Source organism: Trichomycterus rosablanca, chromosome 18 (genome assembly GCF_030014385.1).
Source record: "Trichomycterus rosablanca isolate fTriRos1 chromosome 18, fTriRos1.hap1, whole genome shotgun sequence".
Classification (NCBI taxonomy): domain Eukaryota; kingdom Metazoa; phylum Chordata; class Actinopteri; order Siluriformes; family Trichomycteridae; genus Trichomycterus; species Trichomycterus rosablanca.
The window spans coordinates 11,223,235-11,367,413 of NC_086005.1; the positions used below are offsets into that span (position 1 = coordinate 11,223,235).

At 40.3% G+C, this 144,179-nt stretch overlaps 3 protein-coding genes across 3 annotated transcripts; 1 reads left to right on the forward strand and 2 right to left on the reverse strand.

Moving 5' to 3' along the window:
• Positions 1-1,329: 1,329 nt before the first annotated feature.
• serpinh1a (serpin peptidase inhibitor, clade H (heat shock protein 47), member 1a) lies at positions 1,330-10,546 on the reverse strand. Its single transcript, XM_063014031.1, has 5 exons — positions 10,469-10,546; positions 5,919-6,518; positions 5,746-5,844; positions 4,221-4,453; positions 1,330-1,899 (listed from the first exon to the last, which is right to left on the reverse strand). Exons 2-5 carry the CDS (start codon positions 6,505-6,507, stop codon positions 1,597-1,599), a joined length of 1,224 nt encoding a protein of 407 aa, XP_062870101.1. The 5' UTR covers positions 6,508-6,518; positions 10,469-10,546; the 3' UTR covers positions 1,330-1,596.
• A 23,643-nt stretch (positions 10,547-34,189) lies between these two features.
• Positions 34,190-63,616, forward strand: gdpd5a (glycerophosphodiester phosphodiesterase domain containing 5a). Its single transcript, XM_063014324.1, has 15 exons — positions 34,190-34,306; positions 46,786-46,889; positions 48,845-48,938; positions 49,380-49,439; positions 52,642-52,740; positions 52,971-53,064; positions 53,743-53,888; positions 54,773-54,855; positions 56,905-57,055; positions 57,154-57,375; positions 57,916-58,073; positions 58,807-58,954; positions 59,760-59,842; positions 62,365-62,477; positions 63,347-63,616. The coding sequence occupies exons 1-15, from the start codon at positions 34,190-34,192 to the stop codon at positions 63,436-63,438; spliced, it is 1,764 nt and encodes a 587-aa protein (XP_062870394.1). The 3' UTR covers positions 63,439-63,616.
• Positions 63,617-70,878: 7,262 nt separating this feature from the next.
• Positions 70,879-81,177, reverse strand: samsn1b (SAM domain, SH3 domain and nuclear localisation signals 1b). Its single transcript, XM_063014571.1, has 8 exons — positions 81,106-81,177; positions 80,446-80,514; positions 78,673-78,801; positions 76,884-77,028; positions 76,293-76,444; positions 75,275-75,481; positions 74,638-74,788; positions 70,879-71,892 (listed from the first exon to the last, which is right to left on the reverse strand). Exons 1-8 carry the CDS (start codon positions 81,157-81,159, stop codon positions 71,705-71,707), a joined length of 1,095 nt encoding a protein of 364 aa, XP_062870641.1. The 5' UTR covers positions 81,160-81,177; the 3' UTR covers positions 70,879-71,704.
• Positions 81,178-144,179: the final 63,002 nt, after the last annotated feature.

The window sequence follows — 144,179 nt, forward strand, 5'->3', positions numbered from 1 at the left end:
AGCTGACATGCAAGCAAGCTAATTCACATGCTGGCTAGTATACATGCTTGATTAGCTCATCCTATTTGCCACATTTCAGGTCATTTTTTTGGTTAGGTTTGGTAGATGAGTTCCCAGAAAAGCACAGGATTGCGTCAGCAGTGCAGAACTAGCTAATTATTATGCTGTTAGCAATGGGAATTTCATGAAGTAAGGTTGGTTAGCCCAATGTAGTTTGAAGGTTGTCAAGCTAATTAGCAATTCAAGTTCTCTACTAATGGTTCTGATGAAATACACCATCCCTCCCAAATGTGCCCTCATTTAACTCCATTGTCCTTGATATCAAGTTCATGTGGGTACACCGTCTGTCCTTGTCCACTTGTATAAGATATACTGATCAGCCATAACATTAAAACCACCTCCTTGAATCTACACTCACTGTCTATTTTATCAGCTCCACTTACCATATAGAAGCACTTTGTTGTTCTACATTTACTGACTGTAGTCCATCTATTTCTCTACATACTTTTTTAACCTCCTTTTACTCTGTACTTCAATGGTCAGGACCCTCACAGAGCAGGTATTATTTAGGTGGTGGATCATTCTCAGCACTGCAGTGACACTGACATGGTGGTGGTGGTGTGTTAGTGTGTGTTGTACTGGTATGAGTGGATCAGACACAGCAGCACTGCTGGAGTTTTTAAATACCGTGTCCACTCCCTGTCCACTCTATTAAACACTCCTACCTAGTTGGTCCACCTTGTAGATTTAAAGTCAGAGACGATCGCTCATCTATTGCTACTGTTTGAGTTGGTCATCTTCTAGCCCGTCATCAGTGGTCACAGGACGCTGCCTACGGGGCGCTGTTGGCTGGATATATTTTTGGTTGGTGGACTATTCTCAGTCCAGCAGGGACAGTGAGGTGTTTAAAACCTCCATCAGCATTGCTGTGTCTGATCCACTTATACCAGCACACGCTAACACACCACCACCATGTCAGTGTCACTGCAGTGCTGAGAATGATCCACCAGCCAAATAATACCTGCTCTGTAGTGGTCCTGGGAGAGTCCTGACCATTGAAGAACAGCATGAAAGAGGGCTAACAAAGCATGCAGAGAAACAGATGGACTACAGTCAGTAATTGTAGAACTACAAAATGCTTCTATATGTTAAGTGGAGCTGATAAAATGGACAGTGAGTGTAGTTAGGGTAAATGAAATATGTGAATAAATTCTACATGGAATGCAAGGTTTGTTTTCATAGCTTCAGAATATTCAGCAGTGTTCGATGGAAACACAAGAAAAATGCTTTCTTTGTCCATTTTTTTTTTTTTACAATTGTTTACACATTATCAAACAACAAATGAACAAATAAGTAACAGCACTTTAACCTCAATACCAACGTTTAGCAGAGTTTGACTGCTATTTAGAATTCACACAGCACTATATTATAGTTTCTAAAAACATGTATGGTGGTCCACAGATGTTCAAGAATTGTCCTCTTGAGGTATTAAACTCCTTTGCTGGTTCAGTCAAAAGTAAACACACACTCTCTCACACACACAAACCATCAACATACACACAAACGATTTACTAAATTCAAACACGTTCAAGTTAGTTATAATTCATCTCTCATCTTTTCGCCTTTGGGCTTGACCAGCCTGCCGATGAAGAGGATGGAGCTCGTCTTCTTGTCTTTCACTAAGAAAATGAAGGGATGGTCTGCATAGAATAGTTTGGGGTTCTTGATCTTGTCTGTACTGAAGATGCTGAGGTCTGGGGGGTTGCCGAATGTGTCCCACTCTATGGAGGAGGCGTGGAAGACGTTGGCCAGGTAGAGGTCTTTCTTCCCTGAGATGTTGGATAGATCAGCCTTGGTTTTATCTACGGCTTCAGTCACACCGAGATCTGCAAAATGTTTCTGTAAAAGAGTAAAAGCAACTTAGAGTTTATTTATTAGGATTTTACACACTTTGGTTACATTCATGACAGGACAGGTAGTCACTCGTTACACAAGTATCATCAGTTCACATGTTTTTTTGTTTTTTTTCCCCTTTTTCTCCCCCTTTAGCGCATCCAACAGTTCAATTTGCATCGTGCTTCCTCTCTGTCTATGCCGAACCCTGCCTTGACCGAGAAGATCGAAGCTAACCCATATCCCCTCCGAAACATGGGCAGCAGCCGGATGCATTTTTGCCACCCACACATCGATGAGTGTTGTGCCACCTAGCATTGCATGCGGAGAGACACACCCTAGGGGCACTCTTCCTCATCTCTGTGCAGGCGCCTCCAATCAGCCGGCAGAGGTCACAATCGCATTCTGACAGAGAGAGACCCACATCCGGTTCCCTGTCCCGCCCCCCAACTGAGCAACCGGCCAATCGTTGCTCATACAGCCACTCAGCCTCGAACCGGTAAGGCAGAGCTGGATTCCATACGATGTACTCAGAATCCAGCTCTGGTTGCAGCGTGTCTCTTTACCGCTGCGCCACCTGAGCGGCACATGTTTTTTAATGTCAAACACAGTCATGGACAATTTTGTATCTCCAATTCACCTCATTTGTATGTCTTTGGACTATAGTAGGAAATCTGAGCTCCCGGAGGAAGCCCATGCAGACACTATGAGAATATGCAAACTCCACACAGAAAGGACCCTGACCGCTCCACCTAAGGACCGAACCCAGGATCTTCTTGCTGTGAGATGACAGTGCTACCCACAGAGCCACTGAGCCACCGTGCCACCCAAAGCATCCTTCAAAAAATGTAAAGCCAATCTCCATATCTTTTTAAAATGCTGCTCAAGCAATGGCATGAAGCAAAACACACTCGAATAAGGCCACTAAATGCCGTACTCTGTATACATGAACTCATTGCCTGGTTAGTGTCAGTCAGTTTGGCTGGGATGACAGGAATGCCATTCCTCCCACCAAACGTGTAAGGCTAACATGCTTTCATGGATGCCTGGCCTTGAGTATAGCCAAAAATCCTGATGATAGGGAGACTGGTATGCCGCTTGGGTCCAAATACATGATCAGGTTAAGGACCTTGTTCAAGGCCCAACACTGGCAGTACCAAAAAAATAGAATCATTCATTATTTTTGTTAATGATTTATCCGTATCAGGCTTGTATTGGGTCTGGAACGATCTGTGCCATACCAAGGGCATAAACACTAACAGAATATCCAGATACAACCTTTGAGGAATATACACTGATCAGCCATAACATTAAAACCACCTCCTTGTTTCTACACTCACTGTCCATTTTATCAGCTCCACTTACCATATAGAAGCACTTTGTAGTTCTACAATTACTGACTGTAGTCCATCTATTTCTCTGCATGCTTTGTTAGCCCCCTTTCATGCTGTTCTTCGATGGTCAGGACTCTCCCAGGGCCACCACAGAGAAGGTATTATTTAGGTGGTGGATCATTCTCAGCACTGCAGTGACACTGACATGGTGGTGGTGTGTTAGTGTGTGTTGTGCTGGTATGAGTGAATCAGACACAGCAGTGCTGCTGGAGTTTTTAAATACTGTGTCCACTCACTGTCCACTCTATTAGACACTCCTACCAAGTTGGTCCACCTTGTAGATGTAAAGTCAGAGACGATGGCTCATCTATTGCTGCTGTTTGAGTTGGTCATCTTCTAGACCTTCAGCAGTGCCCACAGGGCGCTGACCACAGGGCGCTGGATGGATAATTTTGGTTGGTGAACTATTCTCAGTCCAGCAGTGACAGTGAGGTGTTTAAAAACTCAATCAGCGCTGCTGTGTTTTATCCACTCATACCAGCACAACACACACTAACATACCACCACCATGTCAGTGTCACAGCAGTGCTGAGAATGATCCACCACCTAAATAATACCTGCTCTGTGGTGGTCCTAGGAGAGTTCTGACCATTGAAGAACAGCATAAAAGGGGGTTAACAAAGCATGCAGAGAAACGGATGAACTACAGTCAGTAATTGTAGAACTACAAAGTGCTCCAATATGATAAGTGAAGCCGATAAAATGGACAGTGAGTGTAGAAACAAGGAGGTGGTTTTAATGTTATGGCTGATCGGTGTATAACCATCTGCAGTGAACTGGAATTCTGTCTGGAATGTAATCCCAATATTTCTGGGATAGGCTTTGAACTTTCTGCAATCCAGATTTTTCTGGTCACTTCTACACCAGACTGGGTTAAGAAAGAATGAATGAATGAACAATATGTAATGTTTGTGCATCGTATGAGCTTCTTACCTGCAGATTGTGGCTAACCTCCATGCTGACCTTTGGTAATGAGACAGCCACAGCTTTTTGCTCCACCTTAGCTAGCCAAGTATCCAGCTGCTTACGTGTAAGCAGCTTCTCCAGCCTTTCCAAAGACTCCACATGGTAGGGCATGATGAAAATGATGGACGACATCTTATGAGCCAGCGGCATCTCCAGCACACAAAGGTTGTTGGTAGCATCGTCATAAAAACCATAAATACCTTTGGAGGAAGGTTAAGACAAATGATGTTTTACAGGGTGAATTTGTTCGTTTAAACTACATTTTAACTACAGTTAAATGAAAATGTTTCAGCACGTCTAAAGAGAATGACAGATTTTGTTGATTGAAGTTTGCAACTGTTAATAAACTACAAATTTAATACATGTAAAAATATATTAATTGTGGTTTGCGCTTGACTCATTAGGACTCAATAGGATAGTGGTCGCCTAGTGGGTAAAGTTTTGGACTATCAGTTAAAAGGCTGAGAGTTCGAATCCCAGCTATGCCATGTAGCCCTTGAGCAAGGCCCTTAACCCTCTCTGGCTGACCTTGCACTCTGACCCTAGCTTCCAAACAAGATGGGACATGCAAAGCAAGAATTCCATTGTACTGTATGTACATCTGTATACACTGATCAGCCATAACATTAAAACCACCTCCTTGTTTCTACACACATTGTCCATTTTATCAGCTCCACTTACCATATAGAAGCACTTTGTAGTTCTACAATTACTGACTGTAGTCCATCCGTTTCTCTGCATGCTTTGTTAGCCCCCTTTCATGCTGTTCTTCAGTGGTCAGAACTCTCCCAGGGCCACTACAGAGAAGGTATTATTTGGGTGGTTGGTCATTCTCAGCACTGCAGTGACACTGGTGTGTTAGTGTGTGTTGTGCTGGTATGAGTGGATAAGACACAGCATTGCCGATGGAGTTTTTAAACACCTCACTGTCACTGCTGGACTGAGAATAGTCCACCAACCAAAAATATCCAGCCAACAGCGCCCTGTGGGCAGCGTCCTGTGACCACTGATGAAGGTCTAGAAGATGACCAACTCAAACAGCAGCAATAGATGAGCGATCATCTCTGACTTTACATCTACAAGGTGGACCAACTAGGTAGGAGTAGCTAACATAGTGGACAGTGAGTGGACACGGTATTTAAAAACTCCAGCAGCATTGCTGTGTCTGATTCACTCATACCAGCACAACACACACTAACACACCACCACCATGTCAGTGTCACTGCAGTGCTGAGAATCATCCACCACCCAAATAATACCTACTCTGTGGTGGTACTGTAGGGGTCCTGACCATTGAAGAACAGAGTAAAAGCAGGTTAAAAAAGTATGTAGAGAAGCAGATGGACTACAGTCAATAATTGTAGAACTACAAAATGCTTTTATATGGTAAGTGGAGCTGATATAATGGATAGTGAGTGTAGAAACAAGGAGGTGGTTTTAATGTTATGGCTGATCACTGTATAAGCCAACTATGTAAGATGTTAGATTTTACCTGTGCGGTGCATCATGGGTACTGACACAGTGTAGGAGTGATGCACAAGGAAACCCCGACTGTCAACCATCTTGTGATGAAACTCCTCATCCCAGTGAGCTTAAAACACAATGAAGACAACGAGTTACATATTGTACATAATTGGTTAATCAGCTTAAATAAACACTACTTACGCTTGTAAAACATGGCATTGATAATCATGGCTCCATCTGTGTTCTCCACATTCTTGGTAATCTCAGGCAACTTGCCATCAGTAGACTTGGAAGCCCATTTGTTGATGGCATTGACCGCGCTCCGCTTGTCACGGAAGTTGATTTTGGAGTGCCCATAGTTGTAGTGCTTCTTGCTGTTCTTCAAAAAGGCGTCCTCAAAGCTGACTGAGCTCGGGCCGTACAACCGGTTGTTAATCTTCCAGGTCACGTTCCTTGCTGTGGAGTTACTAACTTCGGTCAGAAGTTCAGCCAGGCCTGAGTGAAGATTCTCATCGTTTACTTTATCGCCTCCAAGGATTGTCTTCACCTGAGAAGCTGTAGAGGACTTTCCACCGAGAGCGACCAGGCCCAGTGAGGAGGCCACCACCACTGGTGAAATTAATATGTTGTCCAGATCTTTCTCCTTGGCCATGTTGTGGTACAGGTTGAAGGCCAGGTTGGTACTGCTGTCCGCCAAGATGGTGGCATGGCTGCTGAGCTTCTTGTCTGCTTTGACGCTGGCCAGCAGACACAGGCTCGCCAAGATCTTTACCCACATCTTTCCAGCCATAACGTTCTTCGCTGGAAGACACAAATCAGATTTAAGGCTTTGGAAAATGCTGCAATATTTTAGGCAACTACTACGGTATGCAAACTTTAAAGAGTTCTTTGGTTTGTCTCCATGACAAGAAGGCATATTGGTTTTATACTAAATCCTAAAGCAGAAAAAGTTCTAAGCAGTTATATGTTGTTTGGATGCTTATGGACTCTGTTAAGGGAAATACTGTTGTTTTTTCTATTTTTAATATGATTATTATTTTTTTTCTATTTTTATCTATGCATTTTCTCCCGATTAAGCGTAGTCAATCTGTCTTCTGCTGCTGTGGATCCCTGATTGCCTTTGAGGAGAGTATTTTGCTGCTCATGCCCCCTCCGACACGTGCGCAGTCCTGGCGGACCCCTTCTTTTCGCCCATGCCTTCTGCTTACCAGAGTCCTTGCACAGCGTTTGAAGACCCCACTTACATAGTCCGGTCACCCCCCCCCCAGCAGACAAGGTGGCCAGTCAATGTCTGCTGCAGACACTGCCAACTGTGCCCGCTAGATGGCGCCAAGTCGACAGGTGGTGCAGTGGCATAAGCCGCTAGCACACCAGCGCCAAGATTCTGAATACATGCCAATGTATATCATCAATATCTAGAGAAGTAAACCATAGGAAAAGCATCATTTTAAGGTCTATGGGACTTTAGTAAAATCTGATCTCTATCTTGCCATATTAAAAGTCACTCCAATAAAGTGTTCAACAACTATGATTTATAGTTGATTCTGTGTGTGATATTTTTTTTATTTTTTTTTTACCAACATAATTTTTTTCATTAGCAGAAATGCTTTGTAATGCCAGCGAATTAAATGTGCAATTCTTTCCCTTAAACTATTTCTGAATAAAGCTGGAGATTCTTAACCTATAATGTCATTGTGTAAAGTATTATTACTGATAAATCATGAAGGTTTTCTGACACATTCTGCTGCACAGATTTTTGGTAGCTGAGTTCTGCTCATGCTTGAAACCAAACACATTAATGCCACTGGTTTAGTGTTCTAGGGTTTTCTTTCTCAGAAATGCTTTGTGGAAAAATGTAAAGGATTTTGGAGACGTTCTGCTATTAAAATAGTGAAACGTGACCGTTCCGTTCCACATCAATCCTGCTGGCTAGGGATGTAACGATGCACCACAAGACAGTTAAAAATCGATTCCCATGTGTAACAATTCAAATCGGTTAACGTGTTTAATGAATCAATATTCACTTTAAACAGCAGAGGGCACTGACGCTATTCACCTCGCCTGGTGGACGTCACTACAGGGTTGCCAGGTTTGGAATTTTCCAGCCAAATGTATTAATGTGAGGATACTTTCTTTATTTGTATTATTCATTTATTTATTTAATGTCGGATTTGTTTTAAAATTTCATATCAGTTTTTTTTTTACACAAAAAAGGAAATGTGCAGCATTGTTTTGCATAGTTTGTACCTACCTCAGAAATAAAAGGGCATTCATTATTTAGATAAATAGAAGATAATCACAAATACAGTAGTTTATTTTTTTTTTTTTTAAAGAGTAACAATAAAAGGAAACTTTGTCATAATTTGTCTTCGATTTCATTTTGTTTAAAAAATCAGAAAATCGTATTGTGAACCCAGTATCGTGAATCGCATCGTATCATGGGTAGAGTGTATTGTTACATCCCTACTGCTAGCCTATTGGACTGTCTATAATAAGGGGGTGGTTTGGTACAGCTGCCTGAACATATTGACCATGAAGGCTTGAGCAGATCTTAGTTTGGCTACCGATGCTTATATAATTACAGGCCTGAGACAAAAAGCTCACATAACTGCCACATCAGCAGCTATACATCTGAATGAAACAGAAGCACCAAATGTACCAAACTAGTTTGTTTTCATTTACACAAATGATACAACTCTGCAATGAAATCCTACTAGATATTGCAGGCTGTTAAAGTTGTAATATTGTGCATTAAAGTAAAGGTATCTTTGTTAAGCCCTTTTACATACACGGTGACTGAGGTGTATATATTTGGACGCTGACTCGTTTTGAGATGTTTCAGATGTTTCATTGTTTGTACAGGATATGTAAGCCAGTAAGCCCTTGGATATTAAAACTGCAGTTTTAATTAGCTTAGATTCAAGACTACATGGAGGGAAAATATACAACCCATGGCTATGTATTTATTTTAAACAATTCAGAGTTTAATGCTAAAATGTGTTGCATTAAATGAAACAAAAATAATACAGCATCAACAGCGCACATCTGGATTTCCACACATAATGGGTTTGTGGAGGACATGCATGGCGTTTCAGTGAGTTCACCCCATATATAGTTCACATCTGGATGCCCACATAGATAACTTATACTTATAAGTTATCTGGATCATGGTTTTGTGCACATTAAATAAGCTTACAGTAATTTCTGTGAATTTAATAGCTGGGATCAAGACTAGCTATAGAAAAACTATCCCACCCATAACCTTACACAACCTTAAACTCAAACTTATGGCTGGAGGAAAACTATTTTACCCCTGACCTTTAACAAACGGTAAATAAAGTGCAGTTTAATGTGGGAAAAACATGTTATTTTATGTAATATCTAAGTCTACAAGTTCCAACATTGGGATACATCAATTCAAGGAGACAGACGTGGTCCTACATAAGTAGTGTATATCTAAATGGGAAAACTCATCCTATTTCTACTGTTGGTTAAATCCTATGTTATTAAACTACTGATGAGGTTCAGAATATACAAAATTAAGTTTTTCTAGACTGGTGTGATCGGGTGCCGCAGTGCTAATGGTAAAAGTATGCAAGCCAGTCACTACTTAGATCTGGGTATCCAGGATTCAAATCTCAGAGGTGCTATCAGGTGGTTGGGTGTCTCAATGGAGGGAGTAATGACCTAAACTGCCTAGCCACTGGGGAGCTTGCTTGTCGGGTCCCAAACTCAGATAGAAATGGGGGCTGCATAAGGAAGGACATCCGGTGTAAAGACTGTGCCAAATCTGGTATGCCGACCAAATCCACTGTGGCTATCCCAAAAATGCGGGACCAGCTGGAAGAAAAAAAATTAGGACTAGCTGGAGGAAAAGTGTCCTATTCATAACCCTTCATAACATTTTTTTTTTTCAGTAAAATGCAGTTTGAGGGCAGACAAAGACATTTTCAGCAAGTGTCAATAAAGTCTTACATCTATAAACATTTACTCTTCTGGATTTCCTTGATGTCAGACTATTCAGAGATCTCGGTTAAAGAGCAGTTGAAGTAAGCACTGAAGTAAACTCCAGTATGGAGAAGTTTGGTAGTTTCAAGACAGGCCACAGCAAAGCATTCAGACTATATTTGGCTACACTGAATTGATACTCATTTTGAGTAGTTGAATGGGTGACCCTGATCAGGATGAAGAGAATAACTGAGGTTTAACAAATGAATTTCTGGGTCTGTATGCTCTGAAAACATGATGCACCCAGCCTAGAAGATGTGAATGATCCTGTATGAGCAGTGATCAACTGGATCCCCATGCCCAAGTAAGCAATCCTAAGATTTTAGAGCATTTGTGCTGAATAAATAAAACCAATTTAGGTTAAAAAAGCTTGGAAACGTTTATTAAACAAATTGTAAACAAAACACAGTGTGATGCCAGACAAAGAGACGTTTAGTTAGTGGCAAAGTCTGTGAGCTGGACAGGAATGTTCCTGCATGAGTGAACCCTGGGTGGGCCCAGTAACAAATAGTTTCTCAGCATGGCATTTCACTTCAATAAAAACTGTTGCTTCTGTCTGTCTTTGCAACTGCAAATGAATTATTATTCACTTACATAAACAGTTTTGATTTCTTTCCTACATGCAGAAGTTTTGCACAGCCAGAGCTGCAACTATTTTAAGACTATTAAAAAAATCAACACTGCCCTCCTACCCTATCTCATAACCCACACATGCCACACAAACCAGAACTTTAGGAGCTTACCTTTTCAAACTTTCCTTCTAGTAGTTTCTCTGCCTTTAAGTCTGTCCTGCACTGAGAGGAAACTTCTGGAAAGTTTGCTTCAAATGAGCAGATGTGATTTCATTCTCTGGGAGAACAGAGACCTCCTCCACTCCTTCCCAGCTCCTGTTACTGTGAGAACTTCACTCCTCCAGGTCCTAAAGCCATGAGAAACTGGGCAGTCTGGCACGTAGCACCTTCACAGTGCTGAGTGCTTACTTTAATGATTTACATATAATAATGTGCAAATAGTTTTACAGGTCAGTGCTGGCATTAAGTCTGGAAAAATACAAACACAAAATGTGAAAAAGTTAAAGTGAATGGTTTGTAGGGTGTGTCAGTGTGTGTGTGTGTATGTGTGTGTGTGTGTGTGTGACCTACAGTATAATACATCTGTCTAATGTTGCTAGTATCACTTTCCTGATTTTCTTTGTTTACTGTTACTGGACTTCTGAATTTATAGTTCGAAAGTCATTTTACGCCTTTAGAACCATTTCTGCAGACAAGTACTGTGGATTAATAAGCTAAAAATCAAATCACTTTTATTGTGACATCACATTAACACGTGTGAAAGGTAAGGGAAAATCTTAGGTACATAGTCCCTCACAGTTTAATACACATTAAACACAAAAATATACACATTTACTTACAGTATCTGTTCAATATACACCGACCAGCCATAACATTAAAACCACCTCCTTGTTTCTACACTCACTGTCCATTTTATCAGCTCCACTTACCATATAGAATCACTTTGTAGTTCTACAAGTACTGACTGTAGTCCATCTGTTTCTCTCCATGCTTTGTTTGCCCCCTTTCATGCTTTTCTTCAATGGTCAGGACTCTTCCAGGACCACCACAGAGCAGGTATTATTTGGGTGGTGGATCATTCTCAGCACTGCAGTGACACTGACATGGTGGTGGTGTGTTAGTGTGTGTTGTGCTGGTATGAGTGGATCAGACACAGCAGTGCTGATGGAGTTTTTAAATACCTCACAGTCACTGACTGAGATGCTGTGGGCAGCGTCCTGTGACCACTGATGAAGGTCTAGAAGATGACCAACTCAAACAGCAGCAATAGATGAGCAATCGTCTCTGACATTACATCTACAGGGTGGACCAACTAGGTACGAGTGTCTAATAGAGTGGACAGAGAGTGGACTCTGTATTTAAAAACTTTAGCAGCGCTGCTGTGTCTGATCCATTCCTACCAGCACAACACTCACTAACACACCACCACCATGTCATTGTCACTGCAGTGCTGAGAATCATCCACCACCTAAATAATACCTGCTCTGTGGTGGTCCTGACCATTGAAGAACAGGGTGAAAGCAGGCTAAAAAGGGACAAATCTAAAACATACCTCAAATCCACCATGAACTACTTAAATAAACACAGGCTCTTGTCAGGATACTAAAATCCTAAGCTAGATCTGATTACTGACACAGGAAGTGTTACTAAGTGCTGGCATGCTAGTGTGTCAAAACGTTCACAAATACGCCTACTGTATTAGTTTTTTTGGTTCAAAATTTGCAGATGTGTTTAATTTTTTCACTAAATGATGTTTGTTCTGCATAATATGTATTAATTTAAAGTGTTTGCACATGCAGTGATGGATGAAACAGTCTGAGAAATTTGTTTTGTCTGCAGGACGTTCTCTCTTCCCATGTTTCTCCTCCCACTTTATACTGCCACGTCTATAGCACTTCATGTTGGAGCCTGTGGGCTGATGTGTGCTGATTCCAGAATAGGATATGTGGAGTGGGGGTTGGGTGGGGTTTATGGGTTTTTGTTTTTTCGCTGCTATCTTCCAGTGAGTCCAACTATGTCTTTACTGACCGTTACTTACTGATTACATATTTCTGAACAGCAGTTTTATAAACTATATTACTAAGAAATAATGCTTTTCTAGTTCAGCAAAGAACTGTGTTGGCATGCAGAAAAATTGTTTGCTTGAAACAAAAGGGCAGTGTTCACTCAAATCTGTGTCATGTTGAGTAAAACTGGGTCATGTGACATTCACTAAATGCATTCTATTCATAGAACTTCTAGATACTGTACTGGTAACCCTTATGTTCTGTTTGGGGTCCCTCACAAAAAATCCTTAGCCTTTTCCAATCAGCTTGATACTTCATGACTGTTCCTAATTTTATGGAAACTAAAAATGAACAACATTTTTATATTGATTTGTGTTTCAACCGCCCCTTAATTTATACATCTTTGTTTAGGGTCTCAGAGATCCCAGCTAGAATACATGATTAAAGGCAATAAAGTTTCATATAATTGTAACTTCTGTCTGGTGTTGAGGGTACGGCTGACACACACACACACACACACACACACACACACACACACACACACACACACACAGCCCTTCACAAAATCTCCCACCTCTATCTCTCTTTTTCTTTTTCTCCAGTTAATTTGGTTAATTGTGAACTCAATTTAATTTAATTTTACCCACAAAACACTGGGGTCTCTGGAACCCCAAAGAACAAGGTAGTAAAGTTAATGTCAATAGAATACAAGTCTGACATAAGAATGATATGAGGGAAACACGGTGCCAGTACAGTTAAAGTCAAGATGTTTGCATATTTGGATTTCAAATGATTGAAGTCACAAATTGTTAATTTATTGTACATGTTCTGACAATTGAGCTTCAAAAAGTTTTACAAATGTCATTTAAGTGTAGGGAATGTGCTTGCAAATCCTCGTTAGCTATGATTGACTACAGCTGGAGACTTTGTATCCAAATAAATAGGGCTAGCTTGACTGAACCTCCAAAAAAGACATTAAAAGGTAGTTGTCGATTAAAGTTGTTAAGAAAACAAACTGTGACCTTATGCTGAGATGACATTTATCTGCAGGATAAGATGAACTATTGGAACACAGGTGTTACTCACATGATTTAAAACACTGTGCTGCTGTCTTGTGACTAGCTGATTGAATAAGTATGTACAAAAGCGGGTGTACAGGTGTTCCTAATAAGATGGCTAGAAAAACAATGTGTTTGGTGTCAAAGGGAACAATCTAGAAACAACAGAACAGTACAGGAACAACAGTAGAAGGGTTGAGTGTGTGACTAAAAAGTTCTGCTTTGGTGAAAAATACCCACAGCATTATCCTGGTCAGGATCACAGTGGGTCCTGTTTTACTGGAATCACTGGGCGCCAATGCAGTAACTCACCCCTGACATGACATCATGCCCAGAGCGGTAGAGAGAACAGAGTGGCGACACTCCCATAGGGAACCGTTGGAAAGGGGGCGGGACATATTTTCTGCGCAGCTTCCGGGTTGTGGAGCTCTGTATAGTTCCAAACATCCCATAGAGCCCCATTCATTTCCACTACTTATCAAGCATTTTTAGCTGTATGTTGCTTTGTTTTAAAAAAATAATGAATTTAATGTCATTAATATACTTAATACTGTTATTGTTTAGCATTTGCTCAGCACTAAATGTTACATGTTTATCTTAATTAATAGGTATAACTGAATTTAGCTTAGTCAGCTAAGCTAAATTATTGACACTAGAGTCTTTTCACCTAAAATTAATTAATTAAAAGTTGATTAATCAAGAGTCTTGTTACAGAAATTATAATAAAACATCAGAGCCATAATAAATCATGCTACTTTTACTTTCATACTTAAGTACATTTGAAGGTAAATTTAGTTTAGTACTTTAGTGGAGGTAAAGAGTATTTATACTTTTACTGGAGTAATATTTCACCTTGGATATCTCTACTTCAACTCAGCTACATGGCTTGTCCACCACTTACATTAGACAAAATGAACTAGTGCATATTAATTATGAATTCATGTATTACATGTAGGAATAAATTATCACTTACTCATGAAATAAGAGATGAATGAATGCTATTTCATGTACCTGCACTATAATGTTAAAGGTGCGGTAGTGTGTTTATGAATCTGTTCATTCAATGCAGGTAAACCTTATGAATCCAGCCACATGGCTTAGTGTTTAACCAAAATGATTATTATTATGAATCCTCAGAAAAGTGAAGGGAGATTAGTTTATGTAAAAAACAAAACATAAAAAACTGTCTAATCTCCGTACTGTATATTGTTTATACTACTTAATGATATGGCATTATGTAATGTATGCTAATATAATGTACTGTGTGTTAACAAGAACGACCTAATAAGTCATTATAAACATCAATCTTCCACTTCATATACCAAGTTGACATTAAAGCAGATGCAGTAAATGTAAAGGCAGATGAAAATACCCAGAAATTGTACAAATGTTTATTATTTAGCGTTTAATATTTCATTCACTGCTGCCTGTCCCATATGAGAACATGACAGCGCCGGGTTTGTTTGGAACTATCGGAGGGTTACATGAACCACGTGACCGCGTAGCGGCGAGATCAAGGAGTGTCGCAACTCTCTCTATCTACGGCTCTGATCATGCCTTGATCATTCTCCCTTCAGACATAGCCAATCACGTCTGTATGTGGACCCTGACTGGTCGATTGGCACCACTGGAGATTGCACCACCCAAGCACCTGATTGGATGTAAGGACTTGTGTAATCATAATGCTCAGAGTCAGACAGTTAATTGAGAATATTATTTTAAAGCTTTAAAATTGAATTTCAGTTGTCTATATGCAACCTACAATTTTCTAAACATGCAAAAATATTATGAAATTTGTACCCACCGGAGAGTCTGTGGATTTCAGGAGATTTAACTGTGTCCACAGGAACATTTTGTTATTCAACAGAAAGCATCTCTTGCAACTGATTTAAATGAGAACAAAGTGTATAATAAAACAACAGACAACGTTATGCTTTATTAGTGCTGTTTTGGATTTTAACGGCAGGTGGCGCTACACAACAGCATACAGTGGTACCCTGTAACTCAACGTCCCCTAAACTCAAAATCTTTGAAACTCAACGTCCATTGTCGAGAAATTTGTACCCTTAAACTCAACGTTTCCCTTAAACTTGACGTGTGTGCGACCGCCGTTTGGCTTGAGCAGTGCGATAAACCGTCAAGTGCGAATACGAGACGAATCTGCATTTGTGTCAAGCATCTCCACGATAAAGAAGCGTAAGGAAACAATAAAAAAGTAAAGAGTAAGTTTTATTGTATTTAACTGTTTTTTTTATTTTATTTCAGTGTTTTTATATTATTTGTGTTATTTTCAGTGTATAAGAGTCAAAAACAACCCTATTATTTTACATAAGCCTAAAATATATGCAGTTCCACTGGACCATGGAACGCATTAACAGGTTTCCCATACATCCTTATGCAAAAAAATACCTTGAAACTCAACGCCTTTTAAACTCAACGCCACTCCCAGAACCAATTGACGTCGAGTTTCAAGGTACCACTGTATTCATAAAGTTATTTTCACCCACTTAAAAAGTAGTCCGCAACTATTATCACCTGTTTCCTTGTAACTTCCAAAACATGCAGAAGATGGATTGTCAGCTTCTTGAAAAAACAACACACAACGTTGTGCTTTATCAGTGCTGTTTTAGATTTTGACAGCAGGTGGCGCTACATAACAGCATAATCATATAGTTATTTTCACCTTCTTAAAAAAACTACTTAGTCCCCAAACATTTGATCTGTTTCCTTGTACCTCCTAAAGCATGCAGAAGGTGTATTGGCCGCTCTAAATTAAAAAGTGAGTGAGTGGATGGGTGAATGTCTGATGGCTGGTTGTTCACTGGCTTCTTGCTTTTATTTATGACTAGCCATGAGCCGTGAGAGTGCACTGCTATAGTCTGGCGCTCTTTTCAATGTTTTCCCATCTAGCACTTAACATACTGCAACACTGTCTGTCATGAGTTTGGTATGTTCTCTATTTGTCTGTGTGTGTTTTCTTGCCAGAATGTGCATCTGCTGCCTTAACCTCCAATAGGTATAAGTGGCTGATGCCCAGGGATTCATTGGCTCCCTGTCCAGGGGGTATTTTCACTTTGTACCCAGTGTTTCCGGTTACCCACCACGAACATGATCAGAATGGCTGATGTCTTTATCCAAACTAACCTACAACTGGGAGAGGAAACAATCCAAGCATCCTATGGTTAAAGGCTTTGCTCAAGGGTCCAACAGTGGAAGTGTAACAGCCCACTTGCCATGGAGATGGTGATTCGTTAAGAAATCATAGTCATGGAATAGGGACAGTGGTAGCCCAGCAAGTAGAGCTTTGGGATTTTAATTAAGGTGAAATACTGGCTCTAAGGTTGTGGGTTGAGCCCTTGAGCAAGGCCTTTAATTTTGTCTGCCCAGGGACACCATACCCTTTTTGTTTGTGGCTTCTTAGCCACAGTATTGTTCTACCTTGATTCAAACTGAATTTCATTTCCAGTTCTTGCAGGTTCACGGCAATACTGGTGCCTCAGTGACCAGGCTTGACCCACCTCATTATAGGCAGCTTTGGCAACCTCCAACATGCCACTACTGTCCTTACAATGCTTAGGTTTAAGTTCTTAGTTGACCCTTTACCCATGTGTGTTTTTCTTAAATCACCCTAATTAAAATAACAGTTAGTTTTGTTCATCTGTTAAAGTGACACATCTGGTCATAATGTAGAGACGCGTCAGATGATACAGTTGATAATCAATAGGTCTTTAATTTAACCTCACATCACACCAAACTTGTCAAACCATGTCTTTATGGGCATCACTGTAGGCACAGGGAACAGCCATTCTGAAACAGAAACGGGTCTTCCCCAAACTGCTATGAATATTTTACATAAATGTAAATTATGTAAATGGCCCAGTACTCATTTTCTGCACACACTACACCTTACTGCCATGTTTGTCGGGAGACAGTGTGAGATTGCCGAGGGCAGGCTGCACCAGATTAAAAGGATGTGACGTAGGTTTTTGTCCTTTAGGTCAGGGGTTAATCCCTGCCCATCATCCTGGAATAGACTGGGCTAGTGCTAAAGTGCCGTGCATTAATACCACGCAGCACAAAGTTGTTCAGGAAGTGTGGGCGGAGTATTGAGAATGAAGAAGAATGATGTTATTGTCATATATGCAGTGGATGCCAAAAGTATGAGATCATTAGCGAAAATTCATTTGCGTTACTTTTTTATGATGTAATACATACAATGATGTAATAAAACTTGATGTTAGTACTTGGAATGGTCTTATTTATAATGGTTTAGTGAAGGCTAGAGTGATTACTTCGAAACCTTAATTTTCATCAACCACTTTGTCCTGGTCATGGTCATGGCGCATCTTGTTTCACTGGGAAATACTGGGCTCAAGCCTGTGTCCCCCTTAGACAATAATTTCTGTGTAGACTTCCAGCCAACTGATAGCAGCACTGAGATTCATACCTGAATCTCAGCATTGGTGGCCTAGTATAATAGACTGCAACAGCACCTGAGCACTTCTTCAAATTATGTACAGGCAAGATAAAACACCTGCAGATAGTAAGTACTATATACATATATACAGTGTATCACAAAAGTGAGTACACCCCTCACATTTCTGCAAATATGTCATTATATCTTTTCATGGGACAACACTATAGACATGAAACTTGGATATAACTTAGAGTAGTCAGTGTACAGCTTGTATAGCAGTGTAGATTTACTGTCTTCTGAAAATAACTCAACACACAGCCATTAATGTCTAAATGGCTGGCAACATAAGTGAGTACACCCCACAGTGAACATGTCCAAATTGTGCCCAAAGTGTCAATATTTTGTGTGACCACCATTATTATCCAGCACTGCCTTAACCCTCCTGGGCATGGAATTCACCAGAGCTGCACAGGTTGCTACTGGAATCCTCTTCCACTCCTCCATGATGACATCACGGAGCTGGTGGATGTTAGACACCTTGAACTCCTCCACCTTCCACTTGAGGATGCGCCACAGGTGCTCAATTGGGTTTAGTCCATCACCTTTACCTTCAGCTTCCTCAGCAAGGCAGTTGTCATCTTGGAGGTTGTGTTTGGGGTCATTATCCTGTTGGAAAACTGCCATGAGTCCCAGTTTTCGAAGGGAGGGGATCATGCTCTGTTTCAGAATGTCACAGTACATGTTGGAATTCATGTTTCCCTCAATGAACTGCAGCTCCCCAGTGCCAGCAACACTCATGCAGCCCAAGACCATGATGCTACCACCACCATGCTTGACTGTAGGCAAGATACAGTTGTCTTGGTACTTCTCACCAGTGCGCCGCCACACATGCTGGACACCAACTGAGCCAAACAAGTTTATCTTGGTCTCGTCAGACAACAGGGCATTCCAGTAATCCATGTTCTTGGACTGCTTGTCTTCAGCAAACTGTTTGCGGGCTTTCTTGTGCGTCAGCTTCCTTCTGGGATGACGACCATGCAGACCGAGTTAATGCAGTGTGCGGCGTATGGTCTGAGCACTGACAGGCTGACCTCCCACGTCTTCAACCTCTGCAGCAATGCTGGCAGCACTCATGTGTCTATTTTTTAAAGCCAACCTCTGGATATGACGCCGAACACGTGGACTCAACTTCTTTGGTCGACCCTTGCGAAGCCTGTTCCGAGTGGAACCTGTCCTGGAAAACCGCTGTATGACCTTGGCCACCATGCTGTAGCTCAGTTTCAGGGTGTTAGCAATCTTCTTATAGCCCAGGCCATCTTTGTGGAGAGCAACAATTCTATTTCTCACATCCTCAGAGAGTTCTTTGCCATGAGGTGCCATGTTGAATATCCAGTATGAGAGAATTGTACCCAAAACACCAAATTTAACAGCCCTGCTCCCCATTTACACCTGGGACCTTGACACATGACACCAGGGAGGGACAACGACACATTTGGGCACAATTTGGACATGTTCACTGTGGGGTGTACTCATTTATGTTGCCAGCTATTTAGACATTAATGGCTGTGTGTTGAGTTATTTTCAGAAGACAGTAAATCTACACTGCTATACAAGCTGTACACTGACTACTCTAAGTTATATCCAAGTTTCATGTCTATAGTGTTGTCCCATGAAAAGATATAATGAAATATTTGCAGAAATGTGAGGGGTGTACTCACTTTTGTGATACACTGTATATATATATTTACATAAATAGCCACTGATGCACCTCTGTTTTCACATCATCATCACATGAAAATTTTCTTCCCCTTAAAGCTTCTCTGAGCAGTCCAAAAAGGTATTTTAAGATCCCTCGTATATAGGCACAGATAAACATTTTATTAGGTACAGATAAAATAATGTTAAAATAATCAACAATAATCTAAATATCTGGTATCTACATTTATTGATTATTTTATAAGCTACACCTACCATATAGGTAAACTTTGTGGGTATACAAATACTGACTGTAGCTCATTTGGTAATCTGTACACTTTCAACCCCTCTTTGGTCCCCCATCAACTAGATGATGTTTGATGGTGGACCATTCTCAGCACTGCTGTGACACTAATATGGTAATCATATGTGTGGGTGTATTAGGTGCAGCAGTGTTGTTGGGGTTTTTAAATACTGTTTAATTGTACTGAAACACACACAACATTCAGTTACTGTATACCCACTGAACGATGAATGCCCAGTGTCAACTGCGATTCGAAGCAGGATGAAGTGGCTAGTGAATATAAACATAACTACCTGGATGTGAGTGAGTGATTGTGTGATATGGATTGGCGTCATGTCCAGCGAGCCTGACCAGAATAATAATGCATAAATTGAAGTGGATCACCTTTTTACAACATCGATGAAACCACGCCCACGTTTGTCTACTACGACTCCGCCCACATGCGTGCAACCCCGCCCACATGTTTTCAAATGGATCAGGTCACCGGAGCTGAATGTCGTCTGATTTATACCTTTATCTTCCTGCAGAAACGCTCGCAAACACTGGATTTCATCTGAATTTACCTATGAAAACCATTCGGACCAGCAAACAGGCTATAATAAACCAGTTCTTACTGGTGGACTTTATTATTCTGTTGTTTTACCTTCTTTAAAAACATTCAGTGCGCACCGGAGTTCGGCAGGAGCGAACCAGTCGAAAAGAGCGCTTCTATATTCTGGAGTCTTATTCTGGATTTTATTCACCACCAGGAGAAGAAAAACATCAATCACCATATTAGGATAAGCATCGGATTGATCCTGATGTTTAAAGGAGGAATGGGAACTATTTAATGTACAGAGACTGAGGGGATTGAATCAGCTGTACAGGTGAGTGTTTACTTCAAATAAAACATTCACGTTTGGCTCTTTTAAGCAGCTTAGTAACTGTACTATTTTCATCTTAAAATCGTGTTTAAAAAGTACCAGGTGCAAGATAAAAACACACTTTAGAAAGGGAATTGACGCGCATCCGTTGGCTCGGGAGGTTAGAGGTAACCAAAGTACCTGGAGATAACTTATGTGGGCAGTGGCGTAACTACAGGGGGGCAGGTGCACTGGGGCCCAAAGCAGCGGGGGGGGGGGGGGGGGCTCAGCACTGCCCACCGTTGGCTGCACGTATTATGCATGTATTATGGCAAGCCAAAAAAGAAATGTATAGCAAACAGTGATATATATATGAAATTTGTTGAGGGGGCCCAAAAAATTTTTTTGCACTGGGGCCAGTGAGCTCCTAGTTACGCCACTGCATGTGGGTACAGGATGTACTTATAGATAGACAGTGCACGGAGACAAGATGTAAACCCAGGTTCACATCACCATGGTGCTGTCCACCAGCCACACTACCTCCTGTGCCACAACCATGCATCAGTTTACTTGGTTAATAATAATAAAATCATTTTATATTTTTAATCACAACCAGGATCAGAAACAATCCCTTCCACTTTCAAAAGAGCTTTGCAGCTTCCACAATGCAGGATTCCACGGTGGCTTAGTGGGTAGCACTGTCGCCTCACAGCAAGAAGGTCCTGGGTTCGATCCCCAGGTGGGGCGGTCCGGGTCCTTTCTGTGCGGAGTTTGCATGTTCTCCCCGTGTCCGCGTGGGTTTCCTCTGGGTGCTCCGGTTTCCTCCCACAGTCCAAAAACATGCCACCAGGCTAATTGGAAACACTGAATTGTCCTATAGATACGTAGCCGCTAGATGCACAAACCAGTGCATTGTAGTGCCGGTCCCAAGCCCGGATAAAAGCCCGGAGGGTTGTGTCAGGTAGGGCGTCCGGCGTAAAAGTGGTGCCAAATCAATGCGGATCATGATCCACCGAGAGCCGACCCCGCAACCGAACGGGACAAAGGCCGAGGAAGAAGAAGAAGGGTAAATGAACAGAGGACCTGTGCTGCTATTTCAGTTCTTCTGCTCAGTATTAAATTCCTCTGGTGAAGGTGAACTGGTTAGGTTGTAATGTTGAGCTCTCAGAAGGTCTGGCAATGCGGGTGGTCTTGTTTCTTAGCAGAGCAGGTGGCTTTGTTGAGGGTAATAACAAAGGATCAGGTTTTCTTGTTGAGCATGTTTATATCCCATGTTTACTGCCTGTGAACTAGTCTGGGAACAGACTTCCACATGAATGAATGAATTTACTAATTCCTGTATTCCCACAACACTCTTTGCATAATTTGAACATTTTCCACCTAATGTGCCAGAAACCTTAATGAAAAAAATCTTAATGCTTTCCAGACATGAAATCAAGTAGAAGCGTCTTTTTATTGGAACGTTTTAGACCCCCACCACAAAAATGCAATGTTTTTAGCCTGAAGAATTTGGAGTTGATTCCTTACAAACAGCTTAAGTAAAAGTTAAATGTCAGTTCCTTCAGAAAACACATAAAAACCAAAACAAACAGATCTCTGTATGATATGCATTGTGTAGAGAAAATAATGTATTTGCTGTCCAGATTGCGTAACTTTAATTTAAATTTTAACTGTGTGCTTGTGGAAACAGAACTTTTATTGCTGGAGCAGCTTGTTTGTTTACTTTTTTAGTCAGTTGCTTCATTTCATACATAATGTGTCCACATTAAGCAAAGTATGTGGAAACCTGACCATACGTTTGTTGGACATACCATTTAAAACCATGAGCATTAAAACGGAGTGTCCTGTTCTTTTGGGATTTTCTGTGTTGATGATGTAAACAATCAACAACGTGCAATTTTTCACAGGATGTTTATATGGAAAGCTCCAGAGGCCGGTTAGGAAGTGACATCACATACTTATAGTCTAAAAACTATGAATAGTGCTAAATCTCTCTAAAGCTTTTTTTTATTTTTTATCTACTTTTTATTTATTTTATTTATATCTAGATGAACCACAAGGAACACTGCTTCGAACCATTGTCCCTCCCTTGTACAGGCACACGGCCAATTCAGTGTCTGTCATTCTTGTCATTAAAGAATTTTAAAAAATCATCACTGGTACAGTCAGGCGGTATATTAGATTCAGTTTCATTGACGTTTTTAGTTAATTTGGACACTGTCTCGAAAAGGAATCTAGGATTGTTTTTATTTTTCTCTATTAGGGACGAATAATATAAAGATTTAGCTTTTATAAGTGCATGTTTATACTCAGTTAGAGCATCTTTCCAAGCAATCTTATACACCTGCAGTGTAGTGTGACGCCACTTGCGTTCTAATTTCCGTGCTGCTTGTTTAAGTGCGCATGTGTGGTCATTGTACCAAGGAGCAAGTTTTTTCTCCCTAATCAGTTTAGTTTTGAGTGGGGCTACGTTATCTAAGGTTGTGCGCAGTACGGTCTCTAGGTTTTGAGTTGCCTGATCTAGTTCTTTAGGTTCTGATGCTGGTATATTTGGTAATTCTGGTAGGCAGGTTATGAATGCTGCTGCAGTTGCAGATGTAATAGTGCGCTTACATTACTGTAGTCCTGTAGTCCTGTAGTCCATCTATTACTGACTGTAGTCCATCTATTTTTCTACATACTTTTTTAGCCTGCTTTCACCCTGTTCTTCAATGGTCAGCACCCCCACAGGACCACCACAGAGCAAGTATTATCTAGGTGGTGGATCATTTTCAGCACTGTAGTGACACTGACATGGTGGTGGTGCGTTAATGTGTGTTGTGCTGGTATGAGTGTATAAGACACAGCAGTGCTGCTGGAGTTTTTAAACACCTCACTGTCACTGCTGGACTGAGAATAGTCCACCAACCAAAAATATCCAGCCAACAGCGCCCCGTGGGCAGCGTCCTGTGACCACTGATGAAGGTCTAGAAGATGATCAACTCAAACAGCAGCAATAGATGAGTGATCGTCTCTGACTTTACATCTACAAGGTGGACCAACTAGGTAGGAGTGTCTAATAGAGTGTGTCTGATCCACTCATACCAGCACAACACACACTAACACACCACCACCATGTCAATGTCACTGCAGTGCTGAGAATGATCCACCACCTGAATAATACCTGCTCTGTGGTGGTCCTGTGGGGGGTCCTGACCGTTGAAGAACAGGGTGAAAGCAAGATAAAAAATGTATGTAAAGACAGACAGTAATTGTAGAACTACAAAATGCTTCTATATGGTAAGTGGAGCTGACAAAATGGACAGTTTGTGTAGAAACCAGGAGATATTTCAAATAGCAAAACATAAAAAATGATTTGTATCAAATGCTACATTAAAATTAAAAGGCAACTAGATTATGATTAGCACAACAATTGCAGTGCAACAATAGCACAGCTGCTTTGCTTTTAGTGGTGGAGCTTCATGTTACAAACAGTGGATTCAGCTAAGATTTAAATCCTGACCTGACCATAAATTGTGGTTTGTACTCAGTCAGGGTGCTTGATTTGATGGTGTAACTGGTGTTAATGGTATTTTCTGTGTTTAAGCACTTTATTATTATTACAGGTACCAAGTTGCTTAAAATTAATTATACAGGTGGACCGACTAATTTCAATGAATTGGTGTCTTGTCCAAGGTTTCTGTATTGGTAAGTGATTCAGAGAAAGCCGGACCCACCACAACCCTGACCAGCCGTTAATAAAACAGATTCCAATCTTGACTTGACATCACTAATTACCAGAACTCGGGTTCAGAAAGTGCACCTGTAAAAAAAAACCCCTCAATTAAAAGATGATTTTATCATTATATAAGAAGTCATAATTCATGTGATTTATTTCTAGAGACCTAAATCATTAATGAGCACAGAAATAGAAATCTCTTTCATATTTAAAGTACTGCTTCTAAAATTAATAAGCACTTTATCAGACTGATCTATTATCTCATCTATGGTTCTGCTAATGGACACACAGATTTTGAAGTGCTCTTATTTTTATCATACCCTTTAATTAGGTTGAATCAATTTAGATGAATTGATGTGAAAAAGGTGAATGGAAATGGCTTTCTGAATATAAAATGGTGTTAGTCTTCTACTTTTATCATTTAAATAAAGATGAAAGAATTTAGAAATTACAGATTCTTTATTTTATTGTGTTCACTGACATTGCTCCACTGTAAGCCATGTCTTTATTGATTATGATTGGTGCACAAGGGGAACAGCTTTCTCAAATATGTTGCCACAAACTAGGAACTAGGATACAGTGGTACTTTGAAACTCAATGTCAATCGGTTCTGGGAGTGGCGTCGAGTTTAGAAGCCGTTGAGTTTCAAGGTATTTTTTCCTATAAGGATGTATGGGAAACCTGTTAATGCGTACCATGGTCCCATGGAACTGCATATTTTTTGGGCTGATGTAAAATAATGGGGTGGTTTTTGACACTTACACCTTGAAAATAACACAAATATAATATAAAAACACTGAAATACAATTGGGGAAGCACGGTGCCTCGGTGGGTAGCACTGTTGCCTCACAGCAAGAAGGTCCTGTGTTCGATCCCCAGGCAAAACATGCAGTCAGGTTAATTGGAGACACGGAATTGCCCTATAGGTGAATGGATGTGTGTGTGTATGTGTGTCTGCCCTGCGATGGACTGGTGCCCCGTCCAGGGTGTTACTGTGTGCCTTGCACCCATTGAAAAGCTGGGATAGGGATAGCTTGGATAGGCTCCAGCACCCACCCCTCGTGAGTGAAATACAATTGAAAAACAGTTGAAAAAATACAATAAAACCTTGACGTCTTTATTGTTTCCTTATGCTTCTTAATCGTGAAGATGCTTGATCTTGGAATACCGTATTCTGTTCAGTAAAGGTGCATTCACATGAGAAGCGGCAAAACTGCTTTTGCGCTGGCTGTGCCGTTGTTTCCTATGGAGTGTGCTGGTGCACAAAGCTTAACGTGACTTATTGTACTAAAACAATGAGTGAGGAATTTCATTAGTAGAGAGAACTTATGAGCAGTAATAATTAAGAGAAGTTTAGTGTTTCTATATCGTTCTTTAAATACATTGTCACATTAAGCTTTTTTTTTTTTAACAAAAAGCTGATTCTTACAATTTCTCAGCACCCTGAGCTATAACACAAGTTTAAAAGTGAAACAGGAGGAAAATCCAGCTAAACACAGGTACATGTGGAGCTTTCAGAATGAATCTGACGGTTATTCCACACAAATGCAGATTCGTCTCATATGCACACTTTGATGATGTTTTACTTCACCGCTCAAGCCAAGTGCTGGACAATGCAGCAGTCGCACACATGTTGAGTTTAAGGACACAAATTTTCTTCCGACGGGGCTGGGCAGCAGCATGAACAACGATTGGCTGTTGTTCAGGGTTAGGGGTAAAAAGTCGGATCATAGGTCCTCATAACTGGTGCAACTGCGGCCCCTGCTGGCTGACTGATGGTGAATAATGACAGGGCAGAATAATGCTGATGGGAGTGTGACCCTCCGTACACAGTGCTCGTCGATGTATGAACTAGACTCGTGCAGGTGAAAAATGCAGTCTGTACTGACTGTGCGTGCCAGAGGGGGCGTATGTCAGTTGAGAGGCGTCCTCAGTCAGCGGTGGAGGGTCGAATCAGTATAGAGTATCAGTATATACTTATTATATCATTAATCAGTATATCAGTATATAAAAAAGGATAAAAAAGAGGGTTGAGTTTCATGGTACCACTGTAATTTATTCTATATAATTTTTTTAAGTTCCTATTATCAATGAGTGTGCCTACACCTAAACTTGTGAGATGGAGAACGTTTTAGATTTGTTTCATGCAATAGCGACACACAGAGTTCAAACAGTTCAAGCTGTTTTAAAAAAAAACTGCTTAATAGCGGGTGGCACGGTGGTTTGGTGGGTAGCACTGTTTACATACTGTTGGTCATATGGTGTACATTCATGATGGCCAAGCAAAGACAATGCCACCTTCTTCTGATTGGTTCAGTTTTGCCTATCACCTCTGGTTGATTTTTTCCCAGCCACAGTTTTATTATTAACATAGTTTAATGTCAATTTTCCAAAGAAAAATCTGTTCGTTGTTTTCTTTTAGTAGCATAAGCAGCATTTCAAGCAGATCAAGTGTCCGAATGCAACTCCTTATCTTCCTGACATACCTCATTTCTGTGTTTTTTTTTTTCTTTCTGACCCCAGCTGAACTCCTCAATCTCCTGCAGGAGGTCTGATTAGCCCTCCCTGTCTCTTGGTCAGTGGCTGATTGCTAAAAAATCTTCCCCAAGGACTCGCCAGTTCCTGTCTGGAGAAAAGAATGAGTTTCCTTGCTGAGCTGGCTAGTCAGATGTTATTCTTAACAGTACATATTGTTCTGTTGATAAATGATGAAAAGAAAATTTAGAGCATCCATCTCACAAATACACAAAACATAAGCAAACTATTTTAATGTGAAGCTTTCTGTGACATTATGCATCTTTATTCACTGTAGGTAGCTTTTAAAACAGTCTAGTTAGTCTATTAGGTCTAGTTCTAGTCTAGTATGAGTTAATTAAGATGAAAAAAATCTGAAAAAAATCAAGCAATTCAATCGCTCAACATACAAACAGTGCTCAGGTTTCTAAATCAGTTTTTGTGGTACCACAGCTGAATTGTATTTGATCGGGACTCTGGATGAAAGCACCTGCTAACCTGTGCTACTAACCTGCCCCAAAACTCATGCATAATGATTCTCTGAAATTAGATCTGGCTGAAACGGTCCGGCTGAACGTCGCCTTTGTAGTTCTGAAAAAGCTCCTAGAGAGCTGTGTCATGGAAACAGGCTGGAACTGAACACGGTATACAGACGTGATGAGTGAGTACACGGCTGAACACATAGCGATGAAAGTCAAAAGTGTAAGGAGCATGTATGTCATGGTTTGGAATTTTTGGATCCAAAAGTATGTAGCCACCTGAGATGATGTTGGACATTCCGTTCATCATGGACATTTTTAATGTTTATGATCCCCGGTCCTCAATGTGGATTTCTCAATCATTCTCAATAAAAATTGCTGCTTAAATTATGGCCATAAAACATATCAATTTATGATTTATTTTTATTGTATGATGAGACAGGATTTTCTTTTTTAAATAACCATTGTAGTACCACCCAGCAACTCCACAGGTATGCTTTCTCTTATTTCAGAACCACTAGTGTCAGTAATTGTTGACACGTGTCTGCTTGGTATTTGGAAGTCAGTGTGAATTAAGATGTTTTTATGCTTGGAAGACGTTTTCTTGGCTTCAGAATGTTCTCATCTCAGGCTCTTGAGCTGATGCAAATTTCACCTTATCTAACTAACAAAGCAGCTGATGTGGGTGTGTATGTTTAGGGCAGATGGTCAACGTTATCTCTGCCAGACAGCCATTTGTTTTCAAGGTGTGAGGCTAAACAGGAAGTCATGTGCCGCAAAGATAACAGCACAAAACAGGGTTTTTTTTTTAACCGGTAATAAAGAACATCTATTACTCTTCAGTAATGAGGCTTATGTGGGAGATTTAGCAACCACGTTTTATAATAAATACTGTAAATCTTATTTATTAAAGATTTGTGAAACAATTGATGATTAACAAGTCAGGTCAGATTTATTGTACAACCCTGTTCACAATAGATTGTTTTCTCAATCAGCTTTATGCCTAGTTCACACTAGTTTTTGCCCTGATTTTCGCTCACCGACAGGTCACAGCTAGATGTGGCAGCTCTGAAGCAACTCGACGTTCGCTCGGGGATCGAAACTCGGGTCTCGGTCCCTATGTGTGAACTGTTCAATGACTCGATCCAAGCGGCTCTGCGACTCAAGAAAAATATCTAGCATGTTAAATATCTGGACTTGTCACTGATTCAAAATCGTGTAGTGTAAAAGGCATTGCTGCGAGCAGGTTGCAAGTGGCAGCAAGTGCTCTGTCGAACTACTACAGCCAATGAGAACGCAGGATACGGGGTGAGGGAAAACCCAGGGGAGGAGTGTAAAAATGTGGGACAGGGGCATAATATGTTTCCTATCAGAATACATCAGCACACACACAGTATTTTGTGATCTTATCATCCACGCCAAACCATATTACCAAAAAATATTTAACAACCTCCAACTCACTACAGAACAGACGATCCCTGCTGGTCGCGTTGCCCAATCCACTCGGATTCCTTTATTTTTCCTACTTGCTTTTATGCTGCACATCAGTGCACAATCAACTTTGATGATATCATTAAACCTCTCGTCACTTCTTACATGTGTTTTCGTGACAAAATGTAATTTGGGAGACCAGACAGACCCGCCTGCTGATAGCCTGGTGATAGATCGTGTAGTGTGTAATACCCTGTCGTCAATCAGTCATGTAGTGTGAAATACACAACAACTTAAAAGACTCCTGATTACAAGAGATTCAGTTGTGTAGTGTGAACTGTACAGCGATCTGACGACTTGGAAAGTCGTGTAGTGTGAACTTGGGTAACAGAAATCCAGGTACAAAACCTCTAATGCGAGAGTCTAGGGCGACAGGGAAAACTTTTAAACAGTAAGAAAAAATACTTTGGGTGGACCCATCCTAGACCAGGGGCTTTCAAACATTTTGGCCATTGACTCAATTTTAAAATCGTGGCAAACAAACGACACTTGTGATAAATGCATAAAGTTCAAACTATTTAAATAAAATCATTCAAATGTAAAGCATAATGATTGGCACTTAGCTGACACAGTTGGGAGGAAAGACGACACGTCTACATGATTTACCTCTTTGACGCTACAACAGCAACTCTTACTGTCTGGTGTGATTTTTCCCCTATGTGTGGCAAGAGCTCAAATGTACCAGTGCAGTAGCAGCTCAGCAGTTAGAGTAATTGGATGGTTGCTGGTTCTCCAAGGTGCTTATTCATTAATTGCCTAGAATGTGTTAGGTCACAATTATATGAAGGTTTGCATTACAGTGTCTGCTAAATTACATGAATGTAACATCTTTATTAAAGTCTTTATTAAATTAGAGTATATAGAGTATATAGAATTTGTCATATATACTGTACATATACAGTTGTACAGTACAACAAAATTCTTTCTTCGCATATACAGGGGTTGGACAAAATAACTGAAACACCTGTCATTTTAGTGTGGGAGGTTTCATGGCTAAATTGGACCAGTCTGGTGGCCAATCTTCATTAATTGCACATTGCACCAGTAAGAGCAGAGTGTGAAGGTTCAATTAGCAGGGTAAGAGCACAGTTTTGCTCAAAATATTGCAATGCACACAACATTATGGGTGACATACCAGAGTTCAAAAGAGGACAAATTGTTGGTGCACGTCTTGCTGGCGCATCTGTGACCAAGACAGCAAGTCTTTGTGATGTATCAAGAGCCACGGTATCCAGGGTAATGTCAGCATACCACCAAGAAGGACAAACCACATCCAACAGGATTAACTGTGGACGCAAGAGGAAGCTGTCTGAAAGGGATGTTCGGGTGCTAACCCGGATTGTATCCAAAAAACATAAAACCACGGCTGGTCAAATCACGGCAGAATTAAATGTGCACCTCAACTCTCCTGTTTCCACCAGAACTGTCCGTCGGGAGCTCCACAGGGTCAATATACACGGCCGGGCTGCTATAGCCAAACTTTTGGTCACTCGTGCCAATGCCAAACGTCGGTTTCAATGGTGCAAGGAGCGCAAATCTTGGGCTGTGGACAATGTGAAACATGTATTGTTCTCTGATGAGTCCACCTTTACTGTTTTCCCCACATCCGGGAGAGTTACGGTGTGGAGAAGCCCCAAAGAAGCGTACCACCCAGACTGTTGCATGCCCAGAGTGAAGCATGGGGGTGGATTAGTGATGGTTTGGGCTGCCATATCATGGCATTCCCTTGGCCCAATACTTGTGCTAGATGGGCGCGTCACTGCCAAGGACTACCGAACCATTCTGGAGGACCATGTGCATCCAATGGCGGTGCCGTGTATCAGGATGACAATGCACCAATACACACAGCAAGACTGGTGAAAGATTGGTTTGATGAACATGAAAGTGAAGTTGAACATCTCCCATGGCCTGCACAGTCACCAGATCTAAATATTATTGAGCCACTTTGGGGTGTTTTGGAGAAGCGAGTCAGGAAACGTTTTCCTCCACCAGCATCACGTAGTGACCTGGCCACTATCCTGCAAGAAGAATGGCTTAAAATCCCTCTGACCACTGTGCAGGACTTGTATATGTCATTTCCAAGACGAATTGATGCTGTATTGGCCGCAAAAGGAGGCCCTACACCATACTAATAAATTATTGTGGTCTAAAACCAGGTGTTTCAGTTATTTTGTCCAACCCCTGTATATCCCAGCTTGTTTGGAAGCTGGGGTCAGAGTGCAGGGTCAGCCATTGTACGGCACCTCTGGAGCAGAGAGGGTTAAGGGCCTTGCTTAAAAGCCCAGCAGAGGCTGCATAGCAGAGCTGAGATTCGAACTCTTAACCTTTCAGTTGATAGCCCAAAGCTCTACCCACTAGGCTCCCACTGTTCTGATTTTGGAAATCATGCGTCCTGTTTATAAAAGATTTGGAAAGCAGATTTTGGATGTTGGGTATTGGATCATACCCAAGAGAGAGCTAAGTGAAGGACCATGTGTATGTGAAATGTTCAACATGACATTTGCCAAATATGTCAAATATGCATTAATAATGCTATAAGCTTTTCCAAACCATTTACATTTAGCATTACTTATAATTGTGACCAAATACAATACCAGCAATGAAGGCTTATGGGCCTTGCCTAGGTTGGGTTTCAACCACTGACCTTCTGAGCAATAGTTCAGTATCTTAGCCATTATACTAACACCAATTTAACACAGGTTTAACACTAATCTTTGCCATCTTTTTGGGAAACTGTGCATCTTGTTAGTGGACCCAGACTTTTAGACATAATAGTGTACAGAAATGTTTATTTAGATCTCAGTGGTGCTGCTGATCTGCACTGTGGGAATCTAATGACAGTGCTGGATCTCACAACCCTCTAATCTCACCTAATGACAGGAAGTGACTAAGTGAGACCTTCACACTGCCTGTGTGTGTGTGTGTTGGGGGATAAAGTGAGGGTTTATTTACCATGTGAATGAGCGCCTGCTGTAACCTCCTGGCGGCAATGGAACGGACCACTGCATGATGACAGCATTGCTAAGGAACATGGGACCTTTGATTTTTGGGTTTAATTACAGCTATTTAACATTTTTACAAAAAAGAAAACTGCCTCTGCAATCAGTGCAACATCTGCTGGTTACATCACTTTCTATCACAAAAAATAAATGAAAATGAAAAAAAAAATAAAGTTTAGACTAATAGGACTATGCAGCAGGTAGTGTGGGTGGCGTACAGCAACATAGGTCAGAGAACCTGGTTGGATGACTAGTTGCTAAAACCCTGAAAAAAATTCAGCAGGCCGACCAGTCCTGGATATTTTTACCATCAGTTCACATGTTCTCTAGTTGCTCTTACTGTGGTTTTGTGGAGTCCTTGGTGGAGCATTTTTTTCTCAGCTCTTATGGAATTAAATCAGGGGTGTCCAAACTTGTCTTGTTGGGGGCCAGATGGAGTAAAATATATGCAAACATGGGCCACAGACTCTTTTGTAATAAAACAAACAAAATATAATAGACCTACTTGATTACTAACAATTACACGTCATTTTTATTTGAGGGACTAATGATCTATCATTGACAGTGTTGTGTGAACTAAGATTTTGCCAATTTTACTCACTACTTTAAAATCCTAATGGGAAGATTATTGTCCTTCTTTAAATTAAACGTACACACTTCCCTCTGAACTTAGCGTGCCTTAAATCTTCTGCAGTCGCTGTCTAGTTTTAGTTTCTTTGGAGTCACCATGTTAATCCAAAAACTCAGGAACGTTAATGTAGGTGTAACCTTAATGTTTTAAGTTGGGGGAAAGAAGATGGAGAACGTTTTAGATTTGTTTCATGCAATAGCGACACACAGAGTTCAAACAGTTCAAGCAGTTTTAAAAAAAAACTGCTTAATAGCGGGTGGCACGGTGGTTTGGTGGTTCCTTTCTGTGTGGAGTTTGCATGTTCTCCCCGTGTCTGCGTGAATTTCCTCCCACAGTCCAAAAACATGCAGTCAGGTTAATTGGAGACACTGAATTTCCCTGTAGGTGTGTGTATGTGTGTGTGTATGTGTGTCTGCCCTGCGATGGATTGGTGCCCCGTCCAGGGTGTTACTGTGTGCCTTGCGCCCATTGAAAAGCTGGAATAGGCTCCAACACTCCCCCGCGACCCTAATTGAATAAGTGGTTAAGAAAGTGAGTGAGTAAGTGAGTGCTTAATAGCGGGCCAACCAAGAAATGATAAAGTGCCGCAAATGGTCCGCGATGTCCAAAGTGTAGTTTGGACATCCCTGCCTTAGATTATGTTCTTAGATCAAGTGTTCCTTAAGATAAGTGCTTTAGTTTGATAGTAGGGTTCAACCCAAGTTAGATGGCTGAATGATTTATATGGTTGGTTGAACTCGAGCTGGACTGTGTTTTAGTAGCTCTGTCATAGGCGTTAGATAACTGTTTTCTAAATGTATGTAATTATGTAATGTCACACTATGTCTGTAAACAAAACATCTAGTATCATTATTTTTATACATTATTTTCCCTTTTGGCCTTCCATTTAAATTCAACACATCGTCAACATGAACACATTAACAGGTTTAGTGTTAGAAAAGCCTAAACCAGAAAGGAAAGTGAATTAACAGACTGATTAAAGTACTGGGATTCAGACATTTTTGGGATTTTCACAGATAAAACTGGTATCTATCCTGATTCCTCTGTTCTGGTCACCCTCATCTGCATCTCCTCATGATTTTCATTATCAAAGAGTCACGGCCGGTGATATCACTGCAATTACACATTGATCAGCTGACCTTCATCAGCCTGTATTAAACCTTCATGCTGTATTTGTGAATGCCATCTATTTTAAATTACCTACAGTTTTACAGGAACTACAGCTTTGGATAGTTTTGGTATTTTGTTTATTAACAAGGCTATGTTTTTAAAATCTAGAATTTTTTTTCAGATGATACTTAAATCACCCTTGTTGAAGTCAAGAATGTGCCATTAAACCAATATATTAATCAAATTCTGCCAGGTAGAGCGGTCAAATATTTTGTTTATTTTTTTACCACTGCTTAATCTCTGTCAGAGTCACAGTGGGTCTGGTTTCCCTGGTAACACTTGGCACATAACAGGAATACACCCTGAAACAGGCTGCCAATATTTTCAGCACTTCAGCCACTCCCTTGCAGATATTGTCAATCATGTCTGTGTAGACGACAGCACAGCTGAGATTTGAACCCGGGTCTCGAAGACGGTGGGTTAGCGTAATACCTGATCATCTGCATGGTAAAAAAAAGTAGTGATGGTAGCTATAACCTTGGCTTATTCAGTATGCTTGTTCTTTCATAGGTTCAGACACAGTGAGTGGGATGCGAGTAGGTCGGTTGCGGGCCGAGGGTGAAGGAGCATGGTGAAACACCAACCATTACAGGTCTACGAGAGACAGCTGTGTTTGTCCTGCCTGACTGGGATCTACGGGTGTCGCTGGAAACGCTACCAGCGTTCTCACGATGACAGCTCCAAGGTACACTTCCTTTATAACTTTATCTACGCGCGTGCAGGGCTCTAGAGTGCGACCAATTTGGTCGCACATGCGACCTAATTTCTCAATGGTGCGACTAAAAAAAATCTCAGGTCGCACCGGTGCGACCAGGCGTCCGAGGGAAAAAAAAACAACAGACACACATTAGGCCAATATCATGGTCTAAACCAATCAGAGATAGTGAAGGGCGGGACATTATTGTAGCGGTGATATGTGAGCGACATTCAGCTCAGCCAATCAGAATGCAGCACCAGGTTTATACACGTGCGTTCGGATGTTCTGCCGTAAGTTTAGTTTTGTATATGAGACTCGCCGGATGTCCCCAGAATGGAAGTTCGGGTTCTGGAGCTCGGCGGTGTAAAGTGTTGTAACGCTCACTTAAGTCCTGACTAAACAGTTAAAGTGAGTCTACCCTGTCGTGTGCCTTTATTCCCACACCTCCACCACCGCACAGCAAAAGACCCGCAGCATCCCCACCGGACAGCGGCTAGGTGAGCCGACCCTCTACAGTAGCAAGGGGCTAATGCTAGCGGTAAAGTGCCGCGATAGTGAAAGTAAAAACACGACAATATTTTCGTTAAGTAAAATATAAAAATAACTAAAAGACCAAAATATATTACAATACATGTAGTCAAAATACGCAGTGAGTGCACCGCAAGCGATTTTGGGAATCTGTGTAAAAGATTCAGTAAAGCCGATAATATAATGCACTGCATTTAAGATTACACTCTAACACACACACAAACATATACATATAATTTTAAATATACACACACATATAAATAGATATACACACGTACATACACATTTACTCTATTATTTTTATAATTTTTATAAGTGTGCTATAATTAGTCTGTAATACTATAATTAACTGTAAAGAAGACAGTGGCCGGCAATAGTATATTTGTGACTGGTTCTAATACATTTTGAATTGAAAGGCTGAAAAAGCCCAATGCATCTATAAAACACATTACATGCCGCGATAAATGCACTGCCCGAGTGTCCCCCTCTCCCCACTGCCCTTCATTGTCAGGCAGCAGCAAACAGATCATCAGACGAGGCCATGTTGACCAGATTGTTAGTTATTTACAAGTCAATATTGCCTGTATGGACAGTGATTAAAAAAAAAATAAAAAAAAGTGAACCTGTAAAACTGCGGTGTTAAATGCGATGCGGTCGAAAATTTGGGTGCACCTAACTTTTGTGCTGGTGCACCTAAGAAAAAAAGTTAGGTGCACCAGTGCAACCAGTGCAAAACGTTAGTCTAGAGCCCTGGCGTGATCATCAATCATCAGAATTCTGGCCGCTCAGGCGGTGCAGCGGTAAAACACACGCTGTTCACCAGAGCTGAGATCTCGAATACAATCATATCGAACATCGGCTCTGCCTGCCGGCTGAGCGGCCCCATGAACAACGATTGGCCTGTTGTTCAGATAGGGGCGGGATTAGTCGGATGGGGACTCTCTCTCAGACTAGTGCGATTACGACCTCTGCTGGCTGGTTGGTGGTGCCTGCAAGGAGTGCGGTAGAGGGTGTGGCTCTCCATACATGGCGCTGTACTGCACTGCACTCGTCAAGTGTAGATGATAAGATGTTCGATTGCTGTGCACGTGTCAGAGGGGGCGTGGAGCAGCCTCGTCCTCCCCAATCAGGAGCAGGGACCAGCATTAGTGAGAGGATGATTGACGGGCAGAAATTGGATGCGCTGAAGTGGGAGAAAATTTCCTCCCAATCTAGTTGTATCCAATGACCCGATTGCATTACACTTCCTCTCTACTGATGTTGACTGAGGAGAGCCATGACTAACACATGCCCCCTAAGACAGGTGTGCAGTAGCCAACTGCATCTTTTCTGCAACAAGACTGCAATCAGGTGAAATGGATGATGTGGGTGGCATAGCTGAGATTCAAACCGACGAGTTTGAAATGTCAGCTCTGGTGTGCTAGCGTGTTTTACTGCTTCGCCACCTGATCGTCCCTCATCAAAATTCTAAGAAGCTCAGAGAAGCCAATTTTTTCTATTTGTATAGAAATATGACCATCGAATGGGGTTTTACTGGAAGTCGTAACATTCCCTCATGTTTACTGTATCTGTGAGGGTGGAGTGAAATTGAAGCTGAGGTTTCAGGTAGCAGAAGGTCTTGCTGTAGGTAATTTTATTCTGTATGCAGTACACAGAAAACTAGCTTGGTTCGATTTTCTACCCTCTATCTGTTCTCAGATATGGAAAACGTGTACACGTGCAGATATAAACCACTGCAGTTACATTTTGACTTTGGACGTTCTCGTAGGAGCTGTTAATAGAATATCTGCTCCCTATTTTATTTACCCATTTTCTCCCAATTTAGCATAGTCAATTTGTCTTCCGCTGCTGGGGGATCCCTGACTGCAGTCGAGGTGGGTATATTGCTGCTCACGCAGGCCCTAGCGGAACCCTTTTGCACCTATGCACTCTGCACAGGCGCATCTCTATCTGCCAATCAGGGTCCTTACACAGCGTTTGAAGACCTCACCCACATAGTCCGGTCATCCCGCCCTAGCAGAACCGTATCTGCTGCTGGCACTGACAATTATCCCCGCTAGATGATGCCCAGCCTACCGGTGGCAATGCCGAGTTTCGAACCGAGGAGTTCAGAATCTCAGCGTTGGTGTGCTAGCGGAATATCCCGCAAAAAAATGGACTTTAAGGAGTCAAACACTCTTATAAAAAATGTTGTGAGCCACCAGGACAAGAAGGTATCTCAATTAATTCTGAAAATGTCCCCTCTTGTAGTAGCATGAATACAGGAGGAAAAACGAATGTTGTGAACCACCAGGAAGAGGAGGTGTCTTAATTCATTCAGAAGCTCCCTCTCTTGTTTTAGCCTAAATATGTAAATATGCACCATGTAGACAAAAGTATTGAGACACATGTTCTAACAGGTGTAATAAATGAATTAAATAAGTGAAATTGTGAAAAGTGAAAGCCTTTTCCTGTTCCAGCATTACTGTCCCCCTGTGAACAAAGCAAGGTCTATAGGGACGTGAAGAAAAGCTTGGTCAAAGAAACTCCAGTGGCCTGCACACAGCCCTGACCTCAGCCTGACTAACAGCTCTGGAATGAACTGGAATATCAACTGAGGCTTTCTTGACCAACATCAGTGCCCAGCCATACAAATTGATACTGACCACTGCAGACCGGGAACACCTCACAAGAGCTACAGTTTTGGAGATGCTTTGACCCCGTCGTCTAGCCATCACAATTTGGCCCTTGTCGAACTTGCTCAAATCCTTACGCTCGCCCATTTTTCTGCTTCTAACATCAACTTTGAGGATAAAATGTTCACTTGCTGCCTAATATATCCCACCCACTAACAGGTGCCGTGATGAAGAGATAATCAGTGTTATTCACTTCACCTGTCAGTGGTCATAATGTTATGTCTGGATGGTGTAAGCCTTTATTTTCCTTTTGATTTGAGGAGTTTTGCCTTACAGCTCTTTCATAGATCCCATTTTTGCCTAGACTCTTTCTAATAGTGGAATTATAAATGCTGACCTCATATGCAGTTTTACAGATGTTTATTTGGATTCTCAAGTGACCTCCTGGATCAATCACTAATGATGTTTACCACTGTTTACATAATTTAGACATAATGGCGGTAGCTTTCCATGATTATTAAAGGATTTCCATGACCGTATGACCATGAACGCACTCATATTTACCGTCTGAGAACTTCTGCGCACTGTTTTTGGTGACGTAAACCCAAACAATCACCCCCACCTGGATAAACAGCATCTCTTACAAAGGCTTGAGTCGAGACGGTGAGTTCACCATGTCCAGCGAACATCATGTGTTCTGTAAACAGGCATAATTATGTCAATAGCACTGGCTATTTTTATTTCCATAGCTCATACACTGCTGTGAAAAAGTAATTGCTTTATCCTGGTTAGGGTTGTGGCAGGTCCGGTTCCACCAGCAAACACTGGATACAAGGCAGAAACAACCTGGACAGGGCACCATTCCTTCACAGATCATTGGCTACTTTCCCCTCAGACATATCCAATCATGTCAATTTACAACCCCAAATCAGAAAAAGTTGGGACAGCATGGAAAATGCAAATAATAAAAAAAACACAGTTTCTTACATTTACTTTGACTTTTATTTCATTGCAGACAGTTTGAACGTGAGATATTTCATGTTTTGTTTGGTCAACTTCATTTCATTCCACAATACACGTTCCACTGTGTGATGGTCCATCCTAGATGCCTCTGAGCCCAGAGAAGTCGACGCCGCTTCTGGACATGGTTAACATCCTTCTTTTTTGCACAGTAAAGTTGTAAGTGGCATTTGTGCATGTAACTCTGTATTGTAGTGCTTGACAAAGGTTTGCTAAAGTAATCCCTCACCCATGTGGTTATATCAGCTATTGTTGAGTGGCGGTTCTTGATGCAGTGCCGTCTGAGGGATAAAAGATCACGGATGTTCAGCTTAAGCTTGCACCCTTGACCTTTACACAATGAAATTCCTACTGATTCCTTGAATCGTTTAATGATATTATGCACTGTAGAGGGAGAAATATGCAAATTCCTTCCAATCTTTCTTTGAGGTTTATTGTTTTTAAACATTTCAATAATTTTCTCACGCATTTGTTGACAAACTGGAGATCCTCTGATCATCTTTGCTCATCAAAGACTCAGCCTTTCCTGGATGCTGCTTTTGTACCAAACCATGATTACAATCACCTGTTGACATCACCTGTTTGGAATCACATAATTATTTAGTTTTTTCACCTCATTAGTAGCCCTAAATTGCTCCCATCCCAACTTTTTTTGGAATGTGTTGCAGGCCTAAAATGCAGGAATGAAATATCTCAGGTTCAAACTGTCTGCAACGAAATAAAAGTCAAAGTAAGTGTAAGGAACACTGTATTTTTATTTTATTTGCATTTTACATACTGTCCCAACATTTTTTGATTTGGGGTTGTAGATGCCTGGTAGATCTGGGTTCAAGTCTTAGCGTTGTTGGGCTAGTTGTTGTACCACTCAAGCGCCCACTCATCAAACAGTGTAAAGTTCATTCTCCTGCATAAATTTTCACCAAAATTCTAATAAAAACATGCATCATTTTCCCTTCTAGTTTTTGCAGTACCAGTAAACACTGGTGTATTTACCTTTTGAGAAATTGCGCTCACTGCTTGTTGTGACATAAACCCAAACAATCACCCCCACCTGGATAAACAGTAGCTCTCACAAAGGCTTGTGTGGAGACGATGAGTTCACCATGTCCAGCTAACATTATGTCTTCTTTAAACAGGCAGAAATGTCTCATTAGCACTGATTGTTTTCATTTCTATAGCTCATACTCTGCTGTGAAAAATGTCCATGTTCCAATAATTTTTTATTGCATATCTGTCCCTGTCAGTGATGTTGTATTTTATTTTAAATAGTAGAGACGTCTGGGTCCAACGCTGAAACTGATAATGATACAGTACTGACGTAATCACAGTAACCAAGCCAACAATCTGCAAGCAAGACAAACAAACATTAACAGTGTAATGATGGTGAGCTTTAAGACAGTTCAGTTGTGCCAAAATCACATGCATTCATAACATGCACGATCACATCACATGCATTCATAACATAAATATTAGGGCTGGCTCAATACCTCTTTTTTATGTCCGATACCGATACTGCAAATTGAGTATCTGCCGATCCCGATACCAATCCGATACCGTCATTTCTCCTCTCAAACAACTAAGCAGTAATAATACATGTCTCAATGCACCATGGTTAAACTAGCTATCTAAATAACAATGCTCAGACTGTGAAACTAATAGAAACAGTAAGGGTGTTTTGCCACTAGTTGGCGTCGCACCGGGGTTACGTGCATGAATGAATGAGTGTAGCAGGAGTTAATAAAGATGACGTAACAGAGTCCGTATAACGGTGTGGAACTGAATTTATTTGAAGACCGGCAGACACAACAATTGGAACGTATCTTCATGTGTTATTTGCTTTACACACAAACAATGACCTTATTTACATTAAGTGTTATTTACATTAAGCAACAGTATCGGATCGGATTACAAATTTTTTTTCCGATATCCGATCCAGTGATTTAAATATAAATATATATAAATATGTTAGTGGAATAAACAAATGACCAGATTTATGGTTACATTTGATCCAATACTGATCAGGCATCCCTAGAAATAAAGTAACCATGTGTATTAAGTACTGTCAGGCACACTGTGATGTTTTAGCAGAGCAGTGTGAGGTAGTGGAATTTAATTTTCGTTGTGTACCCATTTAATCCTTGATCCCTGCTGCTCTTCTCATCTGAACACACACTGTTGAGAGGTTGAGCTCAAGTATGCAATACTGAAGTGCTGAATACTGAAAAAACACACTGACACCACTACATTATACTGTACACTGCAATAACAATAACACTGCTGAACACCACACACACACTAAACTCAAATCAAAGGTAGCTTTATTGGCATGACAAATAAGGACATTCGTATTGCCAAAGCTTACAGTTTTAGGAAGAAGAATAAAAAGGAAAATAACAATAAAAATAACAATAAAATAGTACAGTATACACCGATCAGGCATAACATTATGACCACCTTCCTTATATTGTGTTGGTCCCCCTTTTGCTGCCAAAACAGCCCTGATCCGTCGAGGCATGGACTCCACTAGACACCTGAAGGTGTGCTGTGGTATCTGGCACCAAGATGTTAGCAGCAGATCCTTTAACTCCTGTAAGTTGTGAGGTGGATCCTCCATGAATCGGACTGATTTGTCCAGCACATCCCACAGATGCTCGACTGGATTGAGATCTGGAGAATTTAGAGGCCAAGTCAACACCTCAAACTCGTTCTTGTGCTCCTCAAACCATTCCTGAAGCATTTTTGCTTTGTGGCAGGGTGCATTATCCTGCTGGAAGAGGTCACAGCCATCAGGGAATACCGTTTCCATGAAAGGGTGTACATGGTCTGCAACAGTGCTTAGGTAGGTGGTACGTGTAAAAGTAACATCCACATGCATCACATTGCCCCCACTGCCTTGCCTTCTTCCCATAGTGCATCCTGGTGCCATGTGTTCCCCAGGTAAGCGACACACACGCACCCGGCCATTCACGTGATGTAAAAGAAAACGTGATTCATCAGACCAGGCCACCGTCTTCCATTGCTCCATGGTCCAGTTTCGATGCTCTTGTGCCCATTGGATACAATGTTCACTTGCTGCCTATATCCCGCCCACTAACAGGTGCCGTGATGAGGAGATAATCAGTGGTATTCACTTCACCTGTCAGTGCTCATAATGTTATGCCTGGTTGGTGTAAATGTAAATATAAAAAAAATATAAAAAACAGTGCAAATAGTAACAGCTATAAAATGGTAACAGTGACAGTAATATTTTATGTAGGTAGTGTTATGCTACATTAAACATTACTGCTACAGTGTATCACAAAAGTGAGTACACCCCTCACATTTCTGCAAATATTTCATTATATCTTTTCATGGGACAACACTATAGACATGAAACTTGGATATAACTTAGAGTAGTCAGTGTACAGCTTGTATAGCAGTGTAGATTTACTGTCTTCTGAAAATAACTCAACACACAGCCATTAATGTCTAAATAGCTGGCAACATAAGTGAGTACACCCCACAGTGAACATGTCCAAATTGTGCCCAAATGTGTCGTTGTCCCTCCCTGGTGTCATGTGTCAAGGTCCCAGGTGTAAATGGGGAGCAGGGCTGTTAAATTTGGTGTTTTGGGTACAATTCTCTCATACTGGCCACTGGATATTCAACATGGCACCTCATGGCAAAGAACTCTCTGAGGATGTGAGAAATAGAATTGTTGCTCTCCACAAAGATGGCCTGGGCTATAAGAAGATTGCTAACACCCTGAAACTGAGCTACAGCATGGTGGCCAAGGTCATACAGCGGTTTTCCAGGACAGGTTCCACTCGGAACAGGCTTCGCCAGGGTCGACCAAAGAAGTTGAGTCCACGTGTTCGGCGTCATATCCAGAGGTTGGCTTTAAAAAATAGACACATGAGTGCTGCCAGCATTGCTGCAGAGGTTGAAGACGTGGGAGGTCAGCCTGTCAGTGCTCAGACCATACGCCGCACACTGCATCAACTCGGTCTGCATGGTCGTCATCCCAGAAGGAAGCTGACGCACAAGAAAGCCCGCAAACAGTTTGCTGAAGACAAGCAGTCCAAGAACATGGATTACTGGAATGCCCTGTGGTCTGATGAGACCAAGATAAACTTGTTTGGCTCAGATGGTGTCCAGCATGTGTGGCGGCGCCCTGGTGAGAAGTACCAAGACAACTGTATCTTGCCTACAGCCAAGCATGGTGGTGGTAGCATCATGGTCTTGGGCTGCATGAGTGTTGCTGGCACTGGGGAGCTGCAGTTCATTGAGGGAAACATGAATTCCAACATGTACTGTGACATTCTGAAACAGAGCATGATCCCCTCCCTTCGAAAACTAGGCCTCATGGCAGTTTTCCAACAGGATAACGACCCCAAACACAACCTCCAAGATGACAACTGCCTTGCTGAGGAAGCTGAAGGTAAAGGTGATGGACTAAACCCAATTGAGCACCTGTGGCGCATCCTCAAGTGGAAGGTGGAGGAGTTCAAGGTGTCTAACATCCACCAGCTCCGTGATGTCATCATGGAGGAGTGGAAGAGGATTCCAGTAGCAACCTGTGCAGCTCTGGTGAATTCCATGCCCAGGAGGGTTAAGGCAGTGCTGGATAATAATGGTGGTCACACAAAATATTGACACTTTGGGCACAATTTGAACATGTTCACTGTGGGGTGTACTCACTTATGTTGCCAGCCATTTAGACATTAATGGCTGTATGTTGAGTTATTTTCAGAAGACAGTAAATCTACACTGCTATATAAGTTGTACACTGACTACTCTAAGTTATATCCAAGTTTCATGTCTATAGTGTTGTCCCATGAAAAGATATAATGAAATATTTGCAGAAATGTGAGGGGTGTACTCACTTTTGTGATACACTGTATGTTTAAGGCTAAGTCATGTGAAGCACTGCACTGCAGAAGCTAATTGGATTAGCGCTTTAGCATCAGTAATCTCTGTACAGCACATGATTCCTGCAGTAAAGTCTGGCATATCTCACATAGTAACACCTCAAACTGTCACAGATAAAAGCGAACATGATTATTAACATGGCTTCCTCTTCAGCACCAGCTGGGTTTGTTTTGCGTTGTTAGGACAGTGACCTTATTTGGACGTTTCATGTGGTCTTTTTATGGTTCGTAAGATTTGCTGGACACTTTATTAGTGTCTGGAACATGTCTTAAAAGTGTCGCCTAGACGACGTGTATAGATGTGGATTAGACGAGTGAGTGTTGGTGATATTCATCTCGCTTTGTTCTTTTCTAGCAGAATGATGTTAGCATTGATATTTACGTTAGCATTGAATGAACATGATTAATTATTTGCAACCCCTGGTTCTATCTGCCTGAATCATTTTGATTAGAAATGTTATTGAATAGCACAGCCATATTTTTCTAAACAGAAGCTGTTACAGACGAATGACTGGCATTTTCAATCAAGAGCCATTTTTCTGTTAATCACAGTACATTATTTGTCGTGTCTATGAGTTGTCTGTTGTGAAAATTAAAGCATGTTCTGACTTTCTAAACAGATCTCTTAGGTCTGTGTTGCTGTTCATGGGATTAACAGGTCTTTCAGGTTTTCTGGTAAGGCCAGAGGGCTGTGTGCCAGATGAACAGACCGCAGTGTAAAATCTTTTATTAGTTCTGCACTTTTGAACATCGTTTTAAGAAAAAATACTATTTTTATTGTTCATACAATGAAAACGTTAAACTTTATACTGAGATCCTATACTACCATTCATTTAATATATATATTTTTGTTTATGTATTTTCTCTTTTAGCGTATCTAATTACCCAATTGCATTATGCTTCCTCTCTATTGATGCCGATCCCCACCCTGATTGAGGAGAGCGAGACTGACACACGCCCCCTCTGACACGTCTGCAGTAGCCAACTGCATCTTTTCACCTGTACGAGGCGAGTTCATATGCGGAACAGTTTTGTGTACGTAGAGCCACACAATGATCAACGTATTATCCTTCGACTCTGTGCAGGCATCATCAATCAGCCAGCAGAGGTCATAATTGTCTCAGTTATGAGGAGTCCCTATCCAGCTCCCACCCTGTATGAGTTTGAAATGTCAGCTCTGGTGTGCTAGCGTGTTTTACCACGGCGCCACCTGAGCGCCGCACCCACGCTTGGGATATGTGGAAAAAGAATTTGATTGGACTGTCCACGTGTATATGTATATATGATTAATTTACATTTTCGGCATTTAGCAGATGCCTTTATACATTACAGTTACAATACACAGTTTGAGCAACTGAGGGTTAAGGGCTTTTCTCAAAAGCCCAACAGCAGCAACCTGGCAGTGGTGGGGCTTAAACCAGCGACCTTCTGATTACTAGTCCAGTACCTTAACCACTAGGCTACAGGCTACTAGGCCTTTATTTATTAGGATTTTAACGTCATGTTTTACACACTTTGATTACATTTATGACAGAACAGGTCATTTATCAGTTCAAGTCTTTAATATCAAACACAGTCATAGACAATTGTGTATCTCCAATTCACATCACTTGCAAGTCTTTGGACTGTGGGAGGAAACTGGAGCTCCTGGAAGAAAACCTATGCAGACACAGGGAGAACATGCAAACTCCACACAGAAAAGACCCGGAGCACTCCACTTGGGAATCAAACCCAGGACTCACTGAGCCACCGGGCTGCCCCTAAAAGTTGGGTAGAATTTTTCTTTTTTTGCCAATATGTCTACACTGGCACGATTGGCTAAGTCTGGGGAAGGGATGGATTGGCGCCCTGTCCAGTGTATTCCTGCCATTTGCCCAGTGTGTCTTTTTGCGACCCTGACCAGAATAATGTAAAATAAATAAATAAATAATAAATAAATACATTTAAGGGCGACACGGTGGCTCAGTGGGTAGCACTGTCGCCTCACAGCAAGAAGGTCCTGGGTTCGATCCCCAGGCGGGGCGGTCCTGGTCCTTTCTGTGCGGAGTTTGCATGTTCTCCGCGTGTCTGCGTGGGTTTCCTCCGGGAGCTCCGGTTTTCTCCCACTGTCCAAAAACATGCAGTCAGGTTAATTGGAGACACTGAATTTCCCTATAGGTGAATGGGTGTGTGTATGTGTGTCTGTCCTGCGATGGACTGGCGCCCCATCCAGGGTGTTACTGTGTGCCTTGCGTCCATTGAAAAGCTGGGATAGGCTCCAGAACCCCGCGACCCTTATTGGATAAGCGGTTAAGACAGTGAGTGAGTGAGTGAGTAAATACATTAAAAAAATCATCCAACTTGAACCCTTTCAACCCTCAGATACTTTTTGAAATAATATACAGAGTTGTAAGCTCTGCCCTTTGTTTCTCAACCCATACTCTTGAGCTCTGTCCACCAACTCCCTTGGTGACCTGGTTCCTCAGGAGTTCCTCTCCCCTAATACACTTGAAGGTTACCGCTAGCTGTGTGGTATTTCACAACGTTTACTTTCCAACACCAGTCTGTGAGGTTTCTGTGGAGAAGGAATTTAATTAAACTTTAGCCTGGGGCTCATTATTATTTCTTTGAAGACATCTTCAAAGGCTCACAATTTGAACTCAGATCTAAATCCTTTTGTGATCCCATTTTACTTAATAGAGCTCAAACCCTCCAGCTGTTATGTTTCTTTTTCTTTGTTCACCTTTTTGACTGCTGTTTCTCCAGTTTTGTGTAAAACGGACACACACACTTGTAGCTGTCGGGATGATCAGATGTAATTCAAGAACCTTCAAAAACAGGTCATAGTAATAGTCAGAGTAAAATAGAAGCTGCTGGAACATGGGTGTCACTGTGCACAGTAAGTTTTACATAATTAGAGGCTATGAGGTTGTAATAAAATTGTACTAAAGTTTATAGCTTATTACATTGACAAAAAAACAGGATCACCTTCTTTCTTGCATGTCAGCCCATGGTGATAAAAAGCTTGCTTTACTGTTGACAGTGTCACCAAGAGTTGCAGCAATCATCCAAGCATAATTACAGGTGTATGTAAACATTTGACTTTAATTGTCCAGCAGAACTCAGAACTAAACCAGCAATTTGTTTCTACCTGGGGATCAGCGCTACTATTGCCACACCCCATGACCACAATGTCATCAGAGATATGTTCAAGCTTATTGGATAGCCATCGTATAGTATGTTGTCACCCTTGGTTCAAGACTGGTGCAGTAAGTTATTAAAATGTTTTAAATAAAACAAAACACGAATGAAATCTCACCTCAACCATTCCTTTTAGCCAGAATTACACAAGACAGATGTGTTTTAGTATGCCACATCAGCCTGATGTTTATTGTTTTTTTCTCTTTGTTTTTAGTGGGAGTGCTGCTGGTTTCTCCTCCTGTGCTTCTCCTTTCTTCTCCTCCTTGTCTGGTCCTACTTCTGGTGGGAGGCGCACAATGACTACAATGAGTTTAACTGGTAGGACAAACTGGTCACATACACATGTAAATTAACCTGTCATTAACCCGTCTGTCACTCCCCATCTAGGTTTGTTTATGTTAGAAATAACAGAATGACTGATGATTATTCTGGAATGTAGTGCATTAGTTTTCATTTATATATGGACATGTAATAGCAGAAAAGTGTGTAGTTTAAGTGTGTCTAGTTTAGATGTGTGTAGTTTAAGTGTGTCTAGTTTAGATGTGTGTAGTTTGAGCATGTAGTTTAAGTGTGTCTAGTTTAGATGTGTGTAGTTTGGGTGTGTAGTTTAAGTGTGTCTAGTTTATGTGTGTAGTTTGGGTTTGTAGTTTAAGTGTGTCTAGCTTGGATGTGTGTAGTTTGAGCATGTAGTTTAAGTGTGTCTAGTTTAGATGTGTGTAGTTTGGGTGTGTAGTTTAAGTGTGTCTAGTTTAGATGTGTGTAGTTTGGGTTTGTAGTTTAAGTGTGTCTAGTTTATATGTGTGTAGTTTATATGTGTGTAGTTTGCATGTGTGTAGTTTGCATGTGTGTAGTTTATATGTGTGTAGTTTGAGTGTGCAGTTTGGGTGTAGTTTAGATGTGTGTAGTTTGGGTGTGTAGTTTAAGTTTTCTTAGTTTAGATGTGTGTAGTATAGATGTGTGTAGTTTAGATGTTTAGTTTAGATGTGTGTAGTTTGAGTATGTACTTTGGGTGTGTAGTTTAAGTGTGTCTAGTTTAGATGTGTGTAGTTTGGATGTCTAGTTTAAATGTGTGTAGTTTGAGTGTGTAGTTTGAGCATGTAGTTTGAGCATGTAGTTTAAGTGTGTCTAGTTTAGATGTGTGTAGTTTAAGTGTGTAGTTTGGATGTTTACTTTGGATGTTTACTTTAGAAGTGTGTAGTTTGAGTGTGTCGTTTAAGTGTGTCTAGTTTAGATGTGTGTAGTTTGAGTGTGTAGTTTGAGCGTGTAGTTTAAGTGTGTCTAATTTAGATGTGTGTAGTTTAAGTGTGTAGTTTGGGTGTGCAGTTTAAGTGTGTCTAGTTTAGATGTGTGTAGTTTGAATGTTTAGTTTAGATGTGTGTAGTTTGAGTGTGTAGTTTAAGTGTGTCTAGTTTAGTTGTGTGTAGTTTGGATGTGTAGTTTGCATGTGTAGTTTATATGTGTGTAGTTTGAGTGTGCAGTTTGGGTGTAGTTTAGATGTGTGTAGTTTGCATGTGTGTAGTTTATATGTGTGTAGTTTCAGTGTGCAGTTTGGGTGTAGTTTAGATGTGTGTAGTTTGGGTGTGTAGTTTAAGTTTTCTTAGTTTAGATGTGTGTAGTATAGATAGGTGTAGTTTGGATGTGTGTAGTTTGAATGTGTGTAGTTTGAGTTTGTAGTTTGTGTAGTTTGAGGGTGTAGTTTAAGTGCAGTTTGAGTATGCAGTTTGGATGTCTAGTTTAGATGTGTGTGGTTTGAGTGGCTTGAGTGTGTAGTTTGGGTGTGTAATTTAGATGTGTGTAGTTTGGGTGTGTAGTTTGAGTGTGCAGTTTAGATGTCTCTAGTTTGAGTAGTTTAGATGTCTAGTTTGAGCGTGTAGTTTAAATGTCTCTAGTTTGAGCGTGTAGTTTAGATGTCTCTAGTCTGAGCGTGTAGTTCAGATGTCTGTAGTTTGAGTATAGTTTGAGCATGTAGTTTGAGTGTATAGTTTAGATGTCTCTAGTTTGAGCGTGTAGTTCAGATGTCTGTAGTTTGAGCATGTAGTTTGAGTGTATAGTTTAGATGTCTCTAGTTTGAGCGTGTAGTTTGAGTGTATAGTTTAGATGTCTCTAGTTTGAGCGTGTAGTTTAAGTGTGCAGTTTAGATGTCTCTAGTTTGAGCTTGTAGTTTGAGCGTGTAGTTTGAGCATGTAGTTAGGTAAGTAGTTTAGATGTCTCTAGTTTGAGCGTGTAGTTTGAGTGTGTATGCTATATGTGTATCATGCTTGTCTTTTTTGCAGGTTGCTGTATAATCACTCAGGAGAATGGAGTGATGGCACTGTACCCATCATCACCACCACACTCGTGGGATTCTCTTACACTGCATTTTTAATGGTCAGCATCACAAGTACATGCACACACGTCATGTGTAACAATTTTGTCTCAAAATTTGAGGATAAACTTAAAATAGAAGACGAGAGTACCCGCCGCCACCATGATCAGGATAAAGCCGTGGTAAAACAAGATGAATGAATGCATTTATATTTACAGCATTTAGCAGACGTTTTTTATCTAAAGAGACAGTACTGTAACAGCATACTGTCTAAGCAATTGAGGGTTAAGGGCCTTGCTCAAGGGCCCAACAGTGGCAACTACTACTAATTACTAGTCCCGTACCTTAGCCACTAGGTTACAACAGCCCTATATATGTGTAAATATATGTCATTTATAAGTAAATTTATAAGTAAATGTTTTCTATGCACTACAGGTGTGCTGGACATACAGTAAATGAAATGCTGTGTTTAACATCTGCTGGGTTGTCTGATTCTGTTTCAGATATTAGGCCTTTGCCATATTGCACTGGGGCAGCAGCTCAATCTTTACTGGATTCATAAGGTAAACACTCTGGTTCATTTATGCACCCCCCCCCCCCCCCCCCTTATTCCAGTCTGGTCGTATCTAGCTACCCCATCATAATTTGTCTCTACTGCCGCTGACCTCCACTCCTGACCAAGCACAGAGAGTCACGTACCAATCCCCATCATCCCCTGTCTCACTGTGCAGACACCATCAATCAAGCAGCACAGGCCACAATTGCAGCAGTTAAGAGGAAACCCAGTTCAGTAATTGTCCCGCCCCTTACAGACACACAGCCAGTCATGTGTCTGTGTAAGCACCCGTCCGGCTGATAATAGAACTGAGATTCGAACTTGAGTTGATTCGCACTGGTTGGCTAGTGTATTTTATTGGTGCACCACCCAAGCTGGGCAACTCATTCTGAATTCTAAATACTGTTCATATTCGCTGTAGTTACTCTACATCAGTGTTAATGGAGAACAAGATAATACATAAAAAGCCCAATCAATGTACCTCGAGGCGCTTGGGTGGTATTTCAGTATATTATTCTAATCCACTGCTGCTGGAATCCAAGGTTTTAATCCCCAGCGGCCAGTCGGCTGTCTATATACAGACATCATTGGCTATGTCTTGGGGGAAGGGAGGTGGCCAAGACCGCAAAATGGATTGGCATACTGCCCAGGGTTTGTTGCTACAATGGTTAAAGCAGTGGTAAGACATGAAAATTAAATGAAAATGAAAATAAGCCTGCTGCATCACATTATTGATTTTCTGCATGCATGGTTGATTGAGAAATGCTTCCGAAGAAACCATAATGTCATTGCTACATGACTACTACTACTGCTATATTGACCTTTCCAGTATTTCAAAATACAGGCTATACATGATTTTTGCAGGTACTTGGATTTGAGTATGCAGGTGTTAGAAGGAAGTCTACAAAATCCTTCATTTGCCTAGTGTTGTCTGACCACATCTTAAAATGCCATTAAATTAGACACAGAGGAATTTTGCATGGCTTATAGGAACAGAGACGAGTCTGGTGGAGAGGGGGTGGGGGGTAAATATATATATACAGTGTATCACAAAAGTGAGTACACCCCTCACATTTCTGCAAATATTTCATTATATCTTTTCATGGGACAACACTATAGACATGAAACTTGGATATAACTTAGAGTAGTCAGTGTACAACTTGTATAGCAGTGTAGATTTACTGTCTTCTGAAAATAACTCAACACACAGCCATTAATGTCTAAATGGCTGGCAACATAAGTGAGTACACCCCACAGTGAACATGTCCAAATTGTGCCCAAATGTGTCGTTGTCCCTCCCTGGTGTCATGTGTCAAGGTCCCAGGTGTAAATGGGGAGCAGGGCTGTTAAATTTGGTGTTTTGGGTACAATTCTCTCATACTGGCCACTGGATATTCAACATGGCACCTCATGGCAAAGAACTCTCTGAGGATGTGAGAAATAGAATTGTTGCTCTCCACAAAGATGGCCTGGGCTATAAGAAGATTGCTAACACCCTGAAACTGAGCTACAGCATGGTGGCCAAGGTCATACAGCGGTTTTCCAGGACAGGTTCCACTCGGAACAGGCTTCGCCAGGGTCGACCAAAGAAGTTGAGTCCACGTGTTCGGCGTCATATCCAGAGGTTGGCTTTAAAAAATAGACACATGAGTGCTGCCAGCATTGCTGCAGAGGTTGAAGATGTGGGAGGTCAGCCTGTCAGTGCTCAGACCATACGCCGCACACTGCATCAACTCGGTCTGCATGGTCGTCATCCCAGAAGGAAGCTGACGCACAAGAAAGCCCGCAAACAGTTTGCTGAAGACAAGCAGTCCAAGAACATGGATTACTGGAATGCCCTGTGGTCTGACGAGACCAAGATAAACTTGTTTGGCTCAGATGGTGTCCAGCATGTGTGGCGGCGCCCTGGTGAGAAGTACCAAGACAACTGTATCTTGCCTACAGTCAAGCATGGTGGTGGTAGCATCATGGTCTTGGGCTGCATGAGTGTTGCTGGCACTGGGGAGCTGCAGTTCATTGAGGGAAACATGAATTTTAACATGTACTGTGACATTCTGAAACAGAGCATGATCCCCTCCCTTCGAAAACTGGGCCTCATGGCAGTTTTCCAACAGGATAACGACCCCAAACACAACCTCCAAGATGACAACTGCCTTGCTGAGGAAGCTGAAGGTAAAGGTGATGGACTAAACCCAATTGAGCACCTGTGGCGCATCCTCAAGTGGAAGGTGGAGGAGTTCAAGGTGTCTAACATCCACCAGCTCCGTGATGTCATCATGGAGGAGTGGAAGAGGATTCTAGTAGCAACCTGTGCAGCTCTGGTGAATTCCATGCCCAGGAGGGTTAAGGCAGTGCTGGATAATAATGGTGGTCACACAAAATATTGACACTTTGGGCACAATTTGGACATGTTCACTGTGGGGTGTACTCACTTATGTTGCCAGCTATTTAGACATTAATGGCTGTGTGTTGAGTTATTTTCAGAAGACAGTAAATCTACACTGCTATACAAGTTGTACACTGACTACTCTAAGTTATATCCAAGTTTTAGTTCTATAGTGTTGTCCCATGAAAAGATATAATAAAATATTTGCAGAAATGTGAGGGGTGTACTCACTTTTGTGATACACTGTATATACTGTATATATACTGTATATTGTTTATGCATTTTCTCCCCTTTTTCTCCCGACTTTTAGCGCGTCCAATTGCCCGATTCCGTCATGCTTCCTCTTTACTAATGCTGGCCACGGCTCTGAATTGAGGAGAATGAAGCTAACCCACGCCCCCTCCGACACGTGGGCAGCAGCCGTATGCATTTTGTCACCCACACTACTTAAGATCAGCTGCGGATCAGCTCTGTGTACGGAGAGACACACCCTGATCAACACACTCCTTCCCCGCCCCTGTGCAGGCGCCATCAACCAGCTAGCAGAGGTCGTAATTGCATCAGTTATGAGAGAGTCCCTATCTGGCTTAATGCCCCACCCCTATATGAACAACAGGCCAATCGTTGTTCATGTGGCTGCTCAGCCCAGACGGCAGGCAGAGCTGAGACTCAATAAGATGTATTCGTCACCTGAGCAGCTTGTAATTCTTTTTAAATGTTATAGGGTCATAAGTATATTAAATAACAACTTACAGTGGTGAAATTCTTGTGTTCCGTTTCTGTAGTGGGTGTTTAATTGTGCCCAATTTTCCATTATTCACAGATTGGCGTTCTTGCTGTCCTGCTTACCACCATCACAGGTGTGATATCTATCGATGACTTATGGAGAGACGAATGGGACATCATTCTAATCTCCCTACAGGTTTGAACACATTTATACACTTAAGATTATTTAGTAAATACTTTTTTATGGATTCGTGACACATCTACGGTGGACTAGTATAGCGGGAGAGGTGAAGTGTCAATGTCCATGTTTCGTAAGAGCTCAAGAGCTCCATTAAGAATGACATTTTTAGTGAATATCTTTAAACATTTCTAATTAATTTGAAGGAGTTAAGATGATTAAAAACTGGTTCTTTTTTGTCTGTGTAGTCGACAGGGCCCTTCCTCCACATAGGAGCTGTAGCTGCCATGACAGCTCTGGGATGGATTGTTGCCGGGCTGGTTGCACGTGGAGAAAGAACAAGTAAGTGTGCAAATACCCCAATCAGTCTAAACACAGATCTGAGCAACTGTTAGTTAACGACTCAATAAAGGCTCACTGGCAGGGCTGTGATTTGAACTTACAGCCTTCTGGTCACTAAGCCTTGTGTTGCTTGTGCTTTTGCACTCACAGCAAGAAGATCCTGGGTTTGATTCTTTCTGTGTGGAGTTTGCATGTTGTCCTCGTGTCTAGGTTTATTAAAGTATAGTATAAAAATAGTGTGACCTCTGAGAAGGCTTCTCACATGCGTTTTAAGTATGTCTGTGGGAATTTGTACCCATTTAGTTAAAGGAGCATTTGTATGGCTGGGCAATGTTGGTCATGAAAGTCACAAATGATGCTCCAGTTTATTCCAAAGCTGCTCAGTGGGGCTAGAGTCAGAGGTCACTAGAGTTAAACCAAGCTTCATGTCTTTAAAGACCTTACTTTGTGTAGAGGGGTACAATGTGTACAATGTTGATCAGATTAACCTGCAAACTGTAAGGAACTACCATGAGCCCAACATTTAATTAATCCCTGATCCTCACATGCACCAGTGGTACCAAAAACGCACTTCGATGTACATTTTTAGGGGATGGTTATAATGTTTTGGCTCATTAGTGTAAATATGTTCACTGAGGCCTTCTTTATGTGTTTGTGTGTGTGTGTGTGTGTGTTCAGGGTTTCAGGTGGTGATGCTACTGTTGTATATTGGTATTCTGCTGGCTCTGTATCTGACCCCTCTCACCATCTCCTCCCCCTGCATCATGGACCGATCAGAGCTGAAACCACGTCCCTCGATCATTGGCCATCGAGGAGCTCCAATGGTAATGCAACATGGTCACATGAGAATTGTTTTGTTTTTGTTAAACACTTTATCCATTGTGGTTTCTTGATGGTACTGGTACTGGTATCTTTCTCACACACCTAGAGGCAATTTACAGTTATTAGTGCACACTCTTCATGTTTTGGGAGGTGGGAGGAAACCTATTTAGAAATAAATTTACATGCTAAATAATGTTAAAGTGAGAGACAGTGACCAGATGAAAGGATTGAACCCAGGTTTTCAGGAGCAATGTTGCTATGTTTTTATGCATTTTCACTCGTTTTCTCCCAAATCCACTACTGGGGACCCTGATGGCGTCCAAGGAGGGTGTATATTCACCTAAAACACACTCCCTCCGATGTGTGCGCAGTCCACCAATCCCTTCTTATTCTACCATACTTCTGTGGACCATACCAAGGTCCTTACACAGCGTTGATAACATCACCACTTAGTCCGGTCTTTCCGACCCAGCAGACTGAAGGTCAATTTTGTCTGCTGCAGGCATTAGCCAATTGTGCCTGCTAGAGGGCGCCCAGCCGGCCGATAGCAAAGCCGAGATTCGAACCTGGGAGCTTAGTATCTCAGCACTGGTGTGCTAGTGGATTATCCTGGTTGATAAGAACGGTGTCACTGCTGTTCTGAGAATAAGCCACCACCCAAATAATACACTACATGGCCAAAAGTATGTAGACAACCTTTCTAATTATTGATTTCAGGTGTTTCAGCTATCAAATATCAAATATATACAATGAATTATATGCATCCACCTTTGTGTGCACTCAGTAAAGTCCTTAAAGAAATGGTTTGACAAGATTGGTACGAAAGAACTCCAGTGGCCTGCACAGAGCCCTAAACTTGACTGTGTGACTGCTGTCTGTCTTTCAGCTCGCTCCTGAAAACACCATCATGTCCTTCAACAAAGCCTTGCAGCAGAAAGTCAGTGGCTTCAAGGCCGACGTCACCATCAGGTACCTCTTTATTCATAACGTTCATGTCAGAGAACTAGCAGATGCAGTGAGTTCAGAGCATGACTGTGCTGTTCTCTTAGAAAGGAAGTTCAGCTCCAGCTGTAGTGATGTGGTTGTTACACCTGATACTGAGAGATATTGAGCTGAGTAGATCTCAGGAGGCTTTTAGTAACTCAGCTGATGAAGTGCAGGCAAGCTAATAAACCCATTTCAGTCAAAAACTTTGCTCTGGATCAGTGACGGAGTATAATGGGTTGCCTGGCCCTTATTAATTAGGATTTTAACGTCATGTTTTACACACTTTGGTTACACATGACAGAAACTGTAGTTACTCTTCTCAAGATTCATCAGTTTGAATGTCAAACACAGTCATTGACAATTTAGTATCTCCAATTCACCTCACTTGCATGTCTTTGGACTGTGGGAAGAAACCAGAGTTCCTGGAGGAAACCCACACAGACACAGGGAGAACATGCAAACTCCACACAGAAAGGACCCGGACCTCCCCACCTGGGGATCGAACCCAGGACCTTCTTGCTGTGAGGCAACGGTGCTACCCACCGAGCCACCATGCTGATTCAAACCCTAGTCTGATTTAAACTGCTAAAAATCTAATGGAGGAAGATTATAACCACTGAGCAAGTTTACGAGATGGCCAGAACAACTAAACCACGCCTAGTCCTGCAAATTACGTTATTTGGGGGCACTTTGGGGGTACATTGAAGCACACACATGACAATAATGAAGGCAGTTTTATGACATGATAGCAGTGGAATGACTCAATAGACGAGGAAGACCAAGAACAAGCTGGACTGACAACATTTATTTATTTATAAATGTATACAAATTATATTGACATGATTTTTAATTTAAAGTGGTTTTAGAAACCCTTTAGGTAGCTAAAAGTTCCAGAAATTACAGTTATATAAAAACTATGCAATGTTTTTCAATTGTTTGGCATTCTTGGATCACTATAATGACACCTACGGGGGCGGCACGGTGGCTAAGTGGGTAGCACTGTCGCCTCACAGCAAGAAGGTCCTGGGTTCGATCCCCAGACGGGGCGGTCAGGGTCCTTTCTGTGTGGAGTTTGCATGTTCTCCACATGTCTGCGTGGGTTTACTCCGGGTGCTCCGGTTTCCTCCCACAGTCCAAAGACATGCAGGTGAGGTGAATTGGAGATACTGAATTGTCCATGACTGTTAGATATACCCTTGTGAACTGATAAACCTTGTGTAATGAGTAACTACCGTTCTTGTCATGAATGTAACCAAAAGTGTAAAACATGACGTTAAAATCCTGATAAACAAACAATACTGACATCTACAGCCTGTCTTTATACACAGCGGTGAGGAATATACTGTTATCCCCCCAAAATAATATAATTACAGCAAAACCCTGCTTAAGTTCTATGTTTGCTTAAGTGTCCTTGTAAAAAAAAAGACATAGTTTATAGAAAGCAAGCATCTGCATTTTTTTATGTATTTTCTCCCCATTGTCCTCCCGATTTAGCGCACACAATTTGTTTTCCGCTGCTGAGGTATACCTGATTGCATCTGAGGAGAGCACGTCGCTGTACACGCCTCTTCCGACACGTGCACAGCCCTGCTCTTCTCGCCCTACATTCTGCACAGGCATCTCTTCCGTCAATCAGGGTCCTTACACAGCGTATGAAGACCCACCCACCCACACATAGTCCGGTCCCCACCCTGCAGATACGGTGGCCAATTAGTATCTGCTGCAGGTACTGCCAATTATGCCCGCTAGATGGCGCCCAGCCGATTGGTAGCAAACCAAGGAGTGCAGAATCTCGGCGCTGGTGTGCATCTGCATATTTTTATGGGGTTATTGTTTAACAAAACGTCGCTTGTACTTTCAATACTGTATAACAATGTAATTTCTTAATATGTTACATTCAGCAAATAGAAACAGAAATTGTTCAGTAAAATTGCATTGCCGGACATTGTTTACACAGCACATATGAGTGATTTTCTGGCTTTATTTAGGGTTTTCTTTACAGCTTACCATTGTTCCCACTTTCTTTTCCAGTACAGACGGAGTGGCGTTCCTGATGCGTGACCTTACTCTGTGCCGCACCACAAACGTAGCACATGTTTTTCCTCACCGACAGCACGAGGACGCCTCACTCTTCAGCTGGGCCGAGATCCGCTCTTTAAATGCCGGCCTGTGGTTCCTCAGGGTATAAACAAGCACACACACACATGAGATTTTACATAAGCCCAAATGAAGAGTAAAACAACACAGCTTCTTCTTCGCCCTGTCTGTTTTGTACTTTAGGATGACCCATACTGGATGGTGCAGGTTATGTCAGTGAAGGAGCGAGGCAGAGCAGCTAATCAGACAGTGTGTAGTTTGGTGGACCTGCTGCGTCTGGCGGTGAAGACGAACCGCTCTGTGATTTTCAGTCTGCGCAGACCTCCAGCACATCACCCGCGATATCAGTCCTGGATTAATGATGCACTAAAGGCTGTGCAGCGCTCAGGAATCCAGCCTGACCAGGTAATATTATTATTATTTGAATTATTATTATTAATTATTTTCATTTTTATCAAGTTTTACCATGGTCCGCGTTACGGCTGGTCCAGTTCCACTGGAAAACAATAGGCACAAGGCAGGAATACCCAGGACAGGGCTCCAATCAATCGCAGGGCTTTGGCCACCCCCCTTAGACATTAGCCAATCATGTCTTTGTAGATGTCTGGTCGGCACACCCTGGACAGGATGCCAGTAGAACCACTGGGGATTCGAACCCTGAATACCAGTGTTAGAGGGCTAGTGTAAATTACCACTAACATATTATTATTATTATTAGTAGTAGTAGTAGTAGTACCATTTTTTATATTATTATGAATAGTCTGTATTTATTATTTTACTTTTTTATTATTTTTATTTAAATTCAGTAAATACATTTGTACTTAAATTATGTTATTATTAAATTTTACAATTTACAGTTTAATCACATTGATAATAATATAACCATATAATTTAATTAAATATTAACATTACGTTAATTGTTACTTCATTACTATGTGTGTGAAGGTGATAAAGACTTCAGACTGGTCCAAGAAGAAGGTGGGTGCTGCCGTGCCTCTCATGCAGCAGACGTCGTTAGAGAAGGTTGCTGTAGAGGATCTTAAAGAGACCCCAGTTCATACAGTCAGCTTACACTACAGCCAAGCTACAGCATCAGAGATCAGGTACATGACCAATTACACAATCATTTCATTCAGGGTCACATCCTCGCCAACCCAGGCATAGCCAATCATGTCTGTATGTAGATACCCGACCAGCCGATAGCACCACTGGAGATTTCAGCCCTGGATCCCAGCAGTAATGGACTGTGCTATTTATTATAAATGGAACGGATATGGGACAAAATGTTCAGCTAACATCTGTACACATACAGTGGTTGCCAAAAATCCACTAATGAAAAGCTTATTTTATAAAAAACAAATGCAAACAAACAAAACAAAATCATACATATGTTTCAGAATTCTATTATTTGCTGCTGCTAAAAAGCAAGTAAGCACATTTTAAAAGTGACCATGTTGATCCCTTTTTATTGAAGCTTGTGCTCAGACAGCCTTTAGCAGGTGGATTTGATTTACTCATCAGAATACATTTGCATTAATCAAACCAAATACTGAGAAATGCCTTTTATTTAGTACAACGTCAATTTTTTAGCTTTTAACTCAAATCATTCTTCTGATTATATAATTTCTAATGAAAAATATGCAAAATAGAAGCATTTTACTCCTAGTCTTAAATTTTTTTGGGCTGCCACTGTAACACTGTAACAAATACCAAGTGTGTCTTGGTATTTCAGTATAATATTTCAGAGTAAATTAGTTTAATAACTGTACTACACAGACTGGACAATGTGTTACATTACACTGATGTGTGCACTGGTGTTTGAATGTGTGTGAGCAGGCGCTTCAGAAACAGCAACATGAGTGTGAATGTGTACCCGGTGAATGAGCCCTGGCTCTACTCAGTATTGTGGTGCAGCGGCGTTCAGTCCGTCTCATCTGATGCTCCTCACATCCTTCGGAACGTGCCTCAACCCATCTGGCTAATGGTAAGTTCTGTGTTGAGAATTACCATACGTGTCATGTCATTTAAGTTGTATGGCCTCATCATTTGTGGTTAGTTATTATGAATGTATTTATTATAAAGCTGGTGACTTCTCTCTGGCCATATAAATAGGGCTACTTTGACTGCACCTTTTAAAAAAGTATGTGGAACAGTGATCTCTTTTGCCAAGGTCACCCAAACAAAAAATGATCAGCAAGAAAAAATGTTCACCTGCTTTTGTTGTCTAGCTTGCTTAACGGTAAACAGTGTTTACCATGTTTCAGCACTATAGTTCACTGTAGGTCTGTTTTTAAAGGGTTATTGGATTAGAATGAACCATTTAGACAAATTTCTGTTCAGCTTTAGGTGACAGTTTGGGACCTAAAGCTTCATGACCTTGGCAAGAGAACACTGTTCCATTTCAGACTAGTCCTATTTATATGGGCAGTGAGCAGTCACCAGGTACAGTTAATCATATTTACTAACAAGGAGGCCATAGCACAAAGTTAAATAACATTATAGAAATGTATATGACTAAATTAATAATCTGAATTTGTTCATGTGTGTTTTTGATCTATTTAAAAGTAATGCTAGATTATTAAAAAATATCTAGACTATATCTCCTACACTTGCATACATTATTATGCCTATCATGTTTTATTATTATTGTAGTTTTATAATAATGATAATCTGGAGTCGTATTTTAACTATGTTTTGGACTACACCGTGTGTAGTATAGCACTCCTGCAGTCATGTTGTAATGCCATCTAGTGGTTAAACAGCGCAACTGCATCTGCTCTTTCTTACAGAGTCCAGATGAATACTGTTTGATATGGATCACATCCGATCTGATATCTACTGCAATCGTTATAGGAATATTCATATTTCAAAAGTAAGTACACATTTTAAAAGCACTATTAGCATCAAATATGTAACCAGGACCTGTATAGGAGAAACACCATAAGAAATTTAATTGTACCTGAGTGTAATGGAGTCAAGGTGGCTTGAAGGGTAACACTGTCGCCTCACAGCAAGAAGGTCCTGGGTTTGATCACCAGGTGGGGCGGTCCGGGTCCTTTCTGTGTGGAGTTTGCATGTTCTCCCAATGTCTGCGTGGATTTCCTGCGGGTGCTCTGGTTTCCTCCTACAGTCCAAAGACATGCAAGTGAGGTGAATTGGAGACACTAAATTGTCCAAGACTGTGTTCGAATCCTAATAAATAAACTTTAAACAAGATACACTATTCAGAAAATACAATACATTATTTCAATAACTATCAAAGACAAGACAGAGTAACAGTCAAAATCATGAACAGCATAACTGTCAAAATAGTCTCTGCCAAATGAAGCCAGTCCTTAAATACCTTGTGTTTGTTTGTTTGTTTGTTTATTAGTATTTTAACGTCATGTTTTACACTTTGGTTACGGTAGTTACTCATTACACAAGATTCATCATTTCACAAGGTTATATTGAACACAGTCCTGGACAATTTAGTGTCTCCAATCTACCTCACCTGCATGTCTTTGGACTGTGGGAGGAAACCGGAGCACCCGGAGTAAACCCACGCAGATACGGGGAGAACATGCAAACTCCACACAAAAAGGACCCGGACCGCCCCACCTGGGGATCAAACCCAGGACTTTCTTGCTGTGAGGCGACAGTCCTACCCACTTAGCCACCGTGCCGCCCAAATACTTTATGTAATGAGGTTCAGCTGTGGATCATTAGCTTTGGACAAAGACCACCCCATACACGTAAGATAGCAGCTCCAGGAGCTCAAAGAGGCTGAATTTGTGGCATTGTTAAAGGTGGTGCAAATGATGTACAATTATATTTGTTTTACTAAAGCTTCCTTTGTGTAATATTGAGAATCTGAAATCATTCAGTGTGACAAACATACCCAGTATTAAAGGCCAACAGAAAGGCATCGTGTTTACTTTTTCACAGTACTGTAGGACTGTGCGTGCTTGCTGTATTTGAGCTGTATGACCGTCCGCTTCTGAACTGAATGCCTTGCTTTGTTTCTTCCTTCTTCTTCCGTCTTTATTTCTTTTTGCTGTATGTGCTGGCCGCTCTGTGCATGCCTCTTCACTCTGCTGCTTTCTGCAATCTCTCAGCATTCACATTATCAGGTAAACAGAATTATTCCAGGACCCACAATGCTTCGCTTTGACCTTTTGCTGTGGTTGGATGTCTTAAGTTTTTACGTCCAGAATGTTTTTTTGTCCTATCCCTTTGTTTTAAAATAGCATGACTATCCATCCTTATGAGTGTCAATGTTGCTGCCTACCTGGAACAGTATGTACTTCAGGCTGCATTCACATCATGCACAGTAAAACTGCTTTTGCGCCAGCTGTGCCAGTGTTTCCTGTGAAGTGAGGTGGTGCCACTCACAAAGCCACTGCTCTACCCTATAATTACGCACCACACAGGCTACTGAGGTACACTGTGGAAAATACTAATACACTAGCAGAGTGTTCAAGGAGTGTTCAAATCTCAGCAGAGCCATCAATCTGGCTGGGCATCCAACAGACACAATTAGCCATGTCTGAGGGAGGAAGGGAGGGTCGGATAGGGTTTCTCCATGAGTCTGGGACTGGTCTAGGTGCCAGGACCAGTAATGGGAAATCCTATGGGGCAATGTGTGACTCTCTGTACACAGTACAGCTTTGTGTGGGTACTCTGTCAGGTTTAAAGTTGCTGGCGACTACATGCCTGTCAGTGTATCCAGGACTCTTTTCGGTGGAAACACCAGTGGAACTTTAGTGGGGGAGTAGAAACCAGATTGAAAGAAAATGGGCAAAATGCTAAAATAAAATAAATAATAAAATGTGTTGTGTTTTGAGCACAGCAGCACATTTATACTGGTAGAGGAAAGGGCCGTTCCCAAAATTTGCCTGAAAGTTAAAAGCATATAACTACAGTATAATGTAATGGCCAAATAAAATATAGATTTTGGTGGGTTTAGGATACATACATTAGTGAAGCAATAGATACTCTTCTCTGGGTTTGGGTGTGTCATAGTTGAAATCTCACAACATACTTGTGAAGCCAAGCGATTAGCACCAAACACCCACCAAGATTTGGACGAAGTGTGGCAAAAATTTGCTTTCGACCAACATTCTTCAGGGTACCGTGGGAGCATCAGACCTTCTTATTACTAGCAGGAAAAAATGAAGCTGTGTTCCAGCATAGTACTATAATAAATATTAAGCCATGTCCAGTGCTTAACCAATAGTTTTATTTTCGAAAAGATAAAACCTCTGCAGGAAGCACTGTGCCGTTTGGAATGGAGTCATTTTTTTAAAGGACGCAGACTTGTACAAATACAGAAAAGCTATTGGTTCCTCTGTTGAACTTTGCGCACTGGCTGCAGTGTTTTTATACACTTTATATATTATCGTTGTTCTCCAGGTGGAGGATGAGCGGGATGAGGAGCTACAACCCGGAGCAGATCATGCTTAGCGCTGTGGTGCGCAGACCCAGCCGTGATGTCAACATCATGAAAGAGAAACTTATCTTCTCAGGTCAGAACCATTAATGAGCTATATTTAAGGCCTGCAGTACCTGATGTCAGGAAAAACCGATGTTTAATCATCTGAGTACTAGATGGTGCAACTAAGTAATGTTATATACTGTAGTAGTAGGTTATTTGGCTCTTACCTGGACTATGAGTCATTGGGTCTGTCTAAAAACCTAGTGAGCTGCCTAAGCAGAGAGAATTCTGATTGACATAGAACTTTAGAAGGCAGATTATTTAGACTCACTACTTCGAAAGCGATTAAGTCATCGGCTGCCCCCGCCTATTGTTGCAAGTTAGCCTCAGGCCATTCAAACCAATAGGTGTGCTTCTCTGGAGCGCACACAGGATGACTCAAAATGCTGTCTATGTGGAGAACTTGCCAGATTTTCACACAAACCCATAGTAAATGTAACAAAAGCAACATTGCTTTCTGACTTGCCCTGTGTATGTGTGTATAATATAATACTCCTTTCCAGCCCAACTGCATTAAAAATAAAGATCCAATACAGTACAGTTTCATACATGCACTAGCCCATAACTAATTTGCACATTCTGACTGCACAAAAGTGGTATATTGCACAAGGTGGATGAGCTTTGATTAGGAGAGGAGTTTCTGTTAGTATTAATAAAGTCCCAAGACAAGGGGTGTGGCTGAAACAGCCTAGCTGTTGTCAGTGCACTCTCAGTGCCGATCACAAGCCTGAAAGGTTGCATCAAGAAGTGTCTGCAATGTAAAAACTGTGCTGAGCCTTGTATGCAGACCAGATCCACTTTTACTATAATCATATTATTAAATACTGTATGCTGTCCTATATCATCACACACAAATATGACGATTACTGCTATGCTAATGCTAAGCTATTTTTCTTCCAGAAATAAACAACGGAGTCAGTAGCACTGATGAGCTCTCTCTGTACACCGATCATGGTTTTGAGAGATACACACATGGTGGGATTTCCCATTAAACATGGTTTCCTGTGAAAACACTGAACACTCTTATATGTCCTTTTGGATGTTTGGAAGTTAAGACACTTATGACACTGTGTTCTTGTTTTGAATTTTATTCGTACTACTGCTGGTTTTGCAAAGGGACCGGTCAAGGACAAGATGATCCTGTTCGTTTTAAAGTCAACTTTTGGATGAATAATGAATAACTGATCAAAAAACACTGATCATATACTTTGAAGATTAAATTATGTCAGTTTCTGCTCATTAATAAATTTGTATTACTTATTTTGTTTAGAAAAAATTCCTTCCTGATGCCTCATTTTTGCACCATTTATACAAAATGCCAGATTTAGTCAATCAGCCAAGACATGCTTGGTATTTGCTGTGTTCTTCCTTATTTATTTATTTTTTTATATTTTCTTTATGCATTTTCTCCCCTTTATCTCCCCTTTAGCACGTCCAGTTGCCCCATTGCATCATGCTTCCTCTCCCCCAATGCCGATCTCTGCTCTGATTGAGGAGAACGAAGCTAACCCACGCCCCCTCCGACACGTGGACAGCATGCTGTATGCACTTTGACGAGTGCAGTGCAGCTTAGCTGCGTGTACGGAGGGACACACCCTAAGAGCACTCTTTTCTCATCTCGCCCTGTGCAGGCGCCATCAATCAGAGGTCGTAATTGCACCAGTCATGAGAGAGAGAGACCCCATCCGGCTTAGTCCCACCCATATGAACAACAGGCAGAGCTGAGATTCGATACTATGTATTCAAGATCCCAGCTCTGGTTCCAGCGTGTGTTTTTACCGCTGTGCCACCCGAGCGGCTTCGTTCTTATTTTTGTGCTGAAGCTAAAAAGCAGTGGATGTGGAAAACAATCAATTAAGCATATTAGTTTTTGTTATTTAATATACATCCAGTGCATATATTCAAAAGACATAGGAAAGCATGCTGTGTATATGGGCAAAGAGGGATTATAATGCCACATATATAACTGACATTGTAGAACTTTCTACCCACCCAAATTTTTACATTTTTGATCCAAAATATTTTCCCAATATTTTAAGATCCACAATTAAAATTTTTTGAACAAACTGGTATGTTTTCCGATCAATCACACTTACTAAATAAGAAACATACCACAAACCAATCATGTCTGGGGTGATTCGCTACATTTGGTATAGGTAAATTGTGTAAATGTATTTTATAATTTAGATTTTTATTGTATATAAGATATATACATGTGCTGCTTTAGTAGTGTACAGTTTTATTTTTGGATATATACATTGTACAGAAAAATATAAGAAACAAATTAACATGAAAATAGACCGGGAAAGTCTTTGCAGATGTTGGAATTGCCCTGAAAACGAGTGTGTCTGTGTCTACAGACTGGCCCTGTTTAACAACGGAGGAGTTTCCATTCATAAAACAGGCAATATAAGATTTGAACCAATCATATCTTTGAAATGAATGTTTCAGAAATAGGGTTACCATTTGCTCCATTGTTCTAAAAGGTGTGTCAATGCAATTAAAGGTGTTCCTTTTTTCTTTTCGTGTCCTTTCTTTGAGCTCAGAAGTAAATCCAAGTGTTTATTTATCATAATTGTATGTACTTCTACCTCCTGTACAATACAATATCCGGCCAAAAGTATGTGGACATTTGACCAGATTGTTAGACATTCCATTCCAAAATGATGGGTATTAATATGAAATTGCATGAGGCACAGTCAAGTTGGAACTCCAACCACAACTATGGCACCGTGTAATTGATTATATATTATTATTTTTATACATCAGTAAGCAATTGTGTGTGGCCAGAACAAGTAAACATTGTAGTAATGAGGGGTATTCATGTACATTTGACCATATAGTGTAATTCTTTATAAAAAAGTTATTTGTAAAAAATATTTTACCTTTATTTAATATGTTAACACAACCTTTGCAAATGACAGTTGCCATGGTTTTTGTAAAGCTTACATTTACTGTTGATAGCATGCGAGTGATTTCCTGGCTGTGTCCCAAAGCACATCCTATGCGCAACATAGTGAGTAACTATACTGTTGGTAGTGCTATAATAAGAATAAGACATACAATATAGTACAATAGGGTGTGGTTTAGAACAGCGGTCCCCAAACTTTTTTGCACCACGAACCAGTTCCATATAAGATATAATTTCGCAGGGGCGGGAGGGTTTAAAATAAAAGATTCAAGATTCACCAGAGATAATGTCTGGCCCAGCGAGACTAAAATAAAAATATAAATGGCTCATTATTAGCTAAGTGTTCCTTTAAATCTGAATCGACAGGTGAACGCACAGAACGCATTTTTTCACGCGAGAGCGTGTGTACGCAATGCACACACATGCTAACTGAATCACTGAGTAATCACTAAGTCAGAAATGACTCTTTTCAAACGACTTATTCGTTGGAATCGAATCAGGGAGCTGTGCTCTTATCTATGATGAATTCATTTGTTTTCCTCATTATGATGTCTTGCGTAAACAACTCCATGAATCAGTTCAGTTGTTAAAGAGATTCAGTCGTGGGTCATGCCTTGAAAAACAGCTGTATAAACCAATCAGAGCTTCTGAGTTTAGATTTTGGGCGGAATTTCAATCTCTCTCATTATTGGTTGTTGTATAACTGACAGTTTAGTGAACGAATTACCAGTTTCAGCTTTTTACCAGAAAGCCGAGAGAATCAATTATCCGACTAGCTGTTTTCATTAGTTTTGTGGACAAGCACAGTTGGATATGGATTTATATATTCTGGAAATATTCTGGAAACATACAAGATGGTCTCCAAGAAGAAAAAACAAGTGGATAATATCCCTAATGGAACAACACGGATAAAGATTTGGTCTCAATTTGAAGAAGAGAAGCACAGGTAAGTGGCGGTTATGTGCGTTTTTTATTTTGCAATGCTAGCAAAGCATTATTAAATATTAAACTTTTTGGGGGATTTTTTATGCTTTATTTGAAGTAAACTGGACAGCGTAAATGTTATTTTAAGATTCTTCTGGTTTGTTTAATATGTTCAATGTATATAATATATAGATATAATATTACTATTGTCAATATTAATACAAATACAGCCTTGTAATAATACAAAATATGTACACTGTAATTTTGTTAGAATGTATCAGTATTTTGTGTTATTAGGATAACTTATAAACAAAATAAGCTAAAATACGTGCAGTGGCCTGCCATTGTACTTTAAATGTACATTATATCGTATCGTATATCGCCACTTCTCAAAAGCATATTGAGATATGAGTTTTTAGTCATATTGCACAGCCCTAAAGCAAAGGCTATTTTTTTTTATTATCTCTAAACCAATCACAAAAACGTGTTTTGCTGTTCAGTGTGAAGTTATTACTTTGCTTTTTATTTCTGATTGGCTCTTTGTGTCATGTAAAACTAGTGGTGTGCGAGGTAGTGGTGGTAAATTCGGTTCATTTTATTGACTCGGGTTAATCTGAGTCACTCAGTAATGTGATCCGGTTCACTTGGGTCACTTGTACTGACATCTTGATTGCGATTGATTTACTGCATGAAAATGCATCCAAATATCACTTGTCTTCTGTGCCACTCATCTTCTGTAAATAAATCCTTCTCTCTTAATTCTCTTGGCACCTCACACTTCTCTTATCAGTGACAAGTTGACGCTTTTTTCTAAGTGGAATCTTGATCATGGGGGGAGGGGGGTGGACTCACCTACCAATCAGATGGGTATATTAATGGGTCAAGGGTTTAAAATTACCATGGGGCTATGATACTCCCCTTATGTGGTACAGTACTAAAGTAGCCTGTAAGCATTTGTATTTTAATAATAATATAACTATATTATGTTGTTGTTTTGATTAAGAAAATATGCTGCATTACTAATATATACCTACTGATAATAATAATAATAATAATAGCATGTGCATAAAATCAGCCACACAACGAACACCAGTGAGTTTAACTGCTTGTTTATTGGAATATTTAATTTATTACTTAGATTCACGGACTGGAGTGAAGTCGGTTCAGCCAAATCATCCGAGTCCGCGGTGTTTCGGTGAGTCGGCTCACTCACCTTGTGTACTTAGCAGCAGCCAATCAGAGGACTCATAGGATCCGGGTTAATTGAGATTTCGGACTCGTGATTCCTGATTCAATACGAAGGTTCGAATCATTAACCCGGGTGATTCAGGAACCGCCCAGCTCTAGTGCGAGGGCAAGTATCGCCAATACCAATGCTTTTTACTTAGAAAAGCAGTTTGTTCATGTAGGGGAGAGCAGTGTGTCATGATTTATGAGTAGGGCATTTATTACTATAATGAACTAAGTCTGAGGTTTTTGTTCAGAACCAGTTATATAATAACAAAACAAAATTCATCCCTTTCATTGCACTTTTCTGAAATTATCCTCACACAACACTCCTCTCTCTCAGCCCCATTCTCTCTCTCAGTCACTGCTACATGCGTTCGGTCTCTCAGTGCCCTTAGTCACGTGACGGTACATCAACAAAACAGGCAAAGCAGGAGGAGTAAGGAGTGCATGTAAGATGTGAGAGAAGCGGCGTCAGTACAAACATGGTTTCAACATGGAGAAACATACCGAATGTAGTGGAGAAAAAGTAAAACTGAAGTATCAATACTATCGATATTTGGATCAATCCGCCCACCCCTAGTAATGAGGTTAGAACGGCCGTGTGAATGTCAAATGTCAATACATAGCCTAGCCAACTAGTTCACAGCTTAGATACTGATTAAAACCCAAATAACTCATACATCATAACTATTATTATGAAAGATATACAATGAAGACTTGTGCACCGTGTGCAGTTCACTAACTATACGAAGGACTGCAGCTGTGAGTTAATATCCAAGGTAAACAACTCGGGTACTTGTTAGCTTAGTCGCTAGTGTTAGCTGCTAAGCTAATTGCAGTGATTTCTGTTTCTATAAGCACTCTGTATATATAACTCTTCATCATATTAATATTGTAATACATACATTTTTCTCAGATTTCTTGTTTCTGAGGGCTTTTCTTTCTCACAAAGTTACTATCATGGTGTAATTTCTCTCTGAATAAGTAGTTTCTATCACCACCAAGCAACTAACTCGTAGTTGTGTTTGCTGGGTGAATAAATATGTACATTTTTAATAGTGACCGTATATATGTGTCCTTGTTAATTTAAAGTAAAAAATAGATGCTATTCTGTTTACATTTATAAGCACAAAGTCAAAAGAAAGTGCACTTGTTCATCAAAACACAAGGACGGAATGAGAGCCTCACTACGCATGCTCCGATTCACGAAACTGACTTGCATATAAGGGTGGTTTCGTGAATTTGCGTAAGGTGCGCAAAGTACGTAAGGTGCGTTTGTACTTTACCTATGTTTAATTTACATAAAATTGCCCCATTTCTGTATTTGCAAAGAAAAGTATTAAAAAAAACTTACAATTGTCTGTCAGAAATAAAAGAAGAACAAAATCTGTGTGTGTGTCTGATTAATTCCCTCTACTGATGCGAATCGGAATGCGTGGACTCGGTTCCTTTAGTTTATTTTAAAGAGCAGTTCAATAGAATCGGATTGTTCGCAAACGACCCATCGCTAGCCGCTCAGTCACGTGACGGTACGACAATGAGAGGAGCAGCGTCTGTACAAACATGGTTTCTACTTTCTGATAAAACGGGAGAAACGTACCGAATGTAGCGGAGAAAAAGTAAAACTGAGGTATTGATACCATCGATATCTGAACCGATCCGCCCATCCCTAGTAATAAGGTTAGAATAGTACTTGTTAGCTTAGTCGTTGTGTTAGCTGCTAAGCTAATTGCAGTGGTTTCTGTTTCTATAAGCAGTCTGTATTTATAACTTATAATTTATATTATTATTGTAATACATACATTTTTGTAAGTAGCTGCTCTCAGTAGGGTCATAGATAAATTCAGTTGTTTAAAGCGGGTCGATTTCTTGTTTCTGAATCGTTACCATCATGGCGTATCACCAAGCGGCTAACTCATACCACATAGTTGTGTTTATGGGTGAATAAATGTGTAAATTTTAATAGTGACCAAATACATGTGTCCTTGTTTATTTAAAATAAAACATAGATGCTTTTCTATTTACATTTATAAGCACAAAGTCAAAAGAAAAGAGCTCTAATTAACCAAAACACAAACATACATCGTAAGAGCCTCACTACGCAACGCATGCTCAGATTCATTGGCGTAGGGTGCGCAAAGTGCGTAAGGTGCGTCCGTACTTTACGTACGTATAGTTTACACTATTATTTCAAAAATTGCCCAATTTCTGTATGTGCAAAGCAAAGTATTCAAAAACTTACATAAATCTTCCAATCTTCCAATGCCTACTAATGTACTGATGTCTGTGAACAGGAGAGGCAATTTAAAACACTTCTTCGAGTTTAAACTAACCTCCTCATGGTAACGTTTGTGTAACGTGGTGATTCGTTGGTTAATATTACTTTCTTTTTTAATATTACTTAATTTTTTTAAATTATTTTATTAGCAGTTAGCTAGTTAGTAGCAGCTAATCTGTCAGACTTTACTTGATACCTTTCTGTATGTTTTTTTGTGTGAATTTTGCATTTAATAAACATACATTGTAAGAAAACCTAAAACCTATAATGCATTGTTTTCTGATTTCAAAAAAATCAACTGAACTTGCCAGTGTCACATTTGAGGGCTTTTCCATGTCAAGTCAGACACCATCAGTGTTAGCTCATGATTATCATTATTACTCAGATTTTGTTCAGGCACAATTAATAGTCACTTTGGATAAAGGTGTGTGCAGTAAAGTGGCTCTGGATCATCAAGTAAACAACTAATCCTGCTGTGTGACCTCAGCTTTTATACAAGCTATGATTTGAGAATAGGTAGATTTCATTAAATGAAATGATTAGGAAAAAAAGAATATATTTGATCATTTTTATGATCATTTAATGGTCACACTGCTTAGTTGGACATTCTAATATTATTCTCCTAGTTGGTAAGGTCTAAAACATTTTTTTAATGAGTGGAACATGATAGACGACATGCTGTTGCCTCACAGGAAGAAGGGCCTGGAATTCCCCAGCCAGGGTCCTTTCTGTGTAGAGTTTGCATGTTCTCCCTCTGTCCAAAGACTTTCAGTCAGGCCAAAACGAGCTACTAAAACTGCCCTGTGTGTGTCTGTTTGTCTGTCCTGTATTGGACTTACAACCTGTCCGGGTCGTTTCCTATAGAGCTACTAGGAATTCTTGCCTTTTACCCAATGAATCAGACCCACCATGACCCTGACCAGGATAAAGCGGTGGTAAAACAGACAATGAGTGAATGAATGGTTTTGCAGTCTGTTCTTATATCCAGATTGAATGTCTTCACAACCTAAAACATCTTGAAATGTAAAATTTTCTATCACACCCCTTACCCAAAACAAACAGTACAAGTATAAAAGATTTATTAACCAGTTATTGGATACAGTTTGAACATTTTAAAATCATGTTTTTTTTAACCATTCTATGTACAATATACAGTATTTACAGTGCTTTGCTACATATTTTAAACTTCATGTTTCAACTCCGAAATTCCTTGTGACTTGCTTGCCTAGCTAATTGGACATTATCAGTGAGTGACCAATTAAGGGAAAATCTGCTGTGATGGCCACTTGGCTTGCCATACGGTCAGAACTTGAAGACTAAGTGATTATAATTGACAGCACTTGCATTTTGTTAAATAGTATAAATTTAATGAATAGTATAATTAAGTGAACACTTGTGAATTTTACTGTCATCCTATTATTTTTGTCATTGATTTGAGCCAGACATGACACATAATAAATTGACAGTCAGTAAAAGTCCATCCATGTGGCCCAAGTGGTCCTTAAATGGTTTAATGAGTATAAAAAGTATTTAAATCTCAACTCAGTTGAACAGCTTGGATTGTTGATCAACGGGTAAAACTGTGCTGTCTGCTACCAACATCAAAACATTAATTACACAAGGATCTTTTTAAAGAATGTTCTTTAAACCTCTTAGTACATCTACAAAGACTTTTTGATTATGTTTGAGCACCTCATGGTTACAAAGATGCAAAGTTAGCTTTTCCTTTAATTTGTCACCTGTCTGTATCTACACCACATGAATAATCTGAAACTATATGCATACTATGAGGATCTGACACATCATAAAAAATATTCAGTTTTCTATGTATCATGGCACGTGACTGTACAGCACGACAGCGACCTGGATATGTGATACAGGCCAGGTACTTATTAGGCTGCTGAAAAAGGTGTGCTTAGACCTCAGTCGGTGATGGGCGGGAAGTATCACATAGGTGGTTCTCAGCATCCTCTTTGCTGTTTTCAGAGCAGTCAGAAGCTACGTAGCAACCTGAATCTCTGGGACAGTCAATCAGATCGGCTTTTACAGTTTCACTGGGAGATTTGGGCTCGTCTTTGGCCTCGCCATCCATTTGACTGGAAACTGTAAAAGAAAAATAGCATGTAACCAGGAGATGACATGGGCTTGCCTACTTTGCTCACTTGACTTTGATTCGCCAAGATCATAATCAAAGTTAATCATTTGTGTGTGTAATCTAATAGACATGCATTCCCTGATGGGCTGAGGGGGAGTATTTGCATAATTAATAAAACATGCATAGTAGATAAGGAAAACAACAATGTAGTTGCTCTCGCCAGACTCAAGATATTTCAAAATTATAACTAGTTAGTTAAAGAAACACAGCACAAGTATGAGGCAACATTTCTAAATCATTGTTAATTGAGTAAAGCAGATGTCTGAAAGACAGATCTGTTTTATATACTGTACATATTCTACTTTCCAATAGACATATTCTGGCTGCATCAAAAACCACATACTAAGTGATCTGTAAAATAAGTACCCTACATCATCTGTAGTGGGTTTAGTAATTTGTAAACCTGGGCACCAGGGGGCGCAGCTTAGTAACTGACTGAAAATAATATGGTGCTCCTGGGCTTTTGATGTCAAGTGGCTTGTGAGTTGTCTTAACTTTGATATAGTATCTATGCACCCCTCTGCACATGTGTATTTGTGATAGACTCAGAGTCACTGCTTGTGCTGGCCAGGATCCAGTAAGAAGAAAGGACTGGATAGATTGATGCTGCTGTGTGACTCCTAGGTCTATTACTGCATGTGAACACAGAGGGAAGTGATAGGTATGCTATACCATCTTCTAGTGCTGGCATTACCAGTATCTGTGGACAGAGAGCTAAGATTAAGATCAATATTAAGATTTTGAACTAAAAGCAGGCAAAGCGGCATGTATTATGCAGCTTGAGATGCCAATGACTGGATGATGTATGCCAATGACTTGAGATGCTTTTTTTGTGCAAATTGCACATTACATTAGTAGCAGACCTTTAGTTGTATTAACCTACACAATCAAACGACCTTGTGTGATTGATAGATGTTTTAGATTTCTAAAAGTAAATTTGCATCCAAACTATTATGTTTTTCTTTTTTTGCTCCCTAAGATAGTACAAACTACCAAAAATCACAAGTGTATAGGTGTTAATTGCTAATTTGACTGCTGAGTCAAATAATCTATTTTTAATCTATTGTCTAGTACTATTTCATTTCCGTTGAAGAATATAATTTAAAAGTTGGTCAAAATTTTCAGTTTAAAAATACTCGTAGAATGTAGAATTAGAATTTTCTGATTACAAAACGTTTTGTTTATTTAACACACACATTTTTTTTTTCTCTCTGGTCTCTGTTCAATATAAACACACTTCTTTAAAATATGAAATTATTAACCATCTTTGAGATTAACAGAATGGGCAAATCGAATACTTTTATAACCAATGTAACTGATGATGTGATACCAGGTGGTAGCTAGGCAACTTAGAGTTTGTTTTGAAGAAATTTGGTAGTTTTGAAGTATATTTGTGTTCCGGCTGTTTTAGGTGCTAAACCACAAAAAAACTCACCAGTGCGTTGGTTTCCTGTCAGTAAGTGAGCTGTTTCATCAGTGCCTTTATGTCCTCACTGACTCTGCTCTGTTTTCATTTTGTTTTTGATCTCTTATCTTTAGTTGGGTGCTAAAACCCTTGCATAGATGTGATATGAAGGGGGAATTTCTGGCACTTGAACTTAACACCATGTAGCTTCATTTGTGAAACACTGCATTTACTGTATGAAGGTTGTTGTTTGTTTATTTTTTGTTTATTTTATTTATACATGTTATGCGCAGTATCTCTTGCACTCCATTTCTTTAAGTTTACTCTTCTTTGTGAGAGAAACATTGGGACCTTGTCAACATGTGGGCTGGTGGACCGAGTAGCTGGATAGCTGGCCGTGGTTGCGGTTACACCTAGCGCTCTCTCCCATTAGCTGTAAATAGGTATACAAGAGAATGCCGATGCAGGGAAGACTCGATTCCTTGACTCCTTTCCCTTTGTTTGATTGAACAGTGGCCTGGGCACCTGTTTAGCCTAGACTAAAGAGCTGTCAACTTTAGAGCGCTACAATCAGATATCAAATTTATTAGTAGTATTATTATTCCCTCATTCACTTTTCCCTGTTGTGCCTTTTTTGTATTAATTATAAATTTTTGTATAGTAACCCTTCCTACATCCTGAATCAGTCTGGTGGCGAGTCCCTGTCTGTTGTTCTCACCACCCTGTTACAGTGCAGTGATTTAAATGATGTTTCTGCTGAATTTATTCAGCTAAGTTGGATTGGACTTGGTTTGGGGCTCTAGTTTAAACTTCAAACCACTGTTATTAAGAATGTTTTACACAAGAAAATCTTAGTTACAGTTGTGCAGGTTGTGCAGCTGGGTGCCCCCTAGCAGGCACAATTGGTGATGCCTGCAGCAGACAAAATCGGCCACTAGTCTGCTGTGTGGGAAAAGACAGGACTAAAAAAGGTTGTGGGGTCTTTAATGCTTTGTAAGGACACTGGTTAGTAGCCCGAGGTGCCTGTACAGAAATGGATGAAATGGATCTGCGTGCGACTCTCCATGCACAAACCTGGTCTCATGCGCAAATCCACTGAAATATGGGCAAATATGAAGTCAGTGGACTACATGCACGTTGGAAGGAGTGTGTCTCAGGCAAACATTCCCTCCTTGGATGCTATCGGGGTCCTCAGCACCAGAAGATTAACTGGCTAAGCTAAACATTGGGAGAAAAGGGAGAAAATGCATAAATAAAATAGCAAAACTGTAAGTAATTATTGACTCACTTTCAGCATCCTGCAAACACTCAGTAGCTGCCAGCAGTTTTTGTCTTTGCTCTGGATCTGTTACATTCAGCTCGATCAGGTCCTTCTCCTTCAAATCCTTCAGATCTTCTACAGTCTGATAACCATTCAGCAGCAATGAGGAGGTAAACTCCTGCAGTAGAAACAGTAGGACAGATCACATGATACACTAATTCTTCTTTTTTCTACATTTTCTACAGTTTTGTTTTATATCATTATGGTTTTATTACATAAATCATGCTGGTATAATTAATACCCAAACCCTAATGAGGTGGAAATATTTACAAATGTGATATTTGACTGCCATTCACTGATGAGCTAACACAAAATTAATCAAAGTTTATCATCCCAAACACCTAAAAAAGCATTTTCTGTTTCTTTTTGAACAAGTAACCAGTCTTTTACTGTACCTTAAAGTGCAGTTTGACTGTATATTACAAACTCAATTTCCAGAAAAGTTGGGACTTTTCGTAAAATGCAATAAAATCAGGAATCTGTGATTTGTTAATGATGTTGATTTTTGATTTACATGGCACTTTCCAAAGACTTTAGAATAACCCATTAAAAATAAATCTGTCAAACATTTGCACAAATTGTTGCTAAAAGTAATAATCAGCACCTCCAAGTTGAGTCTCTCGAGGAACTCTTGGAGCGTTTTGGGCCGAGGCCTCCTGCTTCTCCTGTGATTACTTGTCCTGTAAACAGGTGCAGGCTCTTCTGCCAGAACTTCCACATAGATGAACTTAAAGTTGCCCACTTTGCCATTCAGCATTCCAGTCCAAATGCCCATGGGTGGCTTGCTGATGATGTCGATCATGTCTCCAGCCTGAAACGACAGCAAATTTAGCATCATGAAGAGAATGGCATGATGGAAACACATTAAGAACCTGTGTTTAGTTCCAATTATTTTATATTAGGGATGTAACGATGCACCATAAGACAGTTGATTATCGATGACTGACTGGCACGATTCAAATCGGTAATTCATGAAAAATGAATCGATATTCACTTTAAACAGCAGAGGGCACTGGAAAAAAAAACATGTAAATACCAAGTTTGGAAGGAGCACAGAGAAGCCATAGTTTATTTATGTGAGGTTTCAGGGGTTTTTTTACACAAAAAGTGCAGTGTGCAAATACTGCAATGTGCAGTATTGTTTTGCATAGTTTGTACCTACCTCAGAAATAAAAGGTAATTCATTATTTAGATAAATAAAAGATAAGCACAAATACAGGATTTTATTTTATTTTTTTAAGAGAAATAATAAACAGAAACTTTGTCATAATTTGTCTTCAATTTCATTTTGTTTAAAAAATCGGGGAACAATTGTATCGTGAACCCAGTATCGTGAATCGTATTGCATTGTGGGTAGAGTGTATCGTTACATCCCTATTTTATATATAAGTAAAAAGATGGTTTCCAGCTTGATACTGTTAGTAAAAAAAGATAAGTTTTGATACAAAGATTACAGAGATTATTTTATAATGAAAGTAACGTTAACTTTTCAAGTTCTTAGTAGCAGGTATACTCTTGAGCACTGATATTATGGCATTAATAGAGAAATTGGGCTGTAAGTATATATTTAAAATCTATTTCTAGAACTGTAAAAGTTGTTTTTAGTGATTTAAGCCAGTTACCTTGAGTTTAAGGGACTCTGTGTCATAAGGGCTAGGGATGAAATCAGTATGAACTTTGGCTCTGCCGCAGAACTGTCCTGTGTACGGGATTTCCTCCTCCAGCCTCATACTGTCTCTGTTAGAAGAACCCTCAGAGCCACTGGTAACACCACCTAATACACAACAAAACAAAAAGATGGGGATATTGGAAAAGCACTGTGATTTATTAAGATTTGGACAACTAGCAGTTACCAGTTTCAGCATAACTTAGTCAGCTAAGATCAAAATTTAACAATTTGCATACAGTGAATCGAATAAATACTTGTTAACTTGTTAACTTTAAATACTTGTTAACTTTATATTACAATTATTATGTGGTTTACCACTAAGTAGCCTGTTGTTGGGCTGCTTTAAAACACAAATCTAGCAACCTTAGTGTTAAGCCACATCATTCTTAATGGCATGCTGGTACCAGTTTTACCTTGCACAGTGATTAGCAGAGGACTATAAAGTAAACCTAAAAATCAAATGTGATTCATATAAAAGTTTTAAGGTGACCAAGTGACTGTAGGACAATTGACTGGCTTAAAAGGATGTAAGAGCGGAGCTTACTGGAGAAGCTCTGGCCACTGTGGAGGCTGTACAGACTTTCCACTGAGTTACTGGACTTGGCTGTGCAGGTCTGTGCAGAACTTGCTCTATCTTCGCTCTGGTGAGCCTCTGCTGCAGTGTTACGGTCTCTTTCCACGTCCTCTCCCTGTTCAAAACAACACAAGTAACAAGGTAATACTGCAAATGAATCACGTTATATATTTCATTTATTCATTGTCTGTTTTATCACCGAGGATCAACACCACAGAGGATAGTCAGGGTCATGGTGGGTCAGATTCATTTGGTGAAAGGCAGGAAACACCCACACACATTCACACTTTGGGTCATTTCTAGTAGCTTCAATTGGCCTGGCTGCACGGCTTTGGATTAATGGGAGAAAACCAAAGCACGCAAACACACGGAGAACATTTAGACTCCATACCTGGCCGCCCAGACAGGGAATCAAACCCAGACCTCTCTTGCTGTGAAGTGACAGTGCTACCCACTGTACCACCATGCAGCCCCATAGGTTCTTCTGATGAACTTGCAGCAATGTATGTTTAGCAGTTATTTAAAGTTCATCTTAAGGAGAACCTTGGAGCAGCCAATGGCGTTGCATGGTTATCTCCTGAGAGCAGGATCATGGTTCATAGAAGGACATGACCTGGGTCTGTCAGGCAGCACATTTAATCCACAAGAGCTGCATACAATGTATATCTCAATGTATATACATATACACTGATCATCCATAACATTAAAACCACCTCCTTGTTTGTACACTCACTGTTCATTTTATCAGCTCCACTTACCATATAGAAGCACTTTGTAGTTCTACAATGACTGACTGTAGTCCATCTGTTTCTCTACATACTTTTTTTTAACCTGCTTTCACCCTGTTCTTCACTGGTCAGGACCCCCACAGGATCACCACAGAGTAGGTATTATTTAGGTGGTGGATCATTCTCTGCACTGCAGTGACACTGACATGGTGGTGGTGTGTTAGTGTGTGTTGTGCTGGTATGAGTGGATCAGGCACAGCAGCGCTGCTGGAGTTTTTAAATACTGTGTCCACTCACTGTCCACTCTATAAGACACTCCTATCTAGTTGGTCCACCTTGTAGATGTAAAGTCAGAGACGATCACACATCTATTGCTGCTGTTTGAGTTGGTCATCTTCTAGACCTTCATCAGTGGTCACAGGACGCTGCTCACGGGGCGCTGTTGGCTGGATATTTTTGGTTGGTGGACTATTCTTAATCCAGCAGTGACAGTGAGGTATTTAAAAAATCCAGCAGCACTGCTGTGTCTTATCCTGTCATACCAGCACAACACACACTAACACATCACCACCATGTCAGTGTCACTGCAGTGCTGAGAATGATCCACCACCCAAATAATACCTACTCTGTAGTGGTCCTGGGAGAGTCCTGACCATTGAAGAACAGCATGAAAGGGAGCTAACAAAACATGCAGAGAAACAGATGGACTACTGTCAGTAATTGTAGAACTACAAAGTGCTTCTATATGGTAAGTGGAGCTGCTAAAATGGACAGTGAGTGTAGAGCAAGGAGGGGGTTTTAATGTTATGGCTGATTTTTATTTTAATTTTTTTTTAATTTTTTAATTTTTTCTGTTTGTAATAGATTACCATGTTTCTGTTGCACATCCTGATTGTAACAGATATATTTAGACCTGTTTTTTTTTCACAGCAGTGGTTGGAAAGTTGTGATATTTGCTAGTGATAGGTTAACTCACAAAAAAAAGCAAACGCTGCAAAAAGAAAGGCATCGTTTTCATCTTCAGCTCTCACCATTTCCTCTGACAGAGTTTTAGCATATTTTCTCCCCATCTTTCTACGCATGGTCATAGAGATAGCTTTCATTTTCTTCCCAATTCCTCCTTTATGATGATCTCCCTCTGCCAGCTCGACATCTGGGCTCTGCATGAAAAAACAAAGCACAATAAGAACGCTGTTTAAAGATTATGAGGTGAGAAGTTACGACAAACCACAATACTGCCAGTGAGGGCAGGTGCTATTATGTATGTACAAAGGTGAAGTCGTAGGTTTACATACACCGACAGGGTCATGTATTTTAAAATAATTGGAATTACAATGAATTGTTTGTAATTACAATTAATTTTGTTTTTCTCCAACTTTATGATTGGAAGAAACACTTTGTCTTTGGGTTCTTTCAAAAGTTGCATTTTTCTTAAATCTACTGGGTCAAAAATATACATACAGCAACTTAGATCATTGATGTATTAAGTTGTATAAATTTGTGTTATGACCTAATTTCTTGTTAGTAAATATGACTGAGGACAGACAGTGACTGCTCAGTAACCACATACAAATCATATAAAAGTTTGGACCCCCCTGGTTGATTTTCTTAGTAAAAATAAGTTACCACATACCAAGAACAAAATTCTGCTCATTTTAATGCACTTTTAATGTATTTGTTCCATTTGACCTATTTACAATAATATACTGTGGCATATACACGTTATAAAATTTTATATTTTTACATAATGTTCATTTATATGACTACAAGTACTGTATTTGTACAAGTATTTTGTGAATATCTTTTCAGAAGTATGTTTTATGGTGGTGGTGTGTTAGTGTGTGTTGTGCTGGTATGAGTGAATAAGACACAGCAATGCTGATTAAGTTTTTAAACACCTCGCTGTCACTGCTGGACTGAGAATAGTCCACCAACCAAAAATATCCAGCCAACAGCGCCTCGTGGGCAGCGTCGTGTGACCACTGATGAAGGTCTAGAAGATGACCAACTCAAACGGCAAACGGAGTGTCTAATAGAGTGGACAGTGAGTGGACATGGTATTTAAAAACTCCAGCAGCACTGCTGTGTCTGACCCACTCATACCAGCACAACACACACTAACACACCACCACCATGTCATTGTCACTGCAGTGCTGAGAATGATCCACCACCTAAATAATACCTGCTCTGTGGTGGTCCTGACCATTGAAGAACAGGGCGAAAGCAGGTTAAAAAGATATGTAGAGAAACAGATGTAATTGTAGAACTACAAAGTGCTTCTATATGGTAAGTAGAGCTGATAAAATGAACAGTGAGTGTAGAAACAAGGAGGTGGATTTAATGTTATGGCTGATCAGTGTATTTAACTTTGTTTTAAGACCTAATTATTTTGTTAGTGAATATGACTGAGGACAGACAGTGACTGCACAGTAACCACATACAAATCATGCAGAAATTTGGACCCCCCTGGTTGATTTTCTTAGTAAAAATAATCTACCAAGAACAAAATTCTGCTCATTTTAATCCACTTTTAATATATTTGTTCTATTTGACCTATTTAAAATAATATAATGTGGCATATATACATGTTATGAAATTTAATATTTTTACATAATGTTCATTTATATGAACAGTACTGTATTTGTACAAGTATTTTGTGAATATCTTTTATAAAGGTTAAACACAGAAGTATGTTTTAAACATTCAGTCAAGGAAAAATAAAAGTTGCAGAAATAATTAACTGCATGACAATTGTAAAACTGTATGTAAACTTGAACAATGAAGGTTCAGATTGAAACTATTACCAGAGTGGTATCTTGATGATCTTCTGCCTTGGGCTGATGTCTGTCAAACATCCCAAAGCTGGAGGTGCGCTGTTAAGAGATTTTACATCAAACTGTTATATGATATTATAAAATAGAAAAATATCTAATGCTCTATACATCAGTATAAACTATAGTATACAACCATCACATGTTAATCAGTTAGCCGCCTTGTTTGCTGCAAACTGTTAAGTGCAGTGTGGGATCCAAAATAGTGTGGGCAGCATCTCGTAAAATTATTACATCTATTGGTTGTTCTGTGTGGTTGCAAAACAGGCAACAATTATAAGGCAAATTTACAGGACCAGGTGCACCATATGGGGTAACTATTATCTGATGACATTTTATAATAATTTAATAATGATCATTCTTTAATTGCTTTAAATTCACCAGGAGTAAACGTCAGCCCATGAAATACATTTTAACCTTCATCCTTTATAAAACTTTAATTTATCAGATCATTTATTTGTCTGTGACATATACTTGAGTACTCTAAATGTATTTAAAAACATCACCAAAGCCTTCTCTCAAGCTTACAAATATCAGTCAATTATATCAAAGTAATTGACTAAATTTAAGTCAAAACCCCTAATTACAATTTTAACCCCACTGCAGATAAAATTCAGTTATTTATTTTTTTACCTTTGGTCTACTTCGTGGTTTTTCCGAGGCATTTGAAGCTCTCCTCTGAAGCATGATATTGATGATACTTGACTTTTCCTTACAGATGAATGTTGTCTTGCATGACCAAACTTACTCTTACACTACACTGAGCCTTCACTTCCTCATGTGCACACAGGATGTGAAGAGCCTCATACGACTCTCAGATCTGGTCAAACGGCTTGATGCATGCCCCAGCTCAACGTGTTGAGCATCATTATTATGTAACTTTTTTGGTTAAGTCAGGCGTTACGTACAGGAAAAATATTAGTCAAGCTTGTACGTCTGTTGCACCATTTCAACTGCAAGATGTTTAGAGGACTACAGTTAGTACAGTGTTGTGAAAATAATGAGCAGAGGAGAAAATTGCTTATTAACATTATAAATATTTATGAAATAAATATTTATCTCAACATCTTTAGCTTCACTAAATATACCCTTAATATACCCTGCATACTGGTCAGGGTTGTTGTGGCTTGACTTGACTTGACATATAGTCACTCAGTCGCTCAAGTGAACACAGCTAATCTACATTCATACATAAATTTGGGAGGTAACAGCGCCCCGTGGGCAGCGTCCTGTGACCACTGATGAAGGTCTAGAAGATGACCAACTCAAACAGCAGCAATAGATGAGCGATCGTCTCTGACTTTACATCTACAAGGTGGACCAACTAGGTAGGAGTGTCTAATAGAGTGGATAGTGAGTAGACACGGTATTTAAAAACTCCAGCAGCGCTGCTGTGTCTGATCCACTCATACCAGCACAATACACACTAACACACCATCACCATGTCATTGTCACTGCCTCTGTGGGGGTCCTGACCATTGAAGAACAGGGTGAAAGCAGGCAAAAAAAGCATGCAGAGAAACAGATGGACTACAGTCAGTAATTGTAGAGCTATAAAGTGCTCCTATACGGTAAGTGGAGCTGATAAAATGGACAGTGTGTGTAGAAACAAGAAGGTGGTTTTAATGTTGGTTTAATGGCTGATCAGTGTAGATATTTTACCTAGATAATTTTTCAAAAAAGCTTAACTTTGCAAGTGTTTTAGTGAACAAATACGTTTCTGATCCAATCATTTAGTCACAAAACGTAAACAATTAGGGTTTAAGTTACTTATTTTTTGTTACTGCTAGAGACTATGTAGAATGATAATATTTGCATTTTATCGATCGCCTCTCAACACAAGTTTCCAGAACCAGCCACATTGCTATGAGAGGTGCAAATATTCCCCCAAACATTTAGACTTACCACATCCAGGTCGGTGACTGACCGTATGACCCTCATGGGTGGACACTCGTTCATGAGAAGGTCCAGGTCATGGATCAGCTCCTCATACCTGTGTCGATCTGTGCCACGGGGCAGTGTGAAGTTAACGTTATAATTCCAGATTTCAGGTGTGGGTCTATGACAGGTGTGGTATGATGATTCCCATAACAGAGAGGCATCGATCGATCTCCAGTGGTGGAAGGGTCCAGGTCGCCACAGGTCCTCCATGTCTCTTATGTCATTCTCTTTTTCTAGTTCTAGCACAACAGACTGCTGGGTAAACATCTGCTGCTCTTTCCAGGGTGTTTTGGACAGTCCTATGCAGGTCATGATTGGGAAATTTGTGAGCACCAGCTCCGTCTCATGGCCTAAATGGAACCATACGTAGGTATTAGATACAAAATGACATCCCAAACTTACATTTACATTGTCAGCATTTAGCAGACGCTTTTTGTCCAAAGTGACTTATAGTACTGTGACAGTATATTGTCTGAGCAATTGAGGGTTAAGGGCCTTGCTTAAGGGTCCAACAGTGACAACCTGGCAGTGGTGAGGCTTGAACCAGCGACCTGTTGATTACTAGTCCAGTACCTTAACCACTAGGATACAACTACGTACATAATTATAAACAATTCATAACAATATTCTACAACAACTATTAATTAATGTAAATAAAATAATTGAGTACAATTAAACGTAAAACAAACAACAACAAAAAAAAACTATAAATTAAATGCAAAACAATTAGTTACAGTTAAAAAATGACAAACACTTGTAAGGAACATGGTCAGTTGAATCAGAAAGTTGTTCTATACTTTGTAAACCCCATTTGATACCCATTATAGCTGAAAGTCCTCTTGGATACATACAAGTTTATCCCATTCTTTATGATTTTTTCAAGCTTTGTCAGATCAGATAGAGTGTCTGTGAGTTGCCATTTTCAGGTCTCTCCACAGATTCTCAATCGGGTTTAAGTCTGGGTTTTGGCTGTGAAACTCAAGGACATTCAGTGACCCGAAGCCACTATAGTATTGTTTTGCCTGTATGCTTTGGCCTGTCACCCAAATCTGAGATGTGTTCTCTTTTTATCAACAATGTTCCTGTATTTGGTTGCATTCCTCCATCCCTCAATTCTTACTAGAATTCCATTTTTATGTCATTTAGCAAGCTTCAAGCAGTCTGTCACATTCCTTTTACTTAACTGCCATAATGGCCTGATTTATGGTGTGCTGCAGAGATGGTTGCCCATCCAACAGGTTTTCCCATCTATTCACAGGATTTTTGAAGCTCTTTTACAGGGACTGCCTGATTCTTTGTTATGTCAACTGTACCGTAAGTGTAACTCATAACATATATTGCTAATAAATATATCTAATTTGCAAACATACCCCTGCCCTGCCCTGAGTTTCTGATTGAAAATGGTGTCTCACCATCGGTAACTGATGCATTCCTGCTCTGGTTACTTTTCTTCACCAGTTTGTGGACCTTCTTTAGTGTACCATATGCTTTGTCCTCTTCATCCTACAGGTCACAAATTGAGTCAATGTTGCAGCAGCACAGCCACTTAGAGTCCCTATGTGATTTTTACATTTAACCTGAAATTGCATAAACAAATAATTGAAATAATTTTCAATTATATCACATCAGGATTGGGGTGGGTCTGGTACCAACTGGAAACAGGGTGCCTGTTCATCGCATGCTGACAAAGGTTTACTCGCTTAAACCTGGGGGCAAATTGTAGTTAATATCTCAGCTTCTAAATGTATTTAAAGAAAACCCACTTAGCCATGAGGGAGAACATGAACAGGAATAGACTGAGCAAGGGTGAAGATAAACTTGTGCTAACAGGGGTCTTTTTCACACACAAAAAAAAAAACACTTTTCTACAGGCTTAGCTAATTCTTACTCATTTATATCCAGTTTTGGAGATTGAGGGTTAGCATGTGCTTACGTGACAAGCAAAGTTGTCACAACTTTGACACAACCTTGTTTAAAGCTGTACACATAATCTAGCCATAATCTATCTGTACACATCTAGACAGAGGCGGCAGTTACACTTTCTTGGACCCCAGTCATGGCCAGTAGTAAAAGCTTAATTTGTGGTATGCAGCAAATGCAAATGCAGGCTAATTGATATAGTCAAATGCTCTTGGGTGCATGACCATGCCTGCCATGTGTTAGAGAGATTAAACAGGTCACTCACATCTATTCTGCATTACTAGCAATAATAATAATGACCTGGGTGTTTGCTCTGCACCAGGACACACATGTCTTGTTTATCGAATGCACCTTTTCAGGCTTTAATTTAGCTCATGCAGTATGTTCTTTCATGCATCACTATATTCTACACCACATGTTTAAGTTCTGATCAAACTGAGACTCTCAATACATTATAAATTAGGTTGTAAAATAGCTCACCGTATTGTGGTGTTGGCTTTCACAGGTGTCTGTAAAATGAGGCTTCCAGGCCTCAAAATTCAAACCCTGCAAGATAAAACCATGGAGATATTTATAGATCCTGACCTTTGCTATATTTAGTTTATAGAGGCTTCTTGGGTGACTTAACACAGTACAAGCTTTTAAGACCTTATAAACTTTACTGCTAATCAAACAATTGCTAATAGATATTTTAATGATAATTTATTCCTCACACGGGGCACCGACAGTGCATACAGCTATTGATATATTTACAGCAGAAGCACCAATAATATAGAAACTTAATGATTAGGCAGGCAAATTAATTTTTAAATATGCTATTTTATTTATGTTTTTCTCCATGTTTTCTTAGCGTGATAGATTTACATCAATAACATGTACCATTTAACCACAAGCTTACAAGCTTTTACGACCTTCATAAACTACTGTTAATCAAGCTATTGCTGATAAACATTTTAATGATAATGTAAATATTATTCCTCACACGGGGCACCAACATTGCTTACAGTTATTATGATATGATATGATATGATATGATATATTTACAGCAAAAGCACCAATAATATTGAAACCTAATGATTGGCAAATAATTTTTATTTATGTTTCTCTCTATTGTTTTTTAGCATGATAGATCGAAATTGATACCAACATTCACCAACCAGTCAAACTTAATACCGCCCCTAATAGAATTGTGGGGAAGCAGTCATATTCAAGCGTATTCAGGCAAAACCCACCATACTTCTGGTAAGATTATGCTTCCCTTCAAAAATCCTTACCATCCTTTAGTGAGGTAAAAAAAAATAATAATTGAATTTTGGTGAAACATTTTGATTTCATCAAGAATCAAAAGTTGATTTTTGGGTTACTTTTTCCACCCCAAAGTAGAACAGATTTATTTTAAACTATTGCTAACAGAGGCAAGACTTTTGATAGAATAAACCACATTAGACAGGTAAAACTTTTAATCAGGAAATTGTTCCACCATGCTTTCATATCAAGCATCTGATTTATCTAATGTTTACCAGATTGTTACTGCTAACACCACTGACTATAGTGGTGCAGTAATGAAAGAAAGTGCTCACTGTGGCTTTGTAAACACTTTGTGGCTTTTCTCATCAATGTAAATGGGACACAAGTTCTTTTAAGGGTTTTTCCTCACATGAGCAATGCTAAAGAAATACAGATGCTGAAGAGATCTGCTGATGCTTTTTTTTCAGTGTACCTGAACATAGTGATCTCTCTCACTTTCCTCTTCAGCTGTGGGCTTCATCATGTATGGCTCTTCATCTCCATCTGTGTCTAATTATAATGAGCAGATCTTACACAATAGCTTCTGATTGCATGAATATATACAAGCCATACAAGTTATTTTTAACTATGAACCAGCAATATCAGGACATGAGGCAGAGATATTTCAGTCCCACTCTACATATAGGGGCTGTTGAGACCAGGCAGAATGGGGAAATGTGTTTCTCACAATATTTAAATGATCTTTATTTTGTTTAAATGAAAGTTTTCCACATTCTTAGCATAAATTAATTTGTGGTTATATGTCCGATGTTGAGTTGGCATGTGTTCAGTCCAAATTATAGTGAAAAAGGTAATAAAAGCACAATAAAATTAAAGCACTGCTGAAATCTAGCAATCCTAATTGGAAGTAGTTGGATAGCTTTTAAAAGACAGGAGGAAATATGTTCTATGTCTGTGTTTCCATATTTCTGAAAATTACAGATTAACCTATTAGAAAGTAATCATGGGATGAATTATGGGGGGTCTGACTCTTCTAATTAATAATTGGACTCCCTCTCCAAAAAAAGGTAAAATAAAAAAAACAGTTTGTGGTGGAAGTGGGTTGTTAATTAGCTTATGTTAAGTTGACCCCCCCAGTTGTTAGTGTAATTTGCACACTTAAAAACATCGTCATTTTCATTTTTACCACAGTTTTATCCTGGTCAGATGATCAGATGGTCAGACAGGACACCTAACAATCACAGGGTCTTGGCCACCCCTTCCTCATCATGACTGTATGTACACCTACAACTCCGGCCCGGCTTATAGCAACGCTGGTGATTTGAATCCTGGTTCACAGCTGTAGTGGACTATCCCAAGCGCCCATAATACTATATTAAGGTAAATAATATATTTGTTTTTAAATACACTATTTGTTCAAAAGTATCTGGACCCCAACCCATTGAGTTTAATGTCTAGGTGTGTAAAATCAAATATGTAAATGAACTTCTTTCTGAACCTGCAGCACATTTGTAATGCCTGTGATTCTAATGATCCATCTGCCCCTGAATTACCAAACACACACATTTATCCTTCACATATTCAGCACAGGCATTAGTGATGCTTTTCTGTCATCATAATGTGACTACAGAGCACACAGGCTTTCCAATCCATCATCAGATCATCCATAATTAAAGGGGTGATGCATGGTTTAGAATTTAATTCTTTTCCTTGTTAAAAATAACATGAAAAGTTCTAGAGAACATGGTCATTATAAGACCCTTTAAAAACATGTGCAGTTAGTCTTGTTAAGTTTAGTGCTTAATTCTACTTAATGCACCTTTAAACACATCAGGTAAACCAAGTACCTTCATTTTGATGGACACACATATCATCATTCCTCATAGAACATGGCCAGTAGATGTTATTGGATGCTGTTTTTACTTTTAAAAAGAAACAAAGACAACAACAGAAACCATAACATGAGTTAAAAATAAAAGTGAGTGAGTAACAGAGGCAACCATGTGTGGTAAAACATGTAAATAAGGATGTACAATTGAGGTCAAATGTTTACATACACTCTTGAGGGACATGTGTGTCCAGCTAGTCTTCAGGCAAATGTTTTATGATGGTATTTATAGCATATCTGGTTTTTGATGGTCCTGATCATTCTGACAATATTTCTTGTTGGTATAAAATGACAGTTTGGGGACTAGCTGTATGCTAGTTATAGAAAAAGAAGAGTTGCAGGTCAAGACTGCCATAAAGTGCATGTCCTTTACAAGAGTATGTAAACCTTTGAGGTCATTTAATACACTGAATACATGTTGTAGGGTGCCGTAATTGTTAATATAATTTAAGCGTGTAGACGATGTTCAACATACCATTTTTCTCGATTGACACTGATGTGTTTGATCTGTCACAAAAAAACATATTCACATATTCACAGTTCTATTCATTTAACTGTTGTGCTACATATATTTTTGGCAAAATGCTTTTTATAGGTTGCTTGTCCTTAAATTTGGGAGATTACAGTGATTTAATCTCAGCAGTTAATCCAGTGCCTCCTCTCTCTCTCTCTCCTTCATAAAAGCATTAAATACAACAATTTAATAGCAGTCTCGCTCACTCACTTAGGCCACCCTGAAAATGTGTACTGGGTCATTTTCCTATCCTAATAAATGCATCTTCAGTTATTATTATTATTATTATTATTTGCTTGAATGGATATATGGATTGGCAGAAAGATTAATTGGTCAATGAGTGGTTGGATGATTAGATGGATGAATAATGTAAGGGCAGATGTGCAAATGGGTTAACTGGTGGATGGATGGATGAACGGACGGACGAATGCATTACTGTCTGTTTAATTGTTTAAAAATGTCAAACGCCTGATTACTTACTTTCTTTTTGCCACCTTCTTACACTGTTTTGTAGCAGTCAGTGGAAGCTCCTGCAGAGTATGAAAGGATAAATCAGGTCTTTTCATTGCTTTCATGAATGCAACAATTGCTAGAACGTTTTTAGGCGATGTACTGATTTGAGTATTGTCCTGAGTGATTTGATTATCTTCCTGCTGAATGAGCTGACGAAATAGTGCTACTCTAATACAATAGTTTAATCATCCATTGTGCAGATTGTGAACACTTATGCTTATTAATATCCTCTCTTCAATGTCACAGGTCAGATCCAGCACTCAGTCAGGCAGAAAAAAACACAGAATATACATTTGTTGTCTATATAAGCATGTCTGGTATTTATTATTTATAAGCACAATGTGGCTACTAAGAGCTGGAAATATATCAAATAACCAAAAACAATAATAATTTAGATTTTCACCAGTCATTAGGGATGTAACGATACACTCTACCCACGATGCGATACGATTCACAATACTGGGTTCACGATACGATTTTTTCCCAATTTTTTTAAACAAAATGAAATTGAAGACAAATTATGACAATTATTTATTATTTCTCTTTAAAAAAAATAAAATACTGCATTTGTGCATATCTTTTATTTATCTAAATAATTAATGTCCTTTTATTTCTGAGGTAGGTACAAATAATGCTTATTGTGTGAAAAAAACTGAAATGAAATTTTAAAACAAATCCAACATTATATAATTAAATGAATAATACAAATAAAGAAAGGATCCTCACATAAAAAAATTTGGCTGGAAAATTCCAAACCTGGCAACCCTGTAGTGACGTAAACCAGGCGAGGTGAATAGCGCCAGTGCCCTCTGCTGTTTAAAGTGAATATCGATTCATCTTAAATGAATAACCGATTTCAATCGTGGCACATGTGCACCGATTTTTAACTTTCTTGTGGTGCATCAGTAACATATAATCCCATTTAAGTCTAATGTATAATATGAAATCACAAACACTGATGTTACTTAGGGACTAAAATTGTTTGCAGCTCCATATGAAGTTTCAGCAGGCGGGCCACTCCTGGGTAGATTTACACAGTTTCAGGCTCTCACTGGGTTTTATTAAAGTCCTAGATGCTTCAGAAATGGCTTTGTAACACTGTAGCATAGTGTTCCTGTGTAAACTTTAAGGTTTACATATTAATCATTAAGTATGATTAATATGCGATGTGTTTTACACAAGTTTCCTCTTGTGTATATCATGTTTTGTTTACTTACTCATTGTAACAGATACGCACTAACAGGGGTCACCATAAGTTGGGCAGTTACTATTTCACAACACTGTGTATTAGCTGCGTAAGTCCAATGCAATGCTAGAAGAAGCAAATGTTTATTACACATGTCTAAACTGACCAGTGAAATTTTAGTAGACGCTATCTCCCAATTTGGTGTGTCTGATGGATCAGTTGATGCAGGATTGAATCCGTTTACTTGTACTTGTAATTTAATTGACACACAGGACATTAATAGGTGTAAGTATTCAATCCTTATTACAGAAGACTTGTGGAGCTCACCAGAGCAATGCAGGGTTGTGAGCCACCCCATTTACTGCTGTCCACCATCACACAATCAGAGCTCCATGCTCCCATGCTGGGTGCTGGACTATGGCTGGACTGTGATGGCTCATACAGACTGTCTGTGGATCCCTCCTGAAACAGAAATAATAGAAAAGCTGTTATTAATGTATTACAGTTATAAGGGACAAAGGGACTAAAATCGTGACACCAACATTAACACCAACTTATTATAAATGCACACATGCTACATCCACATACATTATATGGCTAAAAGTATATAGACACCTGACCACAAGAATGTTGGGCATCTAATTCCAAATCCATGTACTGTATATCTATAGATATAAGTACTTACAAGTTTCGATGGTCCGTCAGTTAGTTTTTAATCCTTGCACTATTGGTTTGGTGTTCTTGGGATTATACGTGCAACCCTTCTTTCACCGAACATAATGAGGTTTACAATTGTAGACACATTAGCATCTCTGTGCTTCTTTTTTTAGCATAAGAGTTTTGTGTGGGATGCAGAAAGTTAGATGTGTGTGGCGCAGTGTTTGCACACAATATGCTCTTAAACTAAAGACGACAATCTTGTGTCTGAGGCATTTTTTTTATCTTTTCATCCTCACTAGACGAGTACATATGCGGATCAGCTTTGTGTACGGAGAGACACACCCTGATCAACGCACTCTTTTCCCATCTTCTGTGCAGGCGCCATCAATCAGCCAGCAGAGGTCGTAATTGCATCAGCCATGAGAGAGTCCCTATCCGGCTTTTCCCACACACAAGCCAATTGCGGTTCATATATGGCTGAGGCAGAGCTGAGTTTCAAACCGATGAGTTCGAAATGTCAGCTTTGGTGTGCTAGCGTGTTTTACCGCTGCGCCACTTGAGCTGCTCTGTCTGAGGCATTTTTAATAATTAAAAATTTATATATAATGTTATTTTAGCTTACCTTTACATATTTACATTTCATATAAATCTCCCAGAATCTTACATTTTAAAGCTTAGCATTAAAGTCAAGCAGTCACAATAAAGCTTCTACCGAAACACAATGCCACAATCCAAAACAATTCCAGAGAAGCTAAAAAATGGTCTTAGGAAAGGAGTTATAAGTCAGGTTTAATGCTCTAGGTCTCCACCAAACCACAGTGGGAGCCACTGGTGGGAATCTTTAAACAGATTTTTATTCATGCCCATGATTGCAAAATGGGAAGTCGAACAAGCTCATGATCAGATGTCCACACACTTTTGGCCGTATAGTGTATCGCCATAGACCTTTATAACTTTTTTTTTTAACTCAGCAGATCAGTGTGAGCTAAAGGCTGTGATACGTTTACCACCAACAGGAAGTGGTGAGGTGACACTGGGCTAAACATTTTCACCCCACACACCTTCCGTTGCTTCTGAAGCTCTCTCTCTCTCTCTCTCTCTCGTCTTTTAAAATGAAGGATGGTGTTTTTATCTTTTTTTGTAACTTAGTAACTGGAACACAAACTTTGTAGAAAATACAATTCACGAAATTACAAAAAAAACTTTAACAGGCAATTATTAGTGGCTGAGTGATTATGATTGATGAGTGCTGGTGACTTCTCTTTAAAGCTACCATTAACAGTACATCAAACAGTTGTCTCCTGTCAAGGTTGGGAAGAAAACTCAAATATACACCTTATGCTGAGAGGAAATTTAGAATAATGATAATCATTTTTAATCTACAGTTCTATCTATAAAACAGCTAGAAAACAAGCTAGAAAAACAGGTCTGAATTGCTATGAATTGTAAGATGCTACAGAATGGCTGATACTGTCCAAAATCAATCAAGCTTTGGACAGTATCAGTCGAAGTGGACGTTTTATTCAGGATGTTTCTGTATTTGGTTTAATTTATTTGTCCCATAAATCTATCAAGTCTCTTTGTTCCTGCATGTCTTTATAGAATGATGTTGCCACCACCATATTTCACTGTAGAGATGGTATTATTCATGTAATGTGCAGTGCCAGATAATCATTTTCTCATGTTGCTAAAGTCCTCTACATGCCATTTAGCAAACTCCCAGTGTGTTATCATGTCGTTTACTCATCAGGGGCTTTCACCACTTTGACAAGGCCTGATTTATGAAGAGATGGTTGTCTCCCATTTCTGCACATGACTTTTGAAGTTCTTTTAGAGTAACTGTTGGGTTGCTTGAATTCTTGATTTGGACAGATGGCCAACTCCAAGAAGGGTCAAGAGTGAGCCAGGCTTCTTCCATTTCAAATGTATTGACTCCACTATTTTCATTGGAACGAACACTCAAAGTCTTAGATATTGTTTTATATCCTTGCTATGATCTATGACCTGCCACAATGTGATCATGAAGATTCACAGACACTTCCTTGGAATTTATGGCTTGGTTTTCATCCTAACAATGCTGTGTAAATTGTCATTATACTGACCCCAGTCTGCCCTCGAAATCTATGTCCAGTTAATTCTATTTCCAACAGGTGGCTTTCAATAAAATTCTGGACACATTTCTAAAATAATTAGAGCAAACAGGGTGCACCTGACCATAATTTAAGTGCTCTAAACATACATCACTTCATTATGTGGAAATAAAATGTAAGTACTAAATTTTAGTGTTAATTGATGTTTTTAAAGAGACACGCTTTGTTGCCAAAGGTATGTGGACACCTGCTCATGAAGTTCCTAGAAATAGCCTACAATTTTCTTATTAGACTTTTCAAAGTGTTTATGGAATGCGGGCCAACATGTGGCTGGTTGTCCATTCTAACACATTTAGTACATTATGGTTATGAAATTATTCCCCTTGACTACAGAACATAAAGAACCACAACTGTTTTAGCACACCTTGTTGCAAAATGTGCAGGATTAAATGTTCAGGATGGAACAAAGTGCAGCAAAAATTTCCTTTAGCTGATCCTAATTATCCAGTAATGATACACTTAGCATAGTACGGCCGTCTTCGCACAATCATGTGTGACCTTTATTTTTCTGCTGCTTATTAACCCTAAGCTAGCTTTGTATATTTCCTTTTCCTTATTACTTTGACACCTTTCTGTGAAGTCTTTCACACCTCAGCAGAGCCCCACGCACAGAAACACAGAACTAAATGTTAAAAAAGGTGATGCTGAGCTGGGTGCTACCACATAATAAAACCTCTAGATCGCAGAATCAATGTCCAACACAGACTATATGACTTGCTAAAACAAACCCTACTGCATAGACAGTGCAAAATCAGACATGGTCACTTACCAGACTCAGACAAAAGAGGTTCATTTTCTGTTTATAAAAATAACCTATCCCTTTCTATTCTTCCTCCAGGCACAGATATTTCTGTCTGTATTTGTGTGTTCAAGCTCTCGGACGGTCACTGGCTGAGAGTCTAGGGCTTAACGGCAGATGAAAATCCCTCCCATAATCCAATAGACAAGGTATCAAGCGTGTGTGTTGAAAGTAAAAGAATTTGGGTTTAACTCCTGTGAACACCTGAAAATCCCATCCAGGGGTGTCATGACTGGAGCAAACCTGGGAATTATTCCAAGGGCTGAGACTCAAGTGACCTTCCCATGGTTAAATTTATCCAGAAAGAGAATGTGGTTGGGGTCTAGTTTTATTAAAGTCAGGTTCATTCATGTACAGTTGCCCATTGCACTAGCAAACCCCCTTCTGCTCTGCACAGCACCCACGATAATCGAGAAAGGCCACAGGCTTTCACCAGACAGCTTTTACAGAGAGCCGTACATTACAGTGGACCTGAAGTGCTAAACACACCAACAAAAGAGCCCAACAAATCCATTGTAACCATTTACAGCTCACTGTTTTAGGTGTTCTTCCAGGCTGAAACATGCTGTAGCCAATCAACAACAGGCATATGATGTTCAATATGGAGTTCATATGATGGTGTTTTTGGATTTGCTGGTGTATTTATGAATTCAAATCTTTTGTATTTGGAAATTTAATCTGCTCGTTTTATTAGCCAAGAGGCTAAATCTGAGAAGATGATGGATATTTTACAAAACAACCACTAAACATAAAGCCCAAACAGCTCAACATCAATGTCTGTTTTACCACTGCTTTATCCTATTCGAGGTTGCTGTGGGTACAATTTAGGGTGCAAGTCCATCACAGGGCAAATACACAAATCCACACACCTTGCATTTACATTTTTGGCATTTAGCAGACGCCTTTATCCAAAGCAACTTACCGTACTGTGACAGTACACAGTCTAAGCAACTGAGGGTTAAGGGCCTTCCTCAAGGGCCCAACAGCAGCAACCTGGGGCTTGAACCTAGGGCAATTTTAGTAGCTCCAATGAACATCACTGCATGTCTTCGGACTTTGGGATTCAATTGAAAGTCCACACAGAAAGGACTTGGACTGTTCCAACTGGGAATTGAACCCAGGACCTTCTTGCTGTAAGGCGACAGTGCTACCCACCAAGCCGTCATGCCACCCTCAGCCTAATAATGTTGTTATTAAAAAGGTAGAGGTGTTAGAATCTCCTGATTGAAATACCCTGAATGAAGGATGAAGTATTAAAGAGGGACCCTTTTATCCTTTGCAAACTGCACTAATGTACTAATGTTTTTCATTTGTGGTATTCGAATAATTTTATTCCTGTTTATTGTTTATGCTTATAGATACATACCAGTAGGTGTCATGTGTAATTTGAGCTGTCTATAACAGCTTAGACGTGCTTATGACTTATGACATGCAGTAGCCAATCAACAAGCTAAATCTGAGAAGATGATGGATATTTTACAAAACCACACCTCTAAACATAAAGCCCAAACAGCTCAACATACTGTATATTCATTGTCTGTTTTACCACTGCTTTATCCTTTTCAGGTTCACTGTCGGTACAATTTAGGGTGCCAGTCCATCACAGGGCAAATACACAAATCCACACACTTTACATTTACATTTTTGGCATTTAGCAGATGCCTTTATCCAAAGCGACTTTCAGTACTGTGACAGTACACAGTCTAAGCAATTGAGGATTAAGGGCCTTGCTCAAGGACCCAACAGCAGCACCCTGGCAGAGGTGGGGCTTGAACCACTGACCTTCTGATTACTAGTCCAGTACCTTAACCATTGGCTACAATGTCCCTAGCGTCCCTTCACATCTAGGGCAATTTTAGTAGCTCCAATTAACCTGACTGCATGTCTTTAGCCTTTGGGAGGAAACTGAAAGTCCACACAGAAAGCACTCGGACTGTTCCAACTGGGAATTGAACCCAGAACCTTCTTGCTGTGAGGCGACAGTGCTACCCACCGAGCCGCCATGCAACCCTCAGCCTAATATTGTTGTTTTTAAAAAAGGTAGAGGTGTTAGAATCTCCTGATTGAAATACCCTGAATGAAGGATGAAGGATTAAAGACGGACTTTGTACTAATGTACTAATGTTTTTCATTTGTGTTGTCCAAATAATTATATTCCTATTTATTTTTTATGCATATAGATACATACCAGTAGGTGTCGTGTGTAATTCAAGCTGTCTATAACAGCTTAGACGTGCTTATGACTTGAACCATGATCTCGACAATAAGCCTGGAGACATGATGACCTATTTTCCGATGACTCCAGCATAATACAACTGGCTTCCGATAATCTTCTATTCTTTCTTTAATCACTCAGCTTCTCAATCTTTAAAATTCCTCCACTTTCCTAATCCACTCATCTCATACACAACTCGCTACAAACACATTTTCAACACACAGATTATGCTCAGGATTAAAACTAATTCTGTTTTTTAATAACTTTTTCCTACATGTTCCTGTTTATAATATCAGTGTTCAGTAACATTGCATAAACATTACAGAAATCTTATAGAAAGAACCCGAAGGGTACAACAAAATACTCAGAAACGTACAGATGGTGGATTGGTGCTCTAATTTGATTGGTTGATTAAATGTGAGTGAGTGTGTAATACCCTGTAAATGGATTGGCACCCTGTTTGGGGTTTAGTCCTGCTCTGAGTTAGTTCCTGCTGCTGCTTCTGTTGCTGATTTACAACAAATGCTGGTTGGTGACTGCTGTGATTTTTAAAGCTGTAACTAATATATTTTTATATAATAATTACAGCTGGTGACTCTTTACTCGTTCATATAGGGCTAGTGTGACTGCACACATTATAAACAGTGGTTGAAAACAAACACACTGTCACATATGTACATACACACACACACACTTTCTTGTTTCTACACCTACTGTCCATTTTATCAGCTCCACTTACCATATAGAAGCACTTTGTAGTTCTGTAATTACTGATTGTAGTCCATCTGTTTCTCTGCATGCTTTGTTAGGCCCCTTTCATGCTGTTCTTTAACGGTCAGGACTCTCCCAGGACCGCTACAGAGCAGGTATTATTTGGGTGGTGGATCATTCTCAGCACTGCAGTGACAATGACATGGTGGTGGTGTGTTAGTGTGTGTTGTGCTGGTATGAGTGGATCAGACACAGCAGAACTGCTGTGCTGCTCACTGTCACTGCTGGACTGAGAATAGTCCACCAACCAAGAATATATATAGCCAACAGCACCCCATGGGCAGCATCCTGTGACCACTGATGAAGATCTCAAAGATGACCAACTTAAACAGCAGCAATAGATACACGATCGTCTCTGACTTTACATCTACAAGGTGGACCAACTAGGTAGGAGTGTCTAATAGAGTGGACAGTGAGTGGACACGGTATTTAAAAACTCCAGCAGCGCTGCTGTGTCTGATCCACTCATACCAGCACAAAACACTAACACACCACCAACATGTCACTGCAATGCTGAGATCATCCACCACCTAAATAATACCTACTCTGTGGTAGTCCTGGGAGAGTCCTGACCATTGAAGAACAGGGTGAAAGTGGGCAAACAAAGCATGCAGAGAAACAGATGGACTACAGTCAGTAATTATAGAACTACAAAGTGCTTCTATATGGTAAGTGGATCTGATAAAATGGACAATGAGTGTAGAAACAAAGAGGTGGTTTTAATGTTATGGTTGATTGGTGTATTTGTATATATTTGTCCAAATTTCTAGGGTAAGAGAAGTGCTTTCACATTACTTTGGACCATAAGGCTGTCATGCAAGGAAGAAATTAGTCCATTAAAGCTGGATTAAACTTTGTTAATAAAAAACAGGGCCATGGACTTATTTCTTGTATTACCACCTTTAGGCTTATGTCATTGTCTTTTGTTCCAGCAGCTTCTAATTCATGGTAGGCCTTTTTCCTTTCTTATGTGCACAGGACCCACTGCGACCCTTATTAGTGAGGATTAAGGAATGAATAAATTGCTTTTTTCTGCATTTCAGTAGACAGAAATGAAAATGTTTAATATTGTTATGAATGAAACTGCCTTTCGCCTTTCTGTCCACTTGATGGCGCTGCTGCTGTTGAGTTAGGTTCCTAGTCTGAGGCCTTCAGGCCCTGATTTCACTTCCTTTGAGGCCAATAAGTGACTATGCATCGATAACGACGATGATTTGTATCTCTTCGTACTACTTTATTCAGTTATTTTATTTTATTTTAGCCCTTTTTCAAATGTATATCAGGGTGCAAATCATTCCACACAAGCTGTTTTGGTGCCACCGGGCAACATGGGTCTTGGAAACATGGGTTCAGTTTCTTTAAGACATTTACAGTGAAGCAATTAAATGCTGAGGGCCTTTTAATTTCTGTTCCAAAACCTTCTCGCCTAAGGTACCACTGCTCTTTCTTTCCAGGTCATTTTAAGTAAAAATAAATTAAAAGAAAATAAAAATGTAAATCAGAAGATTTATACAACCCCAAATCAGAAAAAGTTGGGACAGTATGGAAATGTGGACATGGAATAAAACAGTATTTCCGACATTTTCTTTGACTTTTATTTCATTGCAAACAGTGTAAAGCCCAGATATTTTATGCTTTGTCTGGTAAACGTCATTTAATTTGTTAATACAGTGGTACCTTGAGACTCAACGTCAATTAGTTTTGGGAGTGGTGTTGAGTTTAAAAGGCACTGAGTTTCAAGGTATTTTTCCCCATAAGGATGTATGGAAACCTGTTAATGCGTTCCATGGTTCTGTGGAACTGCATATATTTTAGGCTAATGCAAAATAATGGGGTTGTTTTTGACACTTATACATTGAAATAGGGCAGTACGGTGGCTAAGTGGGTAGCACTGTCACCTCACAGCAAGAAGGTCCTGGGTTTGATCCCCAGGTGGGGCGGTCCGAGTCCTTTCTGTGTAGAGTTTGCATGTTCTCCCCGTGTGTCTGTGTGGGTTTCCTCCGGGTGCTTCGGTTTCCTCTCGACATGCAAGTGAGGGGAATTGGAGATACTAAATTGTCCAAGACTGTGTTTGATATAAACTTGAACTGATGAATCTTGTGTAATGAGTAACTATCGTTCCTGTCATGAATGTAACCAAAGTGTAAAACATGACGTTAAAATCCTAATAAACAAACAAACAAATATACACTGAAATACAATTGAAAAACAGTTAAATACAATAAAACCTGCACTTTACCTTTACTTCTATATTGATTCCTTATGCTTCTTAATCGTGAAGATGCTTGATCTTGGGATACCGTATTCCGTTCAGTAAAGGCGCATTCACATGAGAAGTGGTGAAATAGCTTTTGTGCTGGCTGTGTCGTTATTTCCTATGGAGTGTGACGGTGCTGAACGTGACTTATTGTACTAAAACAACAAGCAAGGAATTTCATTAATAGAGAGAACTTATGAGCAGTAATAATTAAGAGATGTTTAGTGTTTCTATGTCATTTTTTTAATACATTCAATCACATTAAGCTTTTTTTAACAATAAGAGTTTTAGACTCTCTCGGAAAAGCTGATTCTCATCATTTCGCAGCACCCCGAGCTATAACACAAGTTTAAATATGAAACAGGAGGAAAATCCAGCTAAACACAGATACATGTGGAGCTTTGAGAGTGGATTCAACAGTTATTCCGCACAAATGCGGATTTGTCTCATATTCACACTTTGATGACATTTTACTGCACCGCGCAAGCCAAGCGCTGAACAAAACAGCAGTCGCACACACGTTGAGTTTAAGGGTACAAATTTCTCGACGAAGGGAGTCCATTTTTAAAGATTTTGAGTTTAGGTGATGTCAAGTTACAGGGTAACACTGTATTATTATATTAATTAGTTGGGACAGTAAAGCATTTACCACTTTGTAATGTTGCCATTCCCTCTCACAACCCTTAACACATTTTTTGGCTCAGTTTTCATATGAAATAATGAATCTAAATGTTTTTGGAGTGTAATTAGAATTGTGTAGGTTGAAGTAGAATTACTAAACACAGTGAGGGTAAAAACAAGTCAGTACAGATACAAAATCTCCACAGAGGTCAACACAAGAAGAAAAAAAAAGACCAAAGAGTGATCTATGTGCACAGCCATAAAGCTTTAGATCCACCGGTGATGTGGATGTGCCGGGGCGTCATTGATTTTTCGTGCCCTTGTTGGGTTATTCGTAAATTGTTGGAGCTGTTGGCCTCGCTTTTCACATCAGTTCATAGCCTGGAGTTGGAACACAGCCAGGTGAAGTAAAGTGGCCGACAGTACAGGCAGCTGCCAGCCAGCTCATAACGAAGATCGTGTTGAATGTTGCGATTGGTGTTTTTCTTTATTTTTTTAGATCAGAATTAATGAACAAAGTGAAATTTAGATAAAATAGCAAAATATTATGTCATAAATAGTGGAGAAACACAAGAAGTGAAAACAACCTGGAGATGATTCTAGTACAGTGTCTATTACATCATTCACTCACCTACTCGCACTTATGGGCTACTTTGACTAGCCAACCCTCCTTTTACATGTTTTTGAATTTTTTGGGAGCATTTGAGTACCCAGTGAAATCCCATCTAAACAAGAGCTTGCCAAACATCTAACAGAGAGTCTCCAGTGGTGAGCCCGGAAACCCAGAACCCAGACACCTTGTGGCACCAACACAGTTAATTTGTACAGATCAGATCATACAGGTTAGTCTCCATCAACATGTGTGCAGCCACCTACTTCACTCTTTACACATTCCAACGGCAGGTTCCTACGGAGAGTCTTAGCATGCACATAGCCACGCCTCCCTCAATGCATTCTTCCACCACTCTTGGTGATACCCCATTTGACCTTCTCTTTCACAGACACGGCCAATTGAGCTTATTGACCATGCTGATTGTACCACCAAGACTCAAACCCAAAGACTCAGCGGTGGTAGGCTCACATTTTCGTTTGCTGCACCAGTTGTCTTTATGTAGACTAGTTTGTGGAGAAGTAAAAAAAAAAAAAAAAGTATTACATAAGGTATTATTTTACTGGGGTACAGTACCAGTCAATAGTCTAAACTCACCTTGTTTTCTGGCTTTTATGATAATAAAAAAGGAAGGTGCTTGGGTTGGAGCGGTCAATAATGCTAAACCACTGTTGCTGAGATCTGGGTTCAGGGATTGCTGAAGCTCTGCGATGGATTGGCACCATTTCCAGGGTATTCCTGCCTTGCTCCTAGTGATTCCCGGCAAAACCGGACTCACCCCAACCCCATCATGAAATAAAAGTAACAAGACATGCTACATAATCCAAAGGTACTGTATACACTGATCAGTTATACCATTAAAACCACCTCCGTGTTTCTACATTCACTGTCCATTTTATCAGCTACACTTACCATATAGAAGTACTTTGTAGTTCTACAATTACTGACTGTGTTCATCTGTTACTCTCCATGCTTTTTTTTAACCTGCTTTCACCCTGTTCTTTAATGGTCAGGACCCCCACAGGACCACCACAGAGCAGGTATTATTTACGTGGTGGATGATTCTCAGCACTGCAGTGACACTGACATGGTGGTGGTGTGTTAGTGTGTGTTGTGCTGGTATGAGTGGATCAGACACAGCAGCGCTGCTGAAGTTTTTAAATACCGAGTCCACTTACTGTCCGCTCTATTAGACTCTCCTACCTAGTTGGTCCACCTTGTAGATGTAAAGTCAGAGACGATCGCTCATCTATTGCTGCTGTTTGAGTTGGTCATCTTCTAGACCTTCATCAGTGGTCACAGGACGCTGCCCACGGGGCGATGTTGGCTGGATATTTTTGGTTGGTGGACTATTCTCAGTCCAGCAGTGACAGTGAGGTGTTTCCATCAGCACAGCTGTGTCTTATCCACTCATACCAGCACAACACACACTAACACACCACCACCATGTCAGTGTCACTGCAGTGCTGAGAATGATCCACCACCCAAATAATATCTGCTCTGTAGTGGTCCTGTGGGGCTTCTGACCATTGAAGAACAGTCTAAGAAGACAGACTACAGTCAGTAATTGTAGAACTACAAAGTAAAATGAACAGTGAGTGTAGAAACAAGGAGGTGGTTTTAATGTTATGGCTGATTGGTGTATATTTAAGTATATATTTAAAAGTGCCACCTTTTGCCTTGATAACAATTTTAATATTTTGTGTATTTTTTTAACCAGCTTTGTTCAGTAATATAAAAATCTTCACTTAATCAGGTGTGTCCAAACTGTTTTGGTAATATATAAAATATTTAAAATAATTCATACACAAAATGCATTCTTTTTGGACTGGCGCTGCCTGGTGACACGAATAAATGAGCATTTCACGTCATACAGTTTGTACAAAACAAATTTTAAGTGAATAGACCTTCCTTTATTGATGGCTACGTTGTTCTAGAAGCTTCTTTGCAAATCAAAAGACGCAGAGCTTGGCTGCTAGACATGTACTGGCTGATCGACTTATTTATTAGTAAGTAGAAATGTATGTAAATTTTTTTTCAGTGAACACTGTCTCAGAAAAAACTGTTGAATCAGCATTTTAGTGCAATATCAACGCAGCATAAATTCCACTCAGCTGCACACAGTGACTAAATAAAACAAAAGTTCAGCTCCGAACAGCAAGAAGCGGATCAGAGGACGAGCCCGGGGCGCTCACGCCACCGTCGTCTTGTAAAAAGAGCATCAACAGGCGAAAAACAGCCCAATTAAAAAGCAACAAGCATCGTAAGTGCTTTGTCATCATTAAACTCCAGCACTTTTACAGAGCCAGCTTGCACCCAGCCGGCGTGTAATTATACCTACTGCCTCCCGCCCACCAGCAATGAAAGTCAGACTGATGATGTAGGGTCAGTGGGGGTCAGAGATCACAGCCAGGGCAGTGGAAAAAGATGGGGAGTGTACGTGAGTACGGCGTGCATACTGACCCATTCACACTCACGCACACACACACCTTAGTGAACACAGAGCACATGAGCGCCCACACACAAATCATTGGGGTTAAATGAACTCCGACTGTGTGAGTGTGTTTACATGCACACTAATAAGCTGAGTGTTATCTGATTTCAGTGGTTATCTGATCAGTCACATGCTCATGGAAACAGCGTATTGCTAATCTTAAAATCAGACTAAGGCAGCTATCAGATTTTGAGAAATCCTAATTCCTGTTATTTGGTGAATGTATTATGGCCATGATGTCTGGGCTCCCACGTTCACTTGCTTACTCTCACCTAGAGATAATCTGAAGTAGCCAAACGGATCTCCAGTTCCGTTTGCATGTTTTATTGGAACATAAAAAGCTTCTTACAGTCAGGTTAGAAGTGCTGAGGTTTTCATTTATGGCATTTTGCAGATGGTTTTATTTAAATTGACTTGCAGCCAGGGTCTTAATTACGTGCCTTACAGAAGCATAGTATCATTTATGAAGCTTGAACCAGCAGCCTTCCCTTCAACAGTCCAGTACAATAATCACAGAACTACCCCTGCTTTTTACCACTGAGATTTGAACCCTGGTCCCCAGGACCCATTGATTTGTGTCATTATACGAGTCTGTAGCATCCATGTGTGATCCTGCACAATGGCTGCTTTGATTTAGCACTGTTGGAGGGCTTGGAGAACCACCAATGGTCATGTACATGTTCTCAAAACCAACAATGTTGACTACATTGGTAACCCTTTGCTATTTTTTCCATTTGTTTGTAATGACAATGTTCAGGTTCACATACTCTACAGTTAGTTTGTTTACTGTAATGAAGATGGTAGTGACCATTTAAAAGGGATATTAATGGGTTTAGTGTTTAAAGCTTTGGAAAGACAGCTCTGTTATTCCAAATCTACACATATTCCTCCTCCATGAGCCAGGTTTTAATGATTATAATAATCTAATGCAGATGGAATGCCTTTATGTGTCATATATACACTGATCAGCCATAACATTAAAACCACCTCCTTGTTTCTACACTCACTGTCCATTTTATCAGCTCCACTTACCATATAGAAGCACTTTGTAGTTTTACAAGCCCCCTTTCATGCTGTTCTTCAATGGTCAGGACCCCCACAGGACCACCACAGAGCAGGTATTATTTAGGTGGTGGATCATTCTCAGCACTGCAGTGACACTGACATGGTGGTGGTGTGTTAGTGTGTGCTGCACTGGTATGAGTGGATCAGACACAGCAGCGCTGCTGGAGTTTTTAAATACCGTGTCCACTCACTGTCCACTCTATAAGACACTCCTACCTAGTTGGTTCACCTTGTAGATGTAAAGTCAGAGACGATCGCTCATCTGTTGCTGCTGTTTGAGTTGGTCATCTTCTAGACATTCATCAGTGGTCACAAGACGCTGCCCACGGGGCGCTGAGGTGTTTCCAGTGAGGTGTTTCCATCAGCACAGCTGTGTCTTATCCACTCATACCAGCACAACACACACTAACACACCACCACCATGTCAGTGTCACTGCAGTGCTGAGAATGATCCACCACCCAAATAATACCTACTCTGTAGTGGTCTTGTGAGAGTCCTGACCATTGAAGAACAGCATGAAAGGGGGATAACAAAGTATGCATAGAAATAGATGGACTACAATCATTAATTGTAGAACTACAAAGTGCTTCTATATGGTAAGTGGAGCTGATTAAATGGACAGTGTGTGTAGAAACAAGGTGGTGGTTTTAATGTTATGGCTGATCAGTGTATATACGTATACACGTGTACAATACAATTCTTCATAAATCTGCATATCCCAGCCTTTTTCAAAGCTAGGTCAGATTAAAAGGCAGCCATTGTACAGCGTTCCTGGAGCCCAGTGTGGCTACATGGCAGAGCCGGGATTTAATCTCACAACCTTTCAGTTGGTGGTCTATCCACTAGGCTACCAGTGCATTTGAAGGAAAAAAAGATGAGCAAAGTTTTATACATATGTCCCCAGACGTCTTTATTATTCCACGTTAGTCAGAAACACACTGGCAGAGAAAGAAATAAAACAAAACGTCAAAGAGGTACAAATTAAATGGAGCGTGGAAGTGGCTGGTCACAACCTAATGACCATCCTCTGTTTTATTTCCAGGCCGTGCTCAGGTTGAACGAGGCCCTTATGCTGGCTCTGCATGACCGACATTTTGGCGTAAAGGTCACATTTGGCCCCGGGGTACTCGGGCCTGTCAAAAAGAGGAGCTCTACATGCCGCATTAAAACACATCAGCTAACACCAATGTTTTACTGCTGCATAGGAAGGGGTCTAATCCATCATAGACCAATGTAAACACGGTAGGAATATCCCTAGGACTTACTGTGCAGCACTCATCCTACCATCTAAACCATCATAACAACCAAAGTTGTATTTACTTGTATTTAATGCCTTCTTTGTTATATTTGTATCAAGCCATTTTTTTTTTTACTGATTACAGCAATCATGTTGTTTGATGGATCGCATTCCCCCATCCTTGAAGCGAACTTCAAACCCAAGTTTTGAAGTGGACAAGAGATGGGAACCTTTATCAGGACTCAAATTCTTTACACTTAAGTCCTACAGTTTAGGAATAGTTTCAACAAAATAATACTACGAGTGGCACAGTAAAAACTGCTAGAGTTTGGTACCAAACTCACCTCCAGAATTATGCAGAAGGTGGACTGGCTACTCAAAATTGCCCATGGGTGTGATTAAGTAAGCAAATCTGGATGGATTGGCTCCCTGTCCAGTGTGTGTGGATATATTAGGCAGCATGTGAACATTTTATCCTCAGAGTTGATGTGTTAGAAGCAGGAAAAATGAGCGAGCATAAGGATTTGAGTGAGTTTGACAGGGGCTGAATTGTGATGGCTAGATGACTGTGTCAGAGCATCTCAAAACTGCAGCTCTTGTGGGGTGTTCCCGGTCTGCAGTGGTCAGTATCTATCAAAAGTGGTCCAACAGTGGTAAACCGGAGACAGGGTCATGGGCGGCCAAGGCTCATTGATGCACGTGGGGAGCGAAGGCTGCAACAGACGAGCTACTGTAGCTCAAATTGCTGGAGAAGTTATTGCTGGTTCTGATAGAAAGGTGTCAGAATACACAGTGCATCACAGTTTGTTGCGTATTTGGCAGAAAAGGGGGACCAACACAATATTAGAAAGGTGGTCATAATGTTATGCCTGATCGGTGTATATGTAAGCTTTGAACTCCTTGACTAAAAAAACTACCAGCAATGCATTTCCAATGTCCCCAGACTCAAGTTTAGAGATAAGAGTCAAGGTACAAGGGGCTCTGAAGTCCAAAAACAAAAAAGTTATACAGGAGCCTGTTTTGTCGATCCCGCACCACCCTGTCTTCCTTTGTGTTTGATGTGCTGACGAGGCAGCAGGGAGCGGGAAGCACAGTAATAAAAGGAAGAGCTAATGAAAGGTCGCACAAGGTCAGAACACTCGCATACCTTTGCCAGAGTGGCGGTAAGTGGTCGGGAAAACTGTTTCACTTTTTGACTGAAGGGCAGCAAGCGTTTGGAAGGTCGCAGTAGAAGTCGACAGGTCGCAACCCACAGGTTCAGATTGCAGGCACTGCTGATGCTCAGGGGTCGACTCTGGCATGTGAGAGGCCTGGGAGGGGATGAGGACGAGAAAAGGAGAGAAAAGTCACCCCTTCCCTTACTTTTTTCTCACTCTCGTGCCTTCTTTTACCTCTCATGGGGTTATCTGGTCGCTGGCCTTTGAGACCCTAAATCTTCTCGAAGAAAAATAGCAGTGCCAGACTCTCTTGAGCTATGATGGATAATCCAGTTTCTCTGAGATTTTGGGGAAGGATCGATGTTTTGTCTTTTTTCAGAGGAGCCTGGCACCAAATGACAGTTCAAATCATGTCTGGTTGTATATTTTTCTGACAGGGCAGATTAAAAATTGGTCTGTTGATGAAACCAGGCTGAATTGACTTGGTCAGAATGAACACGTCAACATATTTATCTGTTTTATTTTAAACACGCATTTTAATTGTGTTAACCCTGTTCTTTAGTGGTCAGGACCCCACAGAACCACTACAGAGCAGATATTATTTGGGTGGTGGATCATTCTCAGCACTGCAGTGACACTGACATGGTGGTGTGTTAGTGTGTGTTGTGCTGGTATGAGTGGATCAGACACAGCAGCGCTGCTGGAGTTTTTAAACACCTCACTTTCCCTGCTGGACTGAGAATAGTCCACCAACCAAAAAAATATCCAGTCAACAGTGCCCTGTGGGCAGCGTCCTGTGACCACTGATGAAGGTCTAGAAGATGACCGACTCAAACAGCAGCAATAGATGAGCGATCGTCTCTGACTTTACATCTACAAGGTGGACCAACTAGGTAGGAGTGTCTAATAGATTGAACAGTGAGTGGACACGGTAAACTCCAGCAGCACTGCTGTGTCTGATCCACTCATACCAGCACAACACACACTAACACACCACCACCATGTCAGTGTCACTGCAGTGCTTAGAGTGATCCACCACCTAAATAGTACCTTCTCTGTAGTGGTCCTGTGGGGGTCCTGACCATTGAATAACAGCATGAAAGGGGGCTAACAAAGCATGCAGAGAAACAGATGGACTACAGTCAGTAATTGTAAAACTACAAAGTGCTTCTACATAATAAGTGGAGCTGATAAAATGGACAGTGAGTGTAGAAACGAAGTGGTTTTAATGTTATGGCTGATGGGTGTATAGTATAATATTATACATTAAAATTCAGTCATTACCAAGCCCAGATTTGTAGGAAGCCTTTTCTCAAATGGTGAGACTGTTATTTCACAAAAACATATTTTAGGTGTCCACATACATTTGACCATACAGTGTAACTGTAAAATAACATTAATAAGTACAATATTTATTTTCCTGGGAAAACAAATCCATTTTGTGTGTTTTGCAGCAATCCTCCAGTTTAATTTCCACCCTGCATGTAGGCTATCAAACGCCTCTTGTGGTTCCTCTATGGACCGTTCCTGATCACCCAGAGTAATTGTCACCATACTTTAACAGCATTCAGTTTAGTTGCTATTTTATTCCTTTCAAAAAGCTGAGGAAAAGAGGCCTTGTGGTGCCCGACGCAGGATCCCTAAATGAAGACTTGTACTCACCGCTATTCCTCTGACTCATACGGCCTTGTCGCCACAGTTGCTAAATCCCCAAACGTGAGAGATGTTCGTCTGCAGCTGTGTATGACTCAGAGCTCCATCGGCCTCTGACTCCAGCACAGGAGAAAGGTTGTTTTCAAGCATTGTGCACGTGAAAATGGGATTTTTTTTAAGGTGCTGTCGGTAAATGGCAGTCTTGTATTATTCTCGGAAGAATTAAGAATTATTTTGGAGCATTTCCAAAAACAAAGAGGGCTTTAGCATTGTAAACTGTACTGGCAGGTCCTTGGATTTACCGCATAATTTTGCTATCTGTGACTCGCTGCAGGTGGTTGTGCTATTTGCATTCATTAGATAAATTATAAGCTTTATTAAACATATTACAATCCACATTCAAATAAAATCATTTACTTATATCCAAATACGAAACCATATTAACCCCAAGATCAGCACAAACACACTGCCTTGTTAACATCAGACACCTAAAGAGGGTAGTTGAATGTATAAAGTCAATTTCTGATACCTAAAGAAGAAAAAAGTCAAAATTATCTTAAAATTTTACACTATTTCTATTTTTGGTCATGTGTTTTTGTTTACTAGGGCAATTTAGCTGTGACTTCACTTTTTTTTACACCTAACTTGTAATTTAGCAAAGCCATTCTATCTTTACCTGCCTCAATAATACATTTTAACATCCCGACATACATCGATCAGCCATAACATTAAAACCACCTCCTTGTTTCTACACTCACTGTCCATTTTATCAGCTCCACTTACCATATAGAAGCACTTTGTAGTTCTACAATTACTGTCTATAGTCCATCTGTTTCTTTGCATGCTCTGTTAGCCCCCTTTCATGCTGTTCTTTAATGATCAGGACTCTCCCAGGACCACTACAGAGCAGGTATTATTTAGGTGGTGGGTCATTCTCAGCACTACAGTGACACTGACATGGTGGTGGTGGGTTAGTGTGTGTTGTGCTGGTATGAGTGTTAGGACACAGCAGCGCTGATGGAGTTTTTAAACACCTCACTGTCACTGCTGGACTAAGAATAGTCCACCAACCAAAAATATCCAGCCAACAGCACCCCGTGGACAGCATCTTGTGACCACTGATGAAGGTCTAGAAGATGACTAACTCAAACAGCAGAAACTTTACATCTACAAGGTGGACCAACTAGGTAGGAGTGTCTAATAGAGTGGACAGTGAGTGGACATGGTATTTAAAAACTCCAGCAGCGCTGCTGTGTCTGATCCACTCATACCAGCACAACATTCACTAACACATCACCACCATGCAATTGTCACTGCAGAATCTGAGATTCTTGTGCTGAGAATCATCCACCACCTAAATAATACCTGCTCTGTGGTGGTCCTGTGGGGGTCCTGACCATTAAAGAACAGGGTGAAAGCAGGTTAGAGAAACAGATGGACTACAGTCAGTAATTGTTGAACCACAAAGTGCTTCTATATGGTAAGTGGAGCTGATAAAATGGACAGTGAGTGTAGAAACAAGGAGGTGGTTTTAATGTTATGGCTGATCAGTGTAGCTTTGAAGGACCGAGCCAGGTCCTGCAAGGACACAGTTTTCAACAGAAGGAGTTTCTTATCTTTCTGCCTGCCTTGCTTGAACAGGTTGCTGTTGGCAAGCTAAGCTAACTTGACCCCATTAAACAGTAGTAAAAAAAAACATGATTATGGAGAAATGCCCTGAATTCAGTCCCATTAAACACATTTGGGATTCATTTGAATGGTAATGGCAAGCCAGGTCTTGTTCAATATCAGTAACAGACAAACTCATTTGAGTGAATGAGCACAAAAGTCTTGTGGCTGGCAAGAGCTCCAGAATAATGCAGATTGTTAAAGCGATGAAGAAGGGCAACTCTATATTTAAATGCCCATGGTTTTGGAACTGGATGAATAGGATGTACAACAAACTCTTGTCCATATAGAGTACCATTTTTTTATTAGATCTATCGTTTTAAGATAAGAATCTGGTCTGTTTGACTTAATTTTGATTTGTTCTATGGACAGTCTACCATAATAGACCTAACAAAAGATGGGCTACTTATCCATGGTAATGAAAACAGCTGACACTTAAATGTCTCACACAGTTGTTAACTATTAACAGTTTGAGTCAGTTAGCCAAGCAACGTGTTAAATAGAATTGAAGCAAACACATTAAGTGTGTGTGTGTGTGTGTCTGTGGTGGGGGGCGTATAACAGAAGATTTGTGTTAGAGCAGTGCAGGCATGGACATGCTAGGAAATGGGGGTTGAGTTGAGGGAAAGGAGGGGGTGGTGGAGGGACGCAGGGGGTCAAAGACGACTGAACCCCTTGCAATTTGGTTCACACTGAGCATCCCCCGGTTTTTCCAGTCCAGTTGGCTGTGGGCGGTTGGCAGGATCACAGAGTCAGTTCCGCTCTTTAGTTAAGATGTCAATGGTGCGTGCTCTTCCTCAAGGTCAACGCACCCTAATGAGAATTCACCAAGGACCACAGTAATTATCGTCTAGCAACGCCACGCCAAAGGAACTAATTATTCCAGGCCATGTATTAGATAAAGGGACTCATTTCCAGCAACAGGAGATCAACACTTTGAAAGGCATTCGATTTCCCAGACTGAACTTTTGCTTGCTGGCTTCTACACCAATCAGCCATAACATTAAGACCACCTCCTTGTCTCTACACTCACTGTTCATTTTATCAGCTCCACTTACCATATAGAAGCACTTTGTAGTTCTACAATTACTGACTGTAGTCCATCTGTTTCTCTACATACCTTTTTAACCTGCTTACACCCTGTTCTTCAATGGTCAGGACTCTTCCAGGGCCACTACAGAGCAGGTATTATTTAGGTGTTGGATCATTCTCAGCACTGCAGTGACACTGTCATGGTGGTGGTGTGTTAGTGTGTGTTGTGCTGGTATGAGTGGATAAGACACAGCAGCGCTGCTGGAGTTTTTAAATACCGTGTCCACTCACTGTCCACTCTATTAGACACTCCTACCTAGTTGGAGTGGATAAGACACAGCAATGCTGCTGAAGTTTTTAAACACCTCACTGTCACTGTTGGACTGAGAATAGTCCAGCAGCCAAAATCATCTGGCCAACAGCGCCAACAGTGGACCAACTCAAACAGCAGCAATAGATGAGTGATCATCTCTGACTTTACATCTACAAGGTGGACCAACTAGGTAGGAGTGTCTAGTAGAGTGGACAGTGAGTGGACACGGTATAAAAAAAGTCCAGCAGCGCTGCTTTGGCACGCACAAGCTTTGCAGTATTTGTGACCTTATCGTCCATCCAAACCATAATACCAACGTTGCATAGCAAAAAATATTGATTTAACTTCCAACTCTCTCTGCAGATCAGACAATCCCTGCTGGCCACGTAGCCAAACCCACTCCTTCACCCGGATTCATTGATATTTTTTTTCCTACTTGCTTTTACGCTACACATGAGCGCTCAAACAACTTTGATCGCTCACTTTTTGTTGACGTGCATTTTTGGACATGGTATCCTTAAACCTATTGTCACTTCTCGCGTGTGGGAGACTAGATAAACTTGTCTGAGATTCCTCATGGTGATAGATCCTGTAGTGTGTGACCCCCTATCGCCGGTCAGTCATGTAGTGTGAAAACCACAACGACTTAAAAGACTCCCGATTACAAGAGAGCCAGTTGTGTAGTGTGAACTGTACAGCGATCTGAACTACTTGAAAGTTGTGTAGTGTGAACTTGACATTAGTCATAAATTATCAAAACAAATGCTGCATTGAGCACTCTTGATAAAAAGATAAACCAGAATTAATTCCGTGTGTACTGGGTATGATAAAGCTAACAATGCTAATACAGTCACTTTTGCACTGTTGTCTGGTGTAGAGGAGCTGCTTTAAATCAGCTCTTGGTGTTCCCAAGTGAAGGTATGACCAATTGATGAACTAGAACCCCAGTTCTTGTATGCCAACATTCATTGGAAAAACACCCTCAGCCTCTCTCTCTCTGTCTGTTCGGCTGATCTGAAGGTCACTGGCAGCAAAGCCAAAAGGGCGCATCAATTTTTAGAGCTCTCCTGAGGACCACCACGCCCCCCCACTGTCCCCCACCTTGCCTCCTGCCGTGAAATGACTTTCATTGTTTCTCAAGTCGTTCATTTGTGTGATGTCTGATCGAGCTCAAGAACACAGTAGGAAAACAATTTCCCGGCCTTAACTTTTATAAACGAGGGAGAACATTCTGCTCTTCCCCTGAGCCACTACATCAGAAACTTTAAAAAAGGCATTTTCTACACATCCTGTGTGGAGGACAAGTACACTAATCTTTCAAAAGCATATCAGCTACTATTTTATTTGTTTATTTTTCCTAACCTTAACCTTAATCCTAAACTTTAATGTAACCTAAGCCTAACCTGTACCCTAACCCTATCCCTAACCCTAACCTTTACATCTAAATGTTTGTCCCCACTACATGAAAAAGAACTTTAAAAACAAAAATGATTGACAATGATCATCTGTTTCATACTGAGTTTGCCGGCGTCCTACTTTACGTGTCCTTTCCTTGCTGTCGGCTGTTCTGATGTTGTCACAAGGACAAAACAACGGCAGTGTTCAGTCAGGCTCTGCTTCAGGCAGCAGCAGGAGATTAGATAAGATAAAACAACACAAATACAACAAACACACAGCTGAGGATGCGACGAGGGGAAAAGAAGGACAAATAATGTGTCGTCGCAAGTCAGTCTGACCCTGAAGCTAAAGCTAAAAGCGCCTGCTAAAGCTAGCGGAAAGCTTAAGGAAGCCTTTACCAGAGCTTTGCTTGATCTTGACATCACATCTAATCTTTAGACGAGCTAAAGGCAAGATCTTCATGTAAACCACTCAGGTGGTGGATTGATGCCTTGTACCTTGTTTTTCTGCGAGGCATTTACAATTCACATTTAAAAATGTTGGGACGGTATGAAAAATGCAAATAAAAATGTAGTGTTTCTTACATTTACTTTTTTTTATTTTACTGCAGACAGTATGAACCCAAAATATTTAATGTTTTGACTGGTCAACTTTATTTTATTTGTTAATATACATCTATTCCTGCATTTCAGTTCTGCAACAAGAGCTAAGATGGGCAGACAAGCTCCAGTTAGTCAACAAATGCAAGAGAAAATTATTGAAATGTTTAAAAACACTGTTTCTCGGCCACTCAGGTGGCGCAGCGGTAAAAAAAACAGAGCTGGGATCTCGAAAACATCGTATCGAAAATCAGCTCTGCCTGCCAGCTACATGAACAACGATTGGCCTGTTGTTCAGATATGGGCGGGATTAAGCCGGATGGGGTCCGGCCTCTGCTGGCTGATTGATGGTGCCTGCACAGAGATGAGAAAAGAGTGCTCTCAGGGTGTGTCTCTCCATACACAGTACTGAGCTGCACTGCACTCGTCAAAGTGTAGGTGACAAGATGCATATGGCTGCTGCCCACGTGTCGGAGGAGGCGTGGGTTAGCTTCGTTCTCCTCAAACAGAGTGGGGATCAGCATTGGTGGAGAGGAAGCATGACGCAATCGGGCAATTGGATTCGCTAAAAGGGTGAAAAAGGGGAGAAAATGCATAAATAAAATATGAATATACATATAAAAAAAAGAAGAATTGGAAAGTGTTTGCATATTTCTACTCCTACAGTGCATAATATCATTAAACGATTCAATGAATCTGGGGGAATTTCAGTGCGTAAAGGACAAGTGTGCAGGTCCAATCTGATGTCCAATTCCTTAGATGACACTGCATCAAGAGCCTTCATTCTTTTACTGATATGACCACATGAGCAATGGACTACACGCTACAACATGAAGGTACATTTACAAATCCCACTAAAACTTTACTGTGCAAAAAGAAGCCTTTTGTTAACCCTGTCCAAAAGCGGCATCATGTTCTCTGGGCTTTAAGGTATTTGAGATGGACCATCACGCAGTAGAAATGTGTATTGTGGTCAGACAAAATCAGTATTCCAGATCTTATTTAAAAGAATTGGATGCCATGTGCTTCGGATCAAATACAGAAAATACCATGTGAGAAGGAATGGCAACATTACAATGTATTAAATGCTTTACCATCCCAAATTTTGGAATGTGTTGGCCTAAAATGCAGGAACGAATGTATATTCATAATAAATTAAATGAAGTCGACCAGACAAAACATAAAATATTTGGGGTTTATACTGTCTGCACTGAAATAAAAGTCAAATCAAATGAAAGAAAAACTGCATTTTATTTATTTGCATTTTTTATTTGCATGTGCTTTTAACCTTGCGGCAGCACTTTGGTGTGTTGGAACTTGACTATGCAGCAAAAAAGCCCAGACCTTAACCCCATCAATACTGAAATGAACCTCATCCATATTATTGAAATGGCAGACTGTTAACCAGAACTTACTGCCTTACACCAGTTGACGCTTTTACATTTCATACATTTAACAACAATTTGTGGGAGTGGTCTACATCCACTTGCTCATTTAGAACATTATTCCATTTATTCACAAAATCAATATGATAATACGTTTCTATGCTGACTGCCTGTAGTGGTCTCTTTCAGGATGATAATCCTTGAATGTTCTTGATTTTTTCTGTGTCCAGCCATCATTGTCATCCCAGACCAGAAATACTGTATCTACTGCACCATGTAAATCAGCAAACAGCTGGTTATTTCTGACTTCCTTTCTGTTTTCAACATTCATAAGCCAGACACTGCTGACTGAGCTTCCTGCATGAGGACACTTGACCTTAGATTGCCTTTTTTTAGCACAGTGATGTGCGCAAAGATACTATTTGCATTTTACAATTGTTTAACAAATAACCACCCACTGGGAACAGTCTTCACCTGCTGTGGTGCTCCTCTTTCAATTCCTGTGAGGTAAATGAGGGGTTAACTCACATGCCGGAGTCAGCTCTAGCTACTGGCACGCTGCACGTAGACTGGCAGTGGATTTGAATAATGAGCTGTTCATGTAAAGTCAGTGATCAGCATGTACTGCATGGGTGAATTAAAAGAGAAGGCAAAGTAGTTGAGTTTGGTTACTTCATGTACACCTGAGTCTTAGTGAAAAGCTGTCAATAGGGTAAAACGTCTCCACTTCATATTACAATTCACCACAACACAAGTTGACTGTGTGTTTACTGACACTGAAGACATTTCAAAACTTTACATACAGTAACTAAGATTACTTATTTTGTGCTGTTTGATATTATATCAAACTGTCTAAGTGTGGCATGGTCTTCTAATTCCTTGGTAGTGATTATAATTGACTATAGCTGGTGATTCCTCGGCAGACATAGAAATTGAACTAGTATGATTGTACTCATTGGACCATCAAGTGCTGAAACATGTTTTAATAACTTACTACCAAATCCTAACCTGCCTTTGGAACTAACATCAGCACAAGAACTGTTGCGAGAATGGATTTCCATGACCAAGCTGCTGCACACAAGCTTAAGCTCACCATGTGCAATGCCATGAATCAACTAGAGTGATGTAAAGCACCTGACAGTTGGACTGTGGAGCATTGGAAAGGTGTTTTATATATAGGTGTCTTATAAAAATGTTGATACTTCTGGACTTTGGTTCTGTTGGGTTTTTTTTTTCTACAACCCCAAATCAGAAAAAGTTGGGACAGCATGGAAAAAGCAAATAATGAAAACACAGAGTTTCTTACATTTACTTTGACTTGTATTTAATTGCAGACAGGATGAATCTGAGATATTTCATATTTGTCTGGTCAACTTCATTTCATTTATTAATAAACATCCATTCCTGCATTTCAGGCCTGCAACACATTCCAAAAAAGTTGGGACAGTAAAGCATTTGCCATTTTGTAATGTTGCCATTCCTTTTTACCACACTTAAAAGACGTTTTGGCACTGAGGTGACCAAGTGATTTAGTGTTTCAGCTTTTATTTTCTCTCATTCTTCCTGCAAACACGTCTTAAGATGTGCAACAGTACGGGGTCGTCGTTGTCACATTTTTCGTTTTAAAATTCTCCACACATTCTCTGTTAGGGACAGGTCAGGACTGCAGGCAGGCCAGTCCAGTACCCGTACCCTCTTCTTCCGCAGCCATGCCTTTGTAATGTGTTGTTGAAAAATGCATGGACGTCACTGGAAAAGATGACGTCTTGAAGGCAGCATATGTTGCTCTAAGATCTCAATGTACTTTTCTGAATTAATGCTGCCATCACAGAAGTGTAAATGACCTTTTCCAAGGGCACTGACACCACCCTATACCATGACAGACCCTGGCTTTTGGACTTGTTGCTGATAACAGTCTGGATGGTCCTTTTTGTCCTTGGTGCGGAGCACATGGCGTCCATTTTTTCCAAAAACCACAATACACGTTTCCACTGTGTGATGGTCCATCCTAGATGCACCAAGAACCACCTAATTACTAGCCCTAAACTGCCCCCCTCCCAACTTTTTTTTGGAATGTGTTGCAGGCTGAAATGCAGGAATGGAGGTACAGTATATTAACAAATAAAATAAAGTTGAGCAGACAAAATGTGCAAAATCTTGAATTCAAACTGTCTGCAATCAAATAAAAGTCAAAGTAAATGTAAGGAACACTGTATTTTTATTTTATTTGCATTTTCCATACTGTCCCAACTTTTTCAGATTTGGGGTTGTAGTTAAAATAAGCTGATGCACTATTTTCAGGTAATCAAATAGCATATTTTCATTCAGTTACTGTTTATTTGTTAAATGTAACATAAAATTAAAAGTATTTAGTTGGCCGCTCAGGTGGCGCAGCGGTAAAAACATACGCTGGAACCAGAGCTGGGATCTCGAATACATCGTATCGAATCTCAGCTCTGCCTGCCGGCTAAGGCTGAGCGGCCACATGAACAACGATTGGCTGGTTGTTCAGATGGGCGGGACTAAGCCGGATGGGGTCTCTCTCTCATGACTGCTCACTGATTGATGGGGCCTGCACAAAGATGAGAAAAGAGTGCTCTCAGGGTGTGTCTTCTCCATACACAACGCTGAACTGCACTGCACTCCTCAATCAGAGCAGGGATCGGCATTGGTGGAGAAGAAGCATGATGCAATATATATATATATATATATATATATATATATATATATATATATATATATATATATACATATACAGTATATTATTATAAGTATTCAGTTGGCACATTTATTATTATTTTCCATTATGTTGAATTTGATGTTTATTGGCATGACCCAGGACTGTACTAATATGCTTTGTTGTTTTTGTTCTCGACCCGTGTATTTGAAGGTCCAAGTGGTTAATGTCTACAAGGCTATGTTATTGACTTTTATAATTTCAAGAATTTTATTAAGGTAGTCTCCTTGACTTTCTGTTTCTTCTCTGTACATGACATTGTCAATGTGATGTATGGATTGCCCATGATGTCATCTTCATCATCATCATCATCAAGGAAATTGCTGTAGTGTTGCTGAATATTGCAGAATTCAGCAGGGACAAGGTCAGTCCTGGTTAAAAGTGTGTGTATGTAGCAGCAGATCAATGCAGCATTGGTTTGATACTGCTGCAAAATGTACTCCAAGGTTCCTCAGGCAAAATGCAGGTCACAAGAGAAGCAAACACTGCCAGCCTTGTTGCGATGTACAGACAGTTTGTGTACACTTCTTTATGTGTTTATGTGAGCAAATGTGTGTATATGCATGGCCTTTTTGTGTTGCATCTGCTGATGCATGAAATCAAACTCAGGTAAGCAGCGTGCTGGCCCAAGGCACCTCCACCGCTTCCACCCAGTGATTACTTTAGCACATTGATTCGGTTCCTTTCTGCCGCTCTGCAAGCATACGCACACAGACAGGATCAGTTGATTGACCTGCTCCTGGAGTTCAGTGGCTCACAGCAGGACCTTTGCGAGCAGCATACGCTGCAGAAGACCAGCCGACCAAATCCAACACCATGTTTCACTTCCCCTTCAGTATTAGCTAAGGTAACAAGAGGGAATTGGAGGCAGCTAGCTGTAAACCCTGGTTTTGAATCTTTAGAGAGGTTACTAAGAAGCAACAAATGAACATCCTAAAATGTTTAGATTCAGGAAATAAGTGATGAAATAAAATATATAGATAGGCTAAGATACATGTTGGGCCACCACAAGCATCCAGAACAGCTGCAAAATGCCCTGTTATAAATTCTACACATTTCTGGAACTGTACTAGGGTGAGGGAACACCATTCTTCTGTAGGATTGTCCATCATCAAATTGTGTTTTTATTATGGTCCTGGAGAGCTGTTTAAGTTCAGGTCTTCAAGATCTGGTGACTGTAAAACACACACCACATGATTTACTGCAATTTTAATTCTCAGCAAACAATTAAGTGACCCCCTATGCTCTCTGGATGGGTGTGTTGTTATTCTGAAGACCACTTTCATTAGAATATAAACATGACCATGCCATGACTCAGATATTTCCTATAGTTTATCATTGTTTGTAGTAGTTAGTTAGTGTGTGTTGTGCTGGTATGCGTGGATAAGACACAGCAGCGCTGTTGGAGTTTTTAAACACCTCACTGTCACTACTGGACTGAGAATAGTCCACCAACCACAGATATCCAGCCAACGTCCTGTGACCACTAATGAAGGTCTAGAAGATGACCAACTTAAACAGCAGCAATAAATGAATGACCGTCTCTGACTTTACATCTACAAGGTGGACCAACTAGGTAGGAGTGTCTAATAGAGTGGACAGTGGGTGGACACGGTATTCAAAAACTCCAGCAGCGCTGCTGTGTCTGATCCACTCATACCAGCACAGCACACACTAACACACCACGACTATGTCAGTGTCACTGCAGTGCTGAGAATGATCCACCACCTATATAATACCTGCTCTGTGGTGGTCCTGTGTGGGTCCTGACCATTTGAAGAACAAGGTATGTAAGAAAAAGTATGTAGAGAAATAAATGGACTACAGTCAGTAATTGTAAAACTACAGTGCTTCTATATGGTAAGTAGAGCTGATAAAATGGACAGTAAGTGTAGAAACCAGGAGGTGGTTTTAATGTTATGGCTGATCGGTGTATAATGTAGTGCAATCATTATCCAGGCATGTGTTAGTCAGCCACAGTTTATCTCTATCTTTTGTAAAGTTGCTTTGGTGAAAATGTTACTTTGTAAATATAAAGTCTTTCCCCGGGTGTATTTTCCAATTATGTGATAATGTCTAGCTCCTAAGATTAAATTTAGATAAAAACACTTTTAGCAGGAAATTAAGCTTTAACAGATTTTAATAACAAGAAGAAAGAAAAACGAGTTATTTCAAAAACACTTGTTGAAAGTCACAAAAATTGCTCATATTTGAACCTGCTGTTCCTATGAAGGAGCTCCAGATGGTCATCTCTGTCAAATTTGCACCTCAGCTGACGCTATCCGAAAAACAATAAGCACCAGGCCACATCAATTTCATGCTGTGTTAATGGAGCGCTACAACTCCGAGCATTGTTCTATCCACTCCGTCCTCTCAGAGGTCAGAGCCAAAAGTGTTATTGGGGCATGAGTGCAATAAAGACCCGGTTAATAAGTAAGACCTACCAGCAGAAACCTCTGAGTGATCAATGCTTGAGTGTGATCAATGATCGCACCACCAAACTATTAGTGGTAAAATCAATATTGTTTTATTTGCTAATACAACCTGGTGTCTCATTGCAAATGAATGTTGGAGGCAGAGTTAGTTTGGAAGTCAAGCCTTAATGCAGTGGACTGCCTGCAGTCAGATTTCATCAGGAGGTCTGTTACTGGTCAGCCTGTGGGTGTTCCTGCCTTTAGGATGGTGGGGGAGGCCTTCATTTATAACTTAGACCTGATTCTGATAAAGTACTTGATCATGTCCATATCTTGTTTAAATTTTGCTTGTAAACATCTGTTTGTTGTGCTCTGATTACTACTCTTATGAATCCAAAGTGTACTCCAAAAGTATTCAGGGTCAAAAATAACTCACCACTATGTTTAACAGTAGAGGAACCCCCTAAAGTTTGATAGCTTTTTGCAAGTTTGCAATGAGATTGATTTGGGGGTTAAAATTTTAACAAGCTGCTTTATTTTAGGGGTTTGGTGAAGAAGGATCAGCTTTGACCCCTAGGTCTAAGGGATTATCCATGCTGTTAAGACTACACAAGGGTTACACCTTCTGTTACACCTAATAAAACCAAAGGTCTTTTTTTTTTTTAGATAAAATCATAATGAATTTTGCATGATGTGATAAAAGCAATTCTATGACAGCGTATTAGGGCCACTTTAAAGAAAAATATTTTTTAAGTTTCAATTTCGAGATTAAAGTCAAATAAGTTTCGGTTTTGAGAATAAAGTCGAAATGATTTCGAGATTAAAGTCGTATAAGTTTTGATTTTGAGAATACATTTGAAATGATTTCGAGATTAAAGTCGTATAAATTTTGATTTTGAGAATAAAGTTGAAATGATTTTGAGATTAAAGTCGTCTAAGTATCGATTTCGAGATTAAAGTCATATAAATTTCGATTTTGAGAATAAAGTCGTCTAAGTTTCGATTTCGAGAATAAAGTCGAAATGATTTGTAGATTAAAGTCGAAATGATTTTAAGATTAAAGTTGTATAAGTTTAGATTTCGAGAATAAAGTCGAAATGATTTTGAGATTAAAGTCGTTTAAGTTTCGATTTCAAGGATAAAGTCGTATAAGTTTCAATTTCGAGAAAAAAGTTAAAAATTATTTTGAGATAAAAGTCGAAATGATTTTGAGAATAAAGTCGTTTAAGTTTTGATTTTGAGAATAAAGTCATATAGGTTTGATTTTGAGAATAAAGTCGAAATGATTTTGAAATAAAAGTCGAAATGATTTTGAGATTAAAGTGGAAATATTATGGCCATACCTCCTTGTGTTAAAATGATGGATGTTAATGAAATTATACTTTCGTATCGATTTCACAAATAAATAAATCCCCCACTCTCCTGCACATCAGCACCAGTTTGTTATTAGCATAAGGACGCTGAAACGGCTTTGCAATAAACTGTTTTTTTTTAGAAAAACGTGTGCCACAGTAGATAACCACAGTAATGTGCACTGGAGGCTGCCCTCAGCACTTGTGTGCCGATCCAGGTACTAAGACCCGTGCTTCTCTGAACTGACAAGTCCACGACAACTGCACACTCTTTGGCCTTTTGGCCTTTGACTTCTTATAATCATTTTGACTTTATTCTCATAATATTTTAACTTTATTCTCGAAATCAAAACTTATACGACTTTATTTTCAAAATATAAAATGTAAGTGTAAAAATATTTTTTTTACAGTGGTCCTAATACTCCGTCGTTCAATTGTGGGCCATTCCTTATGAGAAAATTCTAGTGTTCTATAGGTTATGTACAGCTTTGATGAGCCACAATTGTCATTTTTGCCACTGATATTCAATAGGGTTAAGATTAGAACTGGGCCTTTTAGCATCCTAAAGCATTACTTTCTTCTTTTTTAAATGACTTCAGTGTTGCTTTGGGTCTTTGTCTTTAATCTCCCTTCTCAGTCGAGGCTTTTTGGTTAGGGTGGATCAGGTTTATAAGATCTCTCTAACCAGGTGGCCAGTATCTGCTGCTAAAAAGAATTGTCATTATGTAATGATACCACCTCCATATTTAACAGCCTGTTCTATGCAGATTGGCTGTAGTTTTTTCTTTTTTTATTTCTTTTACTTTGATGGAACTGAGCTATTTACTCTCTGCATGTTTTTGGGAGGTGGAAAAAATTGGAAGTACCCATTGAAAGCCAGTGCAGACTCTTAGGAAAAGTGACCAGAAATGAGAATTAAACCCATGTCTTTTGAACCATGTTGATGAGCGGCGCTCACTGTACCAGCTGTACTACCAGTTGTATTCTTTTTTGCACATCATAAAATGCAAAACAATCATTGTGATATGTTTGTTATGTTACCGCATTGTATATTTATTTATCCATCACTGGGCTCAGATTGGGCGAAAGGGAACAGAGAGACAGTCCAGTGCTCAGTGCCAAACCTCCCTGTTGGGCTCCTGACCTTTACTATTCAGGCTTCACTGAGACTGGATCAATCTCCTTCGAGGAGATCTGTACCCACCACAGTGCAGTGAGGTCTGTCGGAAAAAATTCAACACAGCCTGTGTGTGTATGGATGTGTGTGTGTGTGTGTGTGTGTGTGTGTGTGTCAGACCCCTGTGCCTCTTGTGAGAAACTGGAGAAAGACAAAACAAGCCCTGACCCTGGAAACAGACTTCTTTCCAGGTGCAACCTGTCTGCAAGGCCGAGAGTGACGTCGGTGCGCTTTATATTCCAAATATTTTGAGTGAAAGGCTATTTTTAAATTTGTTTGATGTTGCTCTTTGATGCACAGTTGTGATTGGTTTGTTTATTTTCAATAAGGGCAAATTACAGACACAACATAACCATTTTGATTTGTCTTTCTTCACCTCAGAACAGTCAAAAATAATAAACAGTACAATGAGGTAAAATATATGGTCAAAAGTATTGAGACACTCTCACTCACTCACTTTCTAAACTGCTAATCCTAATATGCGTCATGTGGTGGTGGGGTTCTGGAGCCTATCCCAGCTCTCAATGGGCTCTAGGCACATAGAAACACCCTGGACAGGGCGCCAGTCCATCGCAGGGCAGACATACACACACACCTAAGGGCATTTTTAGTATCTCCAACTAACCTGAATGTATGTGTTTAGACTGTACGAGGAAACCAGAGCTCCTGGAGGGAGGAAACCCACGTGGACACGGGGAGAACATGCAAACCCCACACAGAAAGGACTGCTCCACCTAGAAACTGAACCCAGGATCTTCTTGTTGTGAGGCAACAGTGCTACCCACTGAGCCCTGATCTCAACCTCATTAAAAACTCTTGGAATGAGTTCGATCATCACTTGCAAGCCAGACCTTCTTTCCCAACATCAGTGCCTGACCTCACAGACCCATTCCAAATCTTGTATAAACCATTTCTAAGAAGTGAAGAAGGCCACTCCATATTAATGCCTATGGTTAGACTTTAGGACAGTATTAGCTTAGGACTTTGGGATTATAATAGGTAGGTTGCTGATTTAAGCCCCACCACTGCCAGGTTTCTGGGGCAGTTGTAGCTTAGCAATTAAGGTACTGGACTAGTAAGCAGAAGGCTGCTGGTTTAAACTCCACCACTACCAGGTTGTAACTGTTGCGCCCTTGAGCAAAGCCCTTAGCCCTCAATTGTTCAGACTATATACTGTAAGTTGCTTTGGGTAAAAGTCTCTACTAAATGCCAAAAATGTAAAGGTTCTGCAATAGATCAAGCAACAAGCTCAGGGTCAATTGTCCACATACTTTTGGCCATATAGTTTTATTTTATTTTTATGTTCTACTAACTTTATCCTGGTTAGTGTTGCAGTGGGTCTGGAATCCCTGCAATTGCCTGCAGTCACTTGGTACACTGAAGTAACACACCCCGGACATGACATCAATCCGTCAAGGGGCCTCAACCCCTTATTGCTCCCCTAAACACAGCTAATCATGTCTGTATGTAGATGACATAGATTTGGATATTTCTGCCACAACCACTGCTTATAATTGTTATGTATTCCTTATAGACATACCATGGCAATAGAATAGGAGCTCAGTTACCATACTTTCTGGGTGGCTCTGTCCTGGAATGCCACCCTTCCAACCATTACAGGGTTTGTCAATTTTCTGCTCTGCTAGAACTGCATCAATCAAGTGCACACATTAAACTGCAAAAAACTGTTAATGTGAAGCAGCAACAGCTCACACAGTGGGAAAATTACCCGCTCATGGTCACATCACTCACTACTGAGTTAATCCTGCCTGTAAAAGCAACATCAGTGCAAAACCTCTTCATTAAAAGCCGCGTAGATTGAGTTTCCACGGCCGAGCAGCTGCATACAATTCAAGACCTATTACATGCTTGCTGGAGTGGTGTAATGCACACCACAATTGGGCTTTTAAACAATGAAAATACATTCTGTGGAGAATGACACACAAAGCTGGGGTGGGCTGATGCCAGAAGATAAAAACTACCTGTCATTGTGACAGCATTAGTAATGCCCCTATACACAAACTGAGGTCCATAAGGAGGTCCATAATTTGCCAGGTTTGTGAGTGGAACCTGACTGGCCAGTACAGATTGTTCACCTTAACTCCATCCAATACTTTTTGGATAAATTGAATCTAATGACTACTGGTCTTGTAGCAGAAAGAAAAGCAAATCCCTCGTCATATTCCAAAATATAGTGCAAAGCCTTCCAGATGTTTGAGAAAGCAGAGATCCATTTGATGCCCATGAGTTTTGAATGAAATGGCCAGGTGTACCGATATGGTCACGTCAGGAAGTCTGGATGTGACTGATGCTGATCCTCCGTGTCTCATGGACTGTTAAAGATCATTTTGCTGTGTCCTCACCATGCAAATCTTTTTGAACTAATGTGACCAGCTGTTGGAGTATCTCTGAGACTGCCCTGCAAAGATTTTCCATCATCGATGCATTTAATATAATGAAATCAATAATGCAACACATTGCTCTTGAATGGCCTTAACGATTCTAACACTCTATCACACCTCCCTTTTTTACCCCTACCTAATTACAACACCTGGTCTCAAGCCACAAAAGTATTCAGCCCCCAACCCCAATCTTTTTTTGCATAAATGATCAACATTTGTGTCAGTTTGTAAGGGACTTACAGGGTCTACACTTACAGGGTCTACACAGACCTGATTGGCTATGTTTGAGAGGAATGGCCGAAGCCCTGTGATGGACTGGCACCCTGTCCCGGGTATTTCTGCCCGGCGTTCAGTGTTTTCTGGTGAAACCAGACGTCTCATTCTTTGTTTAGTACTCAGTTTAGCTACTTTGACAGCCACTAGTTGTTTTGAACAAGTCATTTTTTGTAATGGAGTAATTTTAGCACATTTACAGCATTTTTGACTTCTCATCACAGATGTTAATTTGGGAGTTGGTCACTGGGTCACTTATGGACTTAATAAAGACTGAGGCTTTCATTTTTAACCTCTTGCCACTGTGCATCAGTAATTTCTTATCCTCTTTCACCATACTGTCAATTCCTGCTGGTAAAAATCATTCTGATTACATGATGCTACCACCACCATATTTTACAATGAGGATGTTATTTTACATTTAGGGCATTACATAAACCAATTTGTACCATGTTAAAGTAATACCTCAATTACTTAGGATTCAAGCAGAAGGTTTCACTTTAATTGTATTAAGCCATTCTATATTAATATTAAAATAGTTCAAAGGGCTGAATACCTTTTCAAAGCACAGTGTCTACCCACCATTATACCTTCACATCTATTATTCATACAGGTTACGTTGTGTTGTGCTAGTCTTAATAAGGTTTAATATTTATGTGGAACATCATGGTCAGGAATTAACCTTACTCTCACATTTCCAAACATGACCATGCCCTGGCTGATGCCTGCTCCTGGTCTGTGCCAATCTGTTTGTTCAGCAGATGCTTTAACCTTCAGCTCTGAACAATGACATAGTGTGTTAGAGTGTGTTTGTGTGTGTGGGGGGGGGGGGTGAGATGGCAAGGGACATTTGACACATCTCCTTAAGCCAAAGTCTACTTTATCAACTTTGGCAGCCCTTATTGGTCGCCACTAATCAAGTGGAAGAGAGAGGTGCGTGCCACCCTAATACACAGCGGGTGACAAATATATTATTAACCACATGGAGACATGCGACCTTGCCCGTGTCACCTGAGGACCCGCTGGCACGCGCTCCGCCAGCAGGAAACGACCTTCATTTTAAATCCCCACAGAGGTCAATAAACTAAATAATTCACAAAGGTCACTTGGTTTGCGCTGAAATCTGCTAAAAAAGAGAAGAGATACATTAAAACACACACAGGGCAAATCTTTAACTCCTCAGCAGCCGATTCATCAAATCAGCTGTCATTAAGCTGATGTAGAGATATATAGACAAGGCTGGAATGTAATAAGCCCTTTGTGTCCATGCTAGGACACATTTTACATGTAAATGTGTGTATATACATTACATTTCACTGATGCTCATGATGCTTATGTTGATAATCTATAACTTTAAATTGTCATGAACATGTAGAAAATATGAAAGCAATACAACATTATTTTAACCCAGTCTACACTAAATGGTCCAAAGTGAGTAGACACCTGACCATGAGCTTGTTGTACATGTTATTTAAAATCAGTGGGCATTATTACTGAGCTGTAATAGCCTATACATTTATTGGAAGGCATTCCACAAGATTTTAAAGTGTGTATTTGAACATATTTTTACATTTTAATTAATGACATTTAAATGAATCATTTAAATACCAGCACAACACACACTAACACACCACCACCATGTCACTGTCATTGCAGTGCTGAGAATGATCCACCACCCAAATAATACCTACTCTGTAGTGGTCCTGTGGGGGTCCTGACCATTAAAGAACAGCATGAAAGGGGGCTAATAAAGCATGCAGAGAAACAGATGGACTACAGTCAGTAATTGAAGAACTACAAAGTGATTCTATATGGTAAACAGAGCTGATAAAATGGACAGTGAGTGTAGAAACAAGAGGTGGCTGATCGGTGTATATATACAGTATATATATATATATAAATTCTCATTGTAAATTGAATGGCTTTAATACAATGAAAAAGCTTGGACATGTTTACCACTGTTTATCTACATGTAGTTCAATGGACTGTCAGTCAATGGTTGACAGATCTGGACTGCAGGCAGGCCAGTTTAGCATCTGCTCTTAATATAAAGCCATGCTGGTGTAATATATGTAGAATGTAACTAAAACAATCAAGGATGTCCTTAAAACAGACATCATCTGATGGCAACATGTTGATCCGACTTCCAGACTTACTGACGTGACCAAGTTACCCATGACACTGGCACTAACACACCCCTATACTATGACAGATGCTAGCTTTTGAGCTTGGTAACAATTTGGATGGTAATATTTCTTTTCTTTTTTGGCTTGGAGACCTGTCAGACCACAGTTCATGTTTCAACTTGGCATTAGTCCTGATGAGATGAGCTCCAGCCAGAAAGTTTTACCCAGTCATAAATGCATGCGGTTTTATATTGACTCTGCCTCAACCTTTTTAGAATGAGTGGCAGGTGTTTAATTAGAAACTGGCATATATTTACAAAGATCAAAATGACAAGGTTAGGTATTAAATACCTAAAAAAGCTAAAAGGCAGTCTGCAAATCACTGCTTTTACTTAGTGTCCCAACTCTTTTTGGATATGCGGTTGCACACTACAGATGCAGTAGATATTGATGAGGTTGGACAACACTGGAGTATTGCTTTACTGCTTTCTGGTGTAAGTGTTGATATTCTGAGAAATCTACAGTCAAGGTCACTGCTATTGACCATACAGCCACAGCTGTTCATCTCTATAATGTCTGTTATTCTTGGATGGTGAGTAGAAACCATGTAGTTTCCCTCCTGTACTCTTTACCCTGGAGGGTGGAGGCCAGTGTCACTCTGTCATTTTGTAACTACATTGATTTATATAGCTAACCTTGCTAATCCTCACCTGCTCAAAGCCGTGTTTGTATGGTCAAAATCTTACAAATGAATCCCTTCGAAACATCTGTCTAAATTTGTAGGCAGGGTCTGTAAATGCTTCCCAGAGGAACCCTGCACTAATGTAACTGATTTACCACAGCAGGTGTGCTTAGCCTTTAGATAACACAATACACACTACCTGTTTCATTCTGGAGGCAGCTGCCTCAGTAGCCACATCATTTAAAGGTATCTGATTAACTTGATTTCATTCATTAATTTCTTCATTCGTTCATTCATTGTTACTAACCATTTCTTTCTGGACAGACTCACAATGACCCCCAAATAGTGAACACAATGCAGGTATAATCCATCACAGTGCACCACACACTGTACATATTATCTTTCACACTCATACAGTACCTAGGTTTAATTAAATTTAATTTGAATGTTTTGCTTTGTGGGCGGCACGGTGGATCGGTGGGTAGCACTGTCACCTCACAACAAGAAGGTCCAGGGTTTAATCTCCACGCAGGGTGGTTCGGGTCCTTTCTGTGTGGAGTTTGCATGTTCTCCCCATGTCTGTGTGGGTTTCCTCCGGGAGCTCCGGTTTCCTCCCACAGTCCAAAAACATGCAGTCAGGTTGATTGGAGACACTGAATTGCCCTATTGCCCTAATTGTGGGGTCCTCAAATGCTGTGTAAGGACCCTGATTAGCAGATAGAGAGGTGCTTGTGCAGAGTGCATAGGTGAAAAAGGGTTCCAGTAAGGGCTGCAAGCGGGTCAGAGGAGGCGTGAGCAGCAATATACCCACCTCGACTGCAATCGGGGATCCTCCAGCAGCTGAAGACAAATTGACTATGCTAAAATGGGAGAAAATGCATAAATAAAATAGAGAAAAATATATACTCTGACCTGTTTTATGCTTTAAGTCTGAGATTGGTATTGTTTAGTAAAGAATGGGATTTTAGATAGTGATTTGGACAGTTCTGGATGAGTTAATTTGATTCTCCTTCATTTTCTTTGCTGATCTGAATGGTGCATGATTACATTGTGGTGCTTAATTTGGTGTGGTTCAGGCCTGAAGAGGTTTTTTTGACAGATAACAAAGTGTCTTTTTTGCTGTTTTGTTTCTGCATTTTACCCTTTTTCCCAGATTTAGTCAATTCGTCTTCCGCTGCTGGAGACTTCGGTCGTGTTCAAGGAGGGTATATTCAACTGCCTTGTGCTCACTTTAACGCATGTGGAGTACATCGACCCCTTCTAATTCGCCCACAGATTCGGTGCATTCGTGCATGAGGCCAGTATTTGCACGCGGAGAGCCACGCACTTATCTCCATCTCCAGATGCCTCGGGCTACTAACCAGGGTCCTTACACAGCGTCAAAGACCCCACCCATAATAGTCCAATCTTTTACCCTCTCTGCAGACTCTGAATGGCCAGTTTTGTCTGCTGCAGGCATTGCCAATTATGCTTGCTAGTGGGCACCCAGCCGACCGGTGGCAGAGCTGAGGTTCAAACTCGGGAGTTCAGATTCTCGGAGCTGGTGTGCTAGCGGATTATCCCACTAAGGGATACCTTTTTTTAAAAGAAGTGACAGCAGTGCATTTTGATGTTAGATCAGTAAACATGAGTGTATTGTTCAGTCTTTGGTTTATTTTTCTATTTTTACGCTGTTAGTTGTCACACTATTATTAATTTATGTTTACATTGTTTTGTCAAAGGGTGTAGTTTATGACTGTTGCTGGTGATACTGTTGCTTGACTTTTATCTTTGAGTAATAAAAAATTTTCTGACTGATGTTCAGAATGAGGAGGCAGCAAAGCCTCATTCAACACTGCAATATTGAGCTTTTAGCAGGTAATTTATGGGGCCAGAAGTGGTTCCGATGTTCACTCTTTCACGCTGACTTGCTCAAAACATCACCAAGCACTGTAAGCTTTCTCGCATCACTAAAGTTAGAGTTGCTTTTCCAGATGGATCGGGTAATTAGACATCTTATAACTGACATCTAGTAAGTTGCTGATTCGCTGCCATTTTTAAGCCAAGCCAGCAAGTCCTAAGACGTCCAATACATCAAGAGCTCGGCTCACCTGACAACGCGCTGCATGTTATTTTGCATAAAATGTTAGACATTCAGTACAGCCATGGTTGCCTGGCTCTGACAGTGACAACACAAAGACAAGAGTGAGCAATCAGGTATGACAGAAAAGCTGTGACGAACCATATTTAGTGTCTGCTTTAAGCACCTTTAAAACAAATTCCACTTGGCTGTGTTAAATAAGGGATGTGTAAGGCAGGATAGTTATTGGAAAATGTGTGTGAATATGTGCGTGCAAATGAAAATGTCAGAGCACGGGTGGGTGGTTGGAGGAGATAGACTTTAATTGCATGAAGGACAAAGTTAGCGACCCGCAGCGGTAACAGCGGATTGTATTTCAGTTCCATCTCAAGGTCAGGCAACTTATTTTACCTCTCTGCTTTCCATAATGTGCTTTCTGTCAGGAACTACCGGCCAATTGGAGGATGTTTACATCCTGCCTTTCCTGAAAAGACCAAAAGCATAACATCTAATTCGGTACATAAAACACAGCTGAAACATATCTCTAAAACTCAGGACTTCAGAAATCTGCTGCTTCACTTACATCTATGAGCAGTATCTAATTTTAGCAGTCATCATACAGCATAAACAGCATATGATGGCATGACCATGTGAGTTATTTGCCCTCTGTAAGTTCTGACATTGGAGTCATGGACGGATGACGTTCAATACAATAGTTGACGAACTCTCCAAGATCATGTTCATATCCGGGCACATTCTTTCCCTGCGGAAGATGTAGCACCAGAATGCATATTCCTGATGATAATGTCCTTCTACCAGACTCCACAGGACTACTTCATATGTCTTGTGGTGTCCATGTGTTAGCGGGTCAAAGCTGTTTTGACAGCATACACCAATCAGCCATAACATTAAAACCACCTCCGTGTTTCTACACACACTGTCCATTTTATCAGCTCCACTTACCATATAGAAGCACTTTGTAGTTCTACAATTACTGACTGTAGTCCATCTGTTTCTCCGCGTGCTTTGTTAGCCCCCTTTCATGCTGTTATTCAATGGTCAGGACTCTCCCAGGACCACTACAGAGCAGGTATTATTCGGGTGGTGGATCATTCAGAACTGCAGTGACATTGACATGGTAGTGGCGTGTTGTGCTGGTATGAGTGGATCAGACACAGCAGCGCTAATAGAGTTTTTAAACACCTCACTGTTACTGCTGGACTGAGAATAGTCCACCAACCAAAAATATATCCAGCCAACAGCGCCCCATGGGCAGCGTCCTGTGACCACTGATGAAGGTCTAGAAGATGACCATTTCAAATAGCAGCAATAGATGAGTGATGGTCTCTGAATTTACATCTACATGGTGGACCAACTAGGTAGGAGTGTCTAATTGAGTGGACAGTAAGTGGACACAGTATTTAAAAACTGTATTTTTAAGCACAACACACACTAACACACCATCACCATGTCAGAGTCACTGCAGTGCTGAGAATGATCCACCACCTAAATCATACCTGCTCTGTGGTGGTCCTGTGGGGGTCCTGACCATTGAAGAACAGGGTGAAAGCAAGCTAAAAAAGGTATGTAGAGAAACAGATGGACTACAGTCAGTAATTGTAGAACTTCAAAGTGCTTCTATATTGTAAGTGGAGCTAATAAAATGGACAGTGAGTGTAGAAACAAGAAGGTGGTTTTAATGTAATGCTTATCCACTGGGACATGTTAAGATAAGCTTGCTGAGTTTGATGTGAAGCTGTGAAACTAAGCTATCTTATTATTGCATTTTTTTTTATTATTAGATTATTTTATTTATATAAATGCATTCATTGTCATTGTTTGAAATGCTTTACCCAGTCAGTGTGAACGTTTGAAATCTTCCCTCAGGATGGTGATAAGAACATGGCAACCCGGATTCAAGGGCATCTCTTGCTGGCTTAATGCGGGTCAGGACTGCTATCGACTGGTGCACAAGGCCGATGTCTCCAATTTAAACTTCATTTGTACCTGTAATGTCACTCCACTGTCTCCTCACCTTACATGATGGCTATGCTCATTTTAACCAGCACAACAGACAAAGTACATTATCCTCATTGTGTATGATTAATGCACAATGCAAATCACGGGCACTGATATAATAGTGTCATCAAAATTTTACTTCCTCCAGTCAGCACTTATTGATCAGTGGTATTTATGGTATACATTGTACCTTGGCTTCCTTCGTTATGGGGGGGGGTTACTGTATAATATTCCAGGGATTATGGATCATCTTTAAGATTTTATGGATCGCCTCTGGTGCCTCCAAGGCTTTCATGGTGTATGGACATGCTGCCGTGCCCTTAAGTCCATGTTAGAATGTTTTCCGTTGCAGAATGTCGTTGATGCCACGTTGCCCCTCGCCCAAACAGAGAGTTTTATCAGTGGTCTGTTAAAATGCCTCGGATTGTTCCATGCTGATCTGATAATGAGTAAACAGGGGCGATTGAATGTCAATGGCCCCGTGGGAGCTGAGGGAACGTGCCTGGGGGCCAGGGATGCCCCTGCACTACACACACACACACACACAAAAACATGCACGAACTTACAGACAGTCTGAGAGAGTGTGTAACCTTGTAAAACTCTCTTTTTGTCCTCTGATCAGCTCACCATGTGCTGGGTAAAAGGGGGGTGGGGGTTAGACTCTGGGACATCCGAATCCCCAACAGGTTCACCCAATGCAGGCTGGGTAGTTTTAAAGTGCTCATAAAAATGATCTAATGTGATTATTTAATAATGGATTTAATAATTTTAGTTAGAATTTTATCCTGATCTGGGTCATAGTGAGTTCAGTGCCACTTAAATAAAGGGCATAGGTACAGAAATACACCATGAAACGGGTGCCACTTTAACTAATTCACTTACTCACTTATACCTTGTAATATAGAACAGCTAATCCACACTATGCAAGTTTTGGGGAGGTGGGTGGAAGGATCTCCCACAGACATGGGGGAAACAGATACAAACTGTGCTATGCAGCCACTGATTTCAAAAGTAACACTTTAACTTAAAAAAGGACCCACTGGTACAAAAAATTAAGGTAAGCACTTTTAAAAATCATTAATACCTAGAGGTTAATGGTAGGGCTATTGGTAACATATTTTCCTCAGTTTGATCTAGGCTTAATTGATGCTAACAAATTGCTACCTCCAGGCTGTCATGCTAATCTAACCCTACATAAATAAAGGGTATAATAAAGGGACACTTATTCGTGCCTTTATTACATCTAGATTGGATTATTGCAACTCCGTACTGGTTGGGCTCCCTTCGAGCAGTTTAAAGAAACTTCAGTATGTCCAGAACTCAGCGGCGAGAGTACTTACGCACACTAAATCCTGGGAACACATAACTCCCAAGCTGAAAAATCTCCATTGGCTCCCAGTTTAATACCGCATACAGTAAAAAATACTTCTCTTGGTATATGAATCTTTACATAGTCTGGCCCCCGTTTACCTTTCTGCTCTACTTACACGATATTGTGCTTCACGTTCACTCCGGTCTGCTGATGCCTACTTGCTTTCTGTTCCTTCAACCAAACTAGGCTTGTTTGGTGAAAGAGCCTTCAGTGTTGCTGGTCCTATACTCTGGAACTCTTTACCACTGTCCCTCCGCATGTGTTCGTCACAGTCTACTTTTAAGAAGCATTTAAAAACTCCTCTTTTTAGGATTGCGTTTCCAAGTTTGTAGTTACTTATTTTAACTATTTATTCTTTTTATCCTTGGTCTCTTAATCTTTAAGTTTTTCTTTTTTCTTGTTCTTTTCCTTTCTTGTTTTCTTTGGTTGCTTTGCTGTTTTGCGTTGTTTGTATTGTTATATTTACTGTACTTCATTGTTGGTAATTTGTTTTAATTATACTTAAGTTTTACACTGTTCTTGGGTGTCCTGAAGGTGCTTATGAATTAAATTCTATTATTATTATTATTATTATTATTATTATTATTATTATTCATGGTTATTTTGGAGTATGTTGATGTAATGTAATTAAGTATTGTATGAATTAGCTATTCAATTAAAATTTGACCAGCTAAGGAATGTTTCTAGTGTACATCAGTTCGACTACATAGTGTGTAATAAACAGGGTGTTCAAGTACTTATTAAAACACCGCTAGTGCACTTATTCAACATACAGTTTAGTTTATTTGATTTGGGAATTTTGTGGTTAATTTTATTAATTTTACTTAATTTTTTTTATATTTTATGCTTTTTTTCTCCCATTTTAGCGTAGTCAGTTTGTCTTCCACTGCTGCCCCGATTTTGTGCAGTTGAGGAGGGTATATTGCTGCTCACACCTTCTACGACCCACACACAGCCCTTAACAGAACTCTTTTCCACCCATGCACTCTACACAGGCTCCTCTATATGCCAATCAGGGTCCTTACAGAGTGTTTGAAGACCCTGCCCACATATTTCGGTCATCCCTTCCTGCAGGCACTGCTAATTATGGGCCAGATGGCACCCAGCCAACCATGGCAACACCGAGTTTCGAACCCGCTGCGTCACCTGGGCGCCCAATTTTATACATTTTTAATTCCATATGCATGAAAACTAATAAATGGCTGGTTGTCACACAGCTTCTTGGTTCGTATTCACCCAATATACTCAGCCAATGTCTTTCAAGAAGAGGATAAGCGTTTATTTGCACCTGCTCCTTCCAAAATATATGCAGTTGACGGCTCCTTCTTTACACTAGCCAGAGGGAGAAAGAGAGAATCCATTTATCTTGACCAGACATGATAGGTTTCTTTGTTGTAGCAGCAATGAAGAGAAACCTCTTTAAACCTTCTTTAACTGAGATATGAGCAGTTGTGACTGTTGAGCTCCAGGCCGATTTGAGAATCAAACTTGAGAGCTCAAGCTGTCCATGGTGGTGGGTGGGACACCTTATTAGAAAGGGGTGTGATGCCTTATTAGATTAGATTAGATTAGATTAGATTAGATTAGATTAGATTAGATTAGATAGATAGATAGATAGATAGATAGATAGATAGATAGATAGATAGATAGATAGATAGATAGATAGATAGATAGATAGATAGATAGATACTTTATTACTTGATGACTACACATTCATACATTAATTTATATTCCTTAATATAAATAAATGTATGAACATAGAAAGTATGCAAAGCTAGTGAGTGCAATATATATTTATGTAAACTATATATCCTATTGATGGCTATTCTGGCCTTGGCATATTTTTGGATGCAGAACTGTGTAATACATGCTGTATTATGCATGCATTTTAAATGAATGAGTTATGTGCTGGCCATAACAGTAGCAATTTGACAGGGATGACTAGGTTTAAAGGCTGTAAAACACACGTCTAGAGCACAAGTGAGAGTAATGGGATTGCTCCAGCACCGGTAATAAAATCCCACCCGAGACACTTTCTCCACTGTGGTCAATTAGAAAAACCTATTGTTCTCACGAGCCGAGCCTGTATATTTCATAGCCGGTTTATCTAGATCAGGATCTGAGGGCTGTCATGTGTGACAGGGAAATGTGCACTGCTTACAAAAGCTGCCCTACAAAAAAAATCAACAATATCCCAGGAGGGTGGCGTGTGAAGTCAAAAACAAGGCCACGACAGAAAGCATGTCACAGTCATGAAAAATAACTTAGATTTAACTTCTACTGGTTTAAAAGAGGAACAAGTTTTGGAGTCACATGCCGACAGCAACGTCTGAGGCAGGAGAATGAAAAACAACATTCCAGTATGTTGCGATGGGGCATTCAAATCTCTCGCCAGGGTGGAGACATGTTTTTTCAAGTGGCTTTGCCTTTGCTATCTTACAGTCAAATGAAGGTTGCGGGTTCCTCTCGGACCACCCGCCAAACCCTTAGGGATTGGTTAGAAAGCATGAAGTGGGTCAACGAGGCGCACTGACAAAACACACCTGGAACCTGAAACAACCCGCTTTGGAACTGTGTGGCAAAACTGCTTTGAAATTGCAAACCTGGTGATATATTTGTTTTTGCAATGCGCACAAGGATTATTTTGATTAAAATTACAACATTAAAACTTACATTGAATTAATATACTTGTTATACTTCTAATAATTAAAAAAATGTAAAATAAAATCAAAATATGCAAAACGTTGTTTTCATTCGGGATGGTAAAAAATCAAGAATTTTTCTCACCTCTAAGTCCTGTTCAAGGCAGATATGGGGACTCGAGTCCTCGACTCGTGAATCACAAACAATGACTTGAAGACAACAAAAGTCAGCAGCATGTGTTAACATTAGGTACCTGTGACAATTAATTATATATTATATTCTGATCGTGTAATTTTCTGCTCTCTAATAAAGCTCCATCCGTTTTAACCCGCAATGGGTAAATGTTCCAGCCAGCTTCCGGCGTAGCGATGAAGCATCGCTCCCTACCTTTGGAATCTCACTTAAAATGGTGGAATACCCTACGTAGTGCACTTCACTGGAACAGCTGGTGTGAATGAAACGCTCCTTCATAATTGGCGCTAATGGTTGGAAGAACCGCTTTCTTAAACAATCAGACCTTCTGATTTTAACTTTAAGTAAGAAATGCTGTGATTTGTATTTATTTAGTTTGCATTGTCACACAATTGATGTGTCAGTGAAACGCTTGATTGGCTTTCTAACAAGTTTGTGTTTTACTTCACAACCGGGAAAAGTTTGGAGGTTTTTAATTATAAGCACATTTACAAACGGATTCTATTCCTAATGGGACAACACACGGTTATAAATTTTATAACATCTGGAAGAACATAAGCTAAGGTAAGCATTGGTTATGAATTTTTTGCTGTGTTTTGGATTTTGGCCTCTGTGCCCGATTTATTGCGTGCTTTTGTCTTGCAGTGAAAACAAAACGTATCAGTTTAAGCTTTTAACTGGTACCTAGGAAAGTAAAGGCACTAAGTAAAACGTCAAAATACAGTTTTACAACAAAAAATCTGTTGTTGTTTTTTATCTGAACTTACATTTTATTTATTTATTTCTATGCTACATTTCCAATATATGTTTTGTGTAGATTATATTGACTCGTGACTTGACTCGGACTCTAGCCTAAAGACTCATGACTTGACTCGTACTCGTATTTTGTGACTTGTAAACATCTCTGGTTCAAGGTCATGGTGGGTCTAATTTCCCCAGATTGACTGTCCACAATGCTGTAACACACCCCAGACAGGATGCCAACACCCCCCTCCCCAAACCTAACCAATCATGTTTGTATGTAGACACCTGACCAGCCAATAGCAAAGCTAGGGATACGGTCACCTGAGCGCCTTATGAATATTTAAATTCGTAATTTTTACAAAAAATATATAATATTTTAAATATACTCTAAATATTTACATTTTTGGCATTTAGCAGACGCCTTTATCCAAAGCGATCTACATTACAGTTACAGTATACAGTCTGAGTTATAAAGCGCTAAAGGACTTGCTCAAGGGCCCAACAGCAGCAACCTGGCAGTAGTGGGGCTTGACCAGCAATCTTCTGATTACTAGCTCAGGACCTTAACCACTAGACTACAGCTTGGCCAGTAAATAGTTAAAAGTATAAGGACACCAAGAATGGTTCCACCAAGCTCACGTTCACCCACTACTATATGAAGCAGAACGCTCAGTTAAATGCTGAAACGTAGAAGGATCCGCTCCAACCCAGATGTGATATCCGAACAAAGATGTAGCTCAGACACGTGAATTGTTTCAGGATCCTCAGGCATGAGGAGGAAAGGGTGGTGTAGATTTCCTGTGTCGCGATTCACAAGGGAAATTTTAAACTTGTTTAATTCATTCATGAGACGACACGCTCGAGTCGCTCGTCACTTTTGATTAACGCAGGGACCGACGTCTCGGAAGCCACTCATGAATATGCCGTAGAGAGAGATAACACTCACAGTCAGTTTTTTGTGACCTGTGTCATTTGCAGAAAAGATACGTGAGGGGTGAAATGAGACACAGAGTTCGTGACGAGACGTTCAAACACATCTGATGTTCATAGGTGGAGAAATCTGCCTGGTCAGGATATTGTGCCTTAAAAACAGAAGATGTGACATTTTCTTACTGAGCCGTTTCTAGGTCATGTCAGATCATGTCTTTTTAGCACAGCTGCAGTCGTATTCTTTGCCATTTGTGCCCTAAATGACAATGAAGAGAAGGAACTTGGTTTGGAATTTGATATATAGCATCTATTCTTCATAGAAGCAATAGTATTGATCCTCAGTGCAGTACAAAACGGTATTGCAGTTTTTATGCTATTAATTGTACCATCAAGGCTTATTATTTACAATCTAGCACACCAGCGCTGAGATTCTAAACACCCCGGTTCGAATCTTGGCTCTGCTACCGGTAGACTGGGCGCCACCTAGCAGGCACAATTGGCAGTCCCTGCAGCAGACAAAATTGGCCACCGAGTCTGCTTGGTGGGAAAAGACCGGACTAAATGGGTGGGGTCTTCAAACGCTGTGCGAGGACACTGGTTAGCAGACCGAGGCACCTATGCAGGAGTGGATGAGCCTCATGTGCGAATCCACCGAGGCTAGGCGAAAAAGAAGGGGTTAAAGAATTGCGCAAGCGTCTGAGGGGCTGTGGAGCAGGCAAATATACCCTCCTCCAACGCAATCGGGATCCCCAGCAGTGGAAGACTAATTGGCTATGCTAAATCAGGAGAAAAATGGAGAAAATGCATAAATATATATATAAAAAATGTACAAAAATATTTGTTAATTAATTCACTCCTTTATACATTCATTCTTTTGCACAAATGGCTTCATCCTGGTCAGTGTCAGAGTGGTTCTGGAGTTCAAGGCAGTAATACACCCTGAGTAACCCATGTGCACCTTATCTATTTCTCCCTGTTGGCCAAGCAACAGAGATATTCACAAGTCACAAAATACGAGTCTGAGTCAAGTCACCAGTCTTTAGACTAGAGTCCAAGTCAAGTCACAAGTCTTTAGGCTAGAGTCAGAGTCAAGTCACGAGTCAATATAATATACACAAAACATATATTGGAAATGTAGCGTAGAAATAAACAAATAATATGTAAGTTCAGATAAAAAACAACAGATTAGCAACTGTATTTTGCCATTTTACTTAGTGCCTTTATATTCCTAGTCATTTTGCAAATTAATGTAACAAGAAGGTACCAGTTAAAAGCTTAAACTGATACATTTTGTTTTCATTGCAAAACAAAAGTATATAAATCAGGCACAGCAGCCAAAATCCAAAACACAGCAAAAAAATCATAACCACTGTTTACCTTAGCTTATGTTCTTCCAGATGCTATTAAATTTATAATCATGTGTTGTCCCATTAGGAATATAATTCGTTATTTTGTAAATGTGCTTATAATTAAAAACCTTCAAACTTTTTCCGGTTGTGAAGTAAAACACGAACTCGTTAGAAAGCCAATCAAGCGTTTCATTAACAATCATCTGTGTGATGCAAACTGAATAAATGCAAATAACAGCATTTCTTACTAAAAATTAAAATCAGAAGGTCTGATTGGTTCAGAAAGCGGTCTTTCAACCATTAGCGCTAATTCTGTAGGAGCGTTCCATTCACCCCAGTTGTTCCTGTGAAGTGCACTACATAGGGTATTCCACCATTTTAAGTGAGATTCCAATCCAAAGGTAGTGAAAGTGTTCAAATGAAGTGAACTTCAAACTGTGTAGGGAGCGACACTTCATCACTATGCCAGAAGCTGGGTGTAACAATTACCCATTGCGTGCGTTGAGGTTTAAGATGGCCAGAGCGTTATTAAAGAGCAGAAAATTTATAATAATAATAATTACATTGTCACACGTAACTAATGTTAACACATGCTGATGCCAGGGACTCTTGTTGTTTACGAGTCATTTTTTTGTGAGTCATGAGTCAAGTCCGAGTCATTTGAAATGAGTCTGAGTCAAGTCTGAAGTCTCTGTGTCCCCATCTCTGCCAAGTAAGTCTTGTCTTGTCTCTATCCTCCTCCTACTTGATCTCTCATCAGCATTCGACACAATTAATCATAACATTCTCTTGGCACGCCTGTCTGAGATTGGTCTCATGGACACGGCTCTCTCCTGGTTTAAATCATATCTCACCGGCAGGTGTCAATTTGTTCGTATTGGTCACCACTCATCTGCTACCGTTCCGGTTCCACAAGGTGTTCCTCAAGGATCGGTCCTTGGACCCCTCCTCTTCACCATCTACATGCTCCCTCTTGGCCCCCTTGTACGCCAGTTTGGTCTGAGCTTTCATTGCTATGCTGACGATACTCAACTATACAGTGTATCACAGAAGTGAGTACACCCCTCACATTTCTGCAAATATTTTATTATATCTTTTCATGGGACAACACTATAGACATGAAACTTGGATATAACTTAGAGTAGTCATTGTACAGCTTGTATAGCAGTGTAGATTTACTGTCTTCTGAAAATAACTCAACACACAGCCATTAATGTCTAAATGGCTGGCAACATAAGTGAGTACACCCCACAGTTAACATGTCCAAATTGTGCCCAAAGTGTCAATATTTTGTGTGACCACCATTATTATCCAGCACTGCCTTAACCCTCCTGGGCATGGAATTCACCAGAGCTGCACAGGTTGCTACTGGAATCCTCTTCCACTCCTCCATGATGACATCACGGAGCTGGTGGATGTTAGACACCTTGAACTCCTCCACCTTCCACTTGAGGATGCGCCACAGGTGCTAAATTGGGTTTAGTCCATCACCTTTACCTTCAGCTTCCTCAGCAAGGCAGTTGTCATCTTGGAGGTTGTGTTTGGGGTCGTTATCCTGTTGGAAAACTGCCATGAGGCCCAGTTTTCGAAGGGAGGGGATCATGCTCTGTTTCAGAATGTCACAGTACATGTTGGAATTCATGTTTCCCTCAATGAACTGCAGCTCCCCAGTGCCAGCAACACTCATGCAGCCCAAGACCATGATGCTACCACCACCATGCTTGACTGTAGGCAAGATACAGTTGTCTTGGTACTTCTCACCAGGGCGCCGCCACACATGCTGGACACCATCTGAGCCAAACAAGTTTATCTTGGTCTCGTCAGACCACAGGGCATTCCAGTAATCCATGTTCTTGGACTGCTTGTCTTCAGCAAACTGTTTGCGGGCTTTCTTGTGCGTCAGCTTCCTTCTGGGATGACGACCATGCAGACCGAGTTGATGCAGTGTGCGGTGTATGGTCTGAGCACTGACAGGCTGACCTCCCACGTCTTCAACCTCTGCAGCAATGCTGGCAGCACTCATGTGTCTATTTTTTAAAGCCAACCTCTGGATATGACGCCGAACACGTGGACTCAACTTCTTTGATCGACCCTGGCGAAGCCTGTTCCGAGTGGAACCTGTCCTGGAAAACCGCTGTATGACCTTGGCCACCACGCTGTAGCTCAGTTTCAGGGTGTTAGCAATCTTCTTATAGCCCAGGCCATCTTTGTGGAGAGCAACAATTCTATTTCTCACATCCTCAGAGAGTTATTTGCCATGAGGTGCCATGTTGAATATCCAGTGGCCAGTATGAGAGAATTGTACCCAAAACACCAAATTTACCAGCCCTGCTCCCCATTTACACCTGGGACCTTGACACATGACACCAGGGAGGGACAACGACACATTTGGGCACAATTTGGACATGTTCACTGTGGGGTGTACTCACTTATGTTGCCAGCTATTTAGACATTAATGGCTGTGTGTTGAGTTATTTTCAGAAGACAGTAAATCTACACTGCTATACAAGCTGTACACTGACTACTCTAAGTTATATCCAAGTTTCATGTCTATAGTGTTGTCCCATGAAAAGATATAATGAAATATTTGCAGAAATGTGAGGGGTGTACTCACTTTTGTGATACACTGTATATTAGCTTCAAACCCTCTGACCCTGTGCCTCCCCCCTCGCTTACCAGTTGCATACAAAAGTTACATTCCTGGCTTCATAATAATTACTTAATGCTTAATGCTCTGAAAACTGAGTTTCTTTTTATTGGTCCGAAATCTGCTGTCTCTACTCTCTCTGATGTGACTTTTAATATTGGTTCCACTGCCATCTGTCCCTCAAATTGTGCTCGTAATCTTGGTGTCCTTTTCGATTCTCACCTTTCCTTTGACTCCCACTTAGCATCGGTCTCCAAATCTGCCTATTTTCACTTGAGCAATATCTCTCGCCTTCGTCCTTTGCTTTCACAAGACTCTGCTGAGACTCTGGTCCATGCTCTAGTCACCTCCCGGCTTGACTACTGCAATTCAATTTTATATGGGCTTCCTGCCAAAACCCTCCGCCCTCTCCAACGTATCCAAAATACTGCTGCTCGGATCCTTACATTTTCCCAAAAATATGACCATATTACACCTGTACTGGCTAAGCTGCACTGGTTACCTATCTCTTTGAGAATTAAATATAAATTACTTATACTTACATTTAAAGCGCTACATGGCCTGGCCCCGGTATATTTAGCTGACTTATTAGCGTATCACTCTTCCTGTCGCAGTCTTAGGTCCTCTGACTCTGACTTATTGGCTGTACCCAGGTTCAAGCGGGCTTCTATGGGTGGCCGTTCATTCACCTGTGCTGCCCCTCGCCTCTGGAATTCCCTTCCTCTGGCTCTCCGCTCTGCGTCTTCCCTCACTATTTTCAAATCTTTGCTTAAAACACTTCTCTTTACTGAGCATTTTTCATAGTTTTTGTATTGTATTGTAAAAGTATTGTATTGTATTGTATTGTAAAATGTTGTAAAGCGTCCTTGAGCATTGAGAAAGGCGCTATATAAGTTTAACTTATTATTATTATTATTATTAAGTAAGTGTCTCTGACATGCATTTGCCAGTCACTTTTTTTACCCCAGCAAGCAGTGGATTCTCACAGAGAGTAACACCTCATACAAAGAGTCACCCTATACCAGATCTGAATCCCCCACCGCTTGTACTGGTGCCTCAGCAAAGCAAGTTGCATTTTATAGAAGCAATTAAGAGAAAGCCCAAGCGACCTTCCCACCCTCAGACATTGTCAGCTGTGTCTGTTATATACCCAGCAAGGTCAGTGGCACCGCTAAGAGTTCATTAGAGTGGATTAGACTCCTGTACTACACATGCACCCAAACACATGTAAACTTTGGACTTTTATTTTAGCTCTACTGCAAACTGCATTCTCTTGACACATACTGTGCTGAACTTTACTCTCTTCATTCAGAGCTATACACATGGCATAATAATCTCTAGACTTCGTTATGTAAAACTTATGGTCAAAGTTTTCCTTCGACTGATGACCTGAATTCCTCCAAATCATTCCCTCCTTTTGCAGAGACTTTTATTATTAATGCTAAAGAAATCATTTATTTACACAGTTAAAATGTAACAAAATCCGATAAGGATCCGAGCTCTGAATTTATGTACTGGGAGCCAGGGTGTCAGTGGGAGGACTGGTAAAAACATGCTTGTTTGCACCTGCCTGCTCTGCTCTGCCCACCAGCAACACAGTGACTTATACCACAGAGAGGTCAATAGGTCGAAGGTTAATGTCTCCTGGCCCTAAGGCCTTTTCCCCTTGAGACAGTGAGGCGTCGGAATCCAGACTCGCTGCCCCCGAGTGCCCTGTCGAACCCAGCAGTCTGACGCAATGAACTATAGGACCAGTGAAATTACATAAAGGCTTGTTTTGTTGGCACTGCTGAGCCCGGGATATAAAACAAATCTGCTGGATTCTAATCTGCCCCACTGACCTCTGGGTGAACTTGTTTGTAGAAGCCTGGCAGAGTGTTAAATATTTTATCCGATAATTACTGAACATGTAATCGTGGTCTGATATTGATGGAATGGTGGCACAGCAGGTGGTGTGTCTGCCAAACAGCTCCAGGTTCCTGGGGGGGCTTTTTTAAAACCATGCCTATAGTGACTGCAGAGGCTAAAAGGCTAACACACAAAAATAAGCCCCTGCCACAAAACTGACACCTTAATGCTCAAGTTGGTTACTTAAAGTAAGAAGTAAACAGCAGCTGAAACATGGAAAACACTGTCCACAATCAAGCAAGCTTCATATCACCATAGACTAAGAGACTAAAACACAAAACAAGGCCCCTGATCCAAAAACAACAACATAAAGCTCAAGTTTGTTGGTAAAAGTAAGAAAAAGTAACAGCTTAAATATAGAAGACACTGTCCACAATCAAGCAAGCTTTATTTCACTTTGGTCCAAGAAGCTGACACACACAAATAAGCCCCCTGCTCCAAAATTAGTACCTTAATGCTCAGGTTTGTTGCTTCAGATAAGAAAAAGCAAGAACGTTGCAACCTCTAAGACCATGGTAATGTAAAGCTCACTTGATTGTATACAGGAGTCACATATCTTCCTGTGGGCAGCGGTAGCTCAGCGGTTAAGGCACAGGACTAGTAATTAGAAGGTCCCACATCTGTGAAGTTGCCACTGTTAGGCCCTTGATCAAGGCTCTTAACCTTCAATTGCTTGCAATGTATACAGTCTCAGTGAGTCTCTTTGGATAAAGGCGTCCGCTAAATGCTGAAAATGTAAATCTTCCATCAGCTTCTAAATTATGGCAGCTTTTTGGTGCCTTCTCTTAGATTAAGATTAAAGACAATTTGGGTTGCCTTACTGACTCTGTTTGCCTTGTAAAAATTGCAGTCAACCACCTTATTTAAGTGGGCACAGAGAAGTCACCCACTGTAGTCAATCCTAATCACTAAGAAGGAATTAGGAAGCTTTAAAACAAAGTTAAATGATGTAAATAAAAACTTTCTACACATTGCATTAATAGCCTAAATTGCTGTATGGGTTTTGTGATCCAGCATGATTAAAAACACAATTCCAGCCGCTCAGGTGGCGCAGCGGTAAAAACACACGCTGGAACCAGAGCTGGGATCTCAAATACATCGTATCGAATCTCAGCTCTGCCTGCCGGCTGGGCTGAGCAACCACTTGAACAACGATTGGCCTGTTGTTCAGATAGGGGTGGGATTAAGTCGGAAATGGTCTCTCTCATAACTAATGCAATTACGACCTCTGCTGGCTGATTGATGGCACCTGCACAGAGATGAGAAAAGAGTGCTGTCAGGGTGTGTCTCTCCGTACACAGTGCTGATCTGCACTGCACTCGTCAAAGAGCAGGTGATAAGATACATATTGCTGCTGGGGGCGTGGGTTAGCTTCGTTCTCCTCAA

What these genes read in the sequence shown, in the direction of transcription:
- samsn1b (XM_063014571.1), bottom strand. Translation starts at nt 81,159, where the DNA reads ATGCTTCAGAGGAGAGCTTCAAATGCCTCGGAAAAACCACGAAGTAGA. An exon ending in AACCACGAAGTAGACCAAAG is followed by an intron (nt 80,515 to 81,105) that starts GTAAAAAAATAA and finishes ATCTCTTAACAG; the next exon opens with CGCACCTCCAGCTTTGGGAT. An exon ending in GTGTTTGCAGGATGCTGAAA is followed by an intron (nt 71,893 to 74,637) that starts GTGAGTCAATAA and finishes TTTCTTTTACAG; the next exon opens with TTTCCAGTCAAATGGATGGC.
- serpinh1a (XM_063014031.1), bottom strand. Translation starts at nt 6,507, where the DNA reads ATGGCTGGAAAGATGTGGGTAAAGATCTTGGCGAGCCTGTGTCTGCTG. An exon ending in CAATGCCATGTTTTACAAGC is followed by an intron (nt 5,845 to 5,918) that starts GTAAGTAGTGTT and finishes TTGTGTTTTAAG; the next exon opens with CTCACTGGGATGAGGAGTTT. An exon ending in AGGTTAGCCACAATCTGCAG is followed by an intron (nt 1,900 to 4,220) that starts GTAAGAAGCTCA and finishes ACTCTTTTACAG; the next exon opens with AAACATTTTGCAGATCTCGG.
- gdpd5a (XM_063014324.1), top strand. Translation starts at nt 34,190, where the DNA reads ATGGTGAAACACCAACCATTACAGGTCTACGAGAGACAGCTGTGTTTG. An exon ending in ATCTTTACTGGATTCATAAG is followed by an intron (nt 49,440 to 52,641) that starts GTAAACACTCTG and finishes CATTATTCACAG; the next exon opens with ATTGGCGTTCTTGCTGTCCT. An exon ending in CCGGCCTGTGGTTCCTCAGG is followed by an intron (nt 57,056 to 57,153) that starts GTATAAACAAGC and finishes TTTGTACTTTAG; the next exon opens with GATGACCCATACTGGATGGT.